Source organism: Nelumbo nucifera, chromosome 6 (genome assembly GCF_055504915.1).
Source record: "Nelumbo nucifera cultivar China Antique chromosome 6, China Antique-T2T, whole genome shotgun sequence".
In the NCBI taxonomy this organism is placed as follows: domain Eukaryota; kingdom Viridiplantae; phylum Streptophyta; class Magnoliopsida; order Proteales; family Nelumbonaceae; genus Nelumbo; species Nelumbo nucifera.
This window is the reverse complement of record NC_142654.1, coordinates 66,784,643-66,928,821: the sequence shown is the minus strand read 5'-3', so window position 1 is coordinate 66,928,821 and position 144,179 is coordinate 66,784,643. Positions and strand designations below refer to the sequence as shown.

The 144,179-nt window shown below is 38.1% G+C and overlaps 2 protein-coding genes and 2 pseudogenes across 3 annotated transcripts; 3 read left to right on the top strand and 1 right to left on the bottom strand.

Annotated features, from left to right (window-relative positions):
* Positions 1-52,972: 52,972 nt before the first annotated feature.
* On the top strand, positions 52,973-66,552 carry LOC104606936 (ABC transporter A family member 7-like; annotated as a pseudogene). The gene is made up of 18 exons (XR_016077578.1): positions 52,973-53,112; positions 53,436-53,820; positions 53,930-54,027; positions 54,134-54,278; positions 54,369-54,488; positions 54,601-54,725; positions 60,101-60,259; positions 61,080-61,242; positions 61,335-61,460; positions 61,549-61,632; positions 62,023-62,390; positions 62,850-63,053; positions 63,350-63,459; positions 63,567-63,651; positions 64,251-64,379; positions 64,755-64,814; positions 65,527-65,615; positions 66,253-66,552. The product of XR_016077578.1 is annotated as an ABC transporter A family member 7-like (transcript).
* Positions 66,553-85,964: 19,412 nt separating this feature from the next.
* On the top strand, positions 85,965-90,538 carry LOC104606935 (OVARIAN TUMOR DOMAIN-containing deubiquitinating enzyme 3-like; annotated as a pseudogene).
* A 330-nt stretch (positions 90,539-90,868) lies between these two features.
* On the top strand, positions 90,869-99,822 carry LOC104606862 (uncharacterized). Its single transcript, XM_010272268.3, has 8 exons — positions 90,869-91,731; positions 91,924-92,047; positions 95,763-95,892; positions 96,996-97,032; positions 97,165-97,399; positions 98,472-98,599; positions 98,681-98,779; positions 99,359-99,822. Exons 1-6 carry the CDS (start codon positions 91,495-91,497, stop codon positions 98,567-98,569), a joined length of 861 nt encoding a protein of 286 aa, XP_010270570.1. The 5' UTR covers positions 90,869-91,494; the 3' UTR covers positions 98,570-98,599; positions 98,681-98,779; positions 99,359-99,822.
* Positions 99,823-101,966: 2,144 nt separating this feature from the next.
* ERS (glutamate tRNA synthetase) lies at positions 101,967-136,499 on the bottom strand. Its single transcript, XM_010272267.3, has 13 exons — positions 136,106-136,499; positions 135,569-135,687; positions 134,877-134,998; positions 134,530-134,712; positions 134,133-134,251; positions 133,986-134,034; positions 133,782-133,883; positions 133,571-133,673; positions 133,389-133,452; positions 112,079-112,193; positions 110,596-110,696; positions 102,490-102,646; positions 101,967-102,376 (listed from the first exon to the last, which is right to left on the bottom strand). Exons 1-13 carry the CDS (start codon positions 136,372-136,374, stop codon positions 102,149-102,151), a joined length of 1,731 nt encoding a protein of 576 aa, XP_010270569.1. The 5' UTR covers positions 136,375-136,499; the 3' UTR covers positions 101,967-102,148.
* Between the last annotated feature and the right edge of the window lie 7,680 nt (positions 136,500-144,179).

Here is a 144,179-nt window from a genome sequence, read left to right as displayed (position 1 = left end):
GGGATTTGATTCCAAGTCTCTTTGCTATAACCACCAAGAGACCTTGCCGACTAGTCAGTTGACGCCTTGTAAATAGAAGAACCACATTTAAAACATATTTGATAAGGTTACTCTTTTAGCTTAAAAATAGTTTTCAATTTCCAACCCTAAATTTTCTTCTTAAATTTAGTTGTGATATTATTCAAAACCTTCTAATCAATTATGCCTTGAATAATTGGGCACCCAAGTATTTTTCTTTGTTTGTTGATATTGTGATGGTTATAATCTTATAAATCAATTTTTAAACCCTATTTGGCAACTTTTTTAGAAAAAAAATGACTTTTTGAAATGGATATTTCAGATGAAACCATCTCAAACATCTTGAGATTGGACAAAAACTACTTATAAACCAATGGAAAAGCTAACCAAAAAATCATAATCGAAATTTTGGAGCCACACTCAAAATCCACATTTTAATATTACTAAATAGTGACAATTGAACCTAATTTTAAAGATGATCAAATAACAATGATTTTGTTCAATATTAATTAAAAGAAGGAAATACATCTATCTAAACACTCCATGAAGTTTCAATTATAATTATTATTAATTAAAAGAGAGATAAACACATCCAGCTAAAAACTCTATGAAATTTCAGTTACAATTCATTTAAGTAACTCATTTAAAATAATTAACAAAATATCAAATTTGTCCCCAAAATCAAATCTGAAAACATTAATACAAATAGGCAAAAGTTGTCCAACTAAAATTCCAAAAATTTTAGGGGCTATTCGTACTTTATAAAGTAGTATGATATAGATATAGCTATATTATTCACAAGCAATGGTGGCTCAATTGATAGGATCTTTGACTCGTTATAGCAAAATAGCAAAAACTTGATGAAAAAACTGTATCAACATTGTAATTGAAACTGGATCCGACGTAAGAGAGGAAAGCTCACCGGGTCAGCAGTTTACCAATTTGACTGATGGACCAACTGTTCATTGATAAATCATTCAGTGAATTTAGATTCAGACTTCACAGAACTGTCCTTACAACCACTTGATCTGTGGATTGAGAATGTATCTCATGTATGAAAAAATATATAAATATGGAGATATTCTCAATGCACGGCTGCAAAAGGTTGTTAGCATGGTGTGAGGATGATTTTGTGAGGGCTGAATCCATACTCCCATTCCATCTGGTCGTGTATGACAATATATGGCTTGACCCTGATGTTGATTTGTTGGAAATTGGAACAGCAAAAGGAGAACTATGCACCACGAATCTTTATTCAATTCAATACCAAATGGTCTCATTACAAGTTACAACTAATGCAGGCTGTCTATGACGAGGTTATTGGATCTCACATGCACCTTACCATTCCCATCCCTTTAATCCTAATGTAATAAAAAATGATAAATTGCTAAAATCTCCTTTGAAGTTTTTGGTTGCTGCGGAAACTTCCTTTAAAGTTTTGTAATTACAATCATCTCCCCAAAACTTTCTAACATAGTTGCTAGTAGATTCTCTTTGTTAGAATCTTCTCAAAAATGCATGAGAATATCCAAAAATACCCATGTGGTTATTTTTGACCAAAATGTTTATTTTTCCAATTTTTTTTTCTTTATACGAATCACTAATCCTTCAAATCTCTTTTCTGAAATTGATTTATTTTCTAGCCTCAATAGTACTTGTACGGGTATTTTGGACATTTTTGTGCCTCTTTTCAAAAGATTCTAACAGAGGGGTCTATTTTGGACATTTACCCTTAAAAAAAAAGAAAATGGGTGTGACCAATCAACTAGTATCATATACAAGATGACCAATTAAAGGTATTCATCAAAATTTACAAGGGTGCTTTGATTGGTCAAAACTCTTCCATCACCATGTCTTTCCGGTATCATAGATTTTCCCTTCCTCTAGATTACGTGGATTTATGATTGATTAAAGTTTTTCACTTATCACACATTTTTAACGACCACATCCTCTTAGGATCAGTTTGACAAAACTTGTTTTTTGGGTTTTATATGTTTTAAAAGACCACAATCAAATCCTTTCTTTTTTTCCACGTGATAAATGAAAGCCTTGATGGTTGTTGAAGATAGTTAATTTGTGGATTTGCTTCTAACTGTCCGAACACTCCATTCCTGAGAAACATTGCTGGCTTGATCACCATTTCACAAGAAATTTGCCTTTACCACGAGTTATTTCACTTACATGCATGTATTATGGATACCCATATATAGTGGGTATTAGAAAGAAATCTATTAAAAAAAAGTAAGAAAGACATGGATGCCATGTGGCAAGTTTTTTTAGAATGATCTTCCAATATCCCCAACTGATAAGCGATTCAGTTTATCAGGCTTTTAAAAATGCATTTAGGGGCTATTTTTTCACACTGAAAGACCATAAAGCTTCATTTGAAGCTTTTTGAAATTCAGCATTTTTGTTCTTTTTGAGTAGTTCACACACATCTTTTGGTATTTCCAGCTATTGGTTATCAAACAGAAAAAATATCAATTTTGGTCTTTTGAACTAGCTGAAGCCCAAAAGACCATTCATAAAAACTTGCCAAACACGCCATAATTTTGAACATCCATGAATATTTACAGTTTTGTCAAATTCTTTTAGTGAAGAATCCTTAATAGTGTTTTTTTACTCATGCTACAGTATTCCTCGGAAGTCATGCGAAAATGGGTTCATGTAACTAATCTCATATAATTGGGATAAGAATGATGATGGATATTTGAGTAGTTGTAATAATAATAATAATAATAATAATAATAATAATAATAATAATAATAATAATAATAATAATAATAATAATGCTACAGTATTCCTCAGAAGTCATGCGAAATAACTAATCTCATATAATTGGGATAAGAATGATGATGGATATTTGAGTAGTTGTAATAATAATAATAATAATAATAATAATAATAATAATAATAATAATAATAATAATAATAATAATAATAATAATAATAATAATAATAATGTAGGCCATCGTGAACCATCTTTAGCAGTCAGCAAAAAGAATAAGATGACCTAGAAGAGAGGAAAGAAGGGGTCATATGTTATGCTTCTGTTTGGAAGGAACACATGTATGCATAAGGGTCTGTTGTACAGTTTTTTCAGAAAACGGCTCTTTTTTTTTTTTTTTTTGTTTAACATCGATGCTATCACATAGGCTGTTTTCTAGGAAAATAATACTGGTTTTTTTTTTGTATCAATGCTGTATAATTGTTTTCAACATTGGTTTATATTATTCATTGCCCAAGATGATGCTACATTGATACCATGTCATTGCACCGTTGGCAGCAATGGATTGTTTTCTAAAAAAACATTAAATTTGACATTTCTTCAGACTACACTTTCCCAATTTCTAAAACATGGTGTAGAATAACATTTTTTCGGAAACACCGCTTTTTCTGACGTGATGCTATTTTCTCAGAAAAATAGCAAACACCGCCCAAGTCAACAAAAAAGAGTAGCTAATTCGAAAGGAGTTCAAACTGAAAATTATATAGAGACAGCATCAAATTTTGAGATTTCTTTTCATACAAAAAACCTGTGATGGTGAAAAGACATGAAGAGAAAAAACTTTGACCAATTAAAACCCCTACCAGTTTTGATGAGAATCCACCTTATTTAGTGGTTACATCCACGTGTCGGTTGATTCGCTATGAGTTTTTCTGGTGTTATAATCAAAATTGGAGAATGGTTTGGCAAGATTAACAACAAATCAAGAGGAATCTCAGACACATTTTCTTTACTTCCATGCAGCCACTGTAGTTCTTTCTATATTTCTTTCTTTTTAAAAGCAACCCGTAGGCTACTTTGGAGACTAAAAACACTCCATATTTGTATAATCACTAATCATGCCCAGAAAACTGGTGTACATCTAAATATAACTTCATATTAAAACTATTGTATTTTAAATTTAGTTAAAATATAATAGACCACATCTCCGCCCCACAAAGTCCCGCACCACAATGCCCATAGAACATCTCCATCGTGTATTGAGAATATATCAGAATCGATGATGTCATTATCGAGAGATGCTTTCAGTATACAGAGTGAAAATATGTTGTGGGGCGGAGATGTGAACTCAAAATATAATACGATTTTTTTTAGGGAAATAGTAGCTTTCATTCATTCAGAAAGAGATTCAGCATTTAAAGTGGCTGATAAGAATTCTGGACAAATCGACGTGGCCTTTAAAGATTTACAAGTAGACCTGTTTATAGGCTAGGCTTTAGGCCCAATTTTACACTGTCTCAGGCTTGGACTTCAGGACGGATTCATTAAAATTTTGACAAAAGCCAAGTCCGAGCCTGACCCATAAACAGATCTACTCACAAGTGAATGCAATTTCATGTGCAGCACTGTTTGCATGCATATAAAGTTGCCTTGATTTGTGGCATTTTGGTTCACATTATTAATTATCAATTTATGATATGGTATTTAAAATGTATACATTAATTAGCAATATACACCATTCAATAGCGGTTTGCACTATAAATGGCAAATTGTTATGTCCATGCATATTCAATCCAACGAAGGTCGGTTCTCTGGTATCATCCAGCTTGGTTAACTGTATTTTTTGGTTCAGTTATATATATATATATGTGTGTATATGTATCTATTTAAAATAATAGGATCATGTGTATTTTAAATACAAATTTAAGATTCAGTTGGTTCATATATAATTAACTTTGTAGTTAATTAAGCTGTAAAATTTTTTATTATAAGTTTACTTGTAAGATTTATGTGGGTTTTCCTATCCCATCCATGCGTATTATGATTACTTAATTGTTCTCAATTATTTAAGCTCTTTTGTGATAATACTTTAAACATGTCTGCATCTTGAACTAAACATTATATCTCAAATCAGCTTAATCCAAGGATTAAAATATCAATATATCCGATACCTTCAAGTAGCAAAAGAGACTCGAGTGATAACAAGATGATTCAATGCATCCATTGAAAAAAAACTAAAGAAGTTATAATGGTATAGCCCATCAGAAAAAAAAGGAAAACACTGTAATAGAGTGTTTTGACATATGACATAGTAGCCATGAGGATACGCAACCTTTTAATTATACAGAGGAACCATCTCCAACCACCCCTTATGAAAATGATAACCGACATATCGTAGTGGTACAAGCAAGGATTATTCGACCTGTCCAATTTCATAACAGTTTGAGAAGATCCTCACAAATCTTCTACTTCCATTAAAACAATCTCTTAACAAGTTGGGATGCACAAAGAATTTGAGATGTCAATATGTCATATATATTATATTAATCATCAATGATTTAAAAAAAGGAAAATATTAATTAATTAATTTGATAACTTAATAAGTGTATTTACAAATAACAAAAAAATTGGCTCCAAAAATACTGTATTTCACCATTATTTGCATCATCAAGACTTAGCTTCTAAATTACTGTTCAAACCTTGTGTTCCCTTCAACACAATTAATGGGAATGAATGATTAACAATGGTAGTGTCATTGGAAATATAATTCAAAATCCAACTATAAAAAATATCATCACCATCATCATCTTCTAAGCCTCTTGACCTATCTATACAATTATGAAAATACATACTTTTCTTTTTCAAATTTTGAAAAAAAAAAACAAACCCAGTAGGAAGCTGATTGAATTATTACTTTTAAATTAATTTTTTCAATTGTAGATTAATTATTTTTTTAACCCATAAAACAAAACTAGGAGGTGAGGCTCCATACAGAAGAAAACAAACAGTAATTTACGAATAAAGTGGGGAGGGGGGGGGGGGGGGGGTGTAACTTAATTCAAGATGCTGTCTTTTGAGAGTTTTTATTCAAGGAAGCAACTATATATCAAAATTGGCAACTAAGATTTTGTTTGACTGTTTGACCAATTCATCATCAAGATACAGCTAGTACATGAAGTAGCTAGAGACCATTTCTATGAGAATACTGTAATATAATTGGCTATTATTTTACTAAGTCTGGAGGAGATTGGCACAGCCACAAACCCAGTAGGCAACCTTACTTTTCTTTTCCCTTACCAATAATAATGAGTGGAGTAGTTGGGGATCAGAGACTTCAAAGAAAGACTGTAACCAAAATCAAAGTGTGAATTAAATAGCCTGATTCTAAAAAATACTATTATATACTAATATTACCTTCTTCTTCTTTTATCTCCTTAATTATTTATACACATTCGTATTGACCATGAAAGTCCATATTACACCCTAACTAATGGACAAAATTGAAAATGCATCTCAACTTGTAAAGCAAAGAATTCAAGCTCTCTCTCTCTGAACTTTGAAAGAAGAAAATACAATGAAGCTTACTAAGGATTTGAGTGTTGAAACTTCTGTTCCTGCGCTTGTTGCTTATTTAATTTGATGTCTACTTATCCTTATAAGGTATTTTCTTTTTTGTTTTTGGTTTTCGTTTCTTTTGTTCAGGCACGCAAGCTCGGTTGAAATTTAATTGTTTGTATTCAATTTTTCAAGGTTATTATATTTATATTGAGTAAACATGGAAGAAGCAGTCATTGCCCGTCCGCCGGCCGACCAGCACTCTGCACTCCCCATCACCATCCATGTCCCTTTTCCTCACCATGACAATGACTTAATTCAAAATCAGGTTATGTTTCGTCAGCCGGAATAGGGGTCTAGAATCGGAATTGGAATGCTCAGTTGTTTGATTGGTGGAATAGGAATTCTATTTCCATGCTGAAATGACATTCTCCCATTTGAGAGAATAGCTATTCCCTGCCCCTCTCTTGGGAATGAAATCTCATTCCTGCTAATTTTAATTCTTATTACCATTCTTATCTAAACCAAACAGACTATGGAAGTAGATCATTCCGATTCCAGCTGGCAGCTGCAAACCAAATGGACCCTCAGTTAATTATCAACATGATATATAATCTTCCAATCTTAATTAGCCTACTTCAAGGGTTGGACCAATTACCAGATCGAGTTATAAAATTCGGATTTGGTCCTCAAAGAACTGTCCTCACAGCCCTTTTCAGTCGTGCATTGGGAACATCTTCTGGTTACACTATGAAAATGATTGCAAAAGACTATAAAAACCGTTCCATGAAGACCAAATCTGCTCTCCTGGTTATATTATTTCCCAGTGAGTTACTAATGATCATCAGACCCCGCCGGTTCTCATTACAAGAAACCCTCGTGTTTTTCTTTAAACTAATTGTCTCCCAAACAAGGAATCCATTAACAATTACAATGTTAATTGATTTAGTTTGATAGCATTGAATCAAATGATAGCTCATATATGCTTCCTAATAAACGTGAGATAGGATTAATTGAAAGCAATAACTGTTTGGTAGGCTAGGCTGTGGAATCAATTATAACATTCCACATCAGTCATAAAATACATGGGGGCCTCTAATTATTCAATCTCTTGGTGTGGGTCCCATGTATTTTGTCACTGACGTAGGATATTATCATTGATTCCACAGCCTATTTCATAATATTGTCTAATCAAACTATCAAAGTATTTAATAAAAGAGAAAATCTATAATGCAGAAAAGATATGGTATGTAAAGAGTTTTGACCAATCAAAATCCACCCATGAATTTTGATAAATAACACTAGATTTGACTATCACGTTTATGATTCCAATTGACTGATCAGAAAATTTTCAGATAATTCGAGTCCGAGTTTGATTTTGGCTCAATGGCAAGTCGAGTTGAGTCAATACTGATCAAGTATGTCAAATATCTTTTTAGTCACCTTTTAGTGGGAAAAACAAAATTCAATCTAGTTCAAACCGAATTTTAAGTAAAATTAAGATTAAATAGTATAGTGTATCAACTTGGCTCCCTCAATTGCACCCCTAACAGCAATTCAACTCTTTTGATGGGAGAGATTCATGCTCCAAATCATCACGCTGAGCTAGATTTGGTTTTGGGCAACTATGACCATATTTGGAACCAATAACATTTCCCGAGAGGTGTTTTTTTGACGGTCCAGATGTAGTAGGCATGTTAGGTAAGCACACTAAGTAAGCACCTAATAGCTGTGTGACAACTGTCCCAGCTAATTTGCCTTTCATCTTAACGTTTTTGTTCTGTTAGGAGTTTTCTATTGTTTTATTATTTGTGTCAAAATAATTAAAAATAAAAAAAAATCATGAAAAAGGAAAACCTGTCCCATTTAATGCGCCTTTCTCTCCACCCTTCTGTCGTTTAGGGTTCTCCCACCTTTGGACCTTCAACCGCTGCAACTGGTTGGTTGGGGAAGGCACTCAACTTGGTTGGGTGGAGTGGATTCAATTATTTGCATCGTGTTTTTTTAAGGACCCTTAAAATAAATATCGCATTTAATTCTATTAATTACAGTCTTTTTTCATCCTCTATTATCTTCAGAAATTCCAAAACTAATGTTTACTCTACTATTATTTTGTTTATAATAGATAGCTTTGATTTAGTGTATAAATTATAAAATTTTAAAAAATAAAGAAGATTCCTACACATGGAGAGCTTTAGTAGTAATACATATAAACTAGCGGAGGGACCCTGCTTCGTAGGGGCTGGAATGGAACCATTGACCCGTTGACCCGATCTTTGGCCAAAAACCATTGAATTGATCAACGACTCATTGACCATGAGTGGTCAAACCGTTGACCCATTAACCCGTTCAATGGTTTTTGGCCGTTTTTTATTTTTTTAATCGGGAACCATCTAGGCAACTGGTTCCATTTTATCCTAATCTCGGTCCCTAGCAAAAAACCGTTGAATCGGTCAACGACCTATTGACCCGAGCGGTTGAACCATTGACCCGTTCAATGGTTTTTTGTTCTTTTTTTATTTTTTTAATTTTTGTTGTCAGAACGGGCCATCCGTTCGAACTGTCGATCCAAAAACTGGTGGCCAGAACGATTCCATTTTTAGGTCGTATGTGTCACACGCTCGAATGACATAACACGTATGGTACTGCTTAATGGAACTCACACACACAATGTTTTGCCTATAATTTTTGTTGTCAGAATAGGTCATCTGCTTTTTATTTTTTAATTGGGAACCGTCTAGGCAACCAGTTCCATTTTACCCCAATCCCGGTCTCTAGCCAAAAACCTTTGAATCAATCAACGATCCATTGACTCGAGTGGTCGAACCGTCGATCCATTCAATGGTTTTTGGCTGTTTTTTTTTTATTTTTTTAATTTTTTTGTCAGAACGGGCCGTCCATTCGAACCAAACTGTTGAACCATCGATCCAAAAACCGGTGGCAAGAACAGTTCCATTTCCAGGTCGTATGAGTCACACGGTCGAATGACATAACATCATGGTTTTTAAAACCAACCCGGAGACCGAACCGGTCAGGGGTCTGGTTATTGGGTCGAACGGGTCGACCCGTTTTGACAAAAAATTTAAAAACGGTCAAAACGACATAAGTTTATTTTTCTTTTATAATTGAAACCCTCTTTATAATTGAAACTTAGACGGCAAAAGGTTGGAGATCGAGAATCCAATGAGTTCAAGTACTTCCAACTCCCAACACGTTTAGGTTTTTCTTTTTCATGATTTTTTTTATTTTTAATTATTTTGACACAAATAATAAAACAATAGAGAACTCCTAATGGAACAAAAACATTACGAAGAAAGGCGAATTAACTGGGATAGTTGTCACATATCTATTAGGTGCTTACTTAGTGTGCTTACCTAACGCGCCTACTACATCCGGTTGCGTTTTTTGAGTAGTTTGAATCAGGTAAGCACAACGCTATAAGCATACGTTTAATGAACACTTGAAATTTTCTTGACACCTGTCCCTTAAAATACCCTCAGCCCACCCTTGAAAAAAATTAAAACCCACTTTTTATAGTTGTCAAAATAATTATGAAATTCTCATTTAGCGTGCTTACTTATGTCGTGCCTCCTTTAATTAGATTTTATAATGTGCATAATAACAGCCACAAGTCTTCCACTTAGAATATGGTGATGGGTCTTCTAATTAATATGAGAATATGGTAATAATCAAAGTCTTCTGAAACTTCAATCTTTTTGTATGGTCTGTCGGTTCTTTATAAGTCCGGCATACTGTAATTCGGTCTTTTATTCGTTTAGTTTGTGGTAGATTTATTTGTCAAAATTCGATGCACTGAAAAGATGTAAAAAGCTTAAATTAAGTGATTTTTGGGAAGTTTCATATAAAGTTTTTGCATTTTTTTTATTCATCTTTGTATGAAAAGATATGTGGAAAAACATGCCTTAACCAAACAAATTTCAGGCTGCTCAGATCTTAATACAAAAAGCACAATGCGTCTTTTAACTGTCAGAACTACTAGAATACCTTTCCAGAAAAAGTTGCCAAATAACTCCTAAATGGAGATTTATATATTAGAAAAGTACTTGAGCAAATTATCCAAAAAGTAGTATGAAACTGGACTTTCAGCATATTTCATTCTGTGGGCGTGGCGTATGAGATGGAATGGGATAACTCATATGCGCGAGAAAGAAACAAATATATTTTAAGAATCCGTAGGAGATACGACGGGTTACAAGTGGGCAAATGAACTAATTAAGAGCCTGACCTGATCGATTTATACCTGATATAAGCCATTTCTATCATCTTCCAACTTATGATAGGCCCTAGATTTGAGAGGCTTCAATTCCAGTCACCTCGATCGCCCCTAGATTAGCCGGTGGGCATCGATCAATTACTTTCTATAAACAAACTGATTCTCTTGGCATCGATCAATTACTTTAACATATAATTTTATATCAAATTAGTCGGGACTCATGCGATGCGTGGACCTTATTACTCAAAATTGAAGTAGAAAGAACCTTATGACATTTTTAATTGAGCCAAATCAATTTAAGCTAATTCAAGTATTATATTTTTGAGTAATGCATGTTTAATTGTTTTGATCATAATCCAAATTGAAACTCTACTGAGAGTGGCTAATCTCGTATAATGATGTCAATAGATCAAATTAAATGATAAATTTAAGATTATTAAGGAATAAGATAAGATTAGATTAGAGTTTTGATTATTTAACCCAAATCAAATGAAGATATTCTTATTTCAAATCAAATATATATGAACCATTTCTCGACTATAAAATTAATCAAATTGAGGCCCATCTGTTGATAACTCAACAACTGGAGTTAACTTGACTCAGGCTGAGGTCAATTCTAACTCAACAACCCAATATGCTGAAACCTTAATCATGAGATTGATTGGTTGAGTTGGAACCTTACCTACCAAAATTAAAAGGCACATGCATAAATATAGACTATCATGCTCATATACGTAAACACAGGTATCATATGTGCAACTGATATAGCATCATACAGACATCATATCATGCTATAGTAATATATTTTGCAACAGAACATTAACATCATATTATTCTCTCTCCCTCTCTCCTTCCCTTCTCACATTAATTTCTGTATGTAAATCAATATAAATTATGCCCTACATAATTTTAAAGAATATACAGTTGCAAGCATTGTTTTCAACCCGTTCTTAACTAGAACTGTCGAATCATTTGAATTGTACATCAGTTCCCCACCATTTTTGGTTCGATTTTTTTTTTTTAAACCTGCTATTTAGTCCAAACCGTTGACTTGGTTCAATTTTTTAAAGCTGCTTTTTTTTTAACACTGTAAGAATTTTGAGTTATAAAATACAAATTCTAGGAAAACTTTTTAAACCATAACTTCGCATTCAGTTGTTGAATTGGGCTGGTTTTTTTTCTTTTTTTATTTCGAATAACTTTTTGTAGTTTATATGTTCCAATGGTCCATTATTGTTGCTAAGAATGGGGCCGAGGGCCACAAGGTAATTTTGCTGTTGTTTGAAGCTGATGAGTCTAACCTGTGAGTAGGAGAAGAGCACACATTAGAGGCCTTAGGTGTTATCCCATGGGCGGAGATTCCGATGGTCAAGTTAGTCAAGTGCTTAAAGAGGGGTCGGGCTAGGCTTAAGACGAGGGCTCAAAGCTTAGTCCTTAAGACCTCAGACGAGGTCTCTCGAGAATAAGAATGCAAGAGAGCAAGAGTGAGCAAGATGGATTTACCTTGAGCTGGGCACCCCCTTTTATAGTTGACCTTGTCATGGAGTGGTTAGAGGCAGTTAGAGATAGACGGCCAGGATCCAATCCAGTCGATGCCACATGGTGCATTCTACGGCCGGCCACATGAGCCTACATTACTTGCCCCCACTCTCGAGGCCATAGTGATCGAGGTTGAGTGGCGCGCTAAGCGAAGACCTCGGCTTTGGCTGAAGAGAGTACTACATTACTTCGCAGAGGCGTTGGATTGGTGTGTTAGGCAGAGGCCTCGGCTTCGGTCGAAGAAAGTGTCGTATAGTGGCATGGAGGCATCAGCCTCAACTGTTGAGAGCTCTTCTTGGTGACCGTGTGGTGGTTGCTTCCATTGTTACTTCTTGCCTCTTTGGATGACCATGGTGGGCTGAGAACGCGGGACCGTGCCTGGAACAAGTGTGAGGCGTTCGCGTTCATTAGTCATGCTATGTAGAGTTGTCATCGTGAATTCGTGCACGGGATGGGTGTTGATGTTGACCAACTGTGGCTATGCATGAGACGGTACAGTGGGTCGCTCCTGACCCGAAGTTGGTGGGCAAACCAGCTTGTTCGCTCAGCATCATTTCATCTTCCTGAGGTCGATGCCACGTGTGATGCATCAATTCGAGCTGTCAGATCAGCAACTCCGTGGTCATTGGATCAAAGCAATCTAAGTTGTACATTCTCCTTTAAAAAGGGTCGATGGTTGAGGTAGCTCCCACCATTTGCTCGCTTCCGCCTGTGATCCCAATGACCTTGGCCACCAATCCAACCGATCCCTTAATTTTCTTCTTCACACTCAAACACTAGGCCAAGGACTTATCCTCGAACCATGTCATATTCAAACTTCAAACCTGAGTGGTACGATCTTCTTGACCTAAGTGACACCAGTAGTCCTTCCACCTCGTCCAACAGTGGGAGTACCAGTAGTGAATTCAAGAGCTCCCCTCAGGTGCCCGGGGTTCAGGTACTGAGGGAAAGGACCACCCCTGGAGGCACCGAGTGCGACTGGTGGGGTAGGAAATCTCCTAATGAAAGTATTGGCTCCACGAGGCCAAGGAGTGACACTGTGGGGAATGCCCTAGTGCATCCTGAAGTGGTGTGGCCGGAGGAAGCTGGAAGTCCTACTCCTGAGGAGCTTGCCGAGGCCAAAGGCCGAGGTGTGACGCTGATGCGTTTTCCATGCTCCGATCTGGACAGTGAGTTCAATAAGGAGCAAGTGAGGGCTCTTGTCGAGATGTACCATATACCCGGGAACTATAGGGTTAGAGTCCCTAGTATCGGTGACAGGCCATGGTAGCCAACCGATAGGTAGGTGTGTGTGGACGAGTACTACCCCCACTTTGGCCTCCGTTTCCCCTTACATCTTCTCACCTCAAACATCCTTAGTTATTATAACATCTCTTTCATCCAACTTGCTCCAAATGCGGTCAGGACCATAGTGGTTGTACTGGTAATGGCTCGCCTCCAAGGGGTGTCCGTGACTTTGAACATCTTTTGAGGTCTGTTCACCTTGAGGAGGCATCCCACTGGGGACAATTTGTGGAACTTCCAAGGCCGACGGGGCAAGGTAGTGGACAACCCGTCGTCTGTTCACAACTGGAAGAAGAAGTACTTCTTCGTCTCCTATCCAGAAGGATGGTCTTTCAGGTCTAACTCGGGGAAGCCTAATTTGTTGGCTGAGAGGATTCGACCATACAATAATGAAGAGGAGTCGGTCGTGATGACCTAGATACAGCTGACAGGAACAATTCGTGTTGAGCCCTTAGTAGCGGAGGAAGCCTTGGTGTGGGACCGCCCAGCGGAGGATGCATCCGAGGGTTCTCGGTAGTTAGGGCCTCATTCATCCAACCCTCGTGACGACATGCCATTGTCGGCTTGCAGAGTCTTCCACTTGAACTAGAGTGTCAAGGAGGGTGACACACTCAACAACCCTGGCGCCGGTCGAACTCTGGTGAAGGGGATGCTCCCGACGGGGGAGGTTGGACCCAGGTGTCAGTCCAGGGGGTTAAGGACACCCTACTGGATTGGTTGGCCAAGGTAAGAGTCCTTCTCCTTACTTTTTTCTAATCTAACGGAGGTTTGTTCTTTGCAAATGTCTTCCTGCATTGTCGGCTTATGCAATAAGGTGGAAGTCTTCCTTCAACAGCTCCGGACTTCTCAAGAGGAGGTCATACAGTTGCAACGCTAATTGAGGGCTGCTACAGCCTCTCTAAACGAGGCAAAGGAGAAGCTCAAGGAGGCAAAGAAGAAAGAGCAGGAGGCCTCAGTTCGGGCTATTGAGGAATTAAAGGCCTTTGAGGCCTACAAGGATGAGATGGCCCAATTTGGGGTTAGTTCGTACTTGGAGGGCATCAAAGATACTAAGGCTCAAGTGCTAGCGCTTATTCCGAACTTCGACATTAGCCAACTGGGGATCCAGCCTTCAAGCGATCAGGCGGCCAAGGAGACAGGACCAACTGAAGCGATGGAGCCAACCGAAGGCCAAGTTAGTGACGAGCAGCCTGCCTAGCCAGAGGTAGCCGACGAGCGTGTGGACGTCGAGGCATGGAGTCGCTCGTGCAGGGCCAGGGCCTCCTTCGTACAACCTTTTGTCTCTTCTTCTTCTTCATATAACTCATTTTTTTGTTAAGATTTTTGTAAGGGGCTCGGCCTCCCCCATTAAAGGCCGTTTTTTGTGAAGTGCAAAGAGATATTAACGGGAAATACACCAAGTTTTTTGCGAAATCCGTGCCTTCTTTCTTTTTTTGCCTTTTTTTTCTTTTTCGTTTTGTGCAAGGGGCCAATGCCCCCCTTTGAAGAGGCATGAATTGCAAGAAAAACTTGCTATCTTTTACTTAACTACTTGCTTAGGATTTCCCGTTAAGGTAGTTAGGTCGAGGTCGACTTCTGCCGTCGTGGTCTCAAGGACCCTTTCCTTAGCTAGAAGGGAAGGGAGGTGATTGCCGTAGCCCATCTGACCTTCCTTTCTTAGGGACTTAGAGAATGGGCTAGCACGTAACCGAGGCCCAGCAAGTGATGCATGGCCGAGGTTGTAGAGTGCCCTTGCCTTAGTGAGGTAGCATTCGTTTTCCATGTTTGTTCTGTCGTGATTTGATTTAAGTGATGGGCCGATGTTGGCTCTTTGGCTTACACAGAGATTCGCTCTTTAAAGGGTTCTTGAGGTCGAGGCTAATGTCAAAGGCCACTCATTAACAATGGCCGAGGTCCCGTAAGCCCTTTCCTTAGCTAAAAAAAGGTGAATAGGCATAAGACCTTCTAAGGGTTGTGTGCCTTGGGCCGACGTCCAGTCCAAGCGTATAACTTTGATAAAGGTTGTGTGTTGCAGCCGGTTGTTCGGTCGAGGGGACCTAGCAACTAGGTGTATGATGTCCGAGGGCCAGGTGCCTTGGGCCTACGTTTAGTCCGAGCGTATAACCTTGATGAAGGTTGTGTGCTATGGTCGATCGTTCGGCTAAGACAAGGGCATATACACTAAAGATTTGAGTCGATGTGAGAGGAGATTGCACACTTTATTCCCAAAAATTCCACTATAATTTTTTACATAATCAATCGTATATTTGAATATCATTGGAGCTCCCAATGCGGGGCATAGGCCTTTCATTCACGAGTAGAATTTTAGAGGGTCGAGGCTTCTCATCTCTTTTGGGGGCCTGGTCGAGGGTGTGGCCATAGATGTCTTTGAGCAAAATGTAGGGGGGGGCAAGGCTTCTCATTTCCTTCTCCTTAGAGACTTGCTAGTCTCCCCTGACTACTCTAAGACATCTAGAGCCACACCCTCAGCTAGGCCCCCAAAAGAGATGAGAAGCTTTGACCCTCTTAACATTCTACTCGTGAATGAAAGGCCTATGCCCTGCATTGGGCGCTCCAATGATATCCAAATGTATGATTGATTGTGTAAAAGGGTATAGTGAAATTTTTGTGAATAAAGTGTGCAAGCTCCTCTCACATTGGCTGGTCCCCCCTGACTAATCTAATAGCATGCTCGGTGGAGAACTTTATGACGAGGTGATAGGATGAGATGGCCGCTTTGAGTGCATGAAGGGTCGGCTCCCTATGATTGCATTGTATGGGAAGCCTTTCTTCACGGCCAGGAACTTGGTCATCCTGGTGCAATATCTTGTAGGGGTAAGTTGGTCAATCAGGTAATTCACCATGAACCTAACATTCATATAATGCTATACTAGGTTCCATGATAAGCAATATTTCCATAGAGCATCAGCTACTTCGGTAATCGATACCCTCTTGGAGGGTGGATAAATTGTTTTCCCCTATACCGATAACACTCACTCCCCACCTCTCTCTTTGCTCGGATAAACTCACTACATACCAGATAAGTGAGAGTGAATGAGACCTTAAGGATAAAAAAAAGATATAACCATGTAAAGTGTAAACAATAAGCCAAGACCCATGGGGACAATGTAGGTATGGGAAATAGAAGTGGGTTTATAATATTCATCAGAACTTGTTTAATACTAATGTTACTTTATCAACTTACATTAATTGGTAATAAATGGTCAATTAAGTACTATTAATATTCCAAACCACGACATATTACGCATATAAAACGTCAAATTAAACACCCTAATCATGCCTGACTTTAAGAAGCCAAATGGATATTGGAATGAAGCAATAACTTTTGGCAATATCCAGACTTTTGAGGCTGATGATTTGATCTGAGCTTACCTACTTTAACAAGGAAACAACAATGGCTAGTCGGTATTATATTCCTAACAGAAGCAATTGCTTGAGAAAAGAAAATTAAAAGATATGTTTGGGAAGATGGAGAAAGGATGAGACAAGCCTGCCGGTGTCACTCTGTTACAGTAATTCATCGTTCATCCTCTTTTCCTGCCCTACAAGCTAAGTCGAACGACTGGGGATGGGTTCGCTGTTTTTGGCTGTTCCTTAGCTTGTTAGTGGTCCGGTCCTACAATAATTCTGATCGGACCAGTCCGATCGCATCGGAAGTTCTTTTATTACACAGGTTTGGCCATGAAAGTGTTGACCATGGCAGAAATAGACAATTGGATCATAGTAGTTATTAGAAACTCGATCAGCTAGTTTGATAGCTTTGGACCACACTCATCAATCCATGGATTATCCGTTGGTTGAGAGGTCTATATCAATGACTATATACCACACGTGTAATTAATTCAACATGCAAACTCCCACAAGAAGCGATTTATTTTTCCTTTTCTAAATCTCCATGATGAATTCGTTGCATCATATCTTAGGGGTGGAAGATTTTAACCTTTTCAATAGGTGGATAAGCAATTTATCTATCCTCTTGTAGATTATTAGTTATATGGGAACTAATATTTTTTGAAAAATGATCATCCATTATATAGATTGACGTTCGAACGTAGGAAAATGATCAATTATCTATGGTCAATTACCCGATTAATCAATTTACCCTTATGAGATACTATCAAGAGGGTTGTTCTTTTTTTCAGATTTCAATGAGATTTTAGTTTCCATGCCAAGAATCCCATATTCCTTTTTCAGATTTATGTGGGGATCATGAAAAGTTTATTTTCTTAGGTATCACTTACCTGGGTAAGTGATGCCCATCTCCTAGGTGGGTAAATAACTTTCCCACCTAGGGAGAAAGTTGTTAAATGGGACAAAAAATGCCCCGTATAAATATTATAATCATTACCTTATTTACATGAGAAATAAAAGAACATTAGTAAATAAAATTACCTGGATAAATATTTTATAAGAAAAACTTATCCAGATAATTACATTTACCTAGATGAATAACTTACCAAAAAGTAAACGGATCTCCTTCTCTCTTTCCTTTTCTTTGATAAACCCTAATAATATTATAAGATTATTGGATGAAAATCTAAAATGAAAACATTTTAATTAGAATACATGAAAACAAAGTAAAATTGTATTTGGTTGCCAACAATGTAAAAGGCCTTACTTTGACATTAGGCATTGATTGTCATCATCAATTAATGGAAAATTGGAGTCGTCTTCTTCTTTCTCTTCAACGAGATGAAATGATGAACAAAAAGCAATTAAAGATAGAAATTAGGCCGGAGACATCATACACACAAATTGTCTATGATGGTGATGATGACAAGTCGTGTAAAAAGTTGACAAGTGGATTTGGAGACTGTTCCTAATTAATCCTGTGATCATACATAAACGTGAATCACGGAGTTTTATGGTTTATGATGTAGAGTTAAAAATGGTTAATACCAGAAGGGCGAGAAAAGAGGGAGAGACGACGACGTTCAAAGTTTGAAAATTAATCACCTTTCAATAAAGGCTTGTTTGGAGATGACATAGGGAATTTTTGTTGGAAAGAGCGCAGTTGGCGCTAGATGGATCATTGGATGGATGTAAAGATCGATGTTAACGTCTCATAGCTATTAAATTAAATTAAGTATTAACTAGCGGAGTGGATTGTAATTCTAATATTGCTATCTCATAAATAAAAAAAGATAATGGTTTTTTAATAAGAAACTTTTACTTATAAGTATTCAAGTTTTGAAATTCATATAAGGACTTAAAAGAAATCATCGCTCGTTTTTTAAATATTGTTTTAACAAATCATCTTATATAAAAGAATATTCTAAGTTTTACTTTATAGCTGTCCTTTATTTCACATCGAGAACTCCCAATTGATCCGGACGGTAGGACTGTTCGGCCCGAGAACCGTCTAGGCAGCCAGTTTCGTTTTACTCCAAACCCGGTTCTTAGCCAAAAATCGTTGAATCAGTCAACGACCCATTAACCCGGGCGGTCGAATTGTTGACCCGTTCAACGGTTTTTGGCCATTTTTATTTTTAATTATTTTTTATTTTCTATTTTTTGTTGTCAGAATGGGCCATCTGTTCAAACCATCAACTTGGTAACCGGTGGCCAGAACGGTTTCGTTTCCGGGTCATTTTTTCTAGATGTCAATAATTAGACAAAATAATTTTGTAGTCATAGTCATGGGAAATGAGGACATTGCAAGGGATTCCAAAACCTTGAAAAATAAATTCAAAGTGACCTTAAAAACAGAACAAATGGCGGTAAATCCACCAAATTGGAAAAACCATGGAAAAAAAACAGAAAATCAAGTCCAAAGTTCCACTTTGAGACGGAGCTAAACATACATGCAATCAAAGAAAGAGACAAAGCAAATCGTCTTATAAGAGAATTAAAAAAAAAAACACTGCACAAAAAAACCCAAAAAAAAAACTGAAGGGAAGAAATAAAATGGTGGTAAACCTTAGACCATTTTGGAGGATCTTGAAAAGAAGACCAAACACAAAAAAAAAAACGAAAGTAGAAAATGAAAAAAAAAGGAGCATACTGCACATGCTCGAATAAAGCCAATAGTAGATGAAATCTTTGAATAGTGAAAATACAAAAGCATAAAAAGCCATGGTTTTCAAACCACGGTTGACCCGGATGTATAGACATTTCGGCCCGGTAACCCTCTAGGCAACCGGTTCCGTTTTACCCCAATCCCGGTCCCTGGCCAAAAACCATTGAATCGGTTAACGACTCATTGACCAGGGCAGTCGAACCGTCGACCTGTTTAATGGTTTTTGGCCATTTTTTTTATTTTCTTAATTGGGAACCATCTAAGCAGCCAATTCCATTTTATCCCAATCTCGGACCTTGGCTGAAAACTACTGAATCGGTCGATGACCCATTGACCCGGGCAGTCGAACCGTTGACCCGTTTAATGGTTTTGGCCTTTTTTATTTTTTAATTTTTGTTGTCAGAATGGGTCGTCTGTTCGAACTAGATGGTTGAACCATCAACTCGAAAACCAGTGGCCAGAATAGTTTCGTTTTCAGTTTGTATGAGTCAAACGCTTGAATGACATAACAGGTATGATATTGCTTAATGGACATCACATACAATATTTTTCCTATAAATTTTGTTGTCAGAATGGGCTGTTTGTTTGAATCGGATGGTCAAACTGCCATTTTTTTTTTTACTCTTTTAATTAGGAACCATATGGGCAACTGGTTCCGTTTTACCCCAATCCCGGTCCTTGGCAAAAAACTGTTGAATCAATCAACAACCCAGACGGTTGAACCATCAGCCCAAAAAATGGTGGTCAAAAAGGTTCCATAATTTTTTTCCTGTAATTTTTGTTGTCAGAACGAGCTGTCCATTCGAACCAGACGATCAAACTGTCGACCTGAAAACCAGTGGTAGATAAGATATATAAGATTCCTTATTTTTGGTTCTTGTAATCTGAGAATTTTCAATGAAGAATCTTATATATATTAAAGGGAAATCTACTGCCATTTGGTGAAAGGGGAGAGCCCTTTCCCTTTAATATATAAACTAGCGAAGGGGCCCTACGAATGGAATCGTCGACTTATTACCCGGTCCCTGGCCAAAAATCGTTGAATCGGTCAATGACCCATTGACCTAAGCGGTTGAACCGTTGACCCGTTGACCCATTCAATGGTTTTTGGCCATTTTTTTTTAGTTGGAACCATCCAAGCAATCAGTTCCGTTTTATCCTAATCACGGTCCCTAGCCAAAAATCGTTGAATCGATCAATGACCCATTGACCCAGGCAGTTAAACCGTTGACCCGTTCAATGGTTTTTTGTCATTTTTTTATTTTTCAATTTTTGTTGTCAGAACGGGCCATCCATTCGAACTGGATGGTCGAACCGTCAACTTGAAAATCGGTGACCAGAACGGTTCCATTTTCGGATCGTATGAATCACACGCTCGAATGACATAACACGTATGATACTATGGACATCACACACTCAATTTTTTGCTTGTAATTTTTGTTGTCAGAATGGGTTGTCCGTTCGAATCAGACCATCAAACTGTGTTATTAATTAATGTTAACTACCACCATGTAGAGTTGAGAGAAGTGGGAAGCTACCACTTCCAATCCTTTCCTATAAAAAAGGAAACTGTGTTATTAATTAATGTTAACTACTAAACTAATTAATTAATTCAAGCTATTGATTACTAATAATAATTATTGTTAATTACTAATTAATTACGGTTAACTATTTCTAATTAATTAATAACAGCTATTAATTACATATAATAATTACTCACTGATAATAATTAATTACTGAAAATTATTTCTTATAATAATTATTGCTAATACTTAATTAATGATAATTTATTACTCACAATATTGCTCATTATTAATTCAAAATGATGATTAATTAATGATAATTAATAAATATTTTCATAATGATAATTAATAATTTAGAAATAATCATTTCATATTTGTATTAACTCATATTAATTATTTTGAAAATAAATATTTAATGTTAATTATTTATATTATAATTATTATCAGAAATTAAAATCCATACATTTATATGAAATAATTAATTATAATAATTAATATTATATTAGTTAATATAATTATAATAATAATATTATTATTATTATTATCAATAATTATAAATAATTATTACGAATCCTAATTATGATAATTATTACTTCAGAATGTTAATTAATAAGTATTTTAATAATGTTAATTATTAATTGGGATATAATCATTTTATATTAATATTATTTCATATTAATTATTTTATAAATATATAATTTGTGTTACTAATTTACATTATTATTATTACAAATAATTATAATTAATACTATTATTATAATTAATTCTATTATCATTCTCCAATAAATACTTCATTTAGTGAAAGTTAAATTATAAAACTTTCTATTATTCAATTTTGTTAAACTTAAAGGATTATAAAAGCAAGTATTGTTTTATGAATTAACTAAAAAACTTATTTTTAACAAATTAATTACTTAATAATAATAATAATAATAATAATAATAATAATAATAATAATAGTAGTAGTAGTAGTAGTAGTAGTAGTAATAATACTTTAATATTACTGATTTCAAAATCAATACACACATAATAAGAATATATTATTAGTTCATAATAATAATATACTTATAATTATTACTGAAATCATAATTATTAATATACTAATAATCTATTAATGATACTGATTATTATTAAAAATGTTAATAGAAAAATTTAATTACTTAAAATTATTTGCTGAAATTACCCATTTTAATTCGGAAAGATAATTAATTAATAACTTTAATTTCTTAAAATTATTATTTACTGAATAATTTTATGTGCTCTTTGATTCATGACCTTATTTTTGAATAATTGGTTTTTTATGTTCAATAATTTTTTTTGCAAAAATCCAAATAATTTTTCATTTGCAATGCTAATCATTTTATTTTTCTCTTATTTAGTTTTTCAAAAGATAAAAAAATAGATTAATGATATTTACCTATTTTTATCAAATTAGGTCTTTATCAAGTTGTTGTCATTGATGATGACGATGATGATGAGAGAGGAGTACTAATAATAATTAATGACTTATAATCAATTAATTTCAGCTATTAATTACTAATAATAATAACTCACTAATAATAATTAATTACTGACAATAATTTCTTATAATAATTACAGCTAATACTTAATTACTGATATTAAATAATTACTGATAATATTTCTCATTATTAATTGAGAATAATAATTAACAACGATTTTCATAATGGTAATTAATAATTCAAAAATAATCATTTTATATTTATATTAACTCATATTAGTTATTTTGAAAATAAATATTTAATGTTAATTATTTATATTAGAACTATTATCAGAAATTATAATTCATACATTTATATGAAATAATTAATTATATTATTATTATCAGTAATTATAACTAATACATATATTACTTAATATAATTATATATTTATTATCAATAATTATAATTAATTATTACTAACAATAATGATTCTTGATAAAATTTAATTACTGATTATAATTACTTACTGATAATTAATTCCTTAATTATAACAATGATAATTATTACTTCAGAATGTTAATTAATTAATAATAATTAAAAAGTATTTTAATAATGTTAATTATTAATCGGTATAAAATCATTTTATATTTATATTAATTCATAATAATTATTTTATAAATATATAATTAGTGCTACTTATTTACATTATTATTATTATTATAAGTAATTATAATTAATACTATTATTATTCTCCAATAAATATTTCATTTGGTTAAAGTTAAATTATAAACTTTCAATTATCCATTATTGTTAAACTAAAAGAAATATAAAAGCAATTATTATTTCATGAATTAACTAAAAATCATAATTATAAAAAAATTAATTATTTCATAATAATAATAATAATAATAACACTAATTTAATATTACTGATTTCAAAATCAATACACACATAACAAGAATATATTTTAGTAAATAATAGTAATAATAATATACTTATTATTATTATTGATTTCATAATTATTAATCTATATTGATGTAGCACAATCCGGTCACTCCAACCTAGCGCTTGCGTGGCTCCTGAGAGGTGCCTGAAACGAGAGGAAAGAGGAAGAACTCCCGGGGGGGTTTCCCGGCCGGAACGCTCCGATGCTTAAGTTAATATTGTGTGCAAGAAGTTGAAGGAGAACGAAAACTAAGAGTGCAGGTTGCGCAAGTCATTCAAGATACCTTGTTCCTTCAGAATAAGCTCCTTATGACTGAATTCCGTTGCTCCAGGCCCTCTGACTTCTGACAGGGCAGGTATAACCGCCACTGTTAGTCTGCCACAACCGTTACAGGCAGAGCTAAGGTAGCATGCGCGGGGCCGTCGTGCAAGGTACATGTCTGTCAGGTGTGGGATGCCTTTCTAAAGGTGGCAGGCGTGGCGAGGGGACATGCCTACTGTTCTCAGGTTTGTCAGGTACGGCGGTTGGGCAGGAAGCCCTCCTATGGTATACCGAGTTGTTCTCCTGCGAATTACCCTAAGCTGGGCTGTCCTTTGAGTGGCGGGCTGCCTGCAGCCGGTTATGCCGAGCTAGCCGACCTGAGGTCTTTGTGCCTCGGGGCATCCGAAGAAGAATCGGTGCGTTCTTACTTGGGAGTGGCCCGAGGTCCATTGGGAGGAGCTCGGGTCTCAAAAGGGGTCAGGTACACATGGGCGTGACCTACCTAGCGCTCGTCAACCGCTTTCTACCGTTCTGGGGCTAGGTTGCATTTCTTCTGTCTAACGGGCCTAACTATAGGATCAGTGTTCAACTTGTGGGTTATGAGTTCGGGGTCTATACTGGGCATCTCTGCCGCAGACCATGCAAAAATATCTAAATTTTGAAGTAAAAAGCTTACCAGTTCGGATCGTAGGGGCTCCTGGACGGAAGCGCTGATCTGAAAAGTCCGAGTTGGGTCTGCTGTTGAGGTCGGGACCGCAACTGTTTCTTCCGTGGGTGCGGCTCGCTCTTCGCCTTGCTCCGTAGGTCGTTCCAGTTTGAGGTCATCGGGCACCTTGGTTTTCCCCTTCAGGGCGGCAACGTAGCACTTGCGGGACTCGAGCTGGTTGCCCCGCGCTACTCCCACACCGAAGTCTGTTGGGAACTTCATAGCCAAGTGGTAAGTGGAGACCACCGCCCGTAGGACATGGGTGATCGGTCGACCTATTATGGCATTGTAGGGGGAGGGGGTCGCTACCACCAGGAAGTTGTGTTCGAATCTGACCACACAAGGCCATGTGCCGATCTCTACAGGTACCGTTACTTTCCCAAGGGGGCGGACTTCCTCTCCGCTGAAGCCCACTAACGGGGTGTCCGTAGGCCTCAGGTCGCTTCTCTGCAACTGAAGCTGGTCGAACGCAGTTTTGAAAAGGATGTTGGCTGAGCTGCCTGAGTTCACGAGTACGCGCCTGACCTCGAAGTCATTGATTCTTAGCTTTATTACGAGTGCATCATCATGGGGGTAGTGGACCCCTCGCGCATCGTCTTCTGTGAAGAAAATTGGGTCTCCCGTCTTTGACCGCTTTGGGGGGTCCTGCTCTTCCCGGGTAGCCTCACGAACTGACGTTCAAGCTGCTGCTGAAGTGCAACCCGCAACGATCGAGCCTCCCACTATCATGTGGATGGTCCCCCGAATTGGCCTCTCCTCTAGAGGCTGCCTCTGCGGTTGTTCGGCCGGCCTGTTGCTGGACTCGGGAGCATCTTTACCATGCTCCCCTTGCCAACCTGTTCTATTACTATTGTTATAATTATTATTTTGTACAAAGCTTCTCAAATATCCGTGACGGATGAGCTCCTCTATCTCGTCGCGGAGGTTTTTACAACTCTCGGTACTGTGACCATGGTCTTTGTGAAAACTGCAATACAGACTTATTTCTTTCATTGGGATTCCCCCACAGACGGGGTGGCCACTTCACGTACGGGGCGTCCTTGATCGCCATCAGGATTTCAGCCCGCTTCGCGTTCAGTGGCGTGTAATCAGCTCGGTTCGGTACAGAAGCTCGGAACAATTGACCCGACTTTGCCCCCCGAATTGTTTCCTTTTTTCTTCGGCTGTCCCCTTGACTGGAAGGCTCTCCTTCTCTCTTTCTTTTTTCGAGTGCGCCCTTGCCCTTCTGGTTGATCTCCTCTTCGGTGACTATGAACTTATCTGCAAGCTTTAGAAACTCGGTTATGGTCGCGGGTTGGTTGACGACCATGTGCCACTTGAACTCCTTGTGCGTCACGCCCTTCTTGGCTGCTGCAAGGCGTACGGCGGGGTCCAGGCGCGGTATCTGCATACAAGCGTCGTTGAACCACTTGATATAGTTCCGAATGGACTCTCCCTCTCTTTGTGCTATGTTGAGGAGGCTTTCTTCAGTTCGCGGGCACCGTTTGCTGGTGACGAAGTGGGACGTGAAGGTTTGTGCGAACTGTGCCCAACTTCTTATCGACCCGGGTGCCAAGTTCCGGTACCACGTGCGGGCTGCTCCCCTGAAAGTAGTGGAGAAGGCCACGCACATGCACGACTCACTGGCTCGCGCCAGGTGCATCTGTGACTGAAAGGCATCTACATGATCATTCGGGTCGAACGACCCGTCATACTTGTCAAGAGGGAGGAGCTTGAAATCCTTGGGCATCGGGACTGCCAGGAGTTCGGAAGACAGGGGGGACGGAACCGAGAGGAGGGGAGCTTTGGCTTCGGCCGAGCTTACCTCTTCTTTGCCCATGAGCTCGGGCAAATCGCGGGTGACAGATCGGCGAGCTCGGCGGCGGCGCCTCTGCTTCTTGATGGGCTCGGCGTTCATGCTGCTCACCTCTGCGCTGTCCGAAATGGTTTGTGCAGGGAGTAGCCCAGTCTGCTGGTGATGGCTATGGACAAAGGGGTTCTGCTTGGAGTCTGTTGCCAGGATCTCAAACCGGTTTTCAAGGATCGGGGTTCCAAACTTCGACTGTCGAGGTGATGTAGACCTGCCGAGCTGGGGTCCTCCCGACCTGTCCGCCCGCGGCGAGATCGGGGTCTCCGGTCTCTCCTGTATGCCATGGGGGGAGGCCTGATTTTTTGGGAGATTTTGGGGGGCCTCTCCTCGGTCAAAGGGGTGCTTGCTCTGGCGGAGAGACTTGGTTTGCTGCGAGGCTGGGCGCTGAGGTGGGAGTTGAGGTTGGGGCAGCTGGGGGAACTGCTGCTGATACTGATACTGGGAGACCTAGTGCAGTACGTGTTGTTGATAGAGCTGAAGTTGTTGGAACTGTTGCATTAGAGCCTGCATGGCCCTCATGCACTGCATCAGGTCCTCCAGCTGGTTCGGGCTGGCCGTTGGGGGCACGACCGAAGGTTCAGTGAACGTCGTTCCGACTGTCGTAGGGAGTGGGGCGACGACGGGTGCCATTGTGAGCAGCACATTCAAGCTAGGGATTTCGTCCGCTGAGAGGGGGACGGTGAACTGTCCGATACAGATAGTAGGAAGCTGGGGTTGTTCCTTGGAGTTATCCATTTCAGTGCTTTGTCCGACATTGCTAGAGGAAGCCATGAGCGTTGGATTGTATGAAGGAGGAAAAGAAAAAACTTAAAGAGTTTAGAGAGAAAGGCCTTTTGAAGCGTTTCCCACAGACGGCGCCAAATGATGTAGCACAATCCGGTCACTCCTAGCTGGCACTCGCGTGGCTCCTAAGAGGTGCCTGAAACGAGAGGAAAGAGGAAGAACTCCCGGGGGGTTTCCCGGCCGGAACGCTCCGATGCTTAAGTTAGTATTGTGTGCAAGAAGCTGAAGGAGAATGAAAACTAAGAGTGCAGGTTGCGCTAGTCATTCAAGATACCTTGTTCCTATAGAATAAGTTCCTTATGACTGAATTCCGTTGCTCCAAGCCCTCTGACTTCTAACAGGGTAGGTATAACCGCCACTGTCAGTCTGCCACAGCCGTTACAGGCAGGGCTGAGGTGGCACGCGCGGGGCCGTCATGCAGGGTACGTGTCTGTCAGGTGTGAGACGCCTTTCTAAAGGTGGCAGGCGCGGCGAGGGGACATGCCTGCTATTCTCAGGTTTGTCAGGTACGGCGGTCGGGCAGGAAGCCCTCCTATGGTATACCGAGCTGTTCTCCTGCGAATTACCCTGAGCTGGGCTGTCCTTTGAGTGACGGGCTGCCTGCAGCCGGTTATGCCGAGCTAGCCGACCTGGGGTCTTTGTGCCTCGGGGCGTCCGAAGAAGAATCGTAGTGTTCTTACTTGGGAGTGGCCTGAGGTCCATTAGGAGGAGCTCAGGTCTCAAAAGGGGTCAGGGTACCTCGAACTCAGGACCCTCCGAAGTGCCTTAACCCTGGGGAGGGGGTGCGGGCAAGGTGGCTTTCGGCGAGTAACTTACCTGCCGAGTTGCCATGCTGAACTTGGTGGGACTTCCCCTCTGAGTTGTGCTCACGCCCGTTGTGCTGTCATGCTGAGTCACTGTTTGTGCAATGTCATGTCCACGTGTACCTGAGCTACGAGGTCGGGCCAAATCACCCTCCATCATATATTAACTCAATAAAGACATGGAATAAAAAAATATTCAAATTGCTACTAAATGAATTAACTAAAAATCTATGAGTATTCTAATTGACTTGAATTTGGCACATCAACATGCCCAAAATTATAATTTCAACCTACATTTCCTATTTCTATCTCCCAATTCCCAAAATTCAAACATACCATTATGTTATGTACATGTTTCCCTACCTTTTTCCTAAAGATAAATTCTAGCCAGTCTACATGCACTATGGGGAGCTTAGACTTAAAATTCGTAACCATGATGGACCAAAAGAAGCGTTGCCACCTAACTTGGAGGTGACTTCCATACTTAGGATGGTCCCATTATTCTCCTTTATTTCATGTTTCCTCTATTGGATGGGGTTTGGAATCCTGATTAAATTGTCAATTGATTGTAGTCATACATGATGATTTGATTATAGTCATATATTTTTCATCTCTTATTTCAGAGGATGGATGCATCTTCAAATGTTGTTTGGCATGGATTGTTTTTCTTAGCATCTCTTTGAATGATTTTTTCCTTCTTTGCCTCTTTGAATAGATATCACTTAAATGCTTTTCATAAATTCATATGTCCCTAAATATTAAGCAGTATTAGTGATATTGTTGTAAACATCCATCTAATTTTATTATTTTATAAATAGATTAATGATTCCAAAGTTATTGATACTTTTTTGGGGGTGGGTTGCTCAATAGGACATTAATTTTTTATTGTTAAATACTAAATTTTAAATTAAATGATATTGTAGTTGCCCCTTACTTAGTATGAGGTCATTGTCTAGATAAAACATGGTAAGTCTCTTAAATCAAATAAATAGACTACCCTAAATGTCTATTATAAATAATTGAAAAATGAAATAATTCAAATTAAATCAAATAATCGCTTGCTGAAAATTACTGAATTAAGTAAATAATAATAACAATCAATTATTTATAGAAATAATTAATAATAATAATAATAATCAAGAACCTAATTAAGTAAATAATAAAAAACAAAATAACAATCACCAATTATCATTAATGTTTATTCAAAGCATGCCCCATTATAATTACCGAATACAGTAATTAAACATTAAATAATAATCAATATTTATTAACAGTCATTAAAATTGTTAAGCCAAATCATTAATGTTTATTCTTAAATGCAAAATATGAATTAACAAATCTATTATATAATAATTATAGTCGGTTGGAAAAAAATATTTTAAGTAAATATTTAAATAATTACAAATTTAGTTAATATAATTACTATATAAAAAATTAAATTAAATACTAAAATAAATTAATAATAATAATAGTTAAATTAAAGTAATAAACGATTCAAGTTGAACTTAATGACCCATATAATTTTATGGATTTGACATATAAGGGTCAATTTATGTGAGCCCATAGACTATGAATGTCTTAAAAAATGGAAATTTATAAATAGTAATAAAAATGGTAATAAAAATCATTAATATTTATTCATATATATAATTAAATTCCTTCTCAGTACTTAGTACGGGGTCATTCACTAGTTGTAATATACAAGAGATGGAACCCTAGGGCGCTCGGTACCATGCATGGAAAAAAGAGAGGAATCCATATACAACTATCATTTGGGTATGCATGACATGGGAATGGAACTGCTGGACTTGGACCGATTTAACTCAATTGGTGCTATACAACTCTTACCTCTTGAGACCGATTTAACTCAATTGGTGCCATACAACTCTTACCTCTTCAGTCAAGCATCACACGGTCCAGACAAGTAGAAATACATAAATGAAAATATATAAATTTAATCATACTATGTAAGGGTCTTCATAGGTCGGTTTGGTTTGGTTGTTAGTTGTTTGGCCAACGAAATCGACCTAATCGAGTTGGGGAGTTGGTCGCCCAAAATCAAACCAACTGATCATTGGTGAAAATGGGCCAATTCGGATTGTATCAGATATGGCTGATTTTCAGTTTGGTCAATCAGTTTAAAAGATTTAAATTTAAAAAAATTAAATTTCAAAATTAGATTTAAATATAATAAATTGTAATGGTATCTTTAAAAAAGTAAATTTAAAAATTTAAATTTATAATATAAAATATTTTTAAATTAAAAAATATGGCAATTTTCCCATATTAAAAAATTTAAATTTAAAATATATTGTATTAATATGTACCTATGATTAGGTTGGGTCGGTTTTGATCAATTTACAAATAATTAGGGGTGAAATCTATCGGAATTTTGGCATGTCTTATGCCAAATTCAGCTAAAATACTACTAGGTTCGAGTTCGGCTTGAAAGCTCAAACATATATGTGTGTGTGTGTGTATTGATGAAGTGGCATGGTCTGACCCGTTCAACCTGGATAGCCAAATTGGTGACTCACAACCTGGAAGCAAAAACGGTTCAGCCTCTGGGCCGGTTTTTAAAACATTGGTTGGGACTAGATCTAGACTTGATTAAACCACTAGCCCTGGTTAGTTTAGCTAGAGAACCAATGAACCATTTTTTGTTTTATTAAACCACCTTAGTTACTAAATGAATGGAATTTTCAAAATGTTAGTGATAGACTTGAATCCCTAACTTTTCATTAATGTGTAACAATTTGTTACCATTAATCTCTCAGTGCCTTATTTGTGTTGGTTCATGCTTCTTTAATTTATATATTACTTTATTTTAAAGAAAATGAGTGTTGGAGTGGTTTGAACCCAAGTCATTTGTTTTAAAAATTAGTAATTAACTATCTATCCACAATCAAATGAGGTTGAACCACTATCCTTGGTCATCACATCATTATTCGACCCGTTTTGACCAAGGTTGAACCACTATCCTTGGTCATCACATCATTATTCGACTCGTTTTGACCAAGGTTGAACCACTAACTTATGAACCTCTCCCTTTTTCAGTTCTATTCCCCACCTAGTTCTGAGCATTGAGCATTATTCATCTCTTTTGCAGGATTTGATTGGTGTGAGACATTGTCATTATTGCTGATTTTTGTCTCCCATCGTCTATCACAACTTGTTCTCACGCTCATATCCACATAACACCACTATTGTCTATTGGGATCCTCATCATAGAGAGGTATTCTCAATACAGAGCTATAGAGCTTGTGGATAGCAGATCTGAATCCGCCCTTATCTATATTATATCTATTAAAATGAGTGGGTTTTTATAGTTCAGTCCACCCTAGGATGGAAGTAAGATTTCTGGGGGTGGACTGAATCCTGCCCGTGGATTGATGTTAAATTTACAGGCAGGATACGATTTTTCTAAGGAGATTTCTAATAGACTAGAAGGGGGTTGCAATTCAGATTTTTGAGATAGATTGCAGTCCACTTATCCCTAAAATGTGAAATGGTGTATGGTCATGAGCATGCGAGAACTGAAATCGATGGTAAAGATGGAAAACACATCTCACATCTCACATGGACCTTATTGTTCACACAAGTACTGTGCTATTATTCATAGGGAAATGTTATTAATACACAGTGAGATGGGACTGTGAGGTGCATTTTGTGAGAAGCATATCTGAACTCGCATAAAAAATACAAGGGTATATATTTGTGTGAATAGAAACAATATGATTAATCATATTCAAAAGCCACCCGACCATTTTCTCATTCCCATTGGAATAAAAAAAAATATGTAGAATTGACCAACTTTGATGGTCAATCACAACCACTACGCAAACTTATTCCGGCCCTTATTTTTTCTTATCTGCATGTGTTTCAGTAAGGTTATAAGAATTCTGTATATATCACAGTATTTAATTTTCAACGTACAGATTTTAAGCGACCTCTCTTCATTGTGACGTAAAATAACTTTGAATAAGTCTAATCAACGTACACCTTTAAAGTCGTGGAGTTTTTATTTTTTTATTTTTTTATTTTGGAAAGATAAGAATAACGTTGAATTCTGTACCATTTATAAAAATGAGATGGTAACAACTTTTAGTCAAACTTTTTTCAACCATAAAAAATGAGAATGCAATCTGTTAAATGGTTGTATCTTGATTTTACTTTCTATTTTTATCCTCAATAATTTTTGTTTTCTGATATTCTATTTTGATCGTTCAAGTATTTGATCTTATCATAAATGGCCATATACACTCTCCGGTGGTGACCTTGCTGCAATTGGTTTGGTCAAAACACATTGATTTACTTTCCAACTTTACCCTCAACTTTTTATTTTTTTTTCCATTGTATATATTATTATTGCAAAATAATTATGAAAAACATAAAATAGAAAAAATAATATAAATTGCAAAAGAATAAAGAAATACATAGAAAATTTACAAAAAAATATAGAATTTCATCGAAATTTCTATATACCATACTAAAGCATGAGAATGTTGCAATTGGTTTGCTCAAAACATGCTTATATTACTTTCTAACTTTACCCTAAACTTTCTATTTTTTTCTGATTGTATATATTGTCATTGCAAAATAATTGTGAAAAAAACACAAAAAATGAAGAAATTAATATAAATTACAAAAAAAAAACAAAGAAACATATAGAAAGTTTACAAAAAAAATATATAGAAAATCCTAAAAATTGAAGAAAAAACCATAAATTACAAAAAAATTAACAAAAATTATAGAATAAAATGATACCATATATAAAAAATGAGAATGATTCAGTTAGTGTAGTCAAAAGACCCTGATTTTTCATACCAATTCTACCCCTTAGTTTTTTGGTTTTTCAAACATATCCCAATTCTATATGAGGGTGCATGGTAGTTGGTGGCAAAAAAAAAAACAGTCTTTTCTAAAAAGCCATTGGAGGCACCTAATCCATCAACCTGCTAATGACCCATTTCGAGGGTTCAACCCAAACCCACCATAACCTAACCCATTAATTTTTCACATAATACATAAATTCTCAAAAAATATAACTATAAAAATATACATAATATACAAATAAAGATAGAAAGTGTAGAAAATAACATAAATTAAATAAAAATTAAAAATTGCAAAATAATTATGAAAACTATAGAAAATGAAGAAAATAATAAAAATTACAAAAAACAAAGAAATACATAGAAAATTTACAAAAAATATAGAAAACCATAAAAATTGATGAAAAATAACAAAAATTACAACAAACCGAAAAAACATAAATTACAAAAAAAATGAACAGGAATTGTAGAATAAAACAAGAACTTATAGAAAAATATAGAAAAATGAAAAAAATATAACAAAAATTGCACAAAAAAATAGAAATTTCATTCCATGGGCCCTACACATGTTTGTTAGTTGGGCCCATGTCTTATAAGGGCATTTGGCCATTGGGACTGTATTTTATCATGTGTGCAGTTGTTAAGTAGGGCCTACAACTCATGTCTTCAGTCATATGCAACATTGTGGCACATTATGAATCGTTCGATTGTTTTATTCTTGTATAAATGTGCAGAGAAGCTCAATATGCCTAGAAGGTATTTGCATACATGTTACTCTAGTGGTTGGTTGATAAATTTTGCTTCCAACTAATTTCTTTATCTCCTCTTGGTTAAAAAGTATGAAGAAAATGTTTTTAGGCTTAAATGTAAGTTTTTAATAGTCATCTTAGATAATGACTTCTGTTATTCAGTAGTTAATTGAGTAAATTAACATAATAGCTTATTTTGCTTGTAACTATTAATAGTAATTATTTTCATAAATTTTAGGTTATCACAAAATAAGAGATCGGTTAAGAGTAGCATCTCTAATTCTCTATAAATTTTGTGTTTCATTAGGATGAATTGTATATGTATATAATGTCACTGAGTGTAATTTTATCTTTGATTTGGTACACTAATTTTGTGAAATTTCATGTATTATATAATTTTGTAAGGATAGTCTTTTTTTATGTATTATATAATTGTTTAAGACTTAAATGATATATAAACTTTCATCTATGCCCAAGATGTAAAAGCATAGTCAAACATCACTATTAATATCAAATACGCATGGGCCATTCCAAAAAGTAGAAAGCCACAAACAGTGTGACGGTATTAGACCGCTGCCGAAGACATGATTTGGGTTCGACTTGACGAATCATTAGAATTATTAATAGATCTAGAATGGAATTGATTGGTTTTTGTGACAATGGAGAATCTGACCGGATAAATCCTATTATAATAAACCTGCTGAAAATATGAATTAATATAGCTGAGGTCAGGTCATGTCTAAATTGATTTGGCACTGAATATATCTAGCTCTGAACCAATAATATATAATCTGGAAAATAGATCAGAAACTGAAATCAGACACCTATCTTGAAACCTGCAGAACCGGCCTGATTGATTCGGGTCCATCGTGTCCGTCTAATGGGACCCGACCCATTGACAGTCCTATCAATGGCCATTCAATTCAAATCAGTTATCAGTACTTTGTATTGGATAGGTGCATGGAATTAGGAAGTCCATCATCAGTACACCGTAATAACAGTCTATGGGCGTCATAAGTATGACGGGAGGCGTGTGAGATGCGACTCCCTAGACCCTAGTCCAAGTCATGACGCAAGTTAGGTTAAGATAACTGCTTTTGCTGACTGGCCAGTGTCTGATGTTTTTAATTTCTCTCTCCTACAGCCTTTCATAATTAACATTTCCATTCTCATGGTTCGAATGACAAAACAAAAAGAGAAGGTGTTCGGTGCTTACACTTAAGCAGAAAAAATCTGTACGAATTTGAAATTGATTTACATTGACAATAAGCAGATAAATCTATTTGAAACTTGGGACGCAACGAACGACTTACGAGCTTATTGCATTTAGAATTCCAATTGAAAGAATTTAGAAAAAAGGAAAGTGCATTGCATTTAGAGGATCACAACACCAATCGGGAATTCCCTTTCCCTTCCAACTCGTTCAAACATGGTCCTGTCTTTCTTCGCTCTTTCCCTTCTATTGTTTTGTGTTTTGGACCGTCAACAGCCACCACTGGGAGTCTGAGATTCTATTCTGGGAATGGGATCGCCCCTCCTCTCTCTCACACATTGCCCATATGCGTGGACATTCTTTTTTATCATATTATTTGGTTTTTTTCATCAAATCGATGAAATCGATCATGCCAATCCAATTCAACCTAAGTTAGTAGGTTTTCTAATAATCCGAGAGGTCAGATTAGTTTTTATTTGACCATTTGTAAGACTGATTGAACCAAGCTCTAATCAAATAGTTCGGGCTTAAATTTGATTAGGCCTGATTCGAGTTCAAACTTTGGGGTAAGCTCGATTAATTATTCAAGTTCGAGTTCGACCAATATATATATATATATATATATATATATATATATATCTGTATTATTTTATATTTAATTTATATTTTTTAATTCTATTTTAAAATTTTTATTTATAAAAAATAAAATTGCAATTTGAAGCTAAAAAATGAAATTTTTGGCAACAATAGAAAGGCAAGATCGGAACGCATAGATCTTGAAAAATTACCCAAAATAAAAGGAAAATCATCTCAATTGAACATTGGAGTACAAAGTTATGACATCCCAAAGTTTACATGACCCGATCACCACATTGAATGAGTCAATGGTCCAACCATCCATATTAGATGATTTTTGACCATTTTCCAGATTTTAAAACTGAACCAGAATCTTAACCAAATGACACTTAAAGCAATTCAACCAGCTAGATCAACAGCATATTGAAAACATTGGTCCCAACTAAATAATTCCAACAATGACAATCTCTCTCTCTTTCTCTTAGTTCAGTCCTATGTTTCCTTATCTCCCTCAGTCACCAAATGTTCTAGCTACTTCATTAATGACACCACCTAAATTAGAACAGAGGAGGCCATTCACCACCTAATAGTTGGATCATTGACCACTACACTTCCTCAAACCGAACCCAACGGCCTGGATCTTGTCTCACTCATCTTTCCTGTAACTGACCACTACTCTCTCTCTCTCTCTCGTCGTCCAAAGATGACCTCTACCATTTACCAATATTTTTTCTCCACCATCTCTCTCAATCTTCTTACCTTTCACAACCCACCTTGCTAGTTGCTACTGCCATCAACCAAACCAGATCGATACTTCATAAAGCCACAGAAACCCCATTGGACAGCCACTTACCTCACCGTACCACTTTCAAAACCACCTCCACTACTCTTGTTTAAAATTCCTAGATAGATGTATAATGGTTCCGGCACAACCCACTTTTGCGGGTCGCCCACATTGTAGTGGCCCATGTCGGGTCAGCACACGGGCTTGGGCGGACCCTGCCTGCCTGGCCCAAAACCCCCTCAAAAGGGAAGTTTGGAACAAGCCCAAGCGAGTCTGTGCTGTATCGGGCCGTGGGTAGCAAATTTTTTAAGAAAATTTGAAAAAATAAATCATAAAAAAGATAAAATAAATTATATAAATACAAAATTTGTGTATAGACTCATATTTTATCAGTAAATAATATATGTATTATTTTATATTTTTAAATTTGGTTTTTATTTTTTTATTTATAAAAATGCTAAAAATTGCGATTTGAGGCAAAAAAAGTTTTATTTCAAAAATAGTGGGACAAAGTGCCTTTGGACACATAATTTCCAAAAATGTATACGAAATTAAAAATAAATAAATAATCCGACATTCAAGTAAAAAGTTAAGGCCTTTGAAGTTTTGCACATACATTGAGTGTGCAACCCATGACCCAGTAACCAGAACAAACAGATTAACAATCCAACTATCCAGGTTGAATGGTTTTTGACCAAAAGACGGTTTTTATGAGAACCAAACCTAGAAGCACGGTCTAGTGACAATTCGAATGATTCAATAATACGTAGGGTTAATGGCACATTGAAAACACTAACTAATTAGTCTGTAGTCATAGCCTCAATGCATAGTTATTATCTCTATATAGACATATTAAATGTTTTCTTCAATATATAAAGATGGGTTTTATGAGAACGAAATCTGGAATCATGGTCTACTAACAATTCGAATTATTCAATAATAGGTAGGGTTAATGGTAAGTTGAAAACACTGAGTAATTAGTCTGTAGCCATAGCCCCAATGCATAGTTATTATATCCATATAGATATGTTAAATGTTCTCTTTAATATATAAACATGGGTTTTATGAGAACCAAACTTGAAATAATAGTCTAGTGACAATTCAAATGATTCAATAATAGGCAGGATTAATGGCAAGTTGAAAACACTGAGTAATTAGTCTGTAGCTATAGCCCCTATACATAGTTATTATCTTTAAATAGACATATTAAATTTTCTCTTTAATATATAAAGACGGTTTTATGAGAACCAAACATGGAATCATGGTCTAGTGACAATTCGAATGATTCAATAGTAGGTAGGGTTAATGGCAAGTTGAAGACACTAACTAATTAGTCTGTATCCATAGCCCCTATACATAGTTATTATATATATATATATATATATATATATATATATATATAGACATATTAAATGTTTTCTTTAATATATAAAGATGACTTTTATGAGAACCAAACTTGGAATCATGGTCCAATGACAATTTGAACGATTCAATAATAGGCAAGGTTAATGAGAAGTTGAAAACACTAAGTAATTAGCATGTAACCATAGCCCATATGCATAATTATTATCTCTATATATTAAATGTTCTCTTTAATATATAAAGACGGGTTTTATAAGACCCAAACTTGCAATCATGATCCAATGACAATCCGATTTATTCAATAATAGTTGGTGATGTAACCGTTTCTGGTCACGTACCAATTTTTTTTTGTGATGTATAAATTTTTGGGCTAAGTACCTCGTCATTTGACCTGCTCCCAGGTGGCCTATGACTTAGAGGATGATGGAGCTCCCTAGTGGTGAACTGCCTAGTGACGAGCTCCCTGGTGGAGAGCTACCTGGTGACGAGCTCCCTGGTGGAGAGCTACTTGGTGACGAGCTCCCTAGTGGAGAGCTACTTGGTGACGAGCGCCCTGGTGGAGAGCTACCTAGTGACGAGCTCCCTGGTGGAGAGCTACTTGGTGATGAGCTCCCTGGTGGAGAGCTACCTGGCTTCCCTCTACATGAGGTGATCTCCTCTCCTTTTCCGGCGGCGGGAGCTGAGGGACCTGCGAGAACTGAATCAGAGGACCCGGGGGTATTTTCCCAGCGGGGACTCTCCGATGCCTAAGTTAGCATTCTGATTGTAGGGAGCTTGGAGAGAAATGAGAGAGCTAGAGAGCAAGGATTACCTCCATTTTTTCATTCTCTCCCCCTTGTCTTTGGGGGTCGGAGTCCTTATATAGTGGTGTCCTGTCAAATCAGGCATAACAGCCTCTGTCAAGTCAGGCGTAATCGCATGTCTCTTTGCCGCAGCCGTTACTGTCAGAGCTGAGGTTGCGGATGCAGGCGGCTACTGCAGAGTACGTCTCTGCCAGTCAAGGGACAGCTCTCAGGACTGGCAGGCACGGCGCTGCCTAGCGAGAGACGTGGGTGCAGGTCTCCGGATCTGTCAGGTATGGTTGTCAGGCAGGAGATCTTCCTGCGATACGCCAAGCTACCTATGCCGAGCTGCCTGTAAGTGCCGAGCTGTCCCTAAGTGGCGGGCTCTTCGTAAGACGCCAGGCGCCTGCGGAGTGGCCAGCTGCTTGTGGCAAGCTGCCTATGCCGATCTACCTGTAAGTGCCGAGCTGCCCCTAAGTGGTGAGCTCTTCATAAGACGCCAGGTTGACTGTGGAGTGGTCAGCTGCCTGTGGCGAGCTGCCTATGCCGAGCTGCCCGATCTGGCTAGTCGTCAAGAGGCTATACTTGGTTTGCATGAGGTGCCAGGTGTCACAATTTCACTAGAGGGCCAAATCTGCCCTCATCATTTGCCCCCCACTCCCGAGCTGAGAGTAACTCAGCGAAGGGAGTAGATTTCTTCTTTTGGCCCATAAGTTGACAAGCTAGTAAGTGCTGGTCCAATTCCTTAGGCTTTGGGAGCTGCCTGTATGTGGCGAGTTGCCTGCCAATGGCGAGTTGCCTGCCAATGGCGAGCTGCCTGTAAGGTGAGGACGTCTCCTCCAGTTCAGTAGTGTAGCCCTTAGGCTCTGGGGGCAACTTATAGTTCACTTTTGCTGATTTTGCTCATGCTGAGGAAGCGACTGGGTATTTAGCAATAGTGTGGCCCGTAGGCTCTGGGAGCGACTCGTAGTCCACTCTTCTTGACTTTGCCCATGCCGAAGAGGTGACTGGGTCTTAAGCAATAATGTGGCCCATAGGCTTTAGGAGCGACTCATAGTCCACTCTTCTTTGACTTTGCCATGCCGAAGAGGCGATTGGGTCTTAAGTAGTAATGTGGCCCATAGGCTTTGCCTGTGAGGTGCCGAGCTACCTGCGAGGTGCCGAGCTGACCAGGTGCCGAGCTGCCTGCGAGATGCCGAGCTGACTAGGTGCCAAGCTACCAGTGAGGTGCCGAGCTACCTGTAAGGTGCCAAACCGACCAGGTGGGTGCCTTAGAGCTATGATTGCACTACATCAGCTTTGTAATGCCGGTCACCCACTCTTACAAGAAGTTACTATGAGCTCGACCTTCGGGGGCAGCACTACTAACTTTAGGCCGCTAGCTCACACGGGAGCCTTGGAAGGCTCGACCGATAAGGGCGCCTATGTAGTCCATTGGCCGCCAACTCCCACGGAAGCCATGAAGAGCTCATCTTTGTAGGGGGGACCTTACGGGAGAGGACTAATGAGGCTTTATCCGAATTAAAAGTAAAGTTACTTAGTCAGTTAGCTCCCTGCATAGTCTTTGAGTTCATAAAATATGTAAACTATAGAGCGAGAGCTTTAATTTCTCAAAATTGAGGACTTATCTTTCTGGGAGAAGATGACTTAGCTTTTGTAGGATGAGAACTTAGCTTTCTGAAGCGTGTTCCCACAAACGGCGCCAATTGATGTAACTATTTCTGGTCACGTACCAATTTTTTTTGTGATGTACCAATTTTTGGGCTAAGTACCTCGTCATTTGACCTGCTCCCAAGTGGCCTGTGACTCAGAGGATGATGGAGCTCCCTGGTAGTGAACTGCCTGGTGACGACCTCCCTGGTGGAGAGCTACCTGGTGACGGGCTCCCTAGTGAAGAGCTACTTGGTGACAAGCTCCCTAGTGGAAAGCTACTTGGTGACGAGCTCCCTGGTGGAGAGCTACATGGCTTCCCTCTGCATGAGGTGATCTCCTCTCCTTTGCCGGTGGCGAGAGCTGAGGGACCTGCGAGAACTGAATCAGAGGACCCGGGGGTATTTTCCCAGCGGGGACTCTCCGATGCCTAAGTTAGCACTCTGATTGTAGGGAGCTTGGAGAGAAATGAGAGAGCTAGAGAGCAAGGATTACCTCCATTTTTTCATTCTCTCCCCCTTGTCTTTGGGGGTCAGAGTCCTTATATAGTGGTGTCCTGTCAAATCAGGCATAACAGCCTCTGTCAAGTCAGGCGTAACCGCCTCTGTCTCTCTGCCGCAACCGTTACTGTCAGAGCTGAGGTGGCAGGTGCAGGTGGCTGCTGTAGAGAATGGCTCTGCTAGTCAAGGGACAGCTCTCAGGACTGGCAGGCACGACGCCGCTTAGCGAGAGACGTGGGCACAGGTCTCCGGATCTGTCAAGTACGGTTGTCAGGTAGGAGATCTTTCTGCGATACGCCGAGCTGCCCCTAAGTGTCGAGCTACCTATGCCAAGCTGCCCCTAAGTGGCGGGCTGTTCATAAGACGCCAAGCTGCCTACGGAGTGGCCAGCTGCCTATGGCGAGCTGCCTATGCTGAGGTCCCCTAGCTATACCGAGCTGCCTATGCGGAGCTACCCGAGCTGACCAGTCGTCAAGAGGCTGCACTTGGTTTGCATGAGGTGCCAGGTGTCACAATTTCACTAGAGGGCCAAATCCGCCCTCATCAGCTAGTTAATGGCAAGTTGAAAACATTGAGTAATTAGTCTGTAGCCATAGCCCCTACGCATAGTTATTATCTCTATATAGACATATTAAATTTTCTCTTTAATATATAAATACAGGTTTTATAATAACCAAAATTGGAATCATTGTGTAGTGACAATTCGAATGATTCAATAATAGGCAGGGTTAATGGCAAGTTGAAAACATTGAGTAATTAGTCTGTAGCTATAGCCCCTATGTATAGTTATTATCTCTATATACACATATTAAATGTTCCCTTTAATATATAAAGATGAGTTTTATAAGAACCAAATATGGAATCATGGTCTAGTGACAATTCGAATGATTCAATAATAGGTAGGGTTAATGGCAAGTTGAAAACACTAACTAACTAGTCTATAGCCATAGCCCCTATGCATAGTTATTATCTCTATATAGACATATTAAATGTTCTCTTTAATATATAAATACTGACTTTTTGAAAACCAAACTTTGAATCATGGTCTAGTGACAATTCGAATGATTCAATAATAGGCAGTGTTAATGGCAAGTTGAAAACACTGAATAATTAGTCTATAGCCAAAGCCCCTATGCATAATTATTATCTCTATATTGACATATTAAAATGTTCTCTTTAATATATAAAGATAGGTTTTACGATAACCAAGCCTGGAATCATGGTCCAATGACAATTTGAATGATTCAATAATAGGTAGGGTTAATGGAAAATTTAAAACACTGAGTAATTAGTCTGTAGCCATAGCCCCTATGCATAGTTATTATCTCTATATTGACATATTAAATGTTCTCTTTAATATATAAATACGGGTTTTATGATAGCCAAACCTGGAATCATTGTCTATTAACAATTCGAATAATAGGCAGGGTTAATGGCAAGTTGAAAACACTAAGTAATTAGTCTGTATCCAAAGCCCCTATACATAGTTATTATCTCTATATAGACAAATTAAATGTTCCTTTTAATATATAAAGAAGGGTTTTAGGATAACCAAACCTGGAATCATTGTCTACTGACAGTTCGAATGATTCAATAATAGGCAGGGTTAATGGTAAATTGAAAACACAGAATAATTAGTCTGTAACCAAAGCTCCTATGCATAGTTATTATCTCTATATAAACATATTAAATGTTCTCTTTAATATATAAATACGGATTTTATGAGAATTAAACTTAGAACTATGGTCCATTGACAATTTGAATGATTCAATAATAGGCAGGGTTAATGGCAAGTTGAAAATACTAAGCAATTAGTCTGTAGCCATAGCCCCTATGCATAGTTATTATCTCTATATAGGCATATTAAATGTTCTCTTTAATATATAAAGATGGATTTTAGGATAATTAAACCGGAAATCATTGTCTACTGATAATTCGAATGATTCAATAATAGGCAGGGTTATTGGTAAATTGAAAACACTAAGTAATTAGTCTATAGCCATAGCCCCTATGCATAGTTATCATATTTATATAGACATATTAAATGTTCTCTTTAATATATAAAGACAATTTTTATGAGAACCAAACTTGGAATCATGGTCCAATGACAATACGAATGATTCAATAATATACAGGGTTAATGGCAAGTTGAAAACATTAAGTAATTGGTCTGTAGCCATAGCCCATATGCATAGTTATTATCTCTATATAAACATATTAAATGTTCTCTTTAATATATAAAAACAGATTTTATGAGAATCAAATATGCAATCATGGTACAGTTCCAATTCGAATGGTTCAATAATAGACAAGGTTAATGGCAAGTTGGAAAAAACTAAGTAATTAGTCTGTAGTCATAAGCCCTATATATATTATTATCTCTGTACAGACATTAAATGCTATATTTAATATATAAAAACGAGTTTTATGAAAACCAAACATGGAATCATGGTCCAGTAAGAATTTGAATGATTTAATAATAGGAAGGGTTAATGGTAAGTTGAAAACATTGAGTAATTAGTTTGTAGCCATAGCCCTTATGCGTAGTTATTATCTATATATAGGCATATTAAATGTTCTCTTTAATATATAAAGATGGGTTTTAGGATAATTAAACCGGAAATCATTGTCTACTGATAATTCGAATGATTCAATAATAGGCAGGGTTATTGGTAAATTGAAAACACTGAGTAATTAGTCTATAGCCATAGCCCCTATGCATAGTTATTATATTTATATAGACATATTAAATGTTCTCTTTAATATATAAAGACGATTTTTATGAGAACCAAACTTGGAATCATGGTCCAGTGACAATACGAATGATTCAATAATATACAGGGTTAATGGCAAGTTGAAAACATTAAGTAATTGGTCTGTAGCCATAGCCCCTATGCATAGTTATTATCTCTATATAAACATATTAAATGTTCTCTTTAATATATAAAAACGGATTTTATGAGAATCAAATATGCAATCATGGTATAGTTACAATTCGAATGATTCAATAATAGACAAGGTTAATGGCAAGTTGGAAAAAACTAAGTAATTAGTCTGTAGTCGTAAGCCCTATATATATTATTATCTCTATACAGACATTAAATGCTATATTTAATATATAAAAACGAGTTTTATGAAAACCAAACATGGAATCATGGTCCAGTAAGAATTTGAATGATTTAATAATAGGAAGGGTTAATGGTAAGTTGAAAACATTGAGTAATTAGTTTGTAGTCATAGCCCTTATGCATAGTTATTATCTATATATAGACATATTAAATGGTCTCTTTAATATATCAAGATGGGTTTTATGATAACCAAACCTAGAATTATGGTCTAGTGACAATTCGAATGTTTCAATAATAGGCAGGGTTAATGACAAGTTGAAAACACTGAGTAATTAGTCAATAACCATGGCCCCTATGCATAGATATTATCTCTATATAGACATATTAAATGTTTTCTTTAATATATAAATTTATGAGAACCAAACCTGGAATCATGGTTCAGTGACAATTCAAATGATTCAATAATAGGCGGTGTTAATGGCAAATTGAAAACACTAAGTAATTAGTATGTAGTCATAGCCCCTATGAATAGCTATTACCTCTATACACACATATTAAATGTTCTCTTTAATATATAAAAATGGGTTTTATGAGAACCAAACCTGGAATCATGGTCTAGTGACAATTCGAATGATTCAATAATAGGCAGAGTTAATAGCAAGTTGAAAACATTGAGTAATTAGTCTGTAGCCATAGCCTCTATCATAGTTATTATCTCTATATAGACATGTTAAATGTTGTCTTTAATATATAAAGACAAGTTTTATGGGAACTAAACCTGAAATGTTTCAATAATAGGCAAGGTTAATGGAAAGTTGAGAACACTGAGTAATTAGTCTATAGGCATAATTATTATTTCTATATAGACATTAAATGTTCTCTTTAATATATATTATTCGTTTAATAATAATAATAACTAGCGGGAACCAGTACAATGCACGAGATTTGTTAAGCGAAAGCTAAACAATAGAAACACATAAGAGTATACAATTTTATGATATTTTTAATTTTTTAAATAACTAAATATTATTTATATTTTATATGTACTACTTCTATTAATTTTTTACAATACAAAAATAACAATAACTAATTTTAGCTAGCTAGGGTTGTTCATAAAACTGATGATACAGACCAACCCAACCAACCCGACCCGAGTTAGTCAGTTTTCTAGTATTTCCAAGCAGCTTTGGTTCAATAATTTCCCAACCCGACCAGGTTGGATCAAATTCGCTTTACCCATTTCTAAATTGACAAAAATCGAATAGCCTAACCATAGATATAATAATATTTTATATTTTTAATATAAGTTATTTAATACAAAAAAGTGGGAAAATTCTCATATTTCTTAGTCTGAAATATTTTAATTAGAAACTTAATTTTAAAATTTATTTTTTAATTATTCCATTATATTTTTTTTTAATTTAAATTTTATTTTTAAGTTTAAATCTTTTGAACCAACTGACCAAACCGAAAAATGACCCAAATCCAAAAATAACCCAAGTTGGTTTTCAATAATGGTCTTTCAGTTTTAGGTGACCAACTCCCCAACCTGACAAGATTGATTTGGTTGGCCAAACATCCTACAACTGAGCTGAACTAACCCGTGAACACTCCTATAATTTCAGCTAAATTAATAATCTAATATATAATAAATAACAATAGTTTAATCTCGCATAATTATAGAGAATTTCTAGCAAAAGTACACAATTATAGAAAATATATTGATAATGAAAATACAACAAATACTAAAAAATATGTTAAATTAGTCAATAAATAGTTTATTCTCAAATAATAGTTCAATCTCAAATAAATATTAATCAATAAATTATAACAAAGTTACAATAAATACAATAAGTACAATAAATTAAATTTAAAAAATTAAATAGTAGTAGTTTAATCCTCAATAAATATTGAAAATGTTCTATTAAACAAAAAACCAAAAATAAATTTGTACATAATTATTGAAAATATATTGATCAGAAAAAACAATAAATAATTATTGAAAATACAAAAAAAATATTAATTTTAGTATAGATAAATATATAATAAATATATATTAATATTTTAAAGTTATTATTAATAAATATTAATTTTTGAAAGTTTCTTTCTAGAATTATTAATTGATATCAATGAAATTTGTTATTTACAACAATATTTATTTATTTAAATAATATCATTATTTATATTTAAAATATTAATTATTTATTGAATTTAATAATCTGTAAAATTGTAATTTATACTATTATTACATAATTTCGTTATTAGTTTTTAAAATATTTAATTATTACTAATTTGAATATTATGTTATAGTTATTTTTCTAGTTTTAAGAAAATTTTTAAATTTATTACATAATTTCTTTATTTTTTACTATTGAAAATCTAGTTATCTTAAATATTTTATTAGTTAAAATATTTAAATAATATATAAAATATTTAAAATTTTTTTGTTGTTTGAATTTTATTTATTTTAAAGTTATTACATAATATTAAATATTTTGTTATATAATATTTAGTTGTTTTTAATGTTATTTAAGATATTTATTTATTGAAATATTTAAATAATATTTTATTGTTAGATGGTAAATTTTTATTATTTAAATAACATTTGAATTGAATAATCCAGAAAACCATAATTTATATTGTTAGTACATAATTTTGTGATGAATTTTGTAAAAATATAAAATTATTAATGATATGAGTATTATTAGACCAATTATAATTTTTTTTGTATTTTTAATAAAAATTTTAAAGTTGTTATATAATTTTATTAGAATATTTAAATAATTTTTTTTAATTTTTAATTCAAACTTTAAATAGATATGGATAAAAAGTGGGGGAGAGGATAAATAGGAAGTAGAGATAATTTAGGAGAAAGTGGGACAGGTAGTTTAGGAGAAATTTTAAGAGATGATATTATTTAAGTTATTGGGAACATATGGAAGAGAGAGAGAGAGAGAGAGAGAGAGAGAGATTTTAGGTTATTTTTTGTGGAAAGGAGAACATTTCATTTGTTGCTTAAAAAATTACATGGAATAAAAAAATAAAAAATTCAAAAAAAGGAAAAATAATATTGTTTTTACTTTTGAGAGAGAACTAATATTTGAACGGATCAATCTAGGAGTTTTGGCTTTTGTTCTGTTTCAATCAGTTTTGGTCGCCATAACATAGATTGAACGGATCAATCTATGGGGTTAACATTGGCTGCTGGGGCCCAACAGCATAGGCTGTTGAGACCGTTTCTGGGCTGGGCATGTTCTGGGCAATTCACCTATTCACGCCCATGCTTTGGTTTTTAGTAAAAATGAATTAATATGTAATTGTTAATTTATCCATTCTCATGATACTGTGGCATTTCCAGAAATTCTCTCGACAACATAGGCTGTTGGCCCCCAACAACTAAAGTTTTTTCCAATCTATGTGCAGCCCTATATAGCTTGTCCAGTTTTTCCCAATCTATGTGCAACCCTATATAGCTTGTCCAGCCTTGGGCCTTGCTGGCTTGGATACCACTGACACAAATAATTTACAATGTTGGATCCTGCTACCAAAGCGTCAATCAATCCCAAACAGACCTACTGGGTAACGAGGCCTGGTCTAAATTTAGAATCCGTTTGGTTTACAGTCAAAATTGGATTCGAAATCAAAATCAGAATAATCTATTCCCCATCTGTTTAGTTCATACAAGAATCGAAATGAAAATTAAAATCAATTAGGAAGAGGGGAGGGGGGGGGGAATGGCCATTCCCTCAAATAAGAAATTATCATTCCACCAGAAATGAACAATAGGATTCTGATTCCATCCAACTGAACAGTTAGAAATTTAGAATTGAAATGCTCTATTCTAATTCCGTTTCCAGACCCCTATTCCTACCAATCAAACGGGACCTTAAATCTAAGCCTATAACAGTCAAGATCTGGAAAGTACAGGCTGAGTTCGGCCTTGGGCCAAGTTACATCATTGCCCAGATACATGTTCAGAAAGCATATATTTTCTCTGAGAAGGACTGATGCCTACGAAGACAGAGGCCTTTTGGAGTGTACATGGATCGGGGGTTAAGCTGACTATCTGCTAAATTTTCTGGAGGCCTGATGTGTTGGTGGTTCAGACCCAAATTGTTTATTGGAGGCCCAACACACACATCCCCCTTGCTAACATAGGCCAATAGAACATCCAGGTATAATGTGCTCGGAGGCTTCATTCTTTGTAAATAGGAAAAATCTATGATGCTGAAAAGACATGATATTAGAAAAACTTTGACTAATCACAAGCTCCCATGAATTTTGATGAAAATCCATCTAATTGATTACTACTTTTATGATCCTGGTTGATTGATTGATTTATTCATGTATTTTGTTAAATTTTATTTGACACCCATTTTTTATGTTATAAATTTAGGTTATTATTTTATTTGATATTTTTTAAGAGATTAAGTCAAGTTTTATTTGTAAGTAGAGAAAATCTATGATGCTGAAAAGACGTGATACTTGAAAGATTTTGACCAATCACAACCTCTCATGAATTTTGATGAAAACCCACCTAATTGGTTACCACCTTTATGATCCCGGTTGATTGGTTGTAAGTTTGTTCGGCATCATAGTCAATACAAGTATGTAGCCCACTTTATGGATCCTACATTATTTGAAATGAATTTTTGTTTTTTTTTTTCTTTTTAACAATAGTAACTATTATTAATTTTTATCTAAATTCTTTGAATTTTTTATTGGTATAGCTTCCATTTATTTGATAAACGGTGTCATGTCATTGCCAAATCAGCATTTATCCTATCATGCCGATTCGTATGCATAGGTATTGATAAAAGTTGGTCATGATTTATGTGCGTGCCAACCGTTGGGGAAATCTTCATTTTAACACTTCCTCCAACGATTAAGCATTTATTCACTGTTCCGCTGATGTGGTGCCTAATGGCGCCTAGTGGCGTATCGTTGCAAATAAATCTCAGATAAACATTTACCAACCACTTTTTCTCGGTTTTGAAGACAAATCAAATACAAACATTTATTTAATAAATGGAAACTATGCCAAACATATACTTTATGAAATCAAACATAACTAAGTATTACTTACAGATCATTATTTCCTGTGGTGAGAAGAAAATGAAGACATTGTTTTAAATCTCATTATAGTGCTTGGAATTCTCTCTTCAGCTTGAATCTTGAACTTGTACATCCTCTCTCGTTACCATTGCTACTTCAATGTCTATTTTCTTCCTCATTCAATCTTTAAGTATTTCCTCCTTTGCTTTTCACAAATTATTCGTAGAGATTTTAAGTTCTAATGGCATATTTCTGTATGATAACTAAATAGCAGTAGTCAGTTTTGGATTTTCAAGGGTGATTCATTTGCATCAATATTGGATATTTCTGGCCCAACCCACATAATCCACCATCTACTTGGTGGGCTGTATAAAGGTTGACATCCCATTTGGGGTTTGAGTTTAGGTGGGTAAGCTGAAGTAAGATGATAGATACCCCATTATTAGTAAATTTACGAATAGTATACATATTTATGCATGTATTAATTTTGGGTCATGCATTTTTTTAAAAGACAGAAAATCATTGAGAAAAAACATATAATACATGAATAATTTGGATTTTCAAAAATAAAGGAATTGTACTTTAAAAAAACTCAAAATGTATTTATGTTTTACATATGCATATACTTAAGATTATTATACACATATGTACAAATAAAATATGTGTTTTTTACTTTGAACTTTTTTTATAACGAATTAAGCATAAATACATTAGGCCAAACTTTATGATATTACTTTTATTTGATTTGAAGACTTTGGCATATTCTTTATTCTTAGATCAACTTTTCATGTATCATATTGATGTCATGTACACGATATTTACCTACCATGGACATGGACCACCTATTGGGTTACCCTCTCATCATTTGTCAAGGTGTAAATCAGGTGCCCTTAGAATTTATAGAACATCTTTTTAAGAAATGAAATTCTTAACCCCAGTTCACCCATAATTCTCTCTCTCTCTCCCCATCCAATTGTCACCCCTTGTAGGATCTAGAAGTTTTTGCAAACAAGAACTACTTGATTTGAAGCCTCAGATTGAACCCCTCTCACTATTTTATGTTTCTAGTAATTTAATTGCCATTTGGAGGGTGTTTGGTTCTATAGGCATTTATTGAAAAAACACTACACCAGCACCACATAGGTGTTGGCGCTTATTGCATATGAAACCACTGTTTGATTTTAACATTTATCAAATAAATACTAAAAAACTGAAACGCTTTAATTTATGTACATGGGACATTTGGGAAAACGTTTATTCTCATTTTGCCTAATGCTCCAACATTTCTTGAAACGAAATACTTATACAACACACTTTTATGAGTGTTAATATGAGATGGAAAATAAAAAACATTTAAACTAACGCCCAACTAAACAACAAGAGCAAAAAAAAAAAAAAAACATTTAAAATAAGATTGTACAAATAAATGTTTAAGGCAATAAATGGGCCATCTATAACACCAAACATATACTTGATGTCTCAAATTGAAACAATAAACCAGTAGTTACCCCTTCTTAACAAAAAGAGAAAAAGCTAACACTAAATAATCAGGACTTAACAGTTAACGCTCTCACTTTTTACTTAGCAGTTGGGCCATGAATGGGCCTGTGTTCCTTAATTCGGCTTGAAACTACTGGCATTTCTGAGCTCCACACAGTTATGCCCAAACTTATTATGAAACTCGTGCTTTTTCTTCTTCTTCACCAGAGTTTCTCCATATTGAAAACAAAATTTTCTCCAATTTTGACCTCTCGGACCAGGATTCTTGTCCTAAGGCTTTTAGGGAGCTGGCAGAGCTATTTTAATATCAAGAGATCAATCTCCGCCCCACAAGGGGCCTCCCCACAGAACATTCCCGCCGTTCAAACTTGATTCATTGATACATGTATTTTTATCTTTTATCAATAGATTAGATATTGATTCAATCCAACCCAATCCTAATATAAATTTATTACAATTTACAGATGAATCAGGTCCAATCCAATCTAACAAATATTTTGGATGGACTGATCTAATTCAATATGTTTTATTGATCGGTTCCATCTGTCCAAATTAATTTTGATTTGAACGGAGTCTAACCTAAAACCTGTCCATTGACACCTCTATATACGGATGCAACCAATGGGCTTTGAATTTGTCCGTGTATGGCTAAATTGCTTTGGTCAATGCAAAACTTCGAGGTTCGAGCCTTGAGGAGGGATGCTGATGCATGAAACTTTCATTAGGAGGATGTTTGAGCTCTCAAATGCTTCTTTAAATATAAACATTGCCCCCAGGTTTTCTACTTAGTGTCTGTGGGCTTGGATTACAACAGTTTCCTGACCGGCGACCATTGCCAGTTTAAATTACATTAATTGAAAATTTTCTTGATTTGCTAATTAGTTATTGTGATCCTTTCTTAAGACATAAGGAAGGTATATTTAATGATGTAATTAAACAATGTTTTCCAACTGCCGTTAATTCGGACGGTTGGACTGGTCAATTCAGGAACCGTTGGAAATAGATTCTGTTTTATCCTAAAATTACTCTTTGATCAAAAACTATTGAATTGGTCTATAATTTTTATTTTTATCAGAACAGGCTATTTATTCAAATCGAACGGTCCAGCCATCAATCCAAAAACCGGTGCTTAGAACAGTTTTAATTCTGAATAAATTTTTAAAACTTTGTGATTAAATATACAGGTCAATGTTGAAGGTTAACCAGTCGGACCCATTGGATTGATTCAATGACCCCTTTCCAGAATATTCGGAATTCGATGGTCATACATGACTGAGGTCCGTTTGATCCTATTCGAATCAAAGGTGCGTTGATTCAGCTATGGTGGTTGAGCACTGGTGTTGAGAGAAGCTCGAAACTCCCTGAAGTAGCTTCTTATTTCAATATATTTCTTATACGTTTGGAATACAGTAATTGATTTTTCAGATTTTTATTAAATACATCTTCTGGCATTCCTGTGGGCTTCATGATCTTGAAACGCCATAAGCCGTGTCCTGAAAACCCTCCCAAGCATACAGACGATTAATTATCCTTGTATCGCTATCAAGAATTCAAAAGCAAAACTCAGAGAGGTGTGCACAACCTCCATTGTTCTTTTAAAATAAGTAAAAAAATAAAGTTAATTCGTCATGAAAGTAACATATATAGGCTAATTAATTAATCATTTTCTTTGGATTATTTTTCTATTTTAAACCTTGTTTTTAATTTAATTCCAGCCTGAAACATCTCTTATTTATTCTTTCACATTCCTAATTAATACGTGGTTTTGGATTATCTCTTTTAATTTAAAAAAAAAAAAAACTCGTCATTGACGTTGATGTGTATTAATTCATAAACCGTTTGAATAAAACGTTCCGAATTATTAATTCCCAACTAGTTCTAATCAACTGGAAACTCCCATCTTGAAATTATATATACCCTTTCATTAGGCTGTGTTTGGTTTAAAGAAAAAAAAGTAAGAAAAAGAAAGAAAAGGTAGAAAAACCTCAACAAATCTTGTATGGATTTTCTTACTTTTTCCTTTCTTTCCCTATTTTTTCCTTCAAACCAAACATAACCTAAAGATTAAGGAATAATAGAAGTAGAAGATATCCTACATAGTGTTTGATTTGAAAGCTGAATCATAGCTAAAGCTGTAATCAATCACTCTCAGCTTCTCCTTCAGGAGGGTATGCGGTATGCCTTGTGTATTAGGCTCTGCTCCTATGTATATGAAATATAAAGGCTCCTGCTCAAAATAGAAGCTCAATTTGTAGCTTCCCCTGACTTACCATAAGATTGTTGGGCCATCAAACGGTAATTGATTAACTGCTCCATATTAAATGTTCATATAATGGGTCTCATGGAAAGATTATTTTTTAAAGAGTATTGATTTTCTCGGGTGGAAAAATTGTAAGGTTTTTGAAATCAGACCAAATAGGAGACCGTTATGGGACCAATTTCCGAGTCAAATGGTCTGATCGTCCAATTCGAATGGATAGTTTGTTCTGATTAAAAATTTTAAAAATGGTCAAAAACCATTGTCCGAATTGACAGTTTGATGGTTCAACTATCCAAATCAGTGGTTCATTGACTAAATCATTAGTTTTTGGCCACAAAGCATTTTTAGGGTGAAATGGATTATCAATTCCTGGTTTTTCCAGTCCGGTCCAATTTTAAAAACCATGATAAATTGTCTACCCCCAAAAACATTAAAATCTCTCGCCAACCAAACACTTGCACCGCAATTTGCTAAGATAAACTAGGGGTGAGCAAAAAAACCTTAAAACCAAACCGAAAATTCATCTAACTAAACCAGTCGATTCGGTTTCGGTTAACCAAAATAGAAAATCGACAGTCAATTGAACCAATCGATATGCATATATTTATATATATTATATATTTTTTATATTTTCTATATATTATAAATTAATAAATATACATTATATACAAGGAGAATGACGGTTCACCCCAGGATCAGAATTCTTAGGCCCAAAACACAGTTGAAATATGTGCCAGCTCGGAATTAATGCCAATTCACAGCGGGCATTGGTGTATAGAGTGGGGTTTTTTACATTTTTCCTCTTCCTCCATACCTCATCCACATTGCTCTCCAGCATGTTATGACTAAAATAGCCTTCTTTTCTTTAATTCAACGTATTCTTTTTCTCGTCGGGGAATGTTAAGGGCTGTAAAGCAACAAATTGAACACGTACACTTACACACTCGCAGAGGGAGAATTGCTAGCATTTTACTTCTGTCTCTCTCACACACACTCACATACACAGAGGTTATCAATGGCGGATTCATCTCATGGACCTGCGAGTTTCACGGCGCAAGCTAATGCTTTACTTAGGAAGAACCTCACTTTCCAGGTCCACATTCAGTCTCCAGACTCTCCACTGGCCTCTTTGCTTCCTGATTTAGAAAGAGTTTTGGTTTCTTGTTAGTTGTTACTTTGGACTCTATTTTTGCTTTTGTTTTCATTTGGTTTCTTGAATCTTTTGAGTGATCTTAACGAGTTCTTGCATCCTGGTAGAAAATTGATGGGTCGATGTTCGCTGATTTGACTGGTTTCATTTGATTGTTTGATTTAGTAGAAAAATATTATTAATTGAGGATTAATACAGGATTAGTCCTCAGCTGCTCTCACATAAACAATTATATTATTATAATTTCTCTGCAAATGCTTTTGCAGAAAAGAAATCTGAGGACAAATATCATACTCATAGCATTCCCGCTTATCGTGTGTTTGATATCCGTTCTCATCAAAACCCTGGTGAATATTGAGCTGGATAAGCCTAAGTGGAAGTGCGGCTGCATCTCAGTTGACACTAATGGTGATGGTCAAAATGAGACAACCTGTGGGGTTGAGTACTCGACCGTGGATCAAGTGCCCAGTTGTCCCATACCTCATCCTATGGTTTGGCCACCTTTTCTGCAGATACCAGCTCCCGAGTATCGTGCCGTCACAACCGACGACGTTATACCATTTTCCGATTTGCCGGAGGAGTCCTGCAGAAGGACAGGGTCCTGCCCTGTAACTATACTTCTGACTGGGGCTAATCGATCGTTTGGACAGTGTATGTTTCTCTCTCCATCGTCTCTATCGTAGTAGTATATCAACATTAGTTAATTGATCAGTTCAGAATTGAGATTGGATTGGTTTACGGAATTCTCTGTTCCTCACAGCTTTGGCAGGGAATTTAATCAACACGGGGAGGAGTGATACTGCTTTCTCTCCAAATTCTTCTTCCCATGTATTTGATAGTTTGGCCAACGTTGTCCTGGTAAACCCCGCCATTTTTTGCTCTTCCATCATTAAGATATCGTAATACTGGATTCTGTTCTCTCTTTCGTGCAATTAACTACTTATTGTTGGTGCAAATCATCCAGGGGTCGTACTCAATGCCCCAAGTCTTCAATTTTCTTGAACCAGCTTTCTTCTCCGACCTTCCAGTCTACATCATTCAACCTCAGTGCGCGCCCAACTATTCGCTTTCCTTTTCCCTCCAGATAGAATCCAAGACAAAGCAGCAAGGTACAGATATTTTCTTGAGCTCAGACCCATATTCATGAATCTTCTTTCTTTTCATGCATGAACCTTTTTTTTTCTTTACTTTTGATTTAGAGGTGAGATGCGTGCAAGGGTTACATTTATGGAGAAACAGTTCCTCAGAGATAAATGATGAACTATTTAAGGGCTACCTACAAGGGAATTCAGAAAGAAAGATTAATGAGATTGTTGCAGGTTGGTCGGGTTGATATTGTTGTCTCTCTCTCTCACATGCTTCTTCATCAAAGTTGATTACATTTTGTTTAGACTGGGTGATTAACATGTATATAAACCAAAACTTCTGCAGGTTATGATTTCTAAAACTCAAATGAGAAGAATTTCAATGTGAGCTTATGGTACAACTCAACCTACAAGAATGAAACAGAAATAAATCCTACAGGGTTGGTGCGGGCTCCGCGCTTGGTCAATCTGGTATTTCTCCTTAATTTCCAAGTCTCACTGTTTGTCTGGTTAAGAATTACTTTTGGGTACTCATATGGGTACATCCCATTCTGATAGGGCTGCAAACAGTATCCAATTGTCCGAATTCGAATTCGATCTGATTAAACGTGATAAAAATTCGATCGGTTTATAATTGGATTGAACGTGGATCCACCCCTATTGGATCATATAAAATCCAATTTGATTCGGTTTAAATATATATACTAGTGGAGGGGGCCCTACATTGCAGGAGCTCGCTCATAAACTATCAGGTTCGAGCTCAATTCGAGTTAGAGACTTGAGCTTGAGCTCGAGCTCAGCTTGAGTCAAAAGCTTGAAAGTTCGAGTTTCGGCTACCTTTGATTGCAGGTCTCTCAAGCAGCCGAGGTCTCCCTCAATTGTCGAGGTGCCAAATCGAGGTCTCCCTCAGCTGCTGAAGTGTCGAGTTGAGGTTTCCCTAGCAGACGAGGTGTCGAGCTAAGGTCTCCCTTAGTTGACAAGGTGCCGAGCTGAGGTCTCCCTCAATTGTCAAGGTGTTGAGCCGCGAAATCTCCCTCAGTAACCGAGGTGTCGGGCCGAGGTGTCATCTAGCTCGACCTTTATTTGAATTAGAGACTTGAGCTTGAGCTTAGAAGTTCGAGCTCGGCTCAGCATTGAGCCCGAACTCGACTACCTTTGATTGTAGGTCCCCTAGCAGTCGAGATGCCGAGCTAAGGTCTCCCTCAGTTGGAGAGAGAGTGGTATTCTTGTAATTTATAAGGAGAGAGAGAGAGAGAGTTGGTAGGAGAGAGAGTGGCATTTTTGTAATTTAAAAGAAAAAAAAGCAAGAGAGAGAGAGAGTTGGTATGAGAGAGTGTCATTCTTGTAATTTGAAAGAAAAAGAAAAGCAAAAGAGAGAGAGTTGGTAGAGAATGGCATTCTTCTAATTTCTATGAAAAAAGGCAAAAAATACTGTTAGATTCTATTTCCTTCATCCTTAGGCCTCCTTAGGTACACATTTTAGTTTAACATATTTACTAGCAGAGGAGGCCCTGCATTACAGGGGCTCTCTCATAAATTATCAGGCTTGAGTTCGCGCTCGACTCGAGTCAAAAGCTCAGAAGTTCGAGCTCGACTACCTTTGATTGCAGGTCTCTCAAGCAGCTGAGGTGTTGAGCCAAGGTTCCAAGCCGAGGTGCCAAATTGATGTCTTCCCCAGTTGCTGAAGTGTCGAGCTGAGGTTTCCCTAGGAGGCGAGGTGTCGAGCTAAGGTCTCCCTTAGTTGACAAGGTGTTGAGCTAAGGTCTCCCTCAGTTGTCGAGCTGTTGAGCCGAGATCTCCCTCAGTGACTGAGGTGTTGTGTCGATTTTGGTTCTAAATATATTGTTCTGATTATTATCGGTTTGAAACTGGTTCTACCTGTCCATTGGGTCAAACCCACTTGTGTTGAAAACTAATCAGTTTGGCTTTGAGTCTAAAATTATAGACCCTATTGGGTCTGGTTTGGTTTTAGGTCCTTAGTATTTCTTGTAAGGCCAAGATCTCCCTCAGTGACACAGGTGCCGAGCCGAGGTCTCCCTCAATGGTCGAGGTGTTGTCTAGCTCGAGCTCGATTCGAATTAGAGACTTGAGCTTGAGCTCAAAAGTTCGAACTCTGTTCGACTCTAACTTGACTACCTTTGATTGCAAGTCCCCTAGTAGTCGAGATGCCAAGCTGAGGTCTCCCTCAATTGGAGAGAAAGTGGCATTCTTATAATTTATAAGGAGAGAGAGATGTCATTCTTATAATTTGTAAGAAAAAGAGAGAGAGAATGACATTCTTGTAATTTTTATGAAAAAAAACAAAAAATACTGTTATATTCCATTTCCCTCATCCTCAGGCCTTCTTACATATATATACATATAAATTTATTTTCTTCATGAAATACAATATCTGAGTCAATATGAAATTTTAATCATTTTTAGTTTTATATATTTGTATTTTTAATATCTAATTACAATCGGAATTCAATTTGAGCCCAAACATAAATTCAATGAATAACTTTTTATTCAAATTCAAATTTGGATTTACCTGTATCTGATAAACCGGAAACATCTCCAGAGTGCTTTTGTCTTTTAATGTTTTGTTTTTTGGCTAATAATTAGTGTGCCCCTTTATATAAAAAAATATATATAGAAAAACCCTTAAACCTCCCCCAAACAATTTCTCATATTAATAATAAAACATCCCCTCACCTTCACTAACTTCTGTTGTTGACTGACAAATTATCCACCCTTTATTCAACCGTTTAGTTATACTGTCAACACATCTGATTTTATTTGACATCAAATTCTGTTAAATCAAAATGACTATTGTGAGTTACTTTTAATATATATAAATCTTAACTAAAAAATAACCTTCTCAAGTCAGAAGAAAATCTGAAAATGAAAGTGTCTTGTAGGTATATCACTTTTTTTTTAGCTTGGAACAGTCACCAAATATCCCCTCAAAAAAAAAAAAAAAAAGATTCATGTTACTCACATATCAACTAATTAAATGTTTGTAAAAGAAGACATTAACTTTGGACATGAGCCAACCCCATATTCGGCCCAAATTTCATAGTGGCATATTTAGAAGATCACAGCTTTAATTTAATTAATATAAATGGTGTTGATCTATCATAAAACCATTAATTTGACTATATTTTGAGCATTTGACCCGCCCAGAAGTAGGGCATGCACCTTTTCGTATTAGATTCAAATATCAAACACCCTACAAGAGTATTATTGATATTTCTCTCATTCAATAAGGGATATTTAAAGATTAGAATAAAACTGAGGGGAGGTATTAGCATTTGTTAAGAACCTCAGGAGAGATTTAAAGATTTTCCCAAGAAAAAGAACGATGCCCTCAAATCACTCCCATTACTTGTTATACTTCTGTCTTTCATGCTCAAAATTTTATATTGATTTTTGTTGTATTTGGTTTTAATTTGTTAGTTTGTGATATCTAGATGTGTTTAAGAAGAAATTAAACTTAACTTGAATTTTGGCTTCCGATTTGTGTCGTCTCTAGAAGTTAATCACATAGGATTTAAGCTGCCATCACTCGCTGTAGGCTTATATGCTCTATGATGAAATTCATGTGTCATTGTGTAAAATGTTGGTAGAAATCGTTTCTGCAATAATGTTTCAGAGAAAAGACACCATACATGAACCGCATTCTCATGCTTTTACATTGTCTACAATCTCTGCTGCTTTATATAATGTATCTCTTTACATATTAACTTGACTGCAGGAAGGACTACTACTCCACTAACTAACATCATGTTAATGGTTTTTTTTTATTATTATTTTTTTTTATTTCTTATGAAGGGCTATACAACGGGATAGTCCATCCTTCAACCTGGGTGCAGGTGAGATTCGATCCCAAGTCTCCACCACAACTAGCAGAAAACCTTACTAATCAGCTGGTTGACAACTTAACGGTTGACACCTTGCTAAGTTGCTAATGGGGTTATTCAATCAATCGGTAAATTGACCATAATACTTGCATTCATTTGCTAATTGCTATTATATTGGATCCTATGATAATTCAAGATATCTGACGGTAACTGAAACCCTCCTGCAATATGGGTAAACAGCTTATCTGCCCCTTGTTGAAGCTAATAAGCTCTCTCTCCCTCTCATCTTTCTCTTTACACGAATAACTGATAACTGGAAACACATGAGGGTACTTACCAGATAAGTAAAAATGAACAGGACCCAGGTACCATAGCCCGGCCCTTAAAAGATTTGAAAGCACCTCTTATCTACCTTTGCTGTAGTGAACGTTGGTGTTAATAACCTGGTCCCAAGGTTGAATCAGTTTTCCCTCGGAGTCAATGGGTTAGTAGTTCAATTGTTCAGATCAACGGGCCAATCCATGATGTTATTATCATTATAAAAATTTCAAAATACAAAAAAACTGATAGCCCGTTGAAGGGGTCTTACAGGTCATTGATTGAGTGAATGGTCTTTGTAATATAGCATCTTGGAGAGGTTCACCTAAATCAAGATTGTAACCGTGTCATTGGTCCAACCAGCGAGGTCAATAATGGGTTTGAAAACACCAGTGACCATTGACCCTTCTATGGGGTGCTTACGGTTCCATTAACCGAACCGTGGGCCTTATTTTGTAATCGAATCGGTATTACCGGTTTTCGGAAAATTGGTAAATGAAATTGAACCAAAGCCAATTGATTAACCTGTTGATCAATTCGATTAATCGTCGTTTCAGTTCATCGGTTTTTTTGTTTTTGTTTTTACAATATATTGTAAAAATATATAATAAAAAATTATAAATATATATAATATCATATTTTAAATAATAAATAATATATCATATATTATAAATATATATTTATATATAATACATATTTATTAATTTATAATATATATAATATATAATATACATAAATATATATAATATATAAAAATATATGTATACCCATTTTCTATATTAATTAATGAAACTAAACCAGTACCTTCAGTTTTTTAAAACACCAAATCAGTTCAGTTTCAGCCGGTTTTTTCGATCGGTTCAGTTTTTTAATTTTTTTGCTCACCCCTGCTTCCATGAAGCATGGGCACGCCATGGATATAAATATATTCAAAACATCATGTGAACCACGTTCTTATATATCATGAACAAGGCATAATGAAATAAATTTTATAAAATTTTAAAGCCAACACACTTTGTAGTAGGGGTAGATTCGAGCTGAGCCAAGCCAAATAGTATGAGGTTCAAGCTCAGCTCGCCAATGTATTACAAAGCTCAAGCTCGAGCTTGGTTCGAGCTAGAATCTTGAGGTCGAGTTCGGCTCAGCTCGACTCAAGCTCGATTTGAGAAAAAAATTATTTAATTATTTTAAAAATAAGAATTTTAATATTTTTATTATATATATATATATATATATATATATATATATATATATATATATATATATATATATTCGAGCTTTGCTCACAAGCCAAGCTCTATTAGGCTCAAGCTCGGCTCATTTATTAATTGATCCTCTGAATTGGGCTCAAAATCAGCTCAAGACTCAGTTGAAATCAAGCCGAGCCAAGCTCGAATAGCTCGTGATAAGTTCGGCTCATGACCACCCCTATTCTTTAGTATAAGCATAACATTCAACCCAATTTTACTAATAAAGATTTTAAATTTATATACAAGTATATATTAAAATTGAATCAAATGGAACGGATCGAATTTGGATAACCAACAAAATCAGGTGTTGATTCAGATAAATGGATTAGTGGATACCATTTGCAGCACAGCCAGCACTATTGTATCTTCTTTGCTATTTTAAATTAATGACAAAATATGAAGAACAAGATTATATGTTTATTCTACCTTCATACAGGTATCCAATGCCTACCTTCAGTTCTTGCGGGATGCTGGCACAAGGATTTTATTTGAATTTGTTAAAGAAATGCCCAAACCTGAAACAAAACTCAGACTGGATTTCTCTCCTCTTCTTGGCCCACTCTTCTTTACATGGATCATTTTACAACTTTTCCCTGTAAGTATATATACATCATGATGACTATCTACGTTGAGCAGATTGTTCTTTATGATTGGAAAACTGGTTTTCCAGACATTCTTCATATGCACATCAAATGCTTCTATTACTAAAAAATAGAGAGAGCTGCTGCTTATTTTCATCCACCATTGATATCAGTGTTGCATGGAATCTTCCAAGAGAAGAAGTGTCCCTATTGGACACATGATTCTCCAAACATGGTTTTCAAAACTGGACCAGACTGGACTGTTGGATCGGAAAAATCAGGAACCGGTTACCTGACTGGTTCTGTTTTACCCCGAAATCATTGATTTGGTCAGTAAATCACTGACCCAGGTGGTTGAACCGTTTAAACCATTCAGTGGTTTTTTATCTTTTTTATTTTTTTTGTTAGAATGGGCCATCCATTTGGTTCGAATGATCGAACCATTCAACCCAGGAACCGAACCCCTGAATGGTTCGTTGTCTGGTTTGGTTTTAAAAACCTTGTCTCCAAATATCCATTGCTTTGGTGATCAGATTTTGCAATTGAACCACATTAGGCCAAATGCACCTAGTATTTACATACAAAGATATGAACACTATTTGTAATCCAAAAGCCTAAACTACTGGTTTATGGGCCAGCTTATATAAAATCTCTTTCACCTCTCATTCCTTTCTAATGTGGGATTCTCTTCATACACTACCCATATGTGAATTCCAACACTTTAAAACTCTATGGTGTATTTCATTCTAAATTAGTTAGTATCATTTCAGTTTATTTTTAACCTCTTAGGTTTTTTTTAAGTTATTTTCTTCTCAAAAATTCCTTTTGGTGTAGATAATATTGACATCTCTTGTTTACGAGAAGGAACTGAATCTAAGAATCATGATGAAAATGCATGGACTTGGGGATGGTCCCTATTGGATGATTTCTTATGCTTATTTTCTTTTCATATCATCAGCTTACATGTTATGTTTGGTGATCTTTGGTTCATTGATAGGTAAAGTGCAACCAGATGGGGTTTTCCTTTTTCCTTTTTAATTTGTCAACTTGGGTTTCTTTTCAGGTTCTACTAATTTCTTTAATTCGCAGGGTTAAAGTTCTTTACGCTCAATGATTACAGCATACAGTTTGTCTTCTTCTTCATCTTCATAAATTTGCAAATATCCTTGGCTTTTCTAGTGTCAACAGCTTTTTCAAAAGTTAAGACTGCTGCAGGTCTGACTACGCTTGGCCCGTTTTATCTTACCGTAAAGAGTACTTAAAGCCTACTATCTCATATGAATTGACATGTTCATGATTGTAGTAATAGGGTATATATGCACATTCGGATCAGGGCTTTTGGGTGGCTTTCTTTTCCATTTCTTTGTTCAGGATCCATCCTTTCCAAGTGAGTGCAACTGCAATAATCTGCTTAACTGGTTCTGTTGTTGTTTGAAAATTTAGGACCTATCTGGTTTGCGGAAATAAGGGTTTGGAATCAGAATCAGAATGGATCATTTCAATTCCAACTGTTTGATTGAGTAGAATTGGAGTTTCATATCTATTCCTAGTAGAATGGTATTCTCCTATTTGAGGGAATGGTCATTCTTTCCCTTTCCCTTACCAATAAAATCACATTTCACTTGATTCTAATTCTTGTCTGAACCAAATAAACTATAAGATTAGACCACTCTGATTCTAATTTCAAAGAATTTTGATTCTAACTGCGAACGAAACGGACCCTTATAGTTCTCTTCACCGCTAAATACAACGATGCTCTGCATTTCTATTTATGCAGGTGGTTGGATCGTAGCTATGGAGGTCTACCCCGGTTTTTCTCTATATCGTGGGTTATATGACTTTGGACAGTATGCCTTTGGGGCAAATTATATGGGAACTGATGGGATGCGGTGGAAAGATTTAAGTGATGATATAAATGGAATGAGAGAGGTTTTGCTTATCATGCTTGTAGAGTGGTTGGTTGTGCTTGCTGTTGCATATTATTTAGATCAAGTTTTATCATTAGGAAGTGGTGTTGGAAAGCATCCTCTGTTTCTCTTGAAAAACTTGGCGGAGAAACAATCCCCACCTTTCCCAAGGCCTGGTTTGCAAAAACAGGAATCTGATGTTCTTGTTCAAATGGACAAAGCCGAAATTTCGCAGGAGGTAACTCTGCGTAGATTATGTTATTTATTTACCTTTCTCATATTTATATTTGCTCTTTTCCGTAGGAATCTAGGAATAGTTTCAATAGGTGATAAAATGAAGGAGAGTAGACCAAGATAATTAAGGTATGTTCATAGAAGATTACCAATTGTGCCAATTAAAATAAATGATTTGTTATATATTAAAGGGGCTATAAGAGCTCGGGGTAAACCAAAGTAAAAAATGATTTAAGCATAACAATATGACTATGGGTATTGGCTTTAAATTGAATAGACTGATGAAACAGGATTTATGTATCCAACCCCATGTAGTTGGGAAGAGGCATGATGATCCTTATATTGCTCTTTTTGAATCAGAGCTTTGAGTTCCCTTTGCAATGCGACTGTTATAAAGCTATTTCAGGCATTCTCTGTTTGGATGTTAATTCCACCATTAATATTCTTACTTGCCTTTGTTAAGAGGGAGAAAATTGAACAGTTACTACGTGATGAGCCACACACAAGTCATGCTATCATCTGCCATAACATCAAAAAGGTTTATCCGGGGAAGGATGGGAACCCGGAGAAGGTTGCAGTCAGAGATTTGTCTCTTGCTTTGCCTCGAGGGGAATGTTTTGGTATGCTCGGTCCTAATGGCGCTGGCAAAACTTCTTTTATTAATATGGTAATTGGATACACAATGCACATTTAGTTTTTAAAACTTAGTTTGGAAGGAATACAAATACAAATATATAGAATGTAAAATCTTGTATTTTGTATTATTTTATATGTATTTATACTATACATATTTGTATTTGTATTCTTTCCAAACTAAGCCTCAGTCATTTCTCAAATGCTAAATCTGTTCTTCATATTTAATATCAGCAGTGTCAGTGTAGCTAGTTATTCTCTTGCAGAATATAGAACATTAATAAGGCTTCTCTCTACTACATTTGAGAGTTTTTTTTGGTTGGTTTACAGATGATTGGACTTATCACTCCAACCTCTGGCACTGCTTTGGTTGAGGGCTTGGACATACGAACTAATATGGACAAAATATATACCAGCATGGGTGTATGCCCACAGCATAAGTAATAAAGCAATTAATTAATATTGTTTATGAGTCCCATCTGGTTATGCAAGTTTCCATGTTCTTTGTATTATTTCTCTTTTTTTATGTTTTTGAACAATGTTATAGCCTGCTCTGGGAAACACTGACGGGAAGGGAACATTTACTATTTTATGGAAGACTGAAGAACCTCAAGGGTGCTGCCTTAACACAAGTGAGTCTAGTATTAATAATGCTTCACCTTTTATATTGTTCATTAGTCCTAGTTTGTTCTTTAGATTAAGGTTCAAAGTATCAATATAGTTCAATACACTGAATTGAGGTTTTGGAATTTAAAAAAACACACTTTTATTATTTTTTTTAGTTTTTTTTTCGAACATGTTCAGGGGTCGGTAAAAAGCCTGGCTACCCCCTGAAACTTCCTCTATTTCACGTATCGGTGATCCACCGATATGATATATATCAGCCCACATGATGAAATTTTGAACCTTGTTTTGAACTAATGACTTGTGTATTTGAAAATTTTTCTTATCCGAAAGATAAAACGCCTCATCTTTGCACTATTTCATATCAAGAAAATGAAAGAGTTAGTTTTGATAACCTGATAAAATTATAACAGAGTTGTTCTAGTGTAGTAGAAGCTAGTCTGCTGTATTTAGCGATTATAAAACCAATAACAGGATTGTATGAACTGTATGGTGAAATGACAGTTTTCATGGGAACAAGTCTGTGATTCTGGTCGTGTTCAGATTGACAAGTGAATCTCTGAACCCTGTTTTTCTTTTCCTCTCCTTGTCTGGTCTGTTTCTGCAGGCAGTGGAAGAATCTCTTAAAAGCGTGAACCTGTTTCATGGTGGTGTCAGTAATCAACAAGCTGGGAAATACAGTGGGGGTATGAAGAGGAGGCTTAGTGTTGCCATTTCACTGATTGGAAATCCTAAAGTATGAAATATCTCATTTTTGCATATTTAAGGGCCTGTTTGGTTTGGGGAATAAGGATTTAGCACAAGAATCGGAATGTCTCATTTCGATTCCAACTGTTTGGTTGGACAAAATTAGAATCTCATTTCCATTCATTCATGATAGAATGACATTTTCTCATTTGAGGAATGACCATTACCTCCCCCCTCCTTTGTGAATGAAACCCCATTCCGATTCCCATCTAAACCAAACGGACTATGAATAGAACATTCAGATTCCGATTGAGAAGGTTTTCAATTCTGTTGCTCACTTTGAATTAAATAGACCCTAAATTTCCTCATTATGCTACCTAATAGCTACTTATACTTATGGTGTATCTCTTGGGAATCTTGCAAGGTTGTTTATATGGATGAGCCTAGTACCGTGCAAAGCAACACAGAGCCATCGTTCTCACCAGTAATATGCACCCATTTATATTCTTTATTTTAAACTTCGTATTGGCATCATTCGAGTTCTCTCTGCCAATTATCTTATCGATGTGCGACTTAAATTTTTTAAAATATCAAAATTATATAATTTAATATTTTTAAGATCATTTTTCCTTGAATGTCTTCTCCGACGTCAGCAAGAATTACTTGTCACAACAGTGGTCTAAACCCCCTTTGTTATTGATTGAATAAATAAAAAAAGTATTACATAACAGCTGTCTGAATCTCTCCTCTTTGGCAATAAGGCCATATTCTGCGATGACGTTTGTCCATGTAGTTTCTCCAACGGGAAGCATTGATTCTTCAATAGAAAAAGTTAGGGCATAATGTGAACAGTAGTGCCTATTGCAGTGAAAAGGGATTTAAACAATGGCTATTTTGGCCGTTTTAAAATGAATTTTTTCTCATTTATTCAAAATTTGAGGGGTATTTGTGTCTTTTTACATGTTATTTAATATTGGTTAGTGATTTTGAAAAAAATTCAAACACTATAGTAGCACATTTTGAAGTTCAGGATACATGTCATTTTGAAGTTCAGGATATAGTAGCACATTTTGCTCTTGAATTTTTTAGATGAGAATAATATCGGTACTACTCACACTAAGGGCAAATGATGATGATGATGAAAGAATGGAAGAAAGAAAGCCAACTAACTCACTGAATGAACTCTGTGGTTTCAGCCCATTCCATGGAAGAGGCAGAATTTCTTTGTGACCGGCTGGGGATCTTTGTAGATGGAAGCTTACAGTGTTTAGGAAATCCAAAAGAGGTAAATTTAATTGATACCATACCATCTACAGTATTCCTGCTATAGCAGTATTAACACCTAAATATCACAAAAGCAGCTTAGAAGGTCCATTTGATAATGGGCCAAATTGTAGAGGTGAGCACTGCAAGCCCAGCCCAGCCCATATGAATCACATATACAATGAACCTGGGCCTGTATTTCAGTCTTGGAGTGTGGAACCAGGCTTCCACCAGGTGCCAGGCCAGACTAGGCTCAGCCCAGCCCATGATCACCCTTACTAAAATGGCTGAACTGAATCACTTATTGCTTTGTTTCTGAGACCTTTATGGCTGAATGGCATGTTGGGGTGACTACTATTACATTTAGGCCTAACTTGGAATATGGACTGTAGGAGTAGATTAATGTTTTGAATTTCATTCCACCTTGATTCCTCACACACAGAAACGAAATGACATCACCCTGGGTGGGTGATATGGTGGTGTCTATATATAATTAAGCTGTTAGTAAATAGTCTGTCTTGCCCCAAAACCCAACAAAAGCGTACACTTCCTTACATTTTCAGCCCAGCCCACAAGCATTCAGCTTGACATCTATGTGATTACATATGGATATATAAGCACTTAACTCCATGTATACATATGAATATATGTGATTACAGCTGAAGGCTAGATATGGAGGGTCTTATGTATTTACGATGACAACATGTTCGAGTGAAGAGGAGGAAGTGGAGAAGTTGGTAGGTCATCTGTGCCCAAGTGCAAACAAGATATATCACATATCTGGAACCCAGAAGTTTGAATTTCCAAAGCAAGAAATCAAGATTGCAGATGTTTTCCGGGCAGTTGAGGATGCAAAGACCAGGTTCACAATACATGCATGGGGTCTAGCTGACACCACCCTGGAGGACGTCTTTATCAAGGTTGCCGGAGAGGCGCAGGCCTTCAACTAGCTCTCATGACTGTTTGATTGATGTGGCATTTACTTGCTTTTATTTTATTTTAATTAGAAAACAAAATCATTCAACAAAGCAACTAGGAGAGACAGTTTGGCTTATTTTTCATGTCTAGACTCTTTTTAGAAATGCATCAATTAGGGTCTGCTTGGTGTGGAATCTAAATCGAAATCTTTTAGAATCGGAATCTGAATGGTCTATTTTCATAAGGGTTCATTTGGTTTGTGGTAGGCATTGGAATTGGTCTATTCTCATAACCTGTTTGGTTCATATGAGTTTGAAAATGGAATTAAATCAGCTCGAATGGAACCTCATTCCCAAAGGAGAGAAAGGGAATGGCCATTCTCTCAAATAGAAGAATGTTATTCCATCATAAATGGAAATAAGATTCTAATTCCATCCAACCAAACAGTTGGAATTAGAATGAACCGTTTTCATAAGAATGCAAATTCATCAGATCAGATTTAAGTAAATAATATATCTAATCCAACTTCCATAAGAATTCATCAGATTTTCAAGTATATGATTTGAATTCGAATATCTTATCAGATATCCAATTTAATTAGAATTATAATATAATATAAATAATATATATACACACACTTGTGTACACTGTTCATTTATATCTTATCGTCCATATCACACTGGGCTCCACGCACTCACCCGTGTAAGTTGTTGAGTTGTGAATTGTGAATTGTGAGTGATGTTTTTTCAAACTTTTTTTTTCTTTCTGACACCATCGATATACATTAACATTACTCGACAAAACAACATTTTGAAACCATCTCCCACTGAAGCGTGGAAGTTGCTAATTTGGGCGTTTCAGCTTTCAGGTTTGCCGATTTGGCATGCGTTAGGGCGGGCCTTGTGCTCTGCTTTGCCTACACAACTACACATGCACCCCATGTTCACTCACTTGGAAGAAATCACACATAAAGGACCATGTTGCCCAAGTCAAGACAGGTAGAAGGCAATGCATCTTTTGTACTAATTAGGGTCCGTTTGGTTCACTTCCAGAATTGGAATCAGAATCCCTTAAAATCGGAATTAGAATGGTCTATTCCGATCTTCTTTTTGGTTCAGATGGGAACTGGAATCAGAAGGGGGAGGGAATGTATTATGTTTGCCTTGAATTCTTTGTTGCAATCCGCTTTATGTCAGCTCATGGGTCCAAATCAAATACAAAGAGTAATGTATTTCGAGGGTTTTCTCTCTTGTATACTTAGTCTTTTATTTGTGAGAGAAAGTATGAGACTTTGGGTTGGGGTTTAGGGTTTTCTGTGAGTGAGATTGTGAGTGTACAGTTTTGTATTCCTCTCCATTGCAAATTACATAGTAGATTTTTGCTCTTCTTTCTCTTATGGACTTAGGTTATAAGCCAAACCATGTAAATCTTACTTGCTTTTTTTATTTCCGTTTTTCTTTTGTTTTTGGGATGTCATTCGAATCTGTATTTAGGGTTTTTTTTTTCAACAAAATGGCCATTCCCTCAAATGGGGAAATATAATTCCACCAAAAATGAAAGTGGGATTCTGATTCTGCCCAATTAAACAATTGAAATCGAAATAAACCATTCCAAATCCAATTTCAAACCCCTATTTCCACAAACCAAACAGGCCCTTATTATTGTCATATCAATTGCTTAACATTCTTGCGAGCTATATATAATGTTCAGCTGGAAGCCACCATCACCGTCATCATCATGGTAAAGTCTAAATAATCACTTCGACAACTGCTCTCTCCATCGTTGGCTGTTGGCAGCAGCTTTCTTGCAATCACCATATCACATGGCTTTTAATTGGGTAGAACAATTTCGTTGTTGGGCATGATGATATCCATTAATTGTCGATGATGGTCAGTTGGTCACTTGGGGGGTGTTTGTTTCACTTTCACACCTGCTTTGTTGACTGTTTATTAATTAGGAAAGAGAGGAGGTTTTGCAGAAAATGCCATGAGATGGGGCTTCCAGAGTAACTAGTGAGAAGCTTCGTCCTAAGCTCTGTGAGTGTGAGGGACAGAAAGAAAGAGGGAAACCGTGGATGCCTGGAATGTCACTCCAAATGTCCAAAATAAGGAGACTCAGTCTGCAGTTTCCAGCAAATCAATCGGGTAAGCACCAAGCAAAGAGCCAGAGGTGTCTTGTGGAGATGGGTTAATTGGGCTCAGTTTCGGAAAAGTACAAAGACAAGTGTGTATAGTATAAATACATACAAATTAAGCCAAAATTTACATTCTTTTTCAAAATTTACATTCTTTTTATTTGTACTCCCATGCATTGCACTGCAATCAAACACAGCCTTCGTAATTTGGCAGTGACGCAATGTTTCTTTTAATAGTGGTTTATGTTGACTGGTAGTGCAGGTGGTGGCAGCTGGAAAGGTGGTCTTGGTAATGGTCGGTGCCAGCCCAAGCGATAAGTTCGGCCCCGTTGCCGTCTGCAACCTTGAAAAAGTGAAGGAAATAGGATCCTTTTTTTCCTTCTTTCTTTCCTTTTTTTTTTTCTTTTCATCTTTTTCCTCGACTTGACTGGCTGTTCTAATTAGAATTTTTGAAGGCTAACTTCAATGGATCAACTGATGGTGGTATGTTCTTTGGGTGTTTGTAATGGAGACTTACTTGGCCATCAATTTCTGATTAGTGATTTAGTGGTTCAAGTATTCAGTTTAAATAGACAATTCGTTGCAATTTAAAAAATAATAATAATTAAAACAAAAAAAAGGCCAAAAACCATTATCCAGACCGAATGGATCAATGATTCAATCGCCTGAATCAATGAATTGTTAACCCAATCAACAATTTTTTTTGACAAAAAAGCAATTGAGGGATGTAATAGAATCGATTGCCTGACAAAATTTTCAGACCAAATGATCTGACCTTCAAATCAACAACAGTTGGAAAACCATAACTATGAATGAACTTATTTTAATTAACTTGATTTATCTGTCATAAAGTATAACTGCTTTCTGGATGGAAAACCAAACATTTTTTACTGTTGAACCGATGTCCGGACCGTCCGGTAAATGTTAATGAGAAATTAATTACTTATATGTAACAAACCAAACACCCCCGTGAAGGACCCGAGTGACTAACAAACCTCTTCAAGTAAATGAATTATAAAAACTACACGACAGAAACGACGTTATAGACTTTTAGCGATTTTTTGTGGATCGATGGGCCCAATAGGCTAGTTTTGGCCTGTCAATGAAGCGGAATATGTCCTTGGCTCTGCTGTCAATTGTCCAGCGGTCCGAATCATTTGACCCAAGTACTGGTCAATTGTCTGGTTGTCTTTTATGTTTAGTCCGGAATTTTCAAAAAAGAAATCATTTACTTAAATCAGCGAACCGTTGATCTAAACGGTTGAATAGCTAAATCATTCGACCCGATTAATAATTTTCAGGTCATTTATCATTTTAATTATATTATATTTTATTTTTCAAAATATCATGAGCTTATCTATTTGAACCGAACAGTCAAACAACTGATTCAAAAACTCGTGGCCGAAATAGTTCTATTTCTGAGTCCATTTTTAAAACATTGCTCTTAAAGATTGATTTTGGGCTTAAATTTTTTAGGGAGAATGATGATTCTGTCCAAGGTCAGAATTTGTAGGTTCAAAGTACAATTGGGGTAGGTGCCAACTGGAAATTGATGCCAATTCACCTTAGGTATGAATGTATAGAGTGTAGGTTTTTGACATTTTGAATGCTTATACCTTTGTAGTGCAAATCAGAAATCTGCATTGGACGTATTTATACTTGTCGGAATTTTTTATATCGTGTCCCAACTCCCAAGCTCTAAAAAGATTGTTCCCAAATCTACCCACTTTAGTCCAGAGTCCAAGCCTGAAATGAATGCTAACTAATTAATAAGCCCTGTGAAAATGCCTGTTTGGGAGGGGAGGGCCTTAATGCATAGCTTCTGGCTTTGTCAAGTGGGTCCCACATGGAAAGCTTAAAAACTATGGGCTTGTTTGACAACTCTTTTTGAGAAGATCTTCTTGTAGCTCTAACAGTCAAAAGACGCATTGAGCTTTTGACATAAGATCTGGGCAACCCAAAGACCGTTTGACATATGCGCATCTTTCCATGTGTCGTTTCGAGTCTTTTCGCATGAGATTAAAATGTGAAAGACGCAAGAAGCTTCACGTGTCGCCGTGCGGCTGTGTGTCGTTTCGGGTAATGCTTTAAACCAAGCTTCATGAGATTAAAATGTGAAAGACACTAAGGTAATGCTTTAAACCAAGCTTCATGTGTCGTTTCGGGTCTTTCCATGTGTCGACGTCCACGTGTCGCCATTTCATGGGTCGGGTCAAATCATCCTTCATCAATTGCCCCCCACTCCTCGGGCTAAGGGTGCTGCCTTAGCGTGGGGAGTCTATGAAGCGTGATGGACTGATTTGACCGAAATTCAAACTTGATTGACTGTCTTCAATAAATGCATTTGCAGGAATCAAGAGATCTCCTGACTTCTCTGACTTTTCGGATTCCGAAAACGTGCTGAGGTGGTCTTTAATTCCGAATGCCGTGCGGCTGCGACTACCTTAATCGCGGAAGACGTGCCGCCAATCGCCTTCGGTTTTTAGAAGGCGTGCGGTCAGGGCGCCCGCGGACCGTTGGATCTGCTTCGATCCAGACCATCGGTTTGAGAGGGCGAGGGATATAAATGGGGAGCCCCTCTCGGCCCTACCTTCGTCCACGCTATCTTGCTTTGGATTCTGAAGTCGCGTACCTCGCCTAGTCTACTCGAGTTTCTCAATCCGCTCCGTTCCGTCTACTCTGGTGAGTCCCAATCACCGTCAACCATGTTTGGGTACCCACGCCATACCTACCACAGGAGCGATAGCCAAGATGATGATGCTCCCTCGAGCTCGGGGGGAGCCTGGGAGCATATCCCGGAGGCTCAGGAGGCCCCTGGCGACATGGCGTCCACTTCTAGAGGGAGGGAGCCCGATACCTTTGGCCCTTCTTTAATGACAGCGGAGAGACTCAGGTCTCTAATCCGCTACTTTCGCCTTCATGGGGACCTGGTTTACAGCCTCCCCATTGGAAACTTCCCTTGGGAGCATGGTCCCAATGACATAGTGATTTTTCAGAAACAGCTCGAGGCTGACCTGCGTCTTCCCCTGCACCCCTTGATAGTGGAGGTGTTGAACCATTTCAACGTCACCATTGACCAGCTTCACCCTGACGTTGTTCGAAACATGGTTGGGACTATATCCCTATGTCACGAGTATTGCCTCCCTTTGGACCTTGACATTTTTGCCTCTATCCTTTGTATAAAGAATGCTGCTCCTGGGGTTCCTCCGGAGAGGTGCTTTTATTACCTCTCCCCCCGTCGCGGCTATAAGCTCTTATACGAGCTGCCGAATAAGATTTCCGCCTGGAAGCGGGAATACTTTGTGGTCCGTAACCCCGAGGGGTGGCCCTTTCCCACCACTTGGACGGGTGCTATCCAGGACCCGGGGGCTGAGCTGAACCCTGAGATTCGGAAAACGATGTTGTCCTGGGCATTAGTAGGCTTCCTTTGCTCGGACTACTTAGCCGAGGAGAAGCTCGTGCAGGCAAGCTTGAGCCCGGGTAGGTTGGTCTTTTAGGTCGCGTAGCGCCTTGTGACTTGTGTACACATGCATTTTGTTTCTTGTTGGACTGATATCTCGTGGTTTTTTGGGAAGCCATCATGTCTAGTGCCGATTCGCGTCGCCCTCTCTCGGGCGGCCAGAGACGCCAGGTGAAGAGGACACGCCCCGACCGGACCCCTCTTTCGGGAAGCATTGAGTTCGGGTCTGCCGAGCCGGTCCTGCCTTCTCCACCCGAGGTTCCGACGCCCCCTCCTGAGGGGACCAGTGGGATTAACCCTGGGGGAAGTAAGCTCCCTCAGCCGGGGGAGGTACCCTTCAACCCCCTTCAGCCCCGTCCTTACCCCCGATTCCCAGTGGGAAACTGGGAAGGGGTAAATGATTATCTGGTAGCTCACCGGAGGAGTCGGAAGGCAATCACCAACAATGAAATCGCTCAGTGGAGAAATATGGAGCCCGGGGATCTCTCCATGTTCGCCTCTGCTCACTGCATGGTGGTAAGTGTCCCTTTTCCCTTTTTCTCTCTTGTTCTGCCCTTTTCCGCCGTCTTCTGACCTCTTTTTTTCGTCGATAGGTAAACTTTGCCATCCATGCCATGGCTCTCCAGACGCGCATCCATCGCGTCGATGCCATCGACCAGCGTGCTGCCAACCAGAAGTTCCAGGTCGAGCTCGACCGGATCCAGGGCGAGCTCGACCGGATCCAGGGCGAGGTCCGTCACACCCGCAAGGGGAGCGAGTCTCAAGAGCTGCTCGTTCATGACCAGGAGGCTCAAATCGCTCGGCTTACTGAAGAGAGTGCACACTATAGGGAGGAATCGTCGATGATGCGGGAGAGAGGGAGCTCCTCAGGCAACAGGTGCGGGAACTGGAGTCCACTCTTCTGAATCGGACCTGAAACTTTGACCAGATGGTGGAGGCTGAGCGAGAGAAAGCAGTCTGGGATTTTAAAGACTCCCAAGAATTTCATGACCTCCAGGCGGAGTATGGCTCGGGTTCGTACCACTCAGGTTTCAAGCTTTGTCGGTGGCTGGTTCGGAAGAAGTTCTCCGGGCTTAACCTCGACGGCATTACCATGAAGGGTCTGTCCCCTGAGATAGCAGACCAAGCGGACGAAGAGGAGCCTGACTCTCCGGAGGATGAGGAGGCAGATCCTTGAGGTGGCGTTTCTCTGGGCTTCTATGGCTTCCGGGTGCCGTGAACCCGGTCTTTCACTAGTTTTTGGTTGGGCGATTGTGCCCTATGATGATCAAACCTTTCCCGAGCTGCTTAGCTTGGTTGCTGCACTTGTTATTTTCTTTTACTACATTTGTTTGCCGTTTGTTTGTTGTTTTGTTGTTGTTGTTGTTTTTTTATTTTTTTTAAATGAAATTTTCTCCCCTCTTCTGAGTATGATGAACTCCTTTTGTTTTCACTAAAGTGGTCTCATCATTTGGGTTATTGAAGTTACCTACCCAAAGTAGGGCTCTTCGGTAGGCGTTCTCCCTATCTGTCATACTGCGAAGTGATTACTACATACGTCTGAACTAAGCATTGGTTGGTTATCACTTAGTTCGACTGGCGTATCGAGATGAGCTATGCTTCGCAGGGTTTGAACCCGAGCTGCTTACGCCTTTAATATTTCGTACTTTGCCTTCGCCATTGAGGCAACTTTCTTCATACCGAGGTCTTTGTTAGCTCGGTGTTTTGGCCCTTAGGCTTAGGGAGGGACCCGTAGTCCGCTCTTGGATTCTCCCAAGTCAAAGTGGCGATGGGGTCTTCTTGTATTGAGGTCATGTTAGCTCGGTATTCTGGCCCTTAGGCTTTGTGAGTAGCTCGTGGCCTACTCGCTTCTTACAGATAATATTGCCTCAAATTGACGATATTCCATGCCCGAGGTACTTGTTTCCCTTCAAGGGTCTCGAGCTCGTATGTTCCTTCCCCGAGCACTCGTCTCACTCGGTAAGGACCTTCCCAGTTGGACCCGAGTTTGCCAGTGCCGGGTTCAGGTACCATAACTTTACGAAGGGCCAAGTTGCCAACGCGGAGGTTCCGCTTCTTGACCCTGGCGTTGTAGTACCGAGCTACTTTCTGCTGGAAAGTTGCGGTCCTAATGTACGCGAGATCCCTTACTTCGTCGAGTAGGTCGAGGTTAGTGCGTAGCTCATCTTTGTTTGTTTGATCACTGTACGCTTCTAGGCGCAACGTAGGTACTTCGATCTCTGCGGGGATCACTGCTTCAGTGTCGTAGGTGAGATTGAAAGGTGTTTCTCCCGTGGCGGTTTTCTATGTGGTCCGGTAGGCCCATAGAACACTGGGTAGTTCATGTGCCCACAATTCTTTAGCTCGATCCAGTCGTGCCTTTAGTCCGCGGAGGATGGCTCTGTTCGTGACTTCTGCCTGACCATTTGCCTGAGGGTGCGCGACTGAAGTAAAGTTCTGTTGAAAACCCATGTCTCGGCACCAGTCTTGAAATTTGATGTCCTCAAACTGTTTGTCGTTGTCAGAGATCAATGCCCGAGGTAATCCGAAGCGGCATACGATGTTCTTCCAAAAGAAGTTTTGGACATTTCGGGTTGTTATTGCTATGAGGGGTTCGGCTTCTACCCACTTGGTAAAATAGTCCACTACCACCACTAAAAACATTCTTCCACCCGTTGCTGGCGGGAATGGCCCGAGTAGATCAATGCCCCACTGTGCAAAAGGTCACGGACTGGGGAGGTATTTGAGGTCGGCAACGGGTTGGTGGTGAACATTGGCTTGTCTCTAGCATTTATCACATTTTCTAACGAGTTCAATGGCATCTGACTTCATCGTTGGCCAGTAATACCCTTGTCGAAGCGCTTTCTGGGCGAGGGCCTTGCCCCCCAAGTGTCCGCCGCACAAACCTTCATGAGTGTCACGGAGTACGAGTTCGACTTTGGTAGGTCGCAAGCAACGCAGGTAGGGGAGCGTGTAGGATCTCCTGTATAGCCGCTCGTCTATCATGACGTATTTAGCTGCTTGACGTTGCACCCTTCTGGCCGCATTGCGCTCTACAGGGAGGGTCCCATGTAACAAGAAGCTCATGAGTGGGTCAATCCAGCTCGGCTCTGCTTGAACGACGGGAGCGACATCCTCTGCCCCCCCAAGAATGCTATGCCGAGACAGGTCCTCTATGTACACGGTTCTCATGGTGATGTCGCTAGTGCTGGCTAACTTGGACAGGGCATCGGCCTCGGCGTTCTCCAACCTAGGGATCTATCTGATAAAGTGTGACTGGAAGTTGGGCAGGGCCTCTCTGACTTTGGCTATATAGGCGACCATGGTCGACTCGCGAGCTTCATACTCGCCCGTGACCTGGTTGACCACGAGCTGGGAGTCGCTGCAGATAACGATGTGCTTGGCTTTTACTTCTCTGGCTAAGGCTAGTCCGGCTATCAATGCCTCGTACTATGCTTCATTGTTAGACGCCTCGAACTCGAAGTGTAGCGCGTACTCCAGTTTCATGCCGCTTGGGCCGTGTAGAACTATTCTGGCACCGCTGCTTTGTTGGTTCGAGGAGCCATCTATGTGAAGGATCCAGGGCTCCTCATCCCAGCTCGCGGTTGGTCGAGCTAGGAGAGGTGCCACACTGGCTACTACTTCGCGGGGTTTAGACTCGATCGACCCGGGAGCTTCGGGCTCACCCGAGGTGGGAGCCTCGCGCTCAACCGGCCTGGGAACCTTGGACCTGAATGTGCATTCGACTATGAAATCTGCTAAGGCTTGGGCCTTAATGGCAGTTCGCAGCTTGTACTTGAGGTCGTACTCGCTGAGCTCAATAGCCCACTTCGTCAACCGACCGGAGACCTCGGGCTTAAGCAATACTTGCCTCAGAGGTTTTTCGGTAAGGACGATAACAGTATGAGCTTGGAAGTACGGGCGGAGCTTCCAAGCTGCAATTATCAATGCGTATGCTAGCTTTTCCATCTCTGGGTATCTTGTTTTTGCTCCCTGTAATATTTTACTAACATAATAGACGGGTCGTTGGACCCAATCTACTTCCTTTATTAATACCGAACTGACCACCTCGTCGCCTGCCAAGAGAGAGTTCTAAAACATCGCCCTCATCGGGTCGGGTTAGGGTCGGCATGCCAGTAACCTGAAAGTAGTGGAGAAGGCTACGCACATGCATGATTCACTGGCTCGCGCCAAGTGCATCTATGACTGAAAGGCGTCTACATGATCATTCAGGTTAAACGACCCGTCATACTTGTCAAGAGGAGGGAGCTTAAAATCCTTGGGCATTGGGACTGCCAAGAGTTCGGAGGACAGGGGGGACGGAACCGAGAGGAGGGGAGCCTTGGCTTCGGCCGAGCCTACCTCTTCTTTGCCCATGAGCTCGAGCAAATCGCGGGTGATAGATCGGCGAGCTCGGCGGCGACGTCTCTTCTTCTTGGTGGGCTCGGCGTTAGTGCTGCTCACCTCCGCGCTGTCTAGAATGGTTTGCGTCGGGAGCAGCCCGGTCTGCTGGTGATGGCAGCGGACAGAAGGGGCCTACTTAGAGTCTGCTACCAAGATCTCGAACTAGTTTTCAAGGATCGGGGTTCTGAACTTTGACTGTCGAGGCGACGTTGACCTGCCGAGCCGGGGTCCTCCCGACCTGTCCACTCGCGGCGAGATCGGGGTAGTCGGTCTCTCCCGTCTGCCGTGGCGGCAAGATTTGGCTTGCTGCGAGGCTAGGTGCTGAGGCTGGAGCTGAGGCTGTTGAAGCTGGGGTTGGGGTAGCTGGGGGAACTACTGCTGATACTAGTACTAAGAGACCTGGTGCAGCACGTGCTGTTGATAGAGCTGAAGTTGTTGGAACTGTTGCATTTGGGCCTACAGGGCCTTCATGCACTGCATCAGGTCCTCTAGCTGGTTTGGACTGGCCGCTGGGGGCATGACCGAGGGTTCGGTGAACGTTGTTCCGACTGTAGCGGGGAGTGGGGCGATAACAGGTGCCATTGTGAGAAGCATGTTCAAGCTGGGAATTCCGTCCGCAGAGAAGGGGACGGTGAACTGTCCAATACAGACAGTAGGAGACTGGGGTTGCTCCCTGGATTTACCCATTTCCATGCTTTGTCCGACGTTGCTAGAGGAAGCCATGAGCGCTGAGTTGTTTCAAGGAAGAAGAATTAACTGGAAGAATTTAAAGGGGAAGGCCTTTTGAAGCGTTTCCCATAGACGGCGCCAAATGATGTGGTGCGATCCGGATACTCCTAGCTGGCAGCTGACTGGCTCCTTGCTGGCAACGAGCGGCACCTGAGAAGATGAAAGGAAGGATTCCCGGGGATTTGCCCGATGGGAATACTTTGATGCTTAAGTTAGTACTGTGTATGGGGAGTAAAGAGAAAAATGAAATCTAAGAGTGGAGGTCACGCTTTATCACTGTATTCGAGGGATTAGAGGTCTCAAGAGAGTTTTTCTTCTGCCCTGGGGGGCTTTTATAGGGGTGCGCTTGCGAGATCGGGCGTAACCGCCACTGGGTCCTTGCCACACCCGTTACCTGCCAGGGCTGCGCAGGTGGCTGTTGGGACGTACTCCTTACTCGGGCGAGTGACACGTCCCCAAACTGACAGGCACGCCTCCGCCTACTGAGGGACGCGGGTGCAGACTGTTGAAAGGACAGGGACTGCGCCATTAGTTAGGGACGTGGCCCAGCCTGACAGGTACGACTTATTAAATAGAAGCTTCCTGAGGAAAGCTTGTGTGGCCCATTCGCGAGCTACTCTACAACAAGCTTAGAATACTTCAGAAGTACCTTTAGTAGAATTGGTCCTCGGATGATTTGCCTTGTTCGAGAGCTCGGGCAAGCTGGCTTTCTTAGATTGCAAGTTAAAGTTTACCTCGGAATATCCCTTGAGGTAGCTCGGGGAACTTGCGCCCCTCCTTTACCTCGCTACCATGTAGTGGGCCGCTTTATGGGCCTATCACTTAACCGTATCGGAACACAATGTTGAGCAGTCGCTTACGCTGAGTCAGCGTCCAGGTGTCGCCATTTCATAGGTCGGGTCAAATCATCCTTCATCAGAAATGACTATAGTTTATTATGAGTTATGGCTTATGATAGATCTTTCTTGGGCGACAAACAACATAGAGGAGATGAATAAAATTTCCAAAAAACATAAAATAATGTTATTAAGGTTTTAGTCTTTCTGATTAGGATTAAGTGAAGTGATTATCTTAAAAGAAATACATGATACTATGTGGCAGGGGGTATACAAATATTATGCATCTAAACAAATCAATGTATGTTATATATTACATATAACATATATTTATATATGACATGTATTATAGAGTCGGGTTCGGGTTGAATCGGGTTGGCTAAGGGGTTAACCCTAACCCAACCCGAAGTAAAGTTGGGTTCATGAAATTCAACCCTAACCCAACCCAAATTAAAATCGGGTTCATGAATTTCGACCCTAATCCTAACCCGAACTTCAACCCAACCCAACCCAACTTTTTCGGGTTGGATTCGAGCCAACCCGGCCCAAGTTTCAGCCTTATACAGTGATGTATCAAGGCATATATCATATCACCTTTTATCATACAATACAATTGAAAATGTTAAACTCTTTGAATTTAACATTTTGATGATCCTAAAAGCCTATACATATTGTAGTTCAAACTTAATTAATGTATTGATGACCCTAAAAACTAATATGTATTGTATGATACAATACGATAAGTATCAATACTTTGAACCGCGCTTCATCCATTAAAATTTTTATGGACAAAAAATTGATTTTAAAACATTAAAGCAATGTTTTTGAACCATCGTTGACCCAAACGATTGGACCATTCGGATGAGAAACTATCTAAACAACCGGTTCTGTTTCACCCCTAACCCCGCTCTTGGGTCAAAAAATGTTGATTTCGTCAAAAAATCGTTGATTCGGACGGTCGAACCGTCGATTCGTTTGACCCAGACAGCAGTTTGTAGTATAAAGTTGTAGGAGAGAAACACACAAACTCAGATCTGAGGAAGAAGAAGAAGAGAGAGAGAGAGAGAGAGAGAGAGAGAGAGAGAAGAAGAAGAAGAAGAAGATCTGAGAACTCGGATCTCAAATCGTGTCTGTTGTTGCCGCCTTGCCATCACCATCGCCGTCGCCATTATCGTCGCCGGTGAGCGTCAAACCACCCTCCTCTTCCTTCTTCTTCCCTCCTTCCTTTCCTTTCTCTTCTTTTCCTTTTTCCTTTTTCCTTTCTCCTTTCTTACTTTCTTTTCTTTTTTTCTTTTTTTCTTTCTCAGCCGACAACATCTCTACTCTCCTTTCTCAAATCTCACAACTCATATAAAATATTTGCCCTAATATGCAAACCGTCTGAACTGTTCGACCTAGATGGTCGAACCGCTGGCCCGGAAACCGGTAGCTAGAATGATTATGTTTCTAGGTCGGTTTTTAAAACCTTGGTTTAAAGCATTACCTTAGTGTTTTTTCTTTTTTTATTTTTTGTCAAGACAATTAATAGAAAGGGTATGTTTGCATATTTATTTGAAACACGAATGGTGTTTTTTGGTGAATGTCAAACTATAAGGGAGTTTTAAGTATTTGTAAAAAAAAATACGAGGTTTAAATGCTTGGGTTTTGTTAAGCAAAACTGATGCAGATGAGCCTTATAAAATTTTCAATTACACCAAACCAATTCAATTCATCCAACCCAAGCATTATTTTTGAGGTGTGTATTATTAGATAAATTTGTATTAATTTTTATAATTGTTTTTAAACAAAATTTAAATAGATCTTAAATTAATAAATTTTTATTTTTTTACATGAAACTTAAATCATTGTCATGATCTAAGCCTTGTCCCAACTATATGGAGGCAGTTGCATGAATCCTCTTTCACCATTCTGTTCTATCCAGTGTCATATTCATGGTTAAATAAATGGCACTTAAATCATTTTTTATCTTTACCAAAAAAGTTCATTTCTTATCACTTCCACCCTAGTCGTTTTCGGCCTTGCCCCATCTCTTCTAGGCCCTTGGATTTGTCACAGATCACTTTTCATAGCAAGTGTTATAGATGGTCTTTTATGCACATGATCAAACTTTCTTGATCTACTTTCTCTCATTTTATCACCTATTGGAGCTTCCTAGGTTCCTTTATATGACTTAATTTCTAACCCTATCCTTTCTAATTTTACCACGTATCCATCTAAGCATAAGTATTTATACCACTCATATTTTAGACATTAAATTGTTACTTAACTTCCCAATACTTTGCTCCATGTATAATTTCTAGAATTTTCCGTTTAGTTGAGGTGATATTTACTTATCACATAAGACTTTGAATGCATCCTCCATTTTGCCTATTCTGCTCTAATACAAGCAATGTTTTAAAAATTGACCAGGAACCGAAAATATTTTGGCCATCAGTTTTTGGGTCAATGGTTCACTGTCCAGTTCGAACATACAGCTCATCCAACTGAAAAATAAATAACTAAATAAATAATGACCAAAAACCGTTGAATAAATCAAACGAATCAACAGTTCAATTGCTCGAGTCAGCAAATCACTAACCAAATCAACAGTTTTTGGCCAAGGACTGGATTGAGGGTAAAACGGAACCAGTTGCCTATATGTTTCCCATGCCAAACAATCCGACCGTCTAGGTCAACGGAGGTTCAAAAAAACACTACTCTAATATATAAAATTAAATTAATTTTAAAATTAAAAATCTTTTTATTAATTTTTGTTATTGTTGGATTTTATTACTAAAACTATTTTTCATAACACAAATTCAAAAAGAGGAGTCATCAAAAAATTAAAAAGGGCCAAGTAAGGCTGGAGATGGGCCGCCAAGTAAGACAACTTTTTCACTTAAGTGAATGTTTTGCAAGGTTTTAAAAACTGACCCGAAAACAAAACCGTTTTGGCCACCGGTTTTTTGATCAACAGTTCGAACGGTTTAAATATTTTAACAGATAATATGTCATCTTACCCATTAGATTAGAATATTAGGGTAAGATGCATATAAATATAAGAAAAATAAGGTTTGATGGTTTGAGAATGAGAGAAATTTGAGAAATTGTCGGCGACTGAGAGAGTTTAGAAGAAGAAGAAGAAGAAGAGGAGGAGGAGGAGGAGGAGGAGGTCACTTGCAAGCTGCAACGGCAATGATGGCAAATTGGCAATGAAAGTAATAAACCATGAGATCTCTCTCTCTCTCTCTCTTTCTCTCTCAGATGTGTCACCTAGACTGCTCTCCCAAATCTCTAAACATGAAATCTCTCTCACTATCTCAGACATCTCTCAACTGATCTCTCTCCAGTAGATCTCAAATCTAAAAGATCTTTTCTCTTTTCATTCTTGTTCTAACTTGTCAGAAGTAATAAACCGTGAACTGCTCTCCAGGTCAAACGGTTCAGCTGTCAAACCATTTAGTCAACGATTTATTGACTAATTCAATGGTTTTTACCAGAGACCAGGTTTGGGGTAAAGCGGAACCGGTCACCTGAACAGTTTTGGGTCTAACCGTCTGGATCAATGATGGTTCGAAAATATTGGTGTTTTAATACTTCGATAGTAAATAGGCAGAAAGGCTAGTTTAGGCCTGTCAATTAGTCATGACTACTAGGGTGAATCAGGCTAGGCCCAAACAATTAAGAAAGAAAAAATGAATTGCATAGATGTGGTACCAACCCAAACCCTATATTCAATTTTAAAGATGCATTTGCTTGTACATATAAAACAATAGACTTCTTTCTGCCACAGAACAATAAAATGGAAAGAAAAACTTATCACTGCTCCAACTATGTTATTGGTTGTTAAATTTAGAGAGACAACCATAACAATAATAGTGTAAATAACTTGTTTGTGAAACACATTACTCTCTCTCTCTATCTGAGAGGTCAAACTTCTGAAAATTAAACATCATTTCCCTAATTAAGAACCAAGATGGTTGGGTATTGGAAAGGGAACCCTACTATTATCACACCCCGAAAGAACACCAATAAAATGAAATTCACTTGATGTCCTCAACTCTCAGCTGTCAAACAACTAGCTAAGTTGACGGTTCTTTTTTATCACCCAACTAATTACTTAACACTTTACAATGTGTAATCTTCTTCTTGAGAGGCTTGAATATAATAGAGCGACGTAGATGATGTAGCATTGTTCCAGGTGGCTGCTTAAGCACTGGTGTAGAAGGCTAGAGGCCAGAATAGCTCTCTAGCTTTTAGACAAGTAATTTTCAGCCTAATAGTCCCTATCATGAACCCCCCAGCGCCAGGCCCCAGCTACAAGAAAAAAATGAAAAGTAAAACAAAGAATTATTATGATCATATCTTTTCATATACCAAAAGTAATTAAAAAGAAAAGAGGTATAGTACATTCGGCTGCCAAAGCCACATCAATAATAAAGATACATAGATCGCTTGGGAATGATCATGCTCATCTCACCTAGTTTGTCACTTATTGACTAATTGAGGCACTTAAAAATATAATTTCAGGTCCCATTTTGGCCTGTTTATAATTTTAGTTAGGTATTGAAAATGAGGTTGCTGAAATACTAAATTGCACATTTTGATATAAAATATTCCCTTTAGCTCTTATTTAAGCAATCAATCGAGGGTTGGCTCGTTGATGTGTTAGCTAGTTTGTTCCAGTATTGATGTGGAATCAAATCAAGGAAAGTTATTATTGATGCATAGTACCGAATACCAATTTCATAGGTTTTCAGCTGTGCATTGAAAACGTTTTCTGTATTTAATATTGTCATTCATGGGAGATGTTCTCAATTTATAGCTGCAATGTATTGTGAGGTTAGTGTGAGGCATACTCTCTAATGAGTAAATCTGGTTTTTATTCATCACGTAAGCCTTATCCCAACTGGGTCTGCTTAGAGTATAGTAATCTTGTTTCTTCATCTACTTCTATTTAATGTCATATCCATTATTAAATTATGGGTATTTAAAACCTCTTTTTATTTTTTAAACTAAAAAATATATGCGTTTTTGTTTTAATTACCAAAATTTATTAAGAAGAAAAAAATATCAATGCTGTTAGACTTAGGGGGACTTCGCTTTCCAATAAATGGAGGCACATAAATTGATGGGTCCCATGGAAAAGAAAAAAACCCACACCATATTTCCAAATTAGTGGCTCCTACAAAAAAGAACGAAAACAACTCATTAACCTGAGTAAGTAATACTCTCGTTAGATTTAGGTAAATAACTTCTATATTAGCGTGGAAAATTGCTAAAGCCTAATGGGACAATATTGCCCCTTCAATGAAAATTAATATCCACTTTCGGTAACCCCCCCCCCCCCCTCCCCTCTTTGTTTAATGAAAATATGGTTAAAAATAGGTCTAAAACCAAATTTTGAAAAATAAAAACTATAAAACTATAAAAATGTGTCATTTTAAGTATTGATACGCCCCTATCGATACATAAGGATAGGAGCGTATCAATATTTTGAACATATAAGTGTTACCTCAAAAACATTTATCCGAATAAATGCATTTACCCAAATAAATGATTTATCAAAAAAAAACGAACAAAGCGTACATTCAAACCATGAAAATCGTCATTTACCATGCAAGAACCTAAAAGAAAAAAAAAATATGTGATGGGTTACCGGGTCATTGGTTCAACCTTCGGTTGGTCCAAATATAACAAGTAGATACTTTGGAAAAAGAAAAAACTTAATTTTTAGTTCTGTGACTTCTGTCATGTTGGCTGTAAAGAAACACGACGAACCACTTCTGAGTTCTGACTACGCAAAGGGCCAGTACCACACAATAGGGTCCAGACCACTTGACAACCGAAAGTTGGCCTGACACATTTCTCCTCTACAGTAGGGACCATTTTCCACATCAACTTCTTAGGTACAGAGCCACAACACAATAGTCAGTCCCCCTTCCTGTTTTATAATTTGGAACAAAGGGTTGAAAATGGACCAGGGCACTAAACATTGTTGCTTGCAGTTGCAGCCCATACTCCAGACTCCAGAGACTCCAGGGAACCTGCTCTTCTAGGCAAAAGGATTAATTTAGAGCAATCCATTTGTAGAAATAACATATAATAAAATAAAAGACTCAGTTTTCCCTTTATCTGAAGCTGCTATACACATGTTTTGTCTTTGTTAATGAACATTTAACCTAATTGAAGGGGCAAAGGGGCTGAGGACCTTCTTGTAAAAGAAAACTCAGAGGAACAGAGAAGAGAGTGGTCCATCACCCACCCTCTCCTTGTGCAGTAGTGCAAGCAGCAAGAGGCTTTGGACCCCAGTGCCAGGTAGGGTTGGACCCCACCACCACCAGCAGACTGAAACCCTAGCCACTGGCTGGAAAATGGCTAAACAGTACTATTCACAACAAAGGTACTGAGGCAGTGAGGCTGACTCTTTTGTATCTTTTCCCCATTTAAAAATCAGACTACTAAAATACATACATACCTTGTTGAAGGAAGAAAACATCAATTCCCTATATCATATTAGTCACAACCTCAATCAATTCATCCTGGCTTGCTCTAGGGTCGCTTTCTGGAGAAAGTGAGCAAGTCCAACTTATCTATGCTATCTTGGCACCTTCATGGGCTTTATCCATTTCTCCATGAAAAATCAATCTTGCATTCTGTGATAAAGATGCTTCCTCCTTGCCTTTGTTGAGAGCATCCACTATTTCTACATTCTTACCTGGAAGGGTATGACTTGTCAAAACCTAATGGTAATTACTTTTCTAGAAAATAATAAGTTAAAAAATATATCACCACTGCTTATGAAAATGAAAATAAAAATGTATAATAAGTAGAGAGAATAAAAAAAAAAAAGTCTTTATCTATGTTCCATACACATTAAGCCCACATCATATATGTGGATGCATGTATACAAAACACTGGCATGTTCACTTGTGATATATATGTGGATGCATGTATATGAAACACTGGTATGTTCACTCGTGATATATATGTGGATGCATGTATACGAAACACTGGCATGTTCACTCGTGATGTAGGTAGTAGGAGAGAATTTTGTAAAAATTTTATTTAAAATAGAAAAACAAGAGGCTTCAATGATTGAATTTCTTTGCCATTACATTGTCCTATTTTAAATGGTTTTTTTATAAGTATACTGTTTTAAATGATTGTTTATAATCTCTCTCTCTCCATATATAGATGGAGAAGAAAATGCAGAAGGAAAATATTCAGCAAAGCTTTCTCTTAATTAATTTTGTTACGATGTATATAAACGTGAAGAATTCATATTTTTTCTAGGGTAAAATACAAACATTTTCCCTGAAGTTTCTGATAATCATAAAAACATCCCTTATAATTTTATTTTAACAAAAACTTCTCCTGAACTTCTAAAAAAATTTGACAAAAACCTCTCTTCCGTTGGGTTTTGACCCAGACGGAAAACGTTTAACCTATGCATGAAACTCTTCAAATACCCATTTTACCCTTCTATAAAATGGGTACTGAAATAACTAACTGGTGAACGTCACTTAGCTATGATGAACCTCTGCTCTCTCATCTCCTCTTGTCTCGGAAGGAAGGTTAGGAGTAAAAAGTAGAGGAATCGGCAATGGCTCCCATCTCACACAGTGATGTGATTCCAGACCGCACTCTTGGTTACTTTGGGGAACCGATCCTTATCAAGTTATCATACAACTCTACTTATTTATTTAATTTGGTTGAATACGGAAGATATTGATACCAGTCTTTTTGCCTTCTATGGTTGGATTAATGACGGATTTACGTGAGTTCCAAATTCTATAGCGAGGGCCTCTACAGATTTCTTCAATGAAACAATCTCACGGTCTCCATCAATCCTGGCCTGTTCAATCTGCTCCCTCTCCCTAACAACATCAACAATTGCTTTCTTCAATTCCCCAAGTGTTCCTCACCATTATGGCAGGCAAGCCTTCGAACGAGGTTCTCTGCAGCAGCTGAAACAGGGAGTTGCTGAATTTGAGCTCGCCTTTTCGCCGGTTACTCCGATTTCTAGTATGACATGTCCTAGATATCCGTCGTCGTTTCTCAATGGTGGTGGTCACCAGTTCTTTGCTAGAATATGATCGTCTCTGGGTGGAACTTCACCAGCATTGAAGAAGGTGGAGCATTTCTCTATTCAGAAAGTTACTGGGGATGACTGCTGTTTGTTTTGAACACTGGTGAAAGGAATGACTATCAGAAAGGCATTATTCTTACTCCTCGGGAACAGAGAGATGATGTAGATGAATTGTGGATGGCTATGAAAGAGGTCATATGTTATGATGATAAAGAACAGAGTCGGTATGAAGAGGCATTGGTTGCAATTACTGTAGATGAATCTCTGAAACGATATTGCCAATGCATTGAAAAATCTAATTTCTGGGGAGGAGATTGTCTGAATTATTGGTGTTATCAAAGTTGTGCCAGCAGCCAATCATTGTTTACATACCAGAGCATGAGCATAGTGTCACGGGGGTAACCGTGGGGTCCCGTGTGGCAATCGAAATGGGCGAATAAACTTACGAAACAAAGTAAACACACACAAAAAGGCAACAAGATGGCACACGAATTAGCAAAAGGCTATTTGTATTGCATTAATCAGTGGTAAGCATAAACACACAGTACAGTGTCGAGGGGATCTCGTGCTTAACCTTTACACGCTTATGAGCTCACTCGACTACCTACCTCCCCTCAAAGAGTACATTAAGCTTTTGGGGGAGTGACAAAAGGAAACATCAAAAGGACAGAAAAACATACTAAGTAATTACAATAACGCCATTGGCGGTCCCCCTTACAAAATACAAGCAAAGCCCACCCATGACACACATGTTGACACCATGAAGGCACGCGATTGGCGCTCTGATGGCTCACTGTAGGTGCTTGATGGCGCGACGAAGGAGTCACCTGTGACATTCTCCCCCACTCAATTCGATCTACATCCTCGGAGATCGGCTTCGGTTGGTCCCTTAGAGTCACTGTTGCGGAAGGAGGGTTCTTCTGCTGCTCCCCGAACCGGCTGTCGTCCAAGGCCGAGGTGTATATTTTGGTGGCATGGTTGGATTGGCTCATTCTGTTGGGGTTTCCTATGGCTAAGTCCTTTCCTGGCAGCCTCAAGGTATGTTAGTGGCTGGTTCAGTTTGGCTAAGGGGTAGGTTTGGGCCAGGTAAGAATCAAAATGGTGTTTTGGATTATTAAGGTGTGGATTCCCATGCATTTTTCCCCAGGGGTAACTCACAGGGCTACTACGGGAACTAGCCTTAGGGAGGATGTGAATGTGGTTCCTAGATGGCTTGGGTGGCACTCGCTCTCCCTAGTGGTTGTGGTAGTAGATGTGGGCAAGGTTTGACACGGCCTTGGGTCTTCTTCTATTGGGCCCACCAATTGCGGGCGCTTGCGACTTCTGCTGCGAAGTCGACTTCTGCTGATGTGGTTGGTGTTGAAGCTGATGCTGCTGCTGGTGTTGACTTGGGCGCTAGCATTGGCATTGGCGTTGGAAATGGAACTGTCTTGGGGGTGACTTCTTCCTGGTGATGACTTCCCAACCAGTTCCAGTGTCGATGTGAGGTACTTGATAGGGGTTCTTCCTTGTTGACGCAGCGCTGTCTTCATGGTTGCTGGTTTCTTGGTACAACTGCAAAGCTAAAAGCTGCTTCCCAAGTATCTGCAAGGCTGATGAGACAGGAACCATGCAAGGGGAGTGTTCGTCCAAAATAAACAAACTATTGATGTGTGGCATAAGTGCTGCTTCTACCTGCTTGAGGAACTCCACTCCAAGAACAACCTGAAAATCATCCAAGGGAACCACAGATAGATTGATGGGTCCTTTCCATGGTCCAACTCGGAGTTCTACTCCACGGGTCGTGCCTTCTACTGCTTTGGCCCCGGAGTTGACAGCCTTGACCCACCCAGTTTGTTTGGTGGTGATCAAGCTGAGTCGCTTTGCCTCCACAAGCGAAATGAAGTTGTGGGTGGCCCCAGTGTCCACCAAGGCTTGGGTCGGCCTCCCGCCGAGGGTGATGTCTACATAATTCAGCCCCTTGTGGGCTTTGGTGGGCCGCTTTGATGTGGCCTCTTTCTTGACCATGGCGTTGATGAGTTGGAGGGCGCCTACTCTTGGCGCCGCTGTGGGTTTCTCCTCATCGCTCTCTTCACTATCGCTGAGTTTGGTGATGAGAGCAGTTATTTTCTTTCGGGTTGGACAGTCACTCGTCCAATGCTTCCCGTTGCAAAGGTAACAAGGCGCAGGAGGAGGTCTCCTAGTGGATTGGTGGCCCTGATAGCTTGGGCCTCCTTGTGGCTTCTTACCTTGTTGGTAATTGTAGGGCTTGTCCGCGGGCACTGGCTTCTCCTTTGTAGAGGTTGATTGTGGATCTCCCCCACTCAGACTCATGGTACCTGGGTTGGATGGTCTTTGCACATCTTCCTTAGGTGTTCTCAGATCAACAAGCTGCTCAGCTACGGCCATGGCGGTGGCGAGGTCCTCAACCCCGCGTCGCTGGAGTTCGAGCTCGGCCCATGGCTTGAGACCATCCATAAAATTGAACTGAAGATCCTTGTCTGACATGTCAGTGATCTCCAGCGTCAAGGCCAAAAACTCCTTGACATAGTCATGTAGTGATTCTTGATGTCTGAGATTCTTCATTCTTCGGCATGCCAAGTACTCCATATTTTCTGGGTAGAACTGCCGCTTGATCTCACACTTGAATCCAACCCAAGTGTCGATGGTGCGGGTTCCACGTTCAATGTCTTGGCAACACCTACGCCACCATAACATTGCGATATCAGTCAAATACATAGCAGCTGTACGTACTTGAGTTTGGTTGTCAATGATGCCAGTGGCGGAGAAATATTGCTCCAATTGCCACAAGAAGTTGTCAAGCTCCCTAGAATCCCGAGCACCCGAGTAAGGTGTTGGCTCACAGATCTTGATGTTCATGGAAGGTAGGGTGGAAGGAGTGCTAGGTGCGTTGGCCACTGCCCTCTTTAGGAGAGTCATCTCATCCAATTGCGCTTGAAATCTGTCTAGCAAGCCCTGTAGGCTGCTTTGGGAAGGCCCAACTCCCGAATTCTGTATGGTGGTGTGCATGTCTCTGAAGGCGCCATTGAAACGTCCTTCTAGTTCCACCACTGCATTCTCAACCGTCTCTAGGTTGAGGTGGAGTTCATCAACCCAATCTCGGGTTTCTCCCACTGTCACCTCGCAACGTAGGAGGCGCATGTCCACGGTAGCTAGTTGGTCGACTGATTTGTCGTGCTTGCTAGCTTTAGTTGTACGCCCCTTTGGGGCTTGTGTCTTGGTAGGTTTGTCAAGTGGAGCGTCATTAGTGTCGTGGGATTGAAGCCGCCCATGCGGTGTGTCATCGGCAATGCCCTGATTGCTCTTCATTGTGTTGATGTAGGGACGAAGACAAGGTCTAGAGTGTGTGTAGGAGCTCCTGCTCTGATACCAACTGTCACGGGGGTAATCGTTGGGGCCCCGTGCGGCACTCGAAATGGGCGAGTAAGCCTACGAAACAAAGCAAACACACACAAAAAGGCAACAAGATGGCACACGAATTAGCAAAAGGCTATTTGTATTGCATTAATCAGTGGTAAGCACAAGCATACAGTACAATGTCGAGGGATCTCATGCTTAACCTTTACACGCTTATGAGCTCACTCGACTACCTACCTCCCCTCAAAGAGTACGTTAAGCTTTTGGGGGAGTGACAAAATGAAACATCAAAATAACGAAAAAACATATTAAGTAATTACAATAACGCCATTGGCGGTCCCCCTTACAAAATACAAGCAAAGCCCACCCATGATACACATGTTGACACCATGAAGGCACGCGATTGGCACTCTGATGGCTCATTGCTTGATGGCGTGACAAAGGAGTCACCAGTGACAATAGGGTGGGAGGATGGGTCATTGGTTTTATTCCTATCACAAAGTATGGCGCTGAGTTCAGCAAGACATCAATGGGAAAACCAAGGAAGGTAGTAAGGCTTTTGTACAGTGGTAGGAACCATTATGATCTTCTCTTGCTGTCGTGTCAACTTCATCTCCACAACTCTCTCCTCATTTCTGACATTTCTCTTCCATCTTAGCTTTGAAGGCAACCCTCGACGCTTACTCGTTCTTTCACTCTCCAAATTTGGTTCTTAAGCCGCTCTGCTTGGTGGAGTTGAGAAGAGACGAAAACCAGAGTTAGGCATTGCTCGATCTCAATAGCTATCATCTCATCTTCAAAGAGTTTCTTCTCGGCCATCAATGTTTGGTTCTAGGCTGCCGAGCAAGAGATCTCTGACTCAAGGGTCTCCTTGGACTGAAGAAGAGAGTTGACCTATTGATTGGTGTAATCCATTCTTCACCAGTAGTTATTTCAGCACCCATTTTACAAAAGGGTAAAATGGGTATTTGAAAAAGTTTTATGCATAAGTTAAACATTTTCCGTTGGGTCAATGACGGAAAGTAGGTTTTTATCAAATTTTTTGAAAAATTTAAGGGAGGTTTTTGTTAAAGTAAAACTATAGGGGAGATTTTTATGATTGTCAAAAACTTCAAAGAATATTTTTATATTTTATCTTTTTTATTGTCGTCAAAAATAATAAAAAATTTGTTTATTGTGAAATCTAAATCTAAACTATACATAGCCCAATTGCTAAAATAATCACAGAATAGGCAGAGCAGGTCACCCCACTAACCATGGGAAGGATACAAAACTAGAAAAAGCAGAAAATTTTAGCCTTTTAGGGTTTAATTGAAAATGAGGGGTGTTTTAGGTCAAGAATTGGAAATTAGGGTTTAGACTTAAGAGTTTAGAGAGAGGGGAAAAAGGGCCCACACTCCCGTCCGTTCGGACCCTGTGTGCGGTATTGCTTCGCTGCCTGCTTGTATGAGAATCCCTCGACTTTTATTTTTAATTTTCTCTTTTACTCCTCCTTTCTCTCTCCTCTGAAAATCATGACTCTCTTCCATTTCAAGGAGAAAAGATATCCCTCCTTTTCTGTTGTTAAATTTCCCCAAGGTTCTTATATACAGCTCTCCATGATCAGCTTTTGAGCTTTTTCTCGAAGCCCATGTCAGGTTCCAGCCAACTGAAGCGCACCCATCTCCCTTTTCACCTAATTCTTCTCCATTCCTTCTCAAATTTAGGGGTTTTATGGGGTTTATGAGCCCTAGTGCTTACCAGGTCGACCACAGTGTCACCTGATCTCACCTTCGACTTCTATCGAGTTTTCGTAAATTCTATTTTCTGGGTTTTCGTAATTTGACCTCCTTTATTTAAATTCAATTGCCTTTCGGCTGTTTATTTCGACATCTAGTTCTTTCTAGGGCATCTTGGTCTTAGCTGAGGTTCAGTGTTAATTGAGTCAACTTAATCAATCTCCTTGAATTGGATCAAATTTAGCAGAATCTGCTTTCTGGGTTCATCGAACAAGGTTATCTTTGCTGGACTTCCATGGCTTTTATAGCGATCCCGGGTTCTGGTTCGGGATCAGGATCGAGTTTGAATTCCGGGTTTCAATTCTTGAATTCCCCTTTTGGAGATACCACATACACCAAGGTCTTTGTTGGCGGATTGGCATGGGAGACGCAAAGCGAGACTATGCGTCGTTATTTCGAGCAGTTTGGAGAGATTCTCGAGGCAGTCGTGATCACCGACAAGAATACAGGGAGATCGAAAGGCTATGGTTTTGTGAGTATTTCTTGTCTTGGGTTAAGTTTTCTGAAACTGCAGAAACAGTAATTTTCCTTATTCTTTTTCCTCTGTGATTTCGGGCATTGAAGAAGAGATGAATGATATTATATTTTAGTGCTTCTCTTTTTTTATACTGACGAGAGAGATGACTTGGTTTATCCTTGCGGTTGATTTGCATGGAGGGTTTAGGTGACTTTCCGTGATCCAGAATCTGCAAGGAGGGCCTGTGCTGATCCAACCCCGGTTATAGATGGTAGAAGGGCGAATTGTAATTTGGCTTCTCTTGGGCGGCCTAGGCCATTTATACCTTACGGTATCTTGACTATCTTATTTTTTTCCTACTTACTGAACATTCCATTAATATGTAAGGACTATTTGAACTTCTAATTTATCCACTTTGACGTGCCTTTATAAAATTTCGTTTCTTCCATGAACTGAAAACATGTCATCTGAGATGCTCTATGGAACCTTGGCAATTCTGGTCTAGTTGGTAAATTGTGCCTAATGTGTACTAATATTGCCGCTCTTACAAAGGCAGAAGAGTCTTGATTGAAATGTATGCCCTGGGATTAAACTCTCTTTGTTTTTGTGTTGGATATCCGAGCTCTTGTCGCTGGACCTTAAAGTTCAAGCATGCAATCCTGATTTCTATTACCTTTATTTTCTTTTCTTGCTTTTTTTGCATGTGATATTTTGTTTCTCTTTAGGGAGGTGCCAGGGTTGAACAATGGCTTATGTGATTTTTCTTCAGCAGTATTGGAATTAGAAGTTCCAATAGAGTTGCACTTTCTGTATATAATTGAATATAAGTACACCTAGAGATTATTTCATGCAGGAAATTGGCTACTCCACCCTCTTTGCCTCTCGAAATTACTTCCCCCCAGATTCTTCTCCCATCTTAGTAGCCAAACATAATCTTCATATTCGGTTTACACGATTAAGTTGTTCACTTTTTTCATAATACACCAGGGTTTGCCAATGGGACAGTAGGAGATCAGTGTCTCAAGATTAAGTTGTTCACTTTTCTCATAATACACCAGGGTCTGCCAATGGGACAGTAGGAGATCAATGCCTCTAGTGCAAATGTAGGAGCAACAAGAGCTCCCACCAATCCTTTTTTTTTGTATAAATAATGGTATTATATTTCAAAAAGTGGGGGAGAATCCCTCAACCCTTATATACATCAAGGATTTCTAGAAAGCATATATAAAAAGAGATTCCAACCCAAAAACACCATTTTAAAACTTGGAAATTAACATAAAAAACAATCTGCTCCAAATTGTTACAAAAGTGTTGATATTTCAGTCCTCTAAACTCCTTGGATCAGCTGGACCAATGAATAACAGATCTCATTCTTCCCTGGTATATTTTCCAAGGCCCTAGCCTCACCTTTGGATATTCGTTTATTTCATTCACTTCATATCAACCAGCAAATAGAAGGAGGCACTAGCTTCCATAGAATTCCCTGAGGGTTGAAACCTTACCTAGGCCACAAGGATAGTAAGCACCTTTTATCAGCAGCTGTAAGCCGCTGTTAAACAGCTTTAAACAATGGGTCCCCACACTATAACAATAAGAGCATTGAATCAGCAGGTGGGAGACTGACTCAGGTTCCAAACCATACAACACTGATTGTTTTCCAATTTCATTCCTTTTGATAAAAGATGGTCAATGGTGGGAATCTTGACAATCACTGCCATTCACAAGAAAAGGAAAGGAAATTAAGATCATTTCATGTGTCAATTGTTTTCTGCCCCTTTTCAAAAAGAAAAAAAAAGTAAAGAAAAAGAAATAAAAAGAGAAGAAAGACCTCTTGGTAATCTTAGTCTTCTTTGTAATTTGTCTCTTATACAACCCCTAATAGTTGAGTTAAGGCTGAGATGTGTGTGTGTGTGTGTGTGTACCAATGTTTTAAAACATAAAGGCGTGACGCAAGGCATTCCACTACCTAGAAGCATGAGGCGTAGTTCAAAACATAAGAGGCGTAAGGCCCCTTAAGAGGAGGGGAGGGGGATGAGGAGGAAGGAGGGGGAAAAAGAGGAAGGGGAATTTTGGGGGGTAGGAGGATCTAGGGGCAAAGCCCCCCAGCCTAAACTTTTTTTTAGATCAGTAACCATCCTAAATATTCTTTACTCCTTCTCTTCCCTTCCCTTCCCTTTTATTTTCTTTCTTTTCTCTTTTTTCCTTTTTCTTTTCCTTTTCTTTCATTTCTTTTCTTTTTTCTGTCTTTCTATGTGAGGCATGTGTGAGACACATGAGATGAGGCATACAACTCTAGCACACCTCAAGGTATATGAGGCATATACCTCTTGCACCTGAGGCATACATCTCAAAGGCATCAATACTTCTGGGCGTTTTGGGGGAACCTCGCCCAGACGCACCTCCAAGCATACACCTCCTATGCCTTTTAAAACACTGGTGTGTACCTTAGGTAGGGCTCCAAGTTGGGTTGCCCAATTTGAAGAATTTCAACTACACTGGGCTTGGGTTAGGGTCCAGGCCCATTGAAAATTTAACAACTTCCCAACCCAAGTTATTCCAAGTTGCAGCCCTAACCTTAGGTACTACCACAAATTTCTACTCAACAAAGATGTATTATCTATCCCATCTATATAGGTTGGCCATACAAACCCCCTTCCACCAATGCACTATATCAATAGTCATGGTCATTGTTAAGTTGTGAGCCCTCAAATCATTTCTCAATATCTCAATGTTTTATCATTTTCTCAAGATTTCAATCCAAATCCTTTTTGTCCTGCCCTTGGCTCTTCTAGACCCTTCAACTTGTATCAAATCACTTCTTATTGATTCTATTCACATGCCCAAACCATCAAAGTCTGCATTTCCTGATTTTATATCCTATTCTAGAGCTATTCCTAGATTTCCTCATTTTGTAATCTATTCAAAGCATCTGCTTCTCCAAAGCATTTTTGGACATGTTGCTTTTTTGACTACCCAACATTCTGATCCATGCAACATTACTAACCTTACACATCCTATAAAATTTTTCTTTAAACCTGATTGGCATTCTTCTATCACACAGCACTCCAAATGCACCTCTCCATTTCATCCACGGTGGTTTAGAGACTCGGTCGGCTCCAAATTATGTATCTCATCTCTACTTCTTATCTCGTTGGTACTTGGTAGCATTGTGTGTTTCTTAATTTTTAATATTTTATAGGAAAAAATTCATGTAAATGGTTGTTCATTTAACAATAGCATGGTGCCTGAAGTTGTAAGCCACCATCTGTACAGAATATTGACCTGTAGGAGAGGTAACCACCTAATAAATACCCCAAGCCAAATAAAACAAACTTATTTTTTGATGAACAAAAAAATACTTATTGGATGACCCCAGCATGTCTTGTCTACTTTTTCTTTAATCCACCACTTTCCTTGGTGTGGCTACCCGACCCACCTTCCCACACCGTACCTTGGTCCCCAGACCCTAAGAATCTCATCCCCCTTTGGGCTACGAGTCACCAAGAAAAGAAAAAATGTTTTTCTTGAAAATTCCTGGGTTTTCCTAAATTCCTGAATTCCCAAACATTTAGGTGGCGACTCCAACTCCTCCATACTCCATTCCATCCCTCCCTCCAGGTCGGGTAGCCACACCTGGCATCTGAAGTGGTGCAATAAATTTGATGTTTCAGATGATCTGATGCATTCAAGTTGGGCAGTGATGAGATCCCCAAGTAGTGCTACTATGCTAATGGTGGAATGTGAACCTATGAGCATCTTGGACTTTGATGCTTTCTGTATTCCTATCACAAGTTATTAAGGATGCAAAGCTATGTTTTCTATTTCTATAAGTAATTATTTAAATGATCTTCCAGTATCAGTTTTGATTTTGTAAATCAAATATTTGTTATCTTGCAAAAGTTGGGCAATCAAGAGATCACTTTCATTCTCATTTTCTTTCTATTGCGGTCTCCATCCTTTGTGTTGACTCAAGTTACAATAGCACCTTAGCAGTTTGCACTCCATGGTACTAATGTACTGTGCTCCTTGTTTCTCATTTCACATAGGACGTCCAAGATCAGCGACTCCCTACTTTGGAAGTGTACAGACACCCCGAGGGGCTTATGTTGGAAGCCCCAGTTATCGACAACCACTTTCTTTCAGCTACCAACAAGGATTTGCATATCCTCCATATGGGTGAGTTTTTTCTTCCGCTGATGGTCTTATGCAATGGTCCTAAATCTGCCATCTGACTTTGAGATTGTCTGAATCAGCTCTATATGGTATGGTCCTGAATAATAAGTATCCAGTTCGAAATCCAAATTCATGAACTGTCTGATTAGTGTTGATACTGGACGCAACTGTCTTGATACTGTACCTGAGTTGTGTGTTAATGTTGTTTCCCGGCATGTGGTTGCCATATGGAGGGTACAATACATGGATGACATACTGGAAATCCTAAGACTAGTTATAGAATAATCCTTTCTTTTAAGACCAGCTTTGTAAATATTACATCTTTTTACTTTGGCATCTATAGATGCACTTTTTAGTATATTTTGTTTCATGTGGTAGTTCCTATTATATATCCTGAAAGGGCATAATACAACTCATATAGATCTTTTCATTATGTGGGCTTTCTCCATGTCAGCACTGTCTAACATGGATGCATCCCCTGTTTTCAAAGTTTCATGGGCCTTGGGAGCTTGCAAGACACATGGCGATACCCTTTTTGTGGTCTGCAGCATCATTACAGACTTATTTATGCATGTTTTGACTGATATATAAAGGAAGTAATAGTCCTAGAATCATTATGCTTTCGTGAGAGTTTCTTTTGCTTACATCATATCCATACTTTTAATCAGTGAACTGACTCATGGATTGATTAGTTGGTCATTGGACCACCTGGTCAAACATATCTTCCAGCCATATATGGTACAAGAGATGGCATATTGGTTGAATGAGCTTGATAGGTCAAGCACATTTGATAAATGTGCAGTTGGTAAACCTGGGTCATTATTGCATAATCATTTCAGGACTGTTACATGTATCCTTTATCTTGTAACATTATCTAAGTTCCACAAGCTCCTCATCCAAATGGGTTAATATTTGTGCCCAAGAAACTAATAGAAAAATCCATAAACAAAATACTCAGATAATGAAATGTTTTTTCTTTTTTTTTTTCGAGAGGTACCAGCTTGTGCCTCTCCTCGGGTGGGCAGTCTGTTTTTGTATCATCATCTTATTATGTCTGAATAAATTACCATTCATTTATCAAAAAAATGTTTTTTCTTTTTGTGCAGGTACACAACTTATGGTCCTGAATACATCTACCCACAGGTTGAAGAATTATAGATTCACAATCATCTTCTAAAGTCACTTTTTGTAGGGAAAGAAATTTTACAAGATTGTTTGGTCAGTCCTACAAAGCTGAATTTCAACTTTTGCATGTTTTCATCTTCTGTTTTGCAGGGAGCATATAGTCCTTATATTGGTCAGCAATACCTTCAGATATATGGGGTACCAGGGACAGTTAATGCAGCTGTCTACCCTGTTGGGCCATTGGGGCAGCCCCTTCCTGGCAGTCACGGGTACACCTCAGTTCAAGGCTATGCAATGCCAGGCCCTCACGTCGTGCAACTTAGTGGGCCCAATGTCAATGGAGTGACACCACCTGTTCCCACAATTCAAGCAACATATCCTACAGGCAAAACTTTTTTCTTGGTTGATGAATTTTCTTTTCAGACCAGGCAATACCGATGTACAGTCCACCCAAAGCTAATCTGTTCTAAATACAGATAAATAGTGTTACTTTTCCTTTTAAGGAATGTTCTTTTGGTGGTTTGGCTGTGTTACGTCTGGTTTTGGAATATAAAACCACAATTTGGCATTCTTTGGCATGAGTTTATGATTCTGGAACCACAAATACCTTGGGTTCAAGATCAGAAAAAGAAATATAGGGGATTTTGAACACTAAGATTTTTAGCGTTCTCAACCAGGAAATAGTTTTACTGATTCAAGCATGATGTCATGGTGATCCAGTGTGTATCTCACACACCAGATGGTTGGGTATCTCCATGTGAAGATGCTCATTTGATCAAAGATCAATGGTGATGATTGAGATTTGTATCAATGTGTGACTTAAAACATAATCATTAGAGTTTTTTAAAGTGAAACCCTGTATAGAATTTTTTAGTTAATGATGATGATGATGAAGTCTCAGAGAATAGAAATTTGGATGATGTTTTGTAGGCAAGCTATTGATTTATATAATAGTGATAAAAGTAGAAGGGGTAAAAAGATTCCCCCTATTTGCATTCACCTTGTTACACGAATACCTTGGGTTCAAGATCAGAAAAAGAAATATAGGGGATTTTGAACACTAAGATTTTTAGCGTTCTCAACCAGGAAATAGTTTTACTGATTCAAGCATGATGTCATGGTGATCCAGTGTGTATCTCACACACCAGATGGTTGGGTATCTCCATGTGAAGATGTTCATTTGATCAAAGATCAATGGTGATGATTGAGATTTGTATCAATGTGTGACTTAAACATAATCATTAGAGTTTTTTAAAGTGAAACCCTGTATAGAATTTTTTAGTTACTGATGATGATGATGATGAAGTCTCAGAGAATAGAAATTTGGATGATGTTTTGTAGGCAAGCTATTGATTTATATAATAGTGATAAAAGTAGAAGGGGTAAAAAGATTCCCCCTATTTGCATTCACCTTGTTACATAACTCACTAACCAGGCATGTTCCTTGTATTTATCAGGTGTAGCAGCACAAGTTCCAGCACAACCACAGTTCATGGTTCCTGCTCATTCTCCTCAGTTTACACAAGGAAGTGGTTCAGATCAAACAGCAGGTTGAGGGATAGATCAAGATGAATTACATCTTGAGGTATAAAGCTTTGTCCATCTATTTCTTCCAATATTCCAGCAGTATTATATTTTCATTGGAGCTCGTCATTGTTATTTACAGGTATCCTTAGATTGCAGCAGGACTAAGAGCACCAGTACTGCTACTTGAGTGGCAGGCTTTGAATCTAGCCTTGCAAATTATCATCTTTGCATTCTAGAGGTAAAATCTGATTCATTCATTAAGTACAGGATATATTATTGACTGGAACTTAATTGATCGAGTTCTGTATACTTGGGAAGTTACAAAAAGAAAGGAAATTGGATGGGGCATTAGATTGGTCTGCCAGTAGGATAGTAAGTTGTTTCATATTTGGACCCATCATTTACCAACATATGGATGTTGAATCTGTGTAGGAAAAATTGGTCAAGGATTAATTGCCTGATATTTTTAGCTTTGTTTAGGTGGAGACTGGAAACATGAAAAGGATGTTAGATGAACTGGTTAATTTGGATGATTGGATCATTCAATTGGGTCAATTTTTCACCTTTACTTATTTTTGTTTCGTTTGTGCTTTTAACTAGTCGGTAAGCCATGATTAAAATCTGATAGACCTGGGGTTTATGCCTCCCATGTGCATTTCTTGTAAGATGATAAATTCAGTCCAAACCATTAGCAAGTTTTACTTGTTTAAACCACATTGTTAGTGAACTAATATTACCTATTCCTATCGTGGTTTGATCCTTAATTCTCAAGTTTCATCAATGGAATTTCTGACTAAGTAGCTTTGTGTTGTGGCAGGTCATCCATAGTCATGGTCACTGGAGATACCAGAGTCAGATGTCAAGTCGCTCCAAGCACTGGAGCAATGAACAGGAGAGAGTTTGGATTGCTCTTCTGTCGCAGTAGTGTCTAAAATCCTCATGTCCTGCCGGAGCTTGAGGTCACTGGAAGAGTATGGATTGATGGATGCTGGAATCGGTTTCTGGCAACCATGTAGGGACAGACTGTAAATTCAGCATGTAGAATAATGAACATATGATTATTTTATCGTCTAGACCCAAGATTGGGTGTATAGCGAGTCCCTAGTGTTTGTGTAGGATGTTTGTGCATTGTATTTAACATCAGGAGTCTGTGGAAGTGTGCATATCAATAGCTGTTTATCTGAGGAACATTTTCAGTAATTGGTTATTTGTAAGACTCCAGAAAGGGCTTCAAAGACTGGCAGCAGGGAGTAATAATTTAACAAGGGGAACTTCTGTATATGTTCTCTTCCAACACTTAGAACTCTGATCTTAAGGCTACCTTAGTTCCGTTTGCTTACAAAACAACAACCGGAACAGGGCGAGGGATTATGTAGAAAAAATGAAATTTGCTTAAATGGTTGTAATGTTGGTACTTGATCGTATGTTCTTTAAAATGTAGGTCAGATGAGAACACGCATCTGAAGTGTGAACAGTGACGACACATGAGAATGAAAGGGCCCTTGTTATATCATCTTTCATCTATGGAAGTATGGATGATGATAGACCAAATGATAGTCGCTCAGTTGGTAACTTATCTCTCTGGTTATTGCGGAGAGTAGGGATCAAATCCCGGCGGGCATCACCAGGGTTGGGGACCCGCTACAACCTACAAATATTATAGAATCTGTTAGTGAACTACAAGAGTGCTTGGACTTGTTAGTGTAGGAGAGAAACTACGCTCCAGAAAAGATTGATGACTATTCTGTTGATGGATGTGAACTCTCTGGAAATGGCTGGATGTCTGATCCTTCAGTCCGGCCCTCATGACCTTGTACCTCACCTGTTTGGGTTTCATCAGCGGCTCAGCCATTCAATTCTTGGTTTCTATTTTCTGATACAAAACCGAAAAAGGGTTTCCAAAACGTCAGCCTTTTGGCCAAATTTGTTTCAAACATTCGTACTAATGCTCTGAAATTGTGGGGCCCATGAACCCGCTCTAGTTAATTCTGTTCAATTATTCTCAGTTTGGAAAAAGTACAAATACAAATATGTATAGTACAAATACATACAAAACTAGCGGAGCAGGCCCTATGTTGCAAGGGCTCGCTCATAAACTATTAGGCTCGAGCTTGATTCGATATAGAGACTTGAGCTCAAGCTCAAGAGCTCGTCTCGAGTCAAAAGGTTGGAAATTTGAGTTCGGTTACCTTTGATTGTAGGTCTCTCAAGCAGTCGAGATGTCGAGCCGAGGTCTCCTTCAATTGTTAATGTGCCAAACCGATGTCTCTCTCAGCTGTTGAAGTGTCGAGCTGAGGTTTTCCTACCAAGCAAGGTGTCGAGCTAAGGTCTTCCTTAGTTGACAAGGTGTCAAGCTGAGGTCTCCCTCAATTGTCAAAGTTTTGAGCCGAGATCTCCCTTAGTGACCGAGGTGCCGAGCCAAGGTCTCCCTCGGTGGTCGAGGTGTCGTCTAGCTCAAGCTCGATTCGAATTAGAGACTTGAACTTGAGCTCAGAAGTTCAAGCTCGGCTCAGCTCGAACTCAACTACCTAAGATTGTAGGTCCCGTAACAGTCGAGATGCTGAGTTGAGGTCTCCCTTAGTTGACAGAGTAGCATTCTTGTAATTTATAAAGGGAGAGAGAGAGAGAGAAAGAGAGAGTTGGTAGGTGAGTGGCATTCTTGTAATTTGAAAGAAAAAAAAAACGAGAGAGTTGGTAGGAGAGACTAGAGAGTGGCATTCTTGTAATTTGAAGGAAAAAAACAAAAGAGAGAATTGGTAGAGTGGTTTTCTTATAATTTCTATAAAAAGAAAGTAAAAAATACTGTTAGATTCCATTTCCCTCATCCTCAAGCCTTCTTATTTACACATTTCAGCTTAATATATTTATATAAATATAGATATAAGGTTTTGTATTCTACAAATTTGTATTTGTACTCCTTCCAAACTGAGCCTAAAATGCATTTTTTTTTAACACCAAGTCGAGTTTGCCAGCTGAAGGGTTTTGCTTCAGGGAAAATTTTGCCATCGCTGTTTTGCATCCAAAACCTGAAGGTAGAAGAAAGATGAACAGTGAAAAAAGAATTATTTTCATAATTTTACCCCTCACCATAACGTTTGTTTAACAGAATTGGACTATATATATATATAGGAACCCATCCCCGTCAAGAATCTGAGATGGGAACGGGGAATATGATTACCCCGAACCCACCCCATTGCCATTCCTAGGCCTATAGTGGTCAGACAATCCCCAAAATACAAAATACAGGGTACTTATATGCAATTTACCCTATTTTCAAATAGAAATATTTTTTTTCAACCCTAACACAACCTAGGGCCCAAGTCCAAACACATTGTATTTCCCTGGGAACAACTCGTACTTTCTCTTAACATGGAAGAATAATACCGAAAAAAACATGGAAGAATAACTCAAACGGAAGTAGACAGTAGAGCAAAATGCAAATCAAATATAGCAAAATGGAATGGGTAACGTACAAATTTAGTCTCTTGATTGGCACCCTTCATGTACCCAAACTAAAATATCATCATTTAATGAGACAATTCATTAAAAAAAACACAATGCTACCAAAATTATTAAAAAGAAAAAGAACGCTCAAAATTGTGAAACTTCATTGAGAAGCAAGAACAGTGGATAAATGACATTGATCCTTGTTAAATTTTTCCCAGTCAACTTCCTTTAGCATTTTGAACCTTTCATCTAATGTCAAAAAGCCAGCTTGAGAAGAAATCAAATTGCATTTCCCTGCTTTATGAAGCAAAAGCACACTAGCCCCGATGTCCGGGCCATGAAGCTTCCCTGTCAGCAACACTCGGAGAGGCATGAAGAGAAACTTTCCCTGTCAGTCATAGAATAGAAAGAGATTTTCAGCTTAATTCATAGAAAGAAGAGAGAAGCCCAAAGTAACTTTTGGTCAAGGACATTCTTGTTATTCATCCAGCTAGAACCAACCTTGCGTTTCAATGATTTACCAAAGCTTTTAACCCACTTCTGCCAACCGGCATGGCCTTCTTCAATTGCACAAAGGAATTCTCCATTATCATAGGCAGCTAACAAGCTGGCTGCAACTTCAGAAAGCTTGTCTTCCAAGACAGATTTACCTTCCTCACTGGCCAAAAGAAAGAAAGTATTCCTGTTATATGACTTCTTAAAGCAAAATGGGTAGCTTCAAGTGGTCAGTTTTTTCCTTTGCATCATTAAAACAAATTAGAATGAACCATTAACGGTTGGTCATTTATGTCTATTCCGGGCAGAAATGTTATTATTGAGCTTATATGTGAAGATAATAAGTTGTAACAGGTTCTGTTTTGGGGCTGATGAGGGAGTAATAGTTGGCTGTTAGATTCCATGGAGATAATGAGAAGATATTGGTTTGGCTGTAAGTTTTCATGGTGATGCTGTTTGTGTTGGATTCATAGAGGGTTTTAATGAACAGGAGAGGATGTACTGGTTTTCTTTTTTTCTTTTTGGTGATACTCAATCACCGGCTCTTGTAACTCATCATTTTCCCTTGACAAAATTTTTTATTTACTATATCAAAAAAAGAAAAGAAAAGGAAGGTCCTTGGTCTTTCAGGATTCTTATTAGAGAAATAAGAGCATTATCTTCCAATCTGAACAGCTTGTTCAGGTAGATCCCCCAGATCAGCTAATGCCTTAGATGACTCAATTACTCTCTGCTAATAGAATAATCTGAATATTAGGGGCCCTCTTGCATTATACCATCACTATCAAGGTCCTCTTTCGATCATCATCATTTATAGGAAAAGGCAAGCAATAAAGAAATAAAGATAGGAGTGTACCTAGTACGTCCCTTATTTATACAGATTAGAGAGATGAAATGATGTCGAAGAATCAAAGGAGAATCACGTGACATCATCCTTATCTATGGCCCTTGTTAGAAGGGTGCATGATTGCCATCAGGTTCAGCTCAGACTCGAAGCCTTGTGTAGCTGGTTTTTCTTGACAAAAGCCTTGAATAACGTAGGCATTCCAACAGGTTTGCTATGCACAGAAGAGGTGGGGAGATTTATCAACATGTCATCTTTTTTATGTGGATTGGTTCACCCAGCTTCAATTCTTCCATTTTCCTTCCTTGGTCCTATTGCTCATTTGGTAGTAGAGGGCTCTCTAATGAAATATGGCCTCACAATCTTCTGGGGTGCGGGGATGGAGAGGAATTAGAGGATTTGGGGAGGAAAAAGAATTGACCTTATATTCATATTGGCATAACCTTATAGATGTTTCTGGCTTTTTTCATTGATTGGGCTTTGGTTTGAAATAGTTCAACACTCTAAAAGCATGAAACTTTATGTTCAAACAAATTACTGCTTTGGGTGCAAGGGGTTTGTACATTGTAAAGTTCTTTTTTGAGGTTTTCTTGCACTTGTGTACATCTCTATACATGTGCCACTAATAGAAGTTATCTTTCACATGGTTTGCAATATTGATGATATTTGGCAAAATATCCCCAATATATCCCCATTTGCTAGGCGGCAATATGAAAACTTCCTGGAATCTTTTTTTTTTCAAATATCCCCGATATATTGCCAATATGTCGGTGATATTTGAGATTTCATTGATATACTCTATATTTTTAAAGTTTAAAATTCTAGTATATTATTAAAAACTTTTAAATATTTCATTTAAATCATCATAATTTTTTTTAAATATTTTCCTATAAGAACCAGCAGGGTATTAGGGTATTAGTGATTGGATACTTCTTGGCTTACTACTTTGATGTGATTCACTTACCAAGTTACTATAATTCAAAAGAAAAAGAAATGCATAGAACTACAAAAGAGTATTCTAGATCTAACCAAAATATATGGCAACACTAAAGATAAAAGTTAAATGGCAAGCAAATGACATGTATAAAAAACAAAAGATGACTAAAGACCAAAAGGGAGACAAAGAGAAACATACCTATTACAATTTGCTTAATATTTCCCCATTTGATTTATACAATTCTTTGTTATGATGTTTTGAGCCTTAAATGTGCAATTATATTTCTTCTAATGATCACTTGAAGGCTTATTAACTAATTTAATATTTCTAGAAAACTTTTTTGATTTTTAAAATTTTCCAAATATCTTAGTGAAATATCTCCAAAATTTCTCCAACCCTAACATGGAGAAATGTTCATCGATATCAATATTGCGAACCATGATCTTTCATTAATTCTGAAAAGGGGGTGTAAAATATTATAGATCATTACAAGATTTGGAAGTTAAATGTCCAGATTCTAAATCAGGTTTGGAAGCATCCAAGAAAACCTGTTCCAAAGAATGAGTGATGGCAACAGCCTGATCATATTCAAAATCCCTCAGCCCCCATCAACCAATATCCCAAGACAAACCAGAATCAAAGAAAGAAACCAAACTAGATGTGGGCTTGAGTTTGTGTTTAGATAAGGAATAGACAAGAGGGACTGGTCTTTTAATGGTCTATCACCCCACCAAACATACTTCCAATATTTTATTTTATTGCCCGTTAAAACATAGTGACAAATATGCTGAAAATAAGGGCAATAAATAACAAATGGCTTCCCAAAGAGAGGCAAGAGTCGCTCTATTAGAAAACCCACATCATATCCATTAACAGTTCGACAATAAATGCTACCAACGACCTTATGCCAGAGATTGTCCATTTCCAAAGGGAATCTCCACAACCATTTGCCTAAAAGAGATTAATTTTCATGTACCAATTTCCCCACCCCAAGGATTATTTCAGGATTAATCACCCCCCATATAATAAGGCTTTAGTTGAGTTTACAAGATTACTCAATGCTTGTCTCCTGTAATTAAAATGGGCTTTCTTAATTTCTAGAAGCTCTTAAATAACCTGATGTAGCTTCAAATAGAAACTAAATGAACAAGTCAAACAAATCTCCCAATGTTTCTAACAGACCCAACTACAGTATGATAAACTTAGCTTAGCAGTTGCTTAAAATCACAGCTTCTGCACTTGGGCTAATTGGGCTGTACACATGCTAAGTTAGGCCTGCAGCATACAGTCAACCACTCGTATGCATCACCAATGAGATCAAAATCCTTCAAAATCTACAATAAAGGGAAGGTAAGAGGAAAAACCAGGCTTTTTCAAATTTCAATTTTAATTGTAGAAGGGATCCTAACAAATAGGTTGAGATTGGTAAAGATCCATATCCATTTTAAACAAGATTTGCACTAGTGCAATTCCTTTGACATTAAATTCAAGACTCCTCTTTTGGTAAATAGATATTAAATACCAGTAACTCGGATGCAAGGTCAATTGCGCTGGTACTAAATTGATGCAGGAATAACTGCTGTAATACCAAACTTATGCAAGATAGGTCAGAAAAATAAGAATAAGAAAAAAAAATATCAGCAACTAGGCTTCTCTAAGAATCAACACTAAATAGCTTAATTAGGGAATTAAAACCATCAAAAGATCAGCTAACAGTATGGCAGAGGATTTGACCAAACAAGGGGCAAACAAGGATCAATTATACTGGGAGGTTATTCCTAGAAAATCTGAAGCCCAAATGTAAACAAAAGGACGAGGAACCAGTTGGCAAGGTAGCAAGGGCTAGTCTCTTTTTTAAAGGGTGCTTGGCACATTCAAAGTTGAAATTTCAAAATATTGCAATGTATCGAGGTGTCTCAGGCTCAGGCATATCATATCGTTTAGGCTAACCCCAATACACTAACTACCAATGTTTTCTTTTATGAATAGTAATAAATTTATTAATTCAGAAGCTGATTTAGAGTTGTGAATTCATACAACACCCCAGGGAGAGGCGCAAGCTGCAGCCCCTCCTTGAATCTCACAAGCAAACTAGGAAAGAAATACAGGAATCACAGCTGAGCCCAAAACAATTCTTCCCTATTTACCCCTTGCTTGGCTAACACATCTGACAAAGTATTTGCTGATCCCCCCACCCACTGTACCGTGACCAACATATTCCTTGTCAACCAACTGAATTTCTTCATTTCATTCTTGTAGCGCCATATAGCATCTTCAGGATTTTTCAACCAACCCACCACCACTTTGAAATCCCCATCAATTATCAGGTGTTGTACCCCCAGCTGGTTTGCAAATTGCACCCCTTGTATAGCAGCTAATAGCTCTGCCCTGATAGAGTCCCCAACTCCTAAGGGACCTGAGTAGAGCAACAGAATCTCTCCCTTCTCATTTCTCAAAACACCCCCCATTCCAGATAATACTGGATTACCCATGCTACTTCCATCAAAGTTCAACTTCAGTGAGCCTTCAGATAGAGGAGACCAGCTTGTAATTGATTTGTCCTTTAGAGGTGAACACCTCGCTACTGCTGACCAATTTCTCCAAAGGTCGTTAAAACAGAATTGATGAAAGATTTTCAAAGTCTTCAATCAAGGTATTGCCCTATTCAGCACACGGTCTTTCAATTCCTGACTGCTCCTTTCCTTTTCTTGAAAAATTCTAGCATTCCTTTCTTCCCAAAGAGTCCAAATCAGGGCAGCGCAAGCACATCTCCACATAAGTCTCCCTCTTTTTGTAGGCCAAAAGAAAGTAGAATGGTTGAAAAGCATGTGAACTTCTGTTGGTAGACTCCAACTACTCCCAAACAACGAAAGTAGCCAAGCCCAAAGATCTGCAAAAAAGGGACAAAATATTAGTAGGTGGTAACCGTCCTCACCATGAGCTCTACAGAGGATACACCAATTGGGAGAAATACAGAGGAAAGGTCTTCTCTTTTGTAGGTTATCTAGAGTGTTTACTTTCCCATGGAATACTTCCCAACAAAACGCCATAATCTTTGGGGGGACTGGCCTACACCAAATTTCCTTTGACGGAAAGGGCTGTTGAGTAGAATGTTGAGAGATGGACTTGAAGAAAGAAGAACAAGTAAAGGTTCCATTGGGTCTAGGAGTCCACACCCATTTATCTGGTTTGGAGGGATCCAAGCAAACTTGATTAAGACAACATAGCAAGACAAAGAGAGATTCAATTTCATCATCCCTTAGTCCTCTACGAAACCCAAAATCCCAATTAGGAGCTAAGGGTGTTCCCAATGGTGAGACAAATTTTGAAACCACCTCTTTTTTATACAAAGAAACAGAAAATAGCAAAGGGAAAGGTCCTTTAAGGGGGTGTCTCCTACCCAAATATCCTCCCAAAAACAAACAGCGTTGCTAGAACAAACTTCATACCTGATAAAATTGAGGAATTGAGGAAGGGTGTTGTGAATGGCCTTCCAAGGTGCTGAGGTTACACTAAATACCAGTGTTTAGAAAACCAAAACAGACCGGCTCGGGACCTTGGTCGGTTTGGTTCGTACCCTAATAACCATTTTTGCTAAAAAAATAGTGAAAACTGGCTGACCGGCTGGTTTAACTGGAAAACCAGTGAACCGGTCCCAGTTTCATAAAACCACTCGGGTCCTTAAACAATTGAAATTTTAAAATGCGATTAACAAGACATGAACCCATGACCTCTTGTTTTTTATATTGCTTAATTACCACTAATCCACCACTTATGTTAATTAATGACTTTTTATTGTACATATTACTTTATTACGCACATATTTTAAAGAAAATGTAAATTACGAGACTTGAACCCAAGTCATTTGCATTAAAAATTAAACTTGTCATCCATCCACCATATTTAAATATATTAAAACTTGTAAAATATATTATATATAGTATTTATATGACCCATAGTATACATGTATATATCTATGCCACATCATCACGATTCAGCCCCGGTCCGGTTTTCTGAACATTGCTAAATACCTAGTGTTTCGAGTAAGACTGACCCAAGGTTTAAAATTTCGATACGATACGCCCGATACGAGGCGTAACGTATCGTATCTTTGAAAAATAGATACATGATACGCATGGAAATCGGACGTCTCGTCTTTTTTTCATGCGTATTGGACCATATCAGGGCGTATCTGAGGCATATCGGGGCGTATCTGAGGCATATCGGGGCGTATCAGTTGCGTATCAACAAAAAAGATACGGCTAAAAACTGGAAAAAAAAAATAAAGGGGAAAAGCAAGCTTCTTTTCCTTGAAACAATCCTTCTTTCACCCCCAAATGACTCTAAAACTCCAAACCTCATTCCTAGAGTACTAGATTTGCAAAAAAAATGCAAGAAACAAATGTGAATTATTTTTTTTTTTTGAAAATTTTTCAAATTTTGAAAAATTATGGCAAAAGAGGTAAATTTTTTCCATTTTTTATAATATCTTGTGATTTCTTTTTTTCTTGAATATTTAAATTTACGTTGATATACAATTCTTACATTCAAAATCATAATTTTTTTTTGTGTTATTAATAAATTTATGGAAATTTCATGAAGATTGGGGAAAATATAAATTAAAAAAAAATTGAAATTGTAATTTTCCCTGCCTATAAAGACTAAATATGTTTTAGATCTATGGATTTATCTATCATATCTATAGATCAATTGAAATTTCTTCTTTAGTATTGTTTTTATTTTTTATATTTTTAGAATTAAAAAAATAATAATTAATTATATTTTATCATTTGATCACAACAATTGAATATATTATAATTCTATGGGTGATCTTTCATATCTACAGACCAATTGAAATATTTTATTTAATAATTATTTTTTTATTTTTTTATTTTTAGAATTAAAAATTAATTAATTAATTAATTATATTTTATCATTTTATCACAATGATTGAATATATTATAATTCTATGGATGATCTATCATATCCAAAAAGCAATTGAAGTTTCTTCTTTAATAACTATTTTTTGAATATATTATATAATGTTTATTTATTTATTATAATTTTTGAAAATAAATAATTATTGATTATATTTTCACTTAGAAGTTGTGTCAATGCATGCTTTATGGTTGGATAGGAGAATTAAGTTTTTCCCATCCCATAAAACATTAAAACTTAAGAATTATAATTTATAAATTATAGTTAAACATAGGATTTTTAATGAAATTATAATTACCTACAGTATATTTCTTCATAAAACCATTAAAATATATTAACTTAATGTATATACACCTCATCGAGGTCTTATATTTAGTGTTATTGATGCATTTTTATGATTTATTAAAGTATTTATAGTGTTTCCAAGCGTATCTATGTGTATCTTAGTTTTTCTCCGATACGCATGTGTATCCAAAGCGTATCCCGACACGTCTCTTAAAATTGCCTTTCCGATACACATTAAAATGTAAATTATTCTCAATCTTCTATTACAGATTAATAAAAATGGAAATTAAGAATAAAAAATAGCACCACCAAGAAAATTAGAATTACTTCAACATTAGAAGTAGAGAACTAACATTCTATTATTTGATGTCAAAAAGAGAAGGCCTTAAATATATCTAAGCAAAGAGGAAGAGATTGTCCAGCTCTTTTTCCTTGTTTTCCAAATCTGAAACCAACTAAGAAACATCACTAAAAAACTAGGGACAAGACAAATTCTAGTTGACTAAAGACTAGGACTTTGAAACAAGATAAATCCTACTTTATAAAAACTCTCACCTATAACATCATTTTAACTTGTTAACATAACTCCTAATCCAATTAGGAAAACCAACTCCTACACACCCAATGTAATTAAAACCAATTTCTAGTCTAATTAGGAAAAAAAAAACTAATGACTCATATTTAGGCTACTACTCACTAAAAACTTAATAGACATCCATAAATGCACAAAATTTCAGAAGATCTCATATTAGGCTCCTGAACTAAATTCCTTTCCACTACAAAAGATTCAAAACTATGCAATTTTGAAGATACTAAGTTCATCATCCTCAGAGAATCAGAGGGAAGCAAATCATTCAACCGATCATTTAGGACAAGAAGGCACATAGATGTTGCATGTATTTTGGAGACTTCATATTCTCCACCAGTAATGTGCTGATACTATTTTGTGCATTCACAGTTGAATAATTTAGTAACAGGAATCCATAGCAAAAAGTGTGGAAGTGTCAATTCACTCATGCACCTGATCATGAAAAAACTTCCAAATCTGCAAAAGATATTGATGAAAATAATAAAACTAAATGTTAAACATGAAGGTCAAATATCATACCTTGCCAAGGTAGCATGCAGTGGATAAGAAAGCAAGTTTGAGAGAGCTTTATCTGAATCAGTTATTAAGTCAATCCCATCCTTGAGCAGTTCAACAGCGTCCTATTTTTTTATGGATTCAATATGCAAAGATTAGAAAATAATTGAATGAAAAAAAAAAATAGAAAAAGAAAACATTACCAATAATGAAATGCCCCTAGATGACCAGAAGCTAAACCTATAGTGTTCTAAATTACTAGTGAAGTAGTAATCAAGTAACATCTTACAATCACTACATTCATATACCATAGAATAAGTACCAGTTTGGGAGGGCTTTCCAGCAGTTGCTTTTCATCTTTCATGAATTTCAAAGCATAGAAAGCTGAACAAAAACATTTGATGAAAACTTGGAAAGTTGAACCAGCTTCCTAAACACTGATTTTTCAGCATTAACAAAAAGCATCTATATGATGCTTGTCCAGAATGCTGAGAAGACAGTAAGTGCCCATTTGTGAAGGCTTTCATGCAGCCGCTTCTGGTTTTGCAAAGTGGGCCACACCTGGATTGCATATAAGTGATTTTTGATAAAAACACCTGGTAAGCCGTAAGCCCAAAATAGCTACCTTACAGCAAAAAAAAGGGCTTTCCACTGAAGCTTCTTTTAGTGGCTTCTCCAAGGCAGCTCAACTAAAGCTTCAGTCCTCCCAAACGGACCTTACATCATTCCTGCTCAGCTGCTCAAGTTGAGCCCTTCCAAATAGGCCCTAAGCAGAAATATACCAAGTTTAAAGACTCAGTAAGCCATTATCTAAGTCAGGGTCAAAAATGAAAATGGATTTCCAAATTCCACACAATAAGTGATAGGTTTCAAATAACTACCTCCAGAGGTTTGAAATTATTCAGAACTAGTGGGTTTTGTTCTCTTAAAATCCCTTAAGCTTTGTTGGAATTAGGGTGTATTGACGAGGAAACAGAAAAACAGGATAAAAAGGATTACGAAACCAACCACTTTCCATGTTCCACTGTTCAGCTCCAAAACTTGAGCAATGTGGAATATCTACCATATCTTGGTTTCCATCCCACATTTGCACTTCTATCCCCTCAATCCAAACAGCCTTAATGTTGATGGGGAAAAGAAAATAAATGAAATTCTACCCTCCAAAATCCTTCCAATCGCATAGATCCACTATTAAAGCTTGGTTCTCCTTAATTTCCAACCCTTGTGGTGGAAAAAAAAAAATTGTGAGAAGGCAAATATTATCTCTGTGATAATGAAAATAGGGATCATTTTATGAGGGACAGAAGGTATTTTAAAGCAATAACCTATGTCATTTCAGTATTTGTAGTCTTGTCACTAGCCTCCCTTCCTGCACCTTCCATTTATCAAAATTAGGGGCAGGACAAATCACTCGCTAATTGACTTGTCATGTAAAAATCATATGAATTTGTTTGGAATTCTAGATTTTAAAGTACAACTCAACAAAAAGCTGCAATTTCATTCTTACATTTATGAATAGCCCTTCTGACTCTGTGAGGATGCCAGCACTCTTCCAGCGTTCACCTAAAAGCTTTGTCAAGTCCTCTGATGGAAGAGACCTTAAATGCTGACCATTCATCCACCTTTAAATTGTAGGAAGACATTAGTGGAAAATAGATGTCCTATAAAACAACTAAATGCAACAGTTTCTTTTTTGCCAATGGTAAAGCAAGGATACAATATCTATACACTGTATGGGAGTAATCTCATTCACACAATTAACAAGCCAAACACCAAAAGGTTACAAAAAAAGGGTAACACTTGGAGCCTATTTCCCGTCAGACTGGCACATCCAACATGCAATTAATATTTTCAGATATGTAAGCCTCAAGGAAAGGCGTATCTTAAGCACAAGCTAACTAACCAAATCATGGAATGGGTGTAAAAGCCCAACAGCACCAACTGAAAACACTTGGAATTTGAGAGTGGTTCAAAAGCTCATACATATGCACATAAAATTGTAAACACACATATATATACATATATACATGGTTACATTGCATGTATACATACATGTATTACTTGTCAACTATACTGACTTTATCAATGAAGTTATTTTAACATTTATTTATAATCTATAATTCTATATATATTTAGCCACATGGGGGCTCAGGCAAGGGGCTCGACGTGGATGGTCTCCTGATTCGGAAAATGGAATCCTACGGTAACTTTGGGAGTTATTGACGACTTTGCTTGTGGCTTTTCAAGTTTTTTACAATTGTGCCACTGTTCTATCCAATCCAATCTTTCTCCCATCTAATAGGAGTGGGCCCATCACTCTATTCCCGAAGGGGAGCTTTGACTCTCATTCTCTCTTGATTTTATATTTTTTAGATTTTGTTATTATCCCCTTTGACATTCAAATGACCGCTCTCAACTGCACCATAAGTTTTTGTATATTTTTTTACAATTTTCTTGCAAGTTGTGTTTATGTTTTTGCAGAGGTTTCTCCTTTACTGGTGCCCCAGCCAATACCTACTGTTTTTGCAAAGGTTTTTCCCTGTCTCTATTTCTCTTTCCCATTTATTCGTGCTTTGAGTTGTTTTCTGTTTGCCGATGTTTGCTCAGGAACTAACAATAAGGTGTATTTATTTTCTTGCAGGTTGTGCTTAGGGTTATCGGTGGCACATTAGCCTCTGCTTTAAAGTAATGTGCTCAATAAGGCAATAACTTTCTCTTTTGATTTTCTTATGAATATTGGAATTCCCATTTAGGGGGAAATTATGCTTAATATGAAAATATGATACATTGGTTTGAGTTTGATTTGCTTAGTATTCAAATTCAAAACATATTTAAACATTCTTTACATATTTGGCAAGTAAAAATATTAAACTTCAGTGATATTAAAATCAAATTCCCTTTTTTTTTTGCTTTCTCATTCAAAGACCTAATCCTGATTTTGTTTTCAAAACATACTTAAACATTCTTTACATTTTTGGAAAATAAAATATTAAATTTCATTAATATTAAAGTCAAATTCTTTTTTTTCCTTTCTTATTCAAAGATCTAATCCTGATTTTGTTTTGAATGGAAATGTCCAGGTCATTATAGTAATTTTGACATAGCTCAAAAGCCTTATCAAATTTCAGGTCCCACTTGGTCAGCCAGGGGAGGAAAGGGTAGGAGTGATCTTGAAACAGGTGTACAACAAAAAATAGAGTTGGGAGAGAGTAGCTCTTCAGAGAAACAAGCAACAGAAGATGAATAGCAAGATCTCTTCTATCATTTTTTTTAGTACATATAAACAATTACAATCTTGAACTTCTCCTCAACTATAGCCCCATCTCTAATCTCCATACTTCATCAAACTTATCTTTGTACTGTGGATTCAACAGGATTAGGGGTGCAAATGGATCGGATCATGATCCACTATCCGATCCTATTTGGTCAAATTCGGATCACCCCTGGGAGGATCTTCGGATCGGATTTGGATCCCCCCATCCAATCCTATATTTTGTTTTTTTTTTTTTTGGTCTAAACTATAAGACAAACCAAGGGATGAATTCCTTTAAGCATACTGCCCCTGCATTGCAAGGGCACCTCTTTTTTTTATCAGCAAAATGAGTTATTTATTAATGCTTGAAAAAAGTTTACAGATCTTTGCTACATAGTAGCCCAAATACAGCAGAAACCAGATTGGCCACCCTGATTACCATGCCCCCTTTTTACTATTACAGATTACAACATTGCCCAAAATAGAGTGGATCTGTCCACTCCCTGTTTTGCAAGAACATCTGCCAGGCCATTTGCTGTTCTTTTTACTCCAAAGCATTACAACTTTTTGCAAGGTAGTCAATTTCCCTGAAGGCAAATTTACATTTCCAAGGAGCTGAAATAATTTGTTTTCCCCAAGAAATAACCAATAAGGAATCTCCTTCCACTTCAAGCTCTCTAAGACCCATCTGTATTGCCAGTTTAGTCCTTGTAAGAGAGACATTGTCTCAGCGAGTTGCTAAATCCAATTGGCCCAGAGAAAAAGGCCACAACTGCACCTTGATGGTTTCTGAAAACTCCCCCTATACCCACCCTCACCGGATTACCAAAGGTGCTCCCATCAAAATCTAATTTCAGTTTGTTTGGCCTTGGAGGTTTCCATTCCGTTATCACTAATTGCAAGGGTACCTCTTTGCTAGTTATATATAATATAGTAGAAAGCTTGCTGAATTAAAAAATATGAAATAAAAGGAGTTTCTTGAAGAAAGAAGGAAGAGAGAAGGAGAAGAGAAGAAGAGAAGTTGAAAAGAAAGGAGAGCCAATGATGTGGCCGCCCCCTTCACTTATTATTTATATTAAAAATAATATAGCAGTACAAAGACAACTATGCCCTTATAGGGCAGCAAGACATAAAACAGCATATATAAGACACGAAAACATAATAAAATTTGGACTCACATAACTACTGTGGTCCCCACCTCCTATCTAACAACTAACATAAAACATCTACTCATAAAAAACATCATAAAACTGATTAATCTTCAACAAACATAATGTAAGGCATAATCATAGGCAAAGATTTATAAAACAGTTTTATTTGTTAAAGGGTAAAAACAGCCATGCCAGTCCCAGCTATTTGACATCTTGGGGGGTAGGCTTGATACAGACCTAACCTTCGGCTTTTTTTAATAGGTAAAAAGCTCATTAAAATTTCATTAGAAGCAATAGGATAAATGACTGTTACAAGCATCCCAAAGGGAGGCACGAGGTGTGGCCTCATTCTTTATAGAGAAAACAGCACAAAAATTACAAATGGGCCCAATACAACTGATCCTTAGTTATCCCTTGCTTAGCTAAAGAGTCAATGAATACATTAGCCTCCCTTCCCACCTATTGTATAATCAAATTCATGTGTTGTGTTACCCATTTGAATTTCTTCATTGCATTTCTATAACACCATATCACTGAGGCTGGATCTCTAAGCCAGCCCACCACCACCTTGGAGTCCCCTTCTATCACCAAATTCTCCAAACATATCTTCCTTACAATCTGGGCACCTTGTAGGACTGCATACAGTTCAGCCTTTAAGGAGTCTGCATTCCCCATCAGTCCTGACTGAGTACTCTTAAATTTCCATCCTTGTCCCTTATGACCCCTCCAATTCCAGGAGGGCCTGGGTTGCCTTGACTGCTCCCATCAAAGTTTAGTGGCAGCACTTAGACTCAAACCTGCATTCTCACATTTTTTTTCCTGCATTCTCACATTTTTTTCCTGCATTCTCAGACTTGTAAGCTTAGGATTTTACCATTACACAAAGCAATGGCCCCTTTAAACCAACCAATTTGTTAAAGTGTAGGTAGTGCATATAAAAACAAGGATGAGAGAGATAGAGAGACATATAAAGCATAGGGACCCATTGAAATGACTTGAACTCAAGAAGGCATAGTAGCCGTGCCCAGTTTTACAACCCTGGATGGGAGAATGAGTGACGGAAAGAGTTACAGTGTGGGCCCACATGCATGTTATCTTTGAGGCAGTGAACGAAAAACATGTCAATAACATATTTTCTCATTTATTCAGAGCATGTTTTAACATAGATTCTGTTGAATATGTTAGTTTTTCTTTATTTTAGTGTCATAGGGGCACATATGTAATTTTCTCCTCTTTTATTATTAGAGTGGGTCGCCCTAATATAAATACCAAAAGGCTGGTGCCGCCAGCTTCAGTTTTTGACTCCAAAAGGCTGGTGCCACCAGCGACAGATCTGTGATTAGGAGCAGTGTGACCAGTCCTTTTTCCTTCTCCAGAATTTTTTTTTTTTTGTCTACTGTGGATCAAATCCAAAGAAAAGGTGCATCTGGTTGACGTGAGGAGACTTTCTGTGTAATTCTTCCCTTTCCCTCTTGATCACGTGCCAAGAAAACACCAAGGGAAGGGAAGCCAAATGCTGTGAAGGGTGTTCCCGATTCTTTCCTCTCAACTTCGTGGATCAATTGTTCCTTCTGTACCCAGTAGTGTGGTAATCTGAGAACAAGTGTTGTTGTGTGATCAGATATAACTCTGCTGTGTGAGAACAAGAACTAAATTGTGCCTAAAACTGACTGGACTAAGAATAAATATCTGGACTGAACTGTTAGTCTGTGACTGAACTGAGAACAAGTACCTTGACTGAATTGTGATTGAACTGAGAGCAAGTACCATGTCTTCTGAGGATTCTAGTATGTCTGGTGTGACCTCTAGTCAGAGTGTGTTAGAGTCGGCTGTACAAGGGTAGTACAGTCCTTTTATGTTTAGTTATATATGTACTGCTCAGCTGATGTGGCTCTCACTTAAGTGAGGGCACAATGGTAATCCTTGTATATCTTAGAAGAGTATAAATAAAAGAAGGGCCGACTAGAGGGATTTAATTTTTTTCTCTCTAGTTCGGCTGTGACCTTTTTTCCTTCTTTTCCTTCTCTTTCTTCTTCTCCTTCTCTCTCTCTTTTCCTTATCTTTCTTCTGATCTGAACATATACGAACATCTAATCTGAGTTTTATCATGGTATCAGAGCCACGATAATCAGTTCAGATCAGTTGTCTCATTTCCTCTCTGTTCTGTGCATTCCTCTCTAGGGTTTTGCAGAATTCTCATTGATATTTAGAGAGTTTTCCAAAAAGAAAGAAAAGGACTGTTTGTTTTCTCCTTTAGGGGGTTTCCATGCCTCCAATGAGTGCAGTCGTTGTGGTTTTGTATGGTTGGTAGAAAACCCTCTACTCGCAATTCGAAGAGGGCTGGTTTTGTGATGGTGACAATGCAGACTTGGTACCCTCTACTCGACAGGTACATGATCTTCGAACTAAATTGTGGTATGTAGCAAGTTTCTTTTATATGTTGCAGAACTGAAAATATTATTTGTGAGGTGTGTTGTGAGGGTTTCTAGTGCTGACAGTAAACGGCAACAGTAGTGCTGTTGCTAAAAGTGGTGAACAGTTGTGAATATTGTTGCTGAAACAGTGGTGAATAGTTGTGAGTGTTGCTGCTGAAACCTGGTACCAGGAACCCTAGTGGTGTTCAGTCATTCGTGTGGAGTGTGGTGATTTATTAGGGCAGTAGAGTAACAATTTAGTGGTACAACTTCCCACTGCTTTTTTGTGCAGTTATAGGAGACAGTAGTGAATACAAATCAAGTGTGATGGTGCCTTCTGATTATTTGAATGTGCAGATGACCTCTATAAAACTGAATGGTGAGAATTATGTTCCTTGGGCTAAGTCTGTTGAAGTTTTCTTGAAAGCCAAAAAGAAAGTGAAACATGTGAGGGAAGATAAATCCCCAATTGATTCTCCGGGATATGATGAATGGGAGCAGGAGGATGCTCAAATTATGACTTGGTTATGGAACAGCATGGAGTCCAAAATTAGTGTGAACTTCATGTTTTTAGATACAGCCAAGGAAGTCTGGGATCATGCAAGGAAACTATATTTTGGACAAGATAACACTACTAGGGTTTACCAACTGTACCAAGAGTACTTCAACCTGCAACAAGGGAATCAGAGTCTTGAGGACTATTATGCCAGTATGAGAAATTTACGAAATGAGTTGAATGTTTATCATCCTCTTACACCTGATGTCAAAATTCAGCAACAGAGAGAGCAATTGGATGTGACCAGATTTTTAGTAGGGCTGAAATCTGAGTATGAACCCGTAAGGGCACAGATATTAGGTGGATATGCTCTTCCCTCTCTTGAGTAAGTGTTTGCTCGTTTTCGGAGGATTTCAGTTGGACCCACAGAGAGTTCCACTATGTCATATAGGTCTGCACTTGCAGTTACGAGAGGGGGAGGTCGTGGTGGTAGAGGAGGTCAGCATGGTCATGGTAGTGGTGGTGGACCCATGTATGGTTGTGGTGGTGGTGGAATGTATAATCGTGGTGGTAGTCGTGTTGGAGGACAAGACTCAAGGGGAGCCCGTGGTAGGGGACGTGGTAATACTCTAAGAAAGTGTACTCATTGTGGTATGGAAGGACATACTATCAACTTTTGCTATGATTTCCATGGCCCACCTTCAACCTGGGCGAATCATGCAGCTATAAATGGTGGTAGCTCAAGACAAGAATCTCAAGTCACTAATCAGATCCCCACTACATCTACATATGCTTCCAGAAAGGAGATGGTGAGCGTTTCACGAGATGAGTATGAGCGGTTCATTCAAGGTACATCTCAACATAACACAGCTACCCTTGCACACAAAGGTACGGCTTGTCTGGCATCCACATTTTCCCGTTGGATTATAGATTCTAGAGCTTCCGATCATATGACTGGAACTCCAAGTGTGTTTTCATCCATTTCTCCGTCCTCCACTTCCCAATCTGTTACTCTTGCCAATGGCTCTACATCAGCCATATGTGGCGTTGGTAATGTTGACACTGACTCATTATCCCTCTCCTCAGTTTTATATGTTCCCAAGTTTCCCTTTAACCTGATGTCTGTTAGTAAATTGACTCAGTCTCTTAATTGCTCAATAACTTTTTACCCTTCCTCTTGTGTGTTTCAGGATCTCAAGACGGGGATGAAGATTGGTGGAGGGCATGAAGCTGGAGGACTGTATTACCTTGATTGAGGTGGTTCAGCAACAGCTCTTCAGTCATCTCTCTCCCCTCATCAGTGGCACTGCAGACTTGGTCATCCGTCTCTTATAGCTCTTAAGTTACTTGTTCCGTCGTTGCGTCATCTTTCTAATTTAAATTGTGAGTCGTGTCAGTTTGGGAAACATCATCGTGTCTCCTTTAGTCCTAGAGTTGATAGTCGTACATCGAGTCATTTTTCTTTAGTCCATTCAAACATCTAGGGTCCAAACAGAGTAGTGTCTTATAATGGTTACAAGTACTTTGTAATTTTTGTTGATGATTATTCAAGGATGACATGGCTTTACCTTATGAAAGAAAAGAGTGAATTGTTTTCAACTTCTAGAAATTTTATGCTGAAATTCGCAATCAATTTGGTATACATATTAAAATTCTTCGTTCTGATAATGGCCGTGAGTATTTTTCCACACACTTTCAAGAATATTTGGAACAACATGGCATTATCCATCAAACCTCAAGTACCTGCACCCCTCAACAAAATGGGGTGGCTGAAAGAAAGAACCGTCACCTTTTGGAAACTACTCGGTCCCTCTTACATCAGATGAATGTCCCCAAACCCTTTTGGAGTGATGTTGTACTTACATCTTGCTTTCTTATTAACCGCATGCCCATGTCTATCCTTGAAGGTCAGTCCCCTTTCTCTGTTCTGTTTCCCACGTTGTCTCCTTTTCCCCTTACTCCCAGAGTTTTTGGATGCGTGTGTTTCATTCATAATTTTGGGCCTAGAATGGACAAGTTAGATGCTAGATCCACTAAGTGTGTCTTTCTTGGCTATTTCAGGACTCAAAAAGGGTTCAAGTGTTATAACCCTCATTCTCAGCGTTCTTTTGTGTGTTCTGATGTTACATTAAGTAGTCGATCAAGACTACAATCAGTCTTGAATCCCAACTGATTTCGAATTGAGAAAATAGAAGGAAGAGGAAGAAGAAAGAAGAAGCAAAAGTGCACAAGGGTTTTGAAAGGAGGGACAGATTGAATAAGTCGGCCGTTGCCACTCTCTTAATATTTATAGGTTATGTTCACTACATGTAGGAAAGGACAGAACTGCCCTTAATACTTACATGGCAAATAAAACAAAAAAAAAGACTGAAATAAATAACAAACTAAAATAACAAACCGTAACTACCAACCAACACTGACATGACTAACAAAGGTTACACATGTTGTCATACGAACACAGTGGGGACCACAGTCATGGGGCCCACATCAGTGTTCTCTAAACTCCCCCTCAAGTTGGGAATAGATATTTGTCATTCCCAACTTGAATAGGTCTGCCTCTAGCTTCTTCCTTGGTACAGCCTTGGTGAGAAGATCTGCGAGCTGCATGTTGGAGGTGATATACGAGAGACACTTCTTGTGATGAGACCCTCTCTCTGACAAAATGTCGATCAACTTCGATATGTTTAGTTCTATCATGTTGCACCGGATTGTGAGCTATATTAATAGCCGCCTGATTATCACAATACAGCATCAAGGGCTTCTCATAATCAATACCCAACTCTTCAAGTAGTGATTTCAGCCATAGGATTTCAGCAACTCCGTTAGCCATTGACCTGTATTCAGCTTCGGCACTAGAGCGGGAAACAACACTTTGTTTCTTACTCCTCCAAGAGACAAGGTTACCTCCCACAAGGGCACAATATCCAGAGGTAGACCTCCTGTCATCAGCACTCCCAGCCCAATCAGCATCTGTATAGACCTCCACCTTCATGTGATTGTTGTTCTTGAACAATATACCTCTGCTGCAAGAAGATGAGTAGTTCTAGGGGAATGCATGTACTGGCTGACAACACTGACTGCATAACTGATATCTGGCCGAGTGAGGCAGAGATATAGGAGATTTCCAACCAACCGTTGGAACATAACGTTGTCTTCAAGAGGCTCCCCACCCTCTACACTGATCTTGTGATTTTGTTCAATGGGTGTATCGGCAGGCTTGACACCTAACTTTCCAGTTTTCGCCAACAGATTTAGAACATATTTCCTCTGGGAGATAAAGATCCCATGTTTCGATCTAGCAACCTCAATACCCAAAAAATATCGCAGTGCACCAAGATCTTTCACCTCAAACTCTTGATGAAGAAGATGTTTGAGGGACTTAATCTCACTACTATTATTCCCTGTCACTACAATATCATCAACATATACAGCAAGCAGGATCAAAGAAGAGTCCACCCTTTTAGTGAACAGTGTAAGATCTGACTAGGGTTGTACATAACCGAATTTTCCAAGGGCTAATCTGAATCTATCAAACCAAGCTCTAGGGGACTGCTTTAACCCATACAATGCCTTGTTCAGTCGGCAAACCTTCTTACTTGTCTCTGTATCATAGAATCCAGGGGGCAACTGCATGTAGACCTCTTCCTGTAAGTCTCCATTCAGAAAAGCATTTTTAACGTCCATCTAAAACAAGGGCCAAGAATAACCTACTGTAAGGGCTAATAGAACTCGAATAGTGGTCATCTTGGCTACTGGGGCAAAGGTCTCCAAGTAGTCTATACCATAAGTCTGAGTGAACCCTTTTGCAACCAACCAGACTTTGTACCTTTCAATGGAGCCACCAGCATTATGTTTCACAATGAATACCCATCTACATCCAACTGGTTTCTTTCCTTTGGGTAGGTCAACTAGCTCCCAAGTATTATTTTTCAAAAGGGCATCAATTTCAACTTTCATTGCATCTTTCCACTCTGGAACTGATAAGGCTTCTTGCACTGTTCTGGGGATAGGGACATCAGCAATGGAAGTGAGATAGGACCTGTAAGAGGGAGACAGGCGATCATAGAATAGAAACTGGGAAATGCAGTGAGTTGTGGATGTGGTGCAGCGCCGTTTCCCTTTACGGACCGCAATAGGGAGGTCAAGGTCATCCAAAAAAGGAGGGGAAGTAGCAATAGTGGAAGGTATCTCAGTGGGCCCTGGGACTGTAGTACCTGGATCTGGATCCGCAGAAAGAGCTGGGGCTGGCCTGGACTGTTGATGACCGAGATCAACCTGCCTACTTCGCCTGTGATAGACTTTCAACTCTTGATCCCTCTGACAACCCTCACCAGTATAGCCTTCATCACTCAATGGAATGGGTAAAGGAACAACCTCAGATGAGTTAACCCCACTCTCACTGCACTCCCCCTGAGGAAAAAGACCCAAATTCTCATTCTCACTACTCTCCCCCTGAGGAGGAACCCTAGGATAATAGAGTGCCTCCTCAAAGAAGGTGACATCCATCGAGACAAATCTCCTCCCTGAAACAGGATCATAGCAGTGATAACCCTTTTGAGTTTGTGCATAATCGAGAAAAATACATTTGGAGGCCTTAGGGTCAAATTTTGAATGATGAAGTTCAAGAAGCTGAACAAAACAGGTGCACCCAAAGGTTTTAAGAGGAACAGTAAACAACTCCTCATTTGGGTATAGAAGGGTAAACGGAGGCTTCATATCAAGAACCCGTGAAGGAACCCGATTAATGAGATACACTGCCGTGAGGATAGCATCACCCCAGAAACGGATAGGCACATTGGAGGTAAACATAATGCTTCTAGCCACCTCCAGAATGTGCCTATTCTTCCTCTCGGCAACCCCATTCTGTTGTGGTGTATGAGGACAAGTGCTCTGGTGAATAACCCCATGATCAAGCAAATAAGAGGCCAGTGGCTTAGCAAGGTATTCTTTTGCATTATCAGATCTGAGGACTTTTATTTTGACCCCAAACTGGGTTAAAATCATCTGATGAAAGTTTTAGGTCAGAGCGGGAACCTCATCTCGAGAACGCATAAGACCCAAGAAAAACGGGTATGGTCATCAACAAACAACAGAAAATACCTGTACCCACCCATTGAAGGGATGTGATATGGCCCCCAAACATCGGTATGCACAATATCAAAAGAATTATTACTTCTTTTATTACTCAAGGAATAAGATGTTCTACAATGTTTGGCAAGCTCACAACTCTCACATCTCAAATTTGACGTCTAAACAGACTCAAATAAAGTTGGAAACAGACTCTTCAAAGACCGAAAAGATAAATGACCTAATCGATTATGCCAAAGCATAACCGGACTCACACTGAGAAACAAATGACTTCTTATCCACTGGCTCTTTCCAATGAGGACTCTCTCCAAGCAGGTAGATCCCATTCGTCTCACGGCCAGTCCCAATCACCTTCCTCGTCTCCAAGCCCTGAAAAACACATCGGTCAGGGAAAAAGGTTACTGAACAGTTTCGATGTTTGGTAATACTACTGACTGAAAGCAAATTAGTGTCAAGTTTAGGAACATGCAAGACAGAGGATAAAGAAATAGTATCAGATAACTTGATGTCACCCTTGCTAGAAATGGGAACAAGAGAGACATCAGCAATGGAAAATTTATCTCTACCAGAAGACAAGTGATAAGTAGTGAACAATGATGGCAAGCTAGTCATATGGTCAGATGCTCCTGAGTCTATTACCCAACAGTATTCAGTATTACCTGGAGCTGAAGCATGGTAGGCTGAGGCCCGGGTACCTGAATGAGCAAATGCAGATGTGGCAGAGGCTGATGGTGACTGAGATGACTAGGCCAAATTCCCAACCTCCTTTTCCAACTGTATCAGGGCAGCCCGAACAGCAGCTAAGGTATCTAGGGGTGTGCCTTTTGTGCCTGACGAGGATGCAGAATCAGTATTCACATCCATATGAGCATTACCCCTTTTATTCCTCAATTTTGCTGGGACTAAATGAGGATGGAGCTTCCAACATGTATCTTTCGTATGCTTGGGTTTCTTGCAATGTTCACATACCAGATCCCGTTTGTCTTCCTTCTTCATGTCTCTTTCTGTATCACCCCCAGACTTAGGTTTAACTGCTGCCAGGGCTGATGTTGCATCATAACCTTCCTCCTGGTCTCTTCGCTATGCACCAAGGAGTATGCTTGAGAAAGGGTCACACTGTCTCTTGTCAGTATCTGTTGTCTCACAATGTCATAATCTGAATTCAAGCCAGCCAGAAATTCAAACACCCTATTGGTCTCGACTTGCTTTCTATGGGTCTGTGCATCTTTCGGACTTTCTCACTCAAGAGTCTCCAGATGGTCAATTTCATGCCACAGTGATTTCAGTGTAGAGAAATACACAGAGACTAGTTTCTCTCATTGTTTAAGGTTATTCACTTCACACTTTAGTTCATAGGCCCTAGCAACATTAAGGGGTTGGGAGTAGGTCTCCTTCATGACATCCCACATCTCCTTGGTTGTCTTTGCCCACAAGTAATTTCGGCTGATATGTGGCTGCATCGAGTTGCACAGCCATGTCATAACCAAGTAGTTCTCCTGAACCCATTTGGTATACATTGGGTCCTCCTTGGAAGGCTCTTTCACATCTCCCAATAGATAGCCAAGTTTTCCCCTTCCCCCAATAGCCATCATGGCTGATTGGGCCCATTCCAAGTAATTGGATCCATCAAATCTCACAGTTGTGATCTAAAACGCAGTCTCAGACATACTACCAGAACTGTTGTTCCCAAACACACCTTCTCCCTGATTTTTGAACTCCATTCTTGGTCAAGAATCAGTAGTTAAGAACTATTAGGGTTTCCACACTAGAAAACAGCACTGAAGCAATCGATCACAATCAGAAAACTGTATGAAATCAGTTCAGATCTGATCTGAAACCAATCGGCAAATATATGCAGCCTAATAACAGTTCTCACTCTCAAAACAGGCTCGGAAGCCAAAACCAGGTATGAAACTCACTTAGAATGTACTCTGTAGAGCTGAGGCAGAATTAGGGTTTCAATCGTAGGGTTAGGAAGACCCTTGTGAGAACATAAACAGTGCTCAACCGCACCTTCCAAGAGAATTCACAGTCAAGTCTAGTCGTAGGGTTAATGACAAACCCTAAAAAAAAAAACTGATCACCTCTGAGAGAAAATAGGAGGGTTTGGCCGCTCTCCTCCTAGATAGGTCCAACCTATCTCAACTAACAGCAATCTCAAGGGAAAAATAAGGACTTACCCAGAGAATTCTGATCGCTACCTTCAATTGTGGCCTAAACCCTAACTTCCTCTGATTCTTTCTAATTACCAAAACACTCTACAAGCCGCGACAAGTCTTCGAACAGCTGCTAAACCTTTTCTGGTAACCTCCAAGAATCAGCCAACAAACAGTCCTTTGTAAGCTTCCAGCCCTAGATAGTTCTCATGTGGTCGGCTGGACTAGACTCACATGAGAAACCCTAGATAGGCTCTGATACCAAGTAGTCAATCAAGACTACAATCAGTCTTGAATCCCAACTGATTTCGGATTGAGAAAATAGAAGGAAGAGGAAGAAGAAAGGAGAAGAAGCAGAAGTGCACAAGGGTTTTGAAAGGAGGGACAGATTGAATAAGTCTGCCGCCGCCACTCTCTTAATATTTATAGGTTATGTTCACTACATGTAGGAAAGGATAGAACTGCCCTTAATACTTACATGTAAAATAAAAAAATAAAAGACTAAAATAAATAACAAACTGAAATAACAAGCTGTAACTACCAACTAACACTGACATGACTAACAAAGGTTACACATGTTGTCATACGAACACAGTGGGGACCACAGCCGTGGGGCCCACATCAGTGTTCTCTACACAGTTTTTGAGTTTGTTCCTTTCTTCTCCAGGTCAGATACTTCTTCTCCTTTGTTGCCATCACCCCCTCTTCCAGTTCCTGTTGAGGATCTTGTTCCTCTTGTTCCGGTCGTAACCCAGTCTTCGCCTCCAGTGCAACTACCTGAGAGAGGACCACCTATCTGGTAAGTGTATACACATCATCAGGCATCGGCTCCTCCCCTAGCTTCGTCACCGTCGACAGATCCGGCAGTTGATCCCACCCCAGCCCCAACCCCAAGTTCTGACCTTGATCTTCCTATTGCTTTGCGGAAAGGTAAACGTAGTTGCACTCTCCATCACATTTCCAATTATGTTTCTGTATCTCACCTTTCGGCTTCCCATCGACAGTTTGTTTCTATGTTATCCTCTGTCTCTGTTCCCAAGGATGTCCAGGAAGCCCTCGCTTCTCCAGGGTGGCACCAAGCAATGGAAGAACTCTCGGCCCTGACTCGTACTCAAACGTGGAACCTCACCACTCTTCCTCCTGGTAAGCATATGGTCAGCTGTAAGTGGGTGTACACGGCTAAATACTTACCTGATGGGAGTGTTGAACGGTTAAAAGCTCGGTTAGTTGCCAAAGGTTATTCACAGCAGTATGGTATTGATTACACAAACACCTTCTCTCCGGTTGCCAAAATTGGGTCAGTTCATGTTCTGATTTCTCTTGCTACTATGTTTGATTGGCCCTTGTTTCAGCTTGACATCAAAAATGCTTTTTTACATGGTGATCTTCTTGAGGAGGTGCACATGGAGCAACCACCAGGGTTTGTTGCTCAGGGGGAGGGTGAGAAGGTAATGTAGACTTAAGAAGGCTATTTATGGACTTAAACAATCTCCCCGTGCATGGTTTGGGAGATTTAGTGAAGTGGTGAAGAAGTTTGGAATGAAACAGTGTCAGGTTGACCATTCCGTATTCAGCTATGAATCAAATGCTGGGAAGATTCTCTTGGTGGTATATGTAGATGGCATTGTTATCACAGGCAGTGATAGACCAGGAATTGACAAGTTGAAGGACTTACTTGCATGATCACTTCCAAACAAAGGATCTTAGCAAATTAAGATACTTCCTAGGGATAGAGGTTGCAAGGTCCAAGAATGGTATTAATTTGTGCCAGAGGAAATATGTTCTTGATTTGCTAGAAGAAACAAGGTTGTTGGGTGCCAAACCAGCTGAAACACCTATGGAACTGAATGTTAGATTGGGTAGTGATACAGGTGAGGAGTTTGAGGATCCGGGAAGGTACAAAAGGCTAGTGGGTAAGCTTAATTACCTAACCATCACTCGACCTGATATCTCATTTGCGGTCAGTGTAGTGAGTCAATTTATGCAGAATCCTAGAATCCCACACTGGGAGGCAGTCCTAAGGATTGTGAGGTATTTGAAGGGTGCTCTAGGTCGTGGTTTGTTGTACAAGAGTGGAGGAAATCTTGAGATAGAGGGATACACGGATGCTGATTAGGTCGGGTCCATATTTGACAGAAGGTCCACTACAGGGTATTGCACTTTTCTTGGTGGGAACTTAGTGACATGGAAGAGTAAGAAGCAGACAGTGGTAGCAAGAAGCAGTGCAGAGGCTGAATATAGGGCTATGGCTCACACGACATGCGAACTGGTGTAGTTGAAGCATCTACTAGAGGAGATGGGATACTCGATTGACACTCCTATGAAGCTATAATGTGATAATCAAGTTGCAGTTCATATCTCCTCTAATCCAGTGTTTCATGAAAGGACGAAAAACATAGAAGTGGATTGCCACTTTGTACGTGAGAAGGTGCTTAGTGGAGTGATAAGTACAGCATATGTGAACATAGGAAATCAATGGGCAGATCTGTTTACCAAAGGGTTGAATCGGGGAAGAGTGGACTACATATGTAACAAGCTAGGACTATATGACATGTACTCACCAACTTGAGGGGGAGTGTTAGAGTCGGCTGTACAAGGGTAGTACAGTCCTTTTATGTTTAGTTATATATGTACTGCTCAGCTTATGTGGCTCTCACTTAAGTGAGGGCACAATGGTAATCCTTGTATATCTTAGAAGAGTATAAATAAAAGAAGGGCCGACTAGAGGGATTTGATTTTTTTTCTCTCTAGTTCGGCCGTGACCTTTTCTCCTTCTTTTCCTTCTCTTTCTTCTTCTCCTTCTCTCTCTCTTTTCCTTCTCTTTCTTCTGATTTGAACATATACGAACATCTAATCTGAGTTTTATCAGAGTGGAATGAGTGGAGGGTCTGACATGAGTTTTCCCATGGCTATGATCCCCTTTGATGGACTCAATTACCTAGAATGGTCAAGGGTAAGGGGAATCAAGCTTTACATAACTGCAAGGGGGAAGTGGGGTAATATTAATGGTTGAGTTAAAGAACCGCAGTCTGGAGGTGTAGAACATGATAGAGGGGACCAAGAAAACAGCATGGTGATGTCATGGCTGTTATTATCCATGCTGCCACAAGTGAGAAAGACCTTCATGTGGGCAGAAACAACTCATGAGATTTGGGAGCAGGCTAAATCTACATATTCAAACAATGGCATTATGCCAAAATATATTAGTTGCAAGCTGCCTCCTCAACTTGTAAGCATGGGGAGAGGAGTCTCTCTGTCTACTATTCAAATTTGACCTCTATTTGGAAAGAACTAGATCATTATCAGAATATATACTAGAAATGTGATACAGATGCTAAAGCCTATAAGTCTCTGGTTTCCCAGCAACAGGTTTTTGCCTTCCTCTTGGGGCTGAATTCTACATATGAGTCTATCAGGGTTCAGATATTGGGGAGTGAAGATCTCCCATCAATGCAAAAAGTGTATGCCCTAGTACAATCAAAAGAGAGTAGACGAAATTTGATGAATAATTCTGAGGGAGAGCATATTGCATTAGTAGCTAAAGGGAGTATAGTTACAAGAGGTGGTAATTCCTTTAAGAAGAGCGACTTCCAAAAGAACGTTGATGACAAGGATAAACTATGGTGCACTCATTGTCAAAAGTCTAGACACACTCGAGATACATGTTGGAAACTTCATGGGAAGTCAAAGTGGGCCCATGATCTGAGTAAAAAATCATACCAAAATAAGAAGTCAGGACAGCAAGGTCAAAAGAAATTTAATGTAGCAAACTTGGCCTCTAAGGAGTCTCAATTATCTACCACTACCTTCAGTCCTTCCGTGACTGATCCCAAGGAAGATATCATTAATTCTTTCCCTGACCATTTGGAGCTGTATGGGAGGGCAATCCGCCAGATGAATTCTACTTCTCCCTCGACTTCCTTTGCGTCTACATCAGATAATGGTAATTCTACCACAGCTTTCCATGTGTCCTCTCATCCCTCAAACTCCCATTGGATAACAAATTCTAGAGCCTCGAACCATACGATTGGTAAGTCAAATTGTTTTCAATCTTATCATCTTGTATCTGGTAGGGACTAAGTGAGACTAGCTGATGGTTCTTTCTCCACCATAGCTAGTCAAAGAACCATCTCCCTTCCTCTTGGACTCGCCCTTTCTAATGTTCTACATGTTCCAAAACTACCTATAAATTTGTTCTTTGTTAGTAGTATAACAAATTCTTTAAACTGTACAGTAACATTTTTCCCTTCTTGTGTGATATAGGATTTGGCCTCGAGGAAGATGATTGGTAGAGGTCGTATAGCGGATGGTTTCTACATGCTAAAGAACAAAGCTAGTCCTACAATTATTGAGTCTAAGAGTTTGTTTAGTATGAGTCAAGTGACTCAAGTCTATTTATGGCATAGTCGCTTAGGTCATTTATCTTTTGAATCGTTAAAAGTTTTGTTTCCATATTTATTTAAGTCAATGTCAGTGTCTGAACTCACATGTCAAACTTGTCAGTTGAGCAAACATTGTAGAAATCATTTTGCTTTAAGGAATAATAAATCTGATTTTCCTTTCCGTATTGTTTATTCTAATGTTTGGGGCCCTATTACTTTACCATCTGAGACTGGCTATAAATATTTCATTACACTTATTGATGACTACTCCAAATATACATGGGTGTATCCCATGCGGTCCAGAGATGAAGTACTCAAAATTATTAAAGATTTCCAACGCTTGATATTTACTCAACTTCAAACGGAGATCCAAATTTTCCAATCGGACAATGTCAAAGAGTACTTTCATAAAGATCTCACGAAGTTTTTTAATTCATGTGGATCCATCCATCATAACTCTTGTGCTAGAAACCCCCAATAAAATGGTGTTGCCAAAAGAAAAAACCGCCACCTCCTTAAAGTTGCTTGTAGATTACTCATACACATGAATGTTCCTAAACGTTTTTGGTTGGATGTTGGGTTATGTGCTGCCTACCGTATGCCATTTTGCTTGTTGGGGTACAAGGCCCTTCATCAGCTCCTATTTCCCAAAGTTCCCCTCTTCTCCATTCCTATCTGTGTGTTTGGTTGTCGTTGTTTTGTTCAAGACTTGTTTCCTACTCGTGGTAAACTTGATCCCCATACTATTCCCTATGTATTCTTGGGTTACCCTTCTTCTCAAAAGGGTTACCGGTGTTTTGACCCCGTTTCCAAAAAATACCATGTATCCAATGTCTTTCTTTGAGAGTGATCCATTTTTCGATGTTTCTCCTAGGGGGAGAGTAAGGTGGAGGAGAAACGAGTTCAGGTTCTTCCTCCTCTGCCTGTGACCCTCCTCCTTTCCATGTATTTTCTTCGTCGCCGTTGAAGTTGTACCACCAACATCATCAGATTCACCAGGAACAGATCCTATCCAACTAGGTACTCTTGTTCCTATTGATGTTCCCGATCCTCTTGCTATCAATACTTCATCTGCTAATGATCTAGACATCCCTATTGCAAAAAGGGAGTTAGGTCTTGTACCACTAAGCATCCTATTTCACATTTTGTTTCCTATGAGAACATCTCATCCTCTTTTCGTGTTTTCCTTTCTTCCATTGACAATGTCCCTATCCCTAAAAATGTGGCAGAAGCTCTCTTAATACCTAAATGGACAAATGCAATGAAAGAAGAGATAAATGTCTTACATAAAAATGGTACATGGGAGTTAGTGGATCTTCCTAAGGGTAAGGAACCAATAGAGTGTAAGTGGGTGTTCAAAGTGAAGCACAAGGCTGATGGCACGGTAGAAAGGTACAAAGCCAGGTTGGTGGCAAAAGGGTTTATTCAAGTGTATGAAGTAGATTATGCAGAGACTTTTGCTCCAGTAGCTAAGATGAAACCCATCAAAGTTCTTTTCTCTCTTATTGCAAATCTTGATTGAGATCTTCATCAACTAGATATTAAAAACGCCTTCCTGAATGGTGACCTTGAAGAAGAAGTGTACATGGTACAACCCCTTGGCTTTAGTGCCCAAGGCAAAGAACAGAAAGTGTGCAGGTTAAAAAAGTCCTTGTATGGTCTAAAACAATCACCAAGAGCTTGGTTCAACAAGTTTTATCTAGCTATGCAATAGATTGGCTACAAATAGTGTCAGACTGACCATACATTATTTTTGAAGAAAAGGGGAAGGAAAGATTGCAACCTTGGTAAATGTATGTTGATGACATAGTAATCACAGGTGACTAGAAAGTTGAAATTTAGAGGCTAAAGGACCTCTTAGCCACTCAATTTGAGGTGAAGGATCTAGGTCTCTTATGGTATTTCCTTGAAATTGAAGTGGCCTGCTCACAAAAGGGGATCTTCACTTCTCAAAGGAAATACATCCTAGATCTGTTATAGGATTCAGGAAAACTAGGGGTTAAGCCAGCTGACTCTCCCATTGATCCAAATCACAGACTGGGTGACTGTTGTGGTGAGATACTGAGATTATCATGTAAAGAAATTCCAGAGACTTGTGGAAAGGCTCTTGTATTTGTCCATGACTCGGATAGACATTGCTTATGTTATGGGTGTTCTTAGTCAGTTCATGCATGCTCCTAAGACCACACACTTAGAGGCAACTAAGAGAATCCTCATGTATCTAAAGAAGTTTCCAAGAGCTAGTTTACTATTCCAGAAGAATGGGCATTTTTAAAGGTTGAAGTATATACAAATGCTAACTGGGCCGGATCAGTTGATGACAAAAAGTCCTCTAGTGGGTATTGTTCTTTTGTGGGCCGGAAACCTAGTCACATGGAGAAGCAAGAAACAAAGTATTGTGGCTAGGTCTGCTGTTGAAGCTGAGTATAGAGCAATGTCCCATGGAGTGGCTAAAGCTAGTTGGATAAAAGAATTTCTTGAGTGAACTGGGTTTTCTGGTTGATAGCCCCATGTCCTTGTATTGTGATAACAAGATTGTCATCAACATTGTAGCCAACCCAGTTCTTTGTGATAGAACTTAACATATTGAAGTTGACAAACACTTTATCAGAGAGAAAATTGTTAATGGGGGTGTATACTCTATATGTTAGTTATAAGGAGCAACTTGCAGACAATATTACAAAGGGCTTACATCACTTGCGACAATGACTTGTGTGACAAATTGGGCATGATTGATATCTATGTCCCGGCTTGAGGGGGAGTGTTGAATATGTTAGTTTTTCTTTATTTTAGTGTCATAGGGGCACATATGTAATCTTCTCCTCTTTTATTATTAGAGTGGATCACCCTAATATAAATACCAAAAGGTTGGCACCGCCAACTTCAGTTTTTGACTCCAAAACTCTTCTTCTCTTCTCTCACTGTTATGATATTTTACTATGTATTTACCAAGAAAACATATTCCACTCTAAATCTAATCCATACATTAAAGCCAGGGTGGTAGCTCATATGCACAACACAAACAAGGTAACAAAAATAAAAATACAAAAAGTATTTATCTTTGATTTCTTTAATTGTAATTAAATACTATGAAGACGAGCATATAAGGCATTAATGAGGTAGAGATAAACAGCATACGAAGTATAAGCCTTGTTACAGTCACAATTAGAGTAGTGGGATGCATGAACACGTTAAATGGCATTAAGAAAAAACAAGAAATCATGTTCTTTTTCCTAAAGTCTCAAGTCCAACAATGACTTGAAAACTATCCCTAGTTAGTCTTATAAAACACAAATAAGGTCCATAAAAACACAAAAATGCACGTTCTTTTCATGAAATCAATAAAGTTTTAGTTATTGATCAAAAAACACAAAATATATACAGTTAGAACATCACAAATGCAAGGCATATTCCTCATGCTGTAGGCAAGTGAAATGCCGCAAACTCATACCTCACACTTAAGCACTTTAACTTCAAAACATTGCCTCAGATACATCATGGATAACAAGGTTTTGGAACAAACTTAATTTTTTATTGGATCAGCAACAAACCTAATTATTTCAAAAGCTTAAAAATGTTATTGCACTAATTTTGTGCAAGTATTCTATTGTGATAATAGAACATGTAGATCATTTTCTGCTGCTCTCTTACCCCTATCTTAAGGAAAAAGAGACAAGCATGTTAGTCTTGGTGTTGCTGTCTAAAAAAAAATCCCAATTTTAGTCACCAAAGTATTCATCACATCATTCTAGTCATTAAATGGCATACTGTATAAACATAACTAGAACAACATAATTTGATAGAGAGTGTTGGATGCCTGGTGGCTCCTTATATAAGCAAGTTCTTCAGAATATAGCAACTGGAAGGCAATGGTCACCTTAACTTTGCTGAATCAAAGACAGCTCCACTCTTGTTGACACGACTAATAGAAAATTTTTCAACTGTAAAATGTGACAAATAATGAGTTTTGAGAAATGATTTAAACGGAAGTGTATTTCACAATCACAACCATAACAGTGCATAATTGTCTTAGGAAGGAAATGAAGATGAAAGACTAACCAAGCTGTTCAAGCGTGAAAAATTCATTTTCAGTGCCATCACCCCAACCCAGGAGCGCTAGGTAGTTTACCATAGCCTGAGGCAAGTAACCCATCTCCCTGAACTGTCAAAATGGTATACATATTTATTGAGGGTCAAAAGCCTTAGTGCAATTAAGAAGTGAATAAGTTGTTAAAACTAAATTATGGCCATAAGTATAACCATCAACTACCTGACCCACTGAAGTTGCACCATGACGTTTTGACAGTTTGCTCCTATCAGGAGCAAGAATTAGAGAAACATGTGCAAAGTGGGGCATTGGAAATCCTAGAGCCTGTACAAATGATAAAAACACTTTAAAATCAATTTCCCTGCATTAAAGGAAAAAAGCCACTAGTAGTAGGGAGAAGAAGGCAGAAAATTTAAGAACAACTACTTTGTATATTAATGCTTGTCTTAGAGTGTTGGGTAAATGCTCTTCTGCCCTGAAATGCAAAGAATGTAAAACGGTAAGTCATAATCCAGAAACAAGACAACATGATGAACATGGTAGTAGGTATGTGCCATACTCCAACAACTTTACCTTATAACATGTGAGATAGCCATGGTAGCATCATCAACTGTGACACAGAAGTTGTATACTGGCTGTCCATTGCTTCTCATAATCACAAAATCGCCAAGTGTGTCTAAGCCCCAGCTAACCTTCAACACACTATCAAACAGAGTTAACAGGATAGACAAAATAAAGGATATGCTATCTGATAAATATGCCAAGATGAAGAGTGAAAAATGTTCAACAAGTACAACTACTTAGTAAGGAGCAAATATGAACACAAGGTATTAGACTAGCATGCAACATTATAACAATGATATAAAATCCACCATTATGCCATTACATGGATAGGAGACACAAATAGTGCATAATGAAAAATGTTATTATCAGTCTTGTTGCAATAAAATCAACCAGTAACAGAACATACTTCACCACGAATAAGATCATTAATTTTCAAAGTCCCTTCTTTTGGCACACGAAAACGATATGTATAAGGTGTTCCTATTGCTAGCTCTTCTTCTACTTCTTCATCTGTTGCCTTTGCCCACCTTCCTGTATACACTGGTGGCAATTGCTTTAACTTAGCTATCTCCTTCATTTTCTCAAGTTCCTGGTAAGAATCACAACGAGCATCTTATATAAGGATACCATGTTGACAAACAAAAGAATCAATGGATAGAATGCCTAAGGAAGATTAATTGAACAAATAAGCACCATCATGTTAATAAAGAACAAATACATGAAGACAGGAATCAGTGTTAGTAGATGATTTACCTCATTAGAACAAAAGCACCGATAAACATGACCAGACTTCAAAAGCTTTTCAGCATATTGCTTGTACAAAGCATTTCTTTCTGATTGCCGATATGGACCATACTCTCCACCGATATCTGGGCCTGTGGATTTACAAGACAAGTATCATCTTCCGCTGCTACAGAGATATTTCATGCTTCGTTACACAAACAAAGGGATTCACGAGACTCATTTATATAAGTAGCCAACTATTTTCCCACAGTGATGGAATGCAAAACAATCACTGTTAACTAAGCCAATACTTATCTGGAATACTTGGAACATAGGAATTCTCAAAGCACTTAAAAATCCACTTCAATAGTTACAGTTGACAAAACCTTGACACGTGAAGCCAACAACTAAGACGACAACTATCACTCCAAGTATGCCCTACTGGACCAGTTAACTCTTTTTGTATGAGTAATAGTATAATTTTATTTATTCAGAAACTGATTTAAAATCGTGATTTCATACACCAGTTAACTCATTCTTATACGTAATTCTTATCAGCCATTGATTCGATATCAAATGATTGCAGAACCAAGAACCTAAAGCGTAACAAGTTTTTAAGGAAATATAAAAAATTAAATACAGGTTTTCTTAGTTAAAAAAGAAAAAACAAATATTATTTTCATCTTCCAAAGCTGGAGCTCCGTTGCTAGTAGGACAGTTACCTTCGTTCCATTGAAGACCAAGCCAGGATAGATCCTGCAGCATCGCTTCCTCAGATTCTTTTGTAGATCTCTCCAAGTCGGTATCCTCTATTCGAAGAACAAACTTGCCACCTTTGGACCTAAAAGTTACAATTTCTCCGATTCATATCAATGAGAAAATATTCATGTTTGTATGCAAAAGTGTAAAAATTATGATGCTCAAATAATTCTGGGACATGTATATGACCCTGATAAGAACAACAGGAGAAGGTATCAGCTGGATCATCTGGTGAAAGAGTATGTAGTTCCCACAGATTAAATCCCACATTCGCCATCACCTTCCCCCATCCCAAGTTTGCCAAGCAAAGGAAAGAAGAAAACAAAGGACAGCAGGTAAAAATATTGCAGAAATCAATAAGTTAACTTTCGATTACAACATGCAATTAAAAATATTCAATAAAGCGGAATGCTTTAAGAATCAATTTCGACTGACAAAACGTCAAGAAGAAACTATATATAAAAATAAATAAATAGATAAAAAGCTCAACCCAAACAAACCTGGTAAACAGGTAATTGAATAGAGCTGTTCTTGCACCTCCTACATGGAGATTTCCAGTCGGAGAGGGAGCAAAACGAACTCGAACTTCTCCTTCAGCCCTTTTTGGAGTATCGACGCCAGAACTAGGAATTGAAGATCCAGAAATAGAGGAAATCCTCCTAAGTGGGGATCGTCTGAGTGTAGAAAGAGATGAGTGACGAAAATATGGAGGTGAAACCTCGGGAAAAGCCCTTATTCTTATCCATTGCGATCCTACCAGAGTAGCCATTCTTTAGTCGAGAGCTCTGGCAGCTAGCAGATAACAAAAGGTCAATAGAGCGTTCGGGAAGATAACGGGGGTAGTAACAGTGTCAGATATCTCGAGTTCTCGACGTCTTATCGCCGTTTAAAAATGAATTGTTAAAATAGGGCTAATTTGTTAAAAGCTACCCCTAAACAGTTAATTGACTAACTGTATTTTTATTGTTTAATTATTGTTAAATTATCTCTATTCTAAATTTCTTAAAGGAAAAATTTCCCTGTATTTTGCGCGTAGTGTCATTTTGATCTCCAAACTTTAAAATGCGAAATGCGAAAATTTAGAATCTAAACTTTTAAAACGTGATAATGCAGTAAATTAATTCTTAATCAATGGTTAATTGGTATTTGAAAAAGACATAAATGCCCTTTTGAGTATTATTTAATTTTCTTTATCAATCATTTAAACATTGACAAAAAATTAAGAATCCCAAATCTTTGCCTTTTCCTTTCAAGAAAGTTGGGGTCATATTTGAGTGGGCATTCTAGTGACCCCAACTTTCTTAGATAGAAGAGGCAAGGATTTGAAACTAATAATTTGTTGTCAATGTTTGAATGATTGATAAAGAAAATTAGATAACACTTGAAGGACATTTATGTTTTTTTTCAAATGCCACTTAATGGGTGGTTAACAGCTAGTTAACAGTACAGGTACATTATCATGTTTTGAAAGTTTGGGTACTAAATTGTTGCATTTTCAAATTCATGGACCAAAGTGACACTAGGCCCAAAGTACAAGGTACTAATCGGAAAATTTTACTTTCTTAAATCATCTCTAATGTTTTTTAAGCCAAAATGCAATTTCATTCATCAACTGCATAGTACAAGCCACGGTCCTTATTGACAAGTAGACCTATTCATAGGCCAGGCTCGGGCTTGGCTTTTGCCAAATTTTGAATGGGCCTGGCCTAAAACCCGAGTGCGACACAGTGTAAAATCAGGCCTAAAGCCCAGCTCATGAATAGGTCTACTAACAAGCCACGGTCCTTTTGAATGATATCTAAAAAAACTGGACAAGAGTACCACGTAAGGCAATTAGTATACCAATAACACCCACATTGGGCCAAAATGTTTGCTGCCTCATTAGATTGATGGTAGGTATGAATGGCTTGTACATGGGTGAAATTCTGTAATAGTGTCCTGCAATTTGCTATGATGGTGCGGATTCGCTAGGGGGTTTCGATTGAACCATCCAACAGGAATGGAACAATATAAAGAGCATCACCCTCTAACCGAAAAGAAGACAGACCCAAATTAGAAGGAGTAAGGCCTCTTTAAAAGTAGAAGCTTCAATTGCTAGAATAACGAAGTACTCTTCTCAAAACAAACTTTCCAACGTCATCTCTAATTATGATACCCAAGCCACTAGATGATTGGTGGAGAGCGTCATCCACATTTACCTTTAGTAGACCCTAGGGTAATTTTTGCCATTATGCAGTCCTAGTGTTTATATTGGGCTCAAAAAGGGATTGTAAAGGTGGCAAACATGATCTATAAGTCGCATGTGCAAGCTGAATGACTGAAGTAAGAGAGAAAACCTTACCTTCAAAAGCCACCTTACACCTTGCTTTAATTTCCAAATGCACCAAAGAACAGTAACTAGCTCCCATGTCAAAAAGAAATTCATTATGGGAGTTAGATTTCATATCCATATGACACCAAGTTGTCAGTCATTCTTGCAAAGTACAAGAAGGAAACAATGTTTTAAGAGACATTGTACTCCCGAACCAAACTGCTTGAACAGATGGGCATAAGAAGAAGGCATGCTCGAGGGATTCCGGGGCTTAATTACAAAGAGGACAAATATAGTTTATTATATGAGATCGAGAGGAAAGTTTCAAATTTATTGGTAAAACCCTCATTAATCACCTCCATAAGAAAAACATGATTCGTGATTGTAAGTTTTTCCTCCTTCAAAAGGTTTCTCCTATTGTTGATTGTCAAACCGTTAATTAGCGTATGTTAATGTTCCATCAAAATTTGTACACACATGACACCACATGATGTATAACATTTTTTAAAACCCATATGACCCTTCACCGAAAGATCCTTTATGGTGTGACTGGTGGCTTCACGAAGCACCTCCCATCTCCTTTTTAAGGCCAAAGCCAAATTCCTTTAAAGGGTCTATTCGTTACCACTTATCTCTTAATGCTGAAGAGATAATGTGCACTTTAAGAGGCTTTTAGAGTGTTAGTTTGCTCAAAATCTTCAAACCTCTGAATATGCACTAATTTGTACTAACATCCCATCAATCAATTGGTATTATAAATTTAATTCTAGTTATGTCCCTCTCTTTATATTTGTATTCTATTTTCTACAACACACCCATCTTCCACACGAGTTACAAGGGTGCTCATTTCGAGTGACCTATGTGGAGTATGACTTTTAATAATAATAATAAATTTATTTAATTTAGTTTAATAATGGATTATTAAATAAATTAATTATTTTAATATGTAAAAACAATTTTATAATTTGAAATAGTTATTTTAATCATTACAATAGCCATTTCAATCATTATTTATTATTTAACTAATTAAACAAATTAATAATTATTAAAATATATGAATACTTAATCATAGAAATAATAATTACATAATTGTTCGAATAATATAATTAAAATTTCCTAATGATTTTAATAATTAGCTATTAAAATAACTAAGTTAGTAAATATTATAAATTAAAATAAATATTTTTTATATTTTATTATAAATTAAAATAACTATTTCCTAATAAATAGTTTTTAATTATTCTAATAATTTCACTGATTCCACTTTTATTAATTAATTTATATTCATGTAATTAATTGTTAATTAATTTGTTAAATAGTTAAACAAAATTTTTATATCTAAGGTTAAAATGGTCATTTGTTACTTTTCATAATTCAACATTGAAATTTCAGGACAACATTCTTTGTATTCAAACTTCAGAACAAAGAAAAGTACACCAATTCCAATACACCAGTTTTAGAGACATTCAAATTTCAAAATTGAATGCAAATGAGCAGGCCTTAAATCGCAAATCTGAAGACCTTATTCAGATTTTGTGGCGAAGGTTTTGATGAAACCAACGAAGCTCCAACTAGAAGCGGCTGGATAAGTGGGGCTAGGGTTAGGATCTGGCTTATTTTAGGCATGAAGAGCGGTTTTATCGATTAGAATCGTAGTTTACAAGTAAGCATCTTGAGCAAAGTATTTACCGTGTCGTTTCGGTGATTTTAGTGTCATGATTAGACATGATGATGCCAAGCTAAAATCCTGTAGATGAATACTGTGATTGTCATTTCCTCATTTATTTTTCTATCGAAAACCAACTCATTTCTTCTACCATGCTATTGAAGCTCTATTTGAAAGGTAGAGTGATATCTGAGAGGCCTGCTAATTGCACTGTTAATAGAGTCTCTGACTTGATTCTCCTAAACCCGCAAAGGTGGAATATCACAGCCCTTCGCCATCTCTTCTCGCTGGAGGAAGTTGTTGTTATAAAGAAGATTCCTATTGGCTTACATGAATCAGATGACAGATTGAAATGGAAGTTTTGTAAGGATGGGGAATATTCTGTCAAAAGTGGATATTATGTTGCAAAGTTATCCTCTCAAAGGCCATCTCATGCTGAATCCTCTAATAGGAATAATAAGTATCCTCAGATGCCACCTGCAGAATGGAAGAAGGTTTGGAATTCTAAATCCCCCCCAAAAATTAAAATTTTTTTGTGGCGAGCTATCTCCAATGCTCTTGCAGTTCACCAGCTATTGGCCAAGAAAGGGATGAGGATTTTTGTTCTGTGCCCCCGCTGTGGAGAGGAGTAAGAATCGGTTGCCCATGTACTACTCAAATGCCATTTTGCGAAGGTTGTTTGGTTTGCTAGCAACCTTGCAGTTCGTATAGAGGGGATGGATCACGACTCTTTCTCATTCAATGGTACAATCACCACCCCAAGTCAGGTAGCTGTGAAGAGTCGGAGTTTCATTTCAGAGCTCAGGTCGACCTCTGTTAGTTGACCAGTTCCTCCAGACCCAGCTTCAAATATTGAACGGCAAAGAGGATGGTCCCCTCCCCCCCGGGGTGGATAAAGGTTAATGTAGATGCAAGCTTCACAGCTAGCAGCTGCCACTCTGGTATTGCTTGTATAATGAGGGATTCAGAGGGCTGCATTCTGATAGGTAGATTATCCAAGTGCCTCTGTGCTTTGGTGAAGACGGCAGAAGCCATGGCCTTACGGTTGGGTTGCATGGAGGCCTCAATGTTTGGACCAATAAAGGTGATTTTTGAAGCAGATCCGCTAGAGGTGATAAATGACATCCGATCGGCTATTAACTCAGCGGTTTCAACCTGTTTCTCTCCATTAAATGCTATCTGGAGTGACATTAAAATCTTTGTAGCATCTTTTGAATCTGCTAGTTTTCATCACATTCCAAGATCTTGTAACTCCTTGGCAGACACTCTAGCCAAGCGTGCTTTGCGGGAGTTGAGTTTAGACTCTTCCTCCCCTGTTTTCCTTTTTAATGGTTTGAATCTACTTCTGACATCTTTTCATTTAGAGCTTCTAAGCTATTGTCTTGATTAGACATGATGATGCCAAGCTGAAATCCTGTAGATGAATACTGTGATCATCATTTCCTCGTTTAGCGTCCATTTGGTTTGTAGTCGGAATTGGAATCGAAAAGGAAACCCTCCAGAATCAGAATCGGAACGGTCCATTCCCATAGTCTGTTTGCTTCAGACAAAAATGAGAATGGGAATTAAAATCAGCAGGAATGGGATCCATTCCCAAGGGAGGGGCTCAAATGGGAGAATGGCATTCCAGCAAGAATAGAAATGGGATTCAAATTCTGTCCAACCAAATAGTTAGAATCAGAATAGACCATTCCGATTCAAATTCCAATTTCAGACCCCAATTCCTACAAATCAAGCGGACCCTTATTTTCTATCGGAAAACCAGCTCATTTCTTCTACCACGCTATTGAAGCTCTATTTGTTTCACCGGTTGACTCTATGATTTGAAAGATTCAAATGAGACGTAGCTACTGTAGTAGACAGTGAGATCTGCTTTAGTTGGTGTCATTTTCTCGTCCCGTACAGAGTACATTTTATGAGAAACAATTGTTCTACTTCTGACGTCTTTTCATTTAGAGCTTCTGAGCTATTCACTCCATTGAAGTTGAGTCCTGAGCAGGGGTGGTTTAGCTACAACTCTTGTTTTTCTGTTAAAAAAATCTAAAATCTTTGGTTTTATAAGGTCCTCAAGGGAAGATCCACTTAAGATCATTGTTTCCATATCTGGAATATGCATGCAAGATTTTTTGAGGATTAATAAGGAAAAGGGAAGAGAAGAAAATAAAGATTGATTTAAAGTTTAAACTTTAAAGAGTTCGATTTTATGACCTTTTTAGGGTTTCACAAAGGGAAGACTAGGATGGAGGTCTTTCAATTTAGAGCTCATTTTTGTAAAAAGCATCTTGAGGCGTCGTTCGTCATTGCTTTTCTTTCCATTTTATCTGCTCAAGTTCAAAGCCTCTAGTCACCCGTGATTGGTATTATTGGAAAAGACATGTAGATTGGTCTGATGGAGTGCAGCCGCAAGAATTGAAATTGCAACTTTGGATGAGTATACAATAGAAACATGGGAAGTAAACCAAGGGATCAGTTGTTGAGAAGGGAGGAGAAAGAGAGAGGGAATATTGTGTAGGGGCGGTGAGGAGGGAGGAGGAGAAAGAAGGAATGAGAAACATGAGTTGTGCAGGGTCAGGATGAAACTTGGATTGTTTCTTCATGGAGAAAACGATGAAACCTGAATTGTAAAGGGAAGGATGAACCTCTGAAAGGATTAGTTGGGTATTTTATTAGAGGAGAAACTCCATCCCGGATCAAAGCTCCCCTTAAACTAGAAGCCACTTTGCGATCCAAATCCGCAAGCAGTGATTCCTCTGCAAGAAGGGTGAAGACGAAGACAGAGATGGAAAATGACCAACAATCTACTTATTATATCTTCTTGAATTTTACTTTGAAATTTTGAAGAATAATAAAAGGAAAATTCAACATTTTTTCCGATTAGCACTTGACGATGATATCAATTGTTAAAAACAATAGGGGTACTTTAAGACAATATGTAAATAGCAAGAGTAGAGCTAGCCAATTAGCTAAAACCATAAGAATAGTTTAAGAAATGTCTTTAAAAACGGGTAGATTACAGATAAGTACCCTGTACTTTGGGGGTAGTGACACTTAGGTGCTTTGAACTTTCAATTGCAACACTTGAATACCTTGAACTCTAAAAAATAGACACTTGGGTCTATCTATTAGTATTTCGTTAGTTAAGCATTACATAATGTCAAAATTACCCTTCTCATGTATTTTTTAGATCATTTTACGAAGTAAAATCATCACCAAAGAATGCCGTCATAAAAAAATTTGAATATGTTATTTGCTACCCATGTGAGAATATCATCATGGGGAGATGTTCGATTACTTGAGAATGATCTCAAAAATACACAAGAATGATATTTTTTGCATTATGTAATGTTTAACTGACAGAATACTAACGGATGAACCCATGTGTTTATTTTTTAGAAGGTTTATGAGAATCATAATAACCTCCCTGAGGTTTTACTTTAGTAAAAAGCTTTACTATAGTTTCACAAAAACCTAAAGTTACCTCCCTTCCATATTTGTCATGGGAATGGAGACAAAGTTATGAATACCCTTACAACTTAGTGGGGCATCTTTCAATATAATTCAAAATGTTAGGTTTGACCTTCTAGATTTCACTATACCTAATGTTTTTATAGAGTAAAATATTTTTTTTAATCTTACTTGAGGAATTTTTAAGTAAAAGTAAAAAAAAAATCTTTTGAGGGTATTTTAATAAATTTTCATATGAATTGATAAATATAAAGGTAAAATGGGTATTCTTGAAAAACTAATGCATTTGGCCAACATTTCCGGTCTAAGACAATGATAAAAGGGAGGTAACCACAGGTTTTTTTAATGCTATAGGGAAGGTTCTTACAAAAATGAAACCTCAGGGGAGGTTTTTATGATGGTCAGCTAGTAGTATGTTCTATTGTTCAATATTGTGGTCGTTTTATTGAAAAAACTTTTTGTACATGATATATATTGAAAAATGAGAAAAGTAATTAATAAACATGTATTGTTGTTGTTTGATGGGTAGTGCCATTAAATGTCATTAGGCACCACATAAGCTGCAATAAATAAATGCATGGGTGTTAGCATAAACATAAAAAATGAAGTTTCTCTCAATGGTTAGCTCTCACACAAACTAAAACAAACGTTTTATCTAATAAAATGTTTTACAAAATAGTATTTTAGAATAAACGCCTATGTAGTGATGAGTTGACACCGTTTTTCAAATAAACAACCACGAAACAAAGCACTATTTAAATCCCTTAAAAATCATTTTTATCAATTAAAAATAAAAAATATAAAATGCTTTCATTACTATGCTTCAACTTGCTGCCCATGCTTCAACTACCATGATGATGTTGTTAAGAGAACAAATTTAAGATGCTTTCATAACTATAAGCTCCTCCCTCTTCATTGACTAAAGCATTGAAATTCATTTTTATTTGGTGGAGCTTAGGAGATTTTCACCTAATTCATATTAGCTCTTTAGTGGACAACTTTGGGTTATCATCAAACAGTTAATGTAGTCATTTAATTCAATCGTAGCTAGCTCTATTATGCCCATTTTGGAAGACTTTCACATAGTGGCTTTTGGCATTGCAAGGTAGGCCCCATATGAAAAGCTATGAAA

What these genes read in the sequence shown, in the direction of transcription:
- LOC104606862 (XM_010272268.3), top strand. Translation starts at nt 91,495, where the DNA reads ATGGCTTTTATAGCGATCCCGGGTTCTGGTTCGGGATCAGGATCGAGT. An exon ending in TAGGCCATTTATACCTTACG is followed by an intron (nt 92,048 to 95,762) that starts GTATCTTGACTA and finishes CATTTCACATAG; the next exon opens with GACGTCCAAGATCAGCGACT. An exon ending in TTTGCATATCCTCCATATGG is followed by an intron (nt 95,893 to 96,995) that starts GTGAGTTTTTTC and finishes CTTTTTGTGCAG; the next exon opens with GTACACAACTTATGGTCCTG.
- ERS (XM_010272267.3), bottom strand. Translation starts at nt 136,374, where the DNA reads ATGGCTACTCTGGTAGGATCGCAATGGATAAGAATAAGGGCTTTTCCC. An exon ending in TTTCACGCTTGAACAGCTTG is followed by an intron (nt 133,453 to 133,570) that starts GTTAGTCTTTCA and finishes CACATTTTACAG; the next exon opens with TTGAAAAATTTTCTATTAGT. An exon ending in CTGCATGCTACCTTGGCAAG is followed by an intron (nt 102,647 to 110,595) that starts GTATGATATTTG and finishes TCTTTTGGCCAG; the next exon opens with TGAGGAAGGTAAATCTGTCT.